This window comes from Acomys minous (genome assembly GCF_964271855.1).
Source record: "Acomys minous genome assembly, chromosome: 18".
Taxonomy (NCBI): Eukaryota; Metazoa; Chordata; class Mammalia; order Rodentia; family Muridae; genus Acomys; species Acomys minous.
The window spans coordinates 49,428,605-49,568,033 of record NC_140501.1 but is presented as its reverse complement, the minus strand read 5'-3'; the positions used below and the strand labels follow the sequence as shown (position 1 = coordinate 49,568,033).

Genomic DNA, 139,429 nt, shown 5'->3' with positions numbered 1-139,429 from the left:
AACCATCTATAGTGTGATCTGACGCCCTCGTCTGGCCTGAAGGTGTACAAGCAGGCAGAGCACTGTATATGTCATAATAAATAAATAGCAAAGGTAAGGGAGGCAATATCCCCCGCCACCGGGCCATTGTGCCACCGTGCCACCGTGCCACTGTGCCACCGTGCCATCGTGCCACCGTGCCACCATGCCACCGTGCGCAAGACATCCCAGGGGAACAATGATGGCAGGATATAGTCCCTGCCCTGGAGAAGCAGGAACCCCTCTACTTCCTGTCTGGTTGCCTGGTCTACTGCTCTCCATCTTCCCATGTAGGGAGTGCTGCGAGATCAGACAACAAATAGTACCCTGGAGAATCAAAAAATGAGTCAAAAGAGGCTACAGACAGACAGATATAAACAGACAGACAGACAGACAGACAGACAGACACACACACACACACACACTTCCAGCACCATGCTTTTGACTTAACCTGAGACAAAGCAGCCAGAAGAAACTTGCCTCCTGTGACTCTCAATCAAGCCTCAACTTTCCCTAAATATCTCCAAGTTCTAAGCTGGCTCAACAGGGGGACAGTGGGTGCTGAGAGGGAACCCCATAAAAGGAAGCCCCATGCACAGAGACCCATGTGCTCCCAGAGTCCTGATGCTTCTCTGCAGTTGGAACCTTTCGTGATGGGGCTGGGCGTGTTGTTGCCTAGTAGTAGGGTGCTAGCCTAGAATGCACACCTTGGACTCTATCCCTAACTATAATTTGGGTGAATTCCTATGCCAAGTAGTGACGTGTATACCCAGCACCCTATGGCATATACATATATGCGGATGCATTCACATAAGTGTGTGTATGCACATATACATACGCACACAGGACCAACATCTAAGAAACAAGAACAGCTGCTGCCCTTACAACCTGCATACACAGGGTCTGCCCTACAGAGCAATTTCCCACGCCTCCCCTGACCCTGGATACCCACAGATTCCCCTCCCCCAAAAGATACTGATTCCAGGAAAAGGTTGCTTCCCCACAGCCATGTCTTTGACATTTGTGAGAGCTCCGAAATGTCCTCCTAGGTGCATGACACAAACACACCTAAAGGGACCCCAGTCCTCTGAGAAGCCCATTCTTGGCTTCCTACCCTTGTTCCCGAGGGTCGAAAAATCCAACCGCATCTACGGTGTTTGTAAATTATATATTTTTTTAACTGAGCATTTAGAAAAGTTCATTTTGAAAATTTCAGTCTGTCTTCATGTTAAAAAAAAAAAAAAAAGGAAAAGGCTGGCTGTGTTTTCTGGGTCTCGAAGAAATCCAAGAACACCTGGGGTCTGCCAGAGCAGGTGGAGCCAGCAAGTTGGGGCCAGCAGGAAGAGGCTAAAGGTATTGAGGACTCTCAATGGTCCCTGGCCTCTTGTAGGTCCTCCTTCAAAAGGGCAAGTGTGGTATCTGTGTCCCTCCAAAACCAGGTCCCTAGCCACCCCCGTCACGGCCCCTCTAGGGCAGAGCTGGCATTTCTCAGCATCTCATTATATTCTACTACTGAGTCTGGACCATCCTTCAACATTCCAACTCTCTGGCCTGGATATGATCTTCTCCCAAGATATTTTAGAAAAGCTGGGATGGGATGGGATGGGATGGGATGAGAGCCATTTCCATTGTAGCCTCTAGTTCTCCAGATACTATTTGGTTCGGGTTAGTACTGATCACTAAGCCCAACACTCCACACACGCTAAACACCCCATTCTTTTGAGCCACACGCTCATTCAGTGTCTGTGTGTTTAACAATGGTTGACTGAAAATGCTTACCTACCAGCGGAGCGACGGGGTTGTCAAGACATCATGAAAAGGCACAAGGCAGCAACACGAGCTGAAAGGCCTGAGCCCTTGATCATTCAGCCTTGGGAGTCTCAGGGCCCCTCACTCCCTGAGCACTCTGGAGCTCTCCCACTCATTACTCAAATGGCCTGGGACAGTTTGTCTAGTCTCTCTGGGCTCCAATTTTCTCAGCTCTTAGAGTTTGGCTTGGGGCTAGAGAGACAGCTCAGTGGTTAAGAGCATTGTCCGCTCTTCCAGAGGTCCTGTGTTCAATTCCCAGCAACACAATCATCTGGGAAACGTCTCGTTTTCTGGCACATGGGTGTGCACACAGATAGAGCACTCATATACAGAAAATATTTTTTTTTAAAGTAGAGTTTGACTTCCTTACTGGCGTTGTTCCCATAGTAGGAATGTCAGCCCCTCCAGGACACTTAGCCACCCTCCCCCAACCTAAGCAAGTCACAGCTACCCTGTACACTCACTGCATATGCATCCCCCACCACCATGTTCTGGAGCATCCTGGCAGCTAGAGCAACATCTGTCTGTAGGACCAACTGAGGCCACCCCAAGCATCTAAATGCCCTTCGCACCCAGTGAAACACAGGTGCAGAGAGACCTGCACAAGAGAGGCAGGCAGGCAGGCAGCATGATTCTGTAAGCCCAACCCAAGGGTTTGCATCCAGACTTTGCCCAGCAGCCCTACTGAGAAAGAAAGATACTCCCAGGGCCTGAGCAAGGCTTCAAAAGTCAGACTTTCCACATGGGCCCAGCTCTGATTCCACAACAGCAGCTCCCTGACCCAAAGATCTCAGCCCCCACCCTCACTGCTTCCCTGCCCTCAACTGGAGGAGCCAAGCCTGTTTATTGCTATGGGTGGGACCCAAGCCCATGAGGATTGAAAAGAAACAGCCAGCCTAGGTTGCTATTGTTTGGTTTAAACAAACTACTGGCTGCACTGCCTTGGAGAGGAATGAGGGGGAAGGCCCAGAGAAGAGAGAGCAGGCTGCAGGGCTGGGCTTCCCTGCCTCCTCCCCATCTTGTTAAGGGCAGTCAAGAGAGCTATTTTAGGAGAGTGCTTCTAGGCATCCTGACCCCATCCACCCACCCACCCCCGCCTAGAAGGGACAGACGCTGAGGAGAAAGGCCTCCAGGCTCCAAACCTTTACCCCACTCCCACCTCAACCTCAGCCCCCTCAGCTTCTGGTCACATCTGGGTCTGATGCCAGCCCCAGACAACACCAGGGCCCGAAGTGGAAACTGCAGTGAGAGAAGTGCCAGGCAGGCTGCACCGATGCAAGGCTGCCCAGGTGTACCTCAGGCTGAAGGGATTGAGAAAGGAGGGAAGGAGGGAGGGAAGGAGGGAGGGAAGGAAGAGAAGAAAAAGGATGGAGAAAATCAGATGCAGCTGACTTATGATGGAGGCTTCTGTCTAACCTCTTGCCTCTTCTCCCAACTAAAGATGGCTTAGACCCTTATGGTTGAACCTAGGGAAGGGACAAGGGCAAGGACACCCTGAACAGTGGACGAACATAGCCTAAAGCAGAAGAGATCCTGTCCTTCCCCTCTCCCTCTCTCCCCCCCACCCCCTCACCCCCCCCCCCCCGCCATCAGTGCCCCTTCTTGGTCCTAGAATGGGCAGTCAGCTAACCAGGGTATAGCCCTCACCTCCCCACCCCACCCCACCCCTCCATCCTGCCTCCACTCTCAGGGAGTAAGAGGCATAGACTGCCCTGGGAAGGCCTGGATGGAAAGGGGGCCAGGGCACAGTTAGGTGTTGGCAGAACCAATTAAGAACCACACTAATGATCATCATTAAGGCTATAAAACCCCACACCTAGGGGCCCGCAGGGCTCCCTGGCATGGCCTGGGGCCCCAAGCTGTGGCACAGACCCAGGGGCCTGGCTCCAGTCTCTTTCATCTAAGCATCCACCAGTCCTGCAAAAACAATAATTAGCACTCGCCTCCAGGAGCAACTCATTATCCCACAGACACTGAGTGGAAGGAAGGAGGGCAGAGGGAAGCGGAGAAAGAAACTGAGGCCAAAGAGACTGCCCAGAGCTGTGACTGAGTCTAGTCAGGCAGTCCTCTCTCCTCGGTGACCTCCCTTTGCTTCTTTGACTCCTAAGCTAAAAGGTCCAGAGCGGGCAGAGGTCTCCCCTCTACGAAGACAGGTTACCTAGCCAGTAGCTAAGGACAGCCAGGCCTAGTGCCCAGTGAACAGTTAAACACCCTGCACCCAGTCTCAGGTGCTGTGATCCTCACAGCAGCCCTTTGGGAAGGTTCCTATCTGGATCCCTCAGAGGTCAGGTGTCTGTTCTCTGCCTCCAGGACTCCTCCCATCCCTTGACACCCTGTATCTCCTCTCCCTCAGGCTCCCTGACGTACCATTTTCCAACCCCAAAGTCCTCTCCCAGAAGCAGCCACACCCCTCATCCATCCTGCTCCCAAAGAAAAGTCAGCTGCTAAAGACCTAGGTGGGCCCCCCGTTGCTGAAGCTGCAGCAAGAGTTAGCCTTTACCACCACTGCCCAGGAAGTAATCCACAGTCTTCCCCCCTCTCTCCTTTTAGGGTGCTACCATGAAAGATGGGAACATTCGGGGCAATGTGATAACAGGTGAGTGGATCCCTCCAGCACCCCTTTCTCCACAGCCAGGGCGTTATTGACAGTCATAAGAGTAACACAAAGTCATGATGTGCAAATTCACAACATGCAAACATCAGCAGTAGCGGTCACTTGTAGGCTGGGATGTCACCACAACCATCAAGGAAGGGGGGGGATTGTTTTGTTTTGTTTTGTTTTGTTTTGTTTTTGTTTTCTTGTTTGTTTTGTTTTCCAATCAGAGTCATGTATTCTCATGTTCAAGAATGACCTTGAACTTCTGATCCTCCTGCCTCCGCTCCTGAGTTCTAGGACTCCAGGCCTGTAGGGGATGGGATCCAGGGCTTCAAGCATTGTAGGCAAGTACTCCACCCACTGAGCCATACTTGCAGCCCCGAGGTCTACTTCTAAAGAAGCCAAAGCTAAAGTTGGGGTGAGGGGGTGGAGGAAGGGCTTCCCTTATCATGTCACCAGAAAGGTAAGAGTCCGGCCGAGGGTATAGCTGGCTAGAGGGCACTCGTGGCCAAATTTTCCAGACCCCCCCCCCAGACCCCTTCCCTCCTAGGTCTCCACCCCCAAGGTGTGCCCTGGATGCTAAGGGTGGTGGTGTCTGGTGGCCACAGACAAAAGACTGAATACAAATGGCCCCACGCAGTCTAAGAAGCAGCAGCACGGGCTGGCATCATGTAGGCCCCTCCCAGCTCCACTTCCTACTGGAACTTCAGTTTCCTCACCATAAAAAATGGACCTTCCTGGGCAGAGGCAGGTGGATCTCCGAGTTCCGAGGCCAGCCTGGTCTACAAAGCGAGTTCCGAGACTGCCAGGACTACACAGAGAAACCCTGTCTCAAAAAACAACAACAACAACAACAACAACAACAACAAAACCCAAACAGAGAGAAAAGAAAGATGGAGCTTACCAAGGCCTGAGTGCAAGGAAATTGTTATATACACAGCCAATGTGTGGGGTACCCAACCCCAACTCCCAAATCTTCACTTCCGGAGGTTTTGAATAGGAAATTATATCGAAGAAAGCCCTAATAAGAGGGGTTAAACCCTCGTCTTCCCTGAGATTAAATCCTTAATTCTAATTTCAGTCTTGACCATGGCCGAATGGTGACGCCTGTCCTTGCCCATGAGAAGTGTACCCAACCTCACGGGTAACCCCTGCACCCACCAGCCTGACCAGAAGCCACCTGAGACAACTGCCTTCCACACACCCATGTCCATGAAGCGACAGTCTTTTCGCACTCCACGCTCAGGCACCTTTTTAGCCCCAGACGTGTTTGAGAGGGGATCCCCTGATTTACCTAAATTCAGAAGCTCCAAAGCAGCCTCAGAACAGTGGCGTGCCATCACTCTTGTAGACCCTGAGCCACACAAATGCACAGGGCTCTTGGCACACTCTGCTCCTGTTCCCTCAGCAAACACACACGCACGCGCGCGCGCGCACACACACACACACACACACACACACACACACACACACACACACACACACACAATCTGATCTTCAGTGGGGAAAATGAGCAGTCAGGAAATCCCCTGGCTCTCGGTATTGCTGGTGACCCAGTAGCCAGAAGTATACTGTGAGAAACACTTCCAGCAGTGCCAAACAGCCAGTCCTGCTTTTGTTTCACAGTTAAGAGAGGAAAGGAGGAGCAGGATCATGAAGTACCGCTGTTCCCATCCCACTAGCGCGTCCTTGCCATCATGCCTGCCCTTCCCCCAGGCCACCACTAACCCCAACCCAGGGAAGACTCCTGGCTTGGGGTTGGGGGCGGGGGATGGAGGTGTATGGGAGTGTGTCCTCCTGGGGAAAGGAAATAGGAAGAGGGGAGTTGGGAGGGGCACAGCAGTCTTGAATGGAGTTCCAGCTTAGAACACCTAGGCCAGGCCAACCAAGTCCCCCGGGGGTGGGGGGTGGGGGTGGGGGTGGGGTTGCTGGTTGCTGAGTAGGCATGAGGCAAAGGGATATACATCTTCAAACTACAGTCTTACCCCACCTCCCACCTCCCACCCCAAAGCAGCCAGCCTCCAAGAGGGAAAGTGAAAGGGAGGGAGCCTTGTCCCCCAGGGCCCTGAGCTTCCCAGCTTCTCCAGTGCCTGTAATCAAACCTTTTGAACCCTGCCCCACTAACCCAGGTAACCAATTCCAGACCCTCTCAAACCAGCCAAGAAACTGACTTCTTCAGGGATTGAAATGCCAGGTTAAAAAAAAAAAAATAACATAATTAAAACCCACCACCAAGCACTCCTAGGGGAAGAAGGGTTTTTCTTCTGAGGCAGGAAGTCCATCAGGATAGACTAACACAAAGACAGGCCACCACCAACACCCATCTGCTGGCCCAGAAAGGCCTGGGAGCCTCAGCCCTTCATGCCAACCTGGAGCCCCACTCCCAACAACAACACCCTCACCTATCCGAAACATACACCATAAATAAAGACACCAAGTGTGAGATCCCACCAAGCCTAAGTCCTAGTGGGGGGAGGGAGGGACCCAATGGGTGTGACTTCATTTGGGTGGCCCAGGAAGGTCACCAGAGATGGAAAACCACAGGTGATTTTTATTTTATTTTATTTTATTTATTTATTTATTTTTTAAGAGTAGCCAGGAGATGTTATAAGCAGAAACTTCACCCCGGGTAGCATGGTGGTGAAACCACCGGTGTCTCCTGTCCTTTTCCTTACAGAATACAACCCTCCTACCCCACCCCCGACCACTGGTCTACACCGCTACCAGTTCTTCGTCTACCGTCAGGGAAACAGCGCCATTTCTATCCCAGCCAATGAGAACCAAGACCGAGGTGAGGCCTTGCGGATCTTCACAGTGAAGCCATGGTAGATTCTGGGGGGCAGAACTGAAGTTGTGTGTCTTCATAGGGAAGTCAGAATGTGAGCTTCTACCATGAGTCTTGGAGGCTGGGGTCAAAGGGCAGCGTTTCTTGGGGGTGGTTGGGGCTAATGTCCTAAAGGAGGTTGGCTTCAGATGTGGTCTCCCAGAAGTAAACACATCAGCTTAGGGGCACCCCCAAAACTTTGCATGGCATGTACAGGCAACTGCCCTACAACACCTCAGCGGGTAATTGTGCCCTATAATTGAGGCCAATCTGGGCAAGAGTACCCTGGAATGCCACCCTGCTGGTCTGTCTTCATTGGTGGTTAATTGCTTGATCTGCCTTGCCATCTCAGTGTTGGGGCAAAGATGTCCCCAGCCACGCCCCCCCCCTCCCCCAGCTCCTCTGAGCACTCCTCCTCAGACCCTGGAGAGGACACACTTCCACAGCCTTCTCAGGGCTAACCTGGCCTGCTTGGCCTCAGTCATTGTGCCAGAGGGGCTAGGAAGCAAGATGAGATGGCTTCCGAAACAGACTGAGGGTAACTCAACTGTGTGCCTTAGAAGTCTCTGGGGGGGGAAATGGGAATACAGTGATCCTGTGCCCTCCATCACCTCCCGGGTTCAGGAAAGGGAAGATCCTGCAGAACTCACAGGTCTCAGTGTAAGGGAACATAAGAACACACATGCCCCGGGCTGTGCAAAAGGTGAAGGGGAAGGCAGTTGTGGGCAGCCATTTCCTCTCCCCCAGTAACCCCAACTAGCTTCCACCCACTGGGAAGCCAGCACAGGTATTGTCACATCCCCTGTGCGCCTGAGGCTCCTGAGGTAAGGAGCTAAAGGCCAGAAAGGGACTGGCATGCTGGTGGAGCCCTTTAGATGTGTGCTGAGCAAGGTAGGTGGGGGCGAGGAAGCATGGATCACAAAAGACTCGGCCCCTGGAGCCAAGATGGTGCCACCGCTCCACCCATGAACCCTCTCAGGTACCTTCAGTGCCTGGCCAACACACAAATCTATTTAAGCAGCTCTACCAAGGCCATGTTTTTAATTTAATTTATTTTATTTTACTTTTTAGGTTTTTTTTTTCCCCCCCCCGAGACAGGGTTTCTCTTGTGTAGCCTTGGCTGTCCCAGAGCTTTGTAGATCAGGCTAGCCTCAAACTCACAGTGATCCTCCTGCCTCTGCCTCCCAAGAGTGCTGGGATTAAAGGGTGTGTGCCACCACCGCCCAGCCAAGGCCATGCTTTTAAATCTGGACATCATGTGTGAAGAAAGATGGGGGAGGGGGAGGATGCATCTTGACCAGACCAAAGCAAGTTTTCTGTCTCCCCAGCTTCCTGGGTACCAATCTGACCAAAATCACAGGAGGCTACTGAGGCTGGGTAGCTGCAAGGTGCCCTCTACATAGCTCCCACCCATCCCATGAGACTCCTGTAGAATAGGCACTCTACCTTAGACCGTAGGACAGGCTCATGCTGAGAAGCTGGTTTTGTTGTGACAGGATAGAAGTGAGAGAGAGCATTAGAGGATGCCAGGAAGAAGAATGACGGGGACAGGAGAGGAAGGGGACAGTGTGTGTCCAAGACATTGCTTGTTCTGCTATGACAGGACTCCTGGTATGTGGCCATAGCCTAACAGCCATGACGCAAACACAGTGGCTCAAGTACTCAGCACAGAAGGCCTCTCCTCCTAGGGCAGATGGTAAGGCAAGAAACCCACAAATCTATGGGGCCTGAAACTTTAGATCTTTACCGGAACCACCATTCCTTACACACTCACACTCACACATGCACCTTGCACGCATCTGAGCAGAATAAGGCCTCCATAGTTTTCTTTGCTGCCAAAGATTCTGGTCCTACCATGGGGGAGTACCTTCCAAGTGCTTAGCCTTATGCCAAGAGGAGACAGTCCCCAGAGCCCACAGGATTTTCCCTGCCCTCAAGGAGCTGACAGTCCAGTTTGGGGACTGATTAAATAACAGCTCGGAACAGCTTATAATTAAGCCCTTAATTGTTCTGACTCTGGGGACACAATAGTACCATGTGGATGGGGGATCTGGGGTCTCTGTCTCTCCAGGACAGTACCCCCACTTCATCCAGGTGGACCACAAAGGTGTCTTGCTGTGGGGTGAGGAAGTCTTGGTTCCACTTTGTAGCTGGTGCTAATGCTTTCGGGGCCTCAGCTTCCTATCCAAAAAGATGAGGTGCTCTTTGGCAGCCAGTCTATAGGCATCTTGTCCTGGGGCTTCATGGAGGAGTGGAGTATAGATTGTGTCCTACAGAAGAAGGTCTGAACTCTGGTATGAAGGAAGGTGAGCTCTTGTCTGTGGAAACCAGAGATGCAAAAGTTCTTTTTTTCTTTCTTTCTTTCTTTCCTTCTTTCTTTCTTTTTCAAGTAAGAAAGTAGGGAGCAAGCCAGGTGGCAATGATGGTGCACACTTTTAATCCCAGGACTCAGGAGGCAGAAACAGGAAGATCTCTGTGAGTTCGAGGCTAGCTTGGTCTACAGAGCAAGGGTAACAGAGAAACCCTGTCTTGAAAAAAAAAAGAAAGAAAGAAAAAAGAAAATATTGAATAAACAGAGGAAAGCTTGTGGGCACTCTCAAAGGTCCACCGTAAGTGTGGCATTCGTGGGTAAGCCACAAGCAGCCAGTGGAGATTGTGGGAGAGGTAGCACATTAAAAAACAAAAAACAAAAAACAGCTCTTTGGTGACAAGCAATCTGAATAACCAGAGAAAGGGGGCAGGAGCCCCCCCCCCCAGTCAGGATGTCTGCTGATAGCAGGCAGCGAGAGGCCAGCAGAGATGGACCCAGCACAATTGCAAAAGCTGAAACTGCTGTGGTCCTTGCATAACTCCTTTGAGAGCCTGGTACACTCTGCACTTATCCTACAGGACTTAGGAACTCATAGAGCCCTAGGCAAAACCAACACTCAGGTCAGGGCATAGGGCTCTGCCAACGAACACAAGCCCCAGGACTTGCCTTGTTCTAGTTTGCTGTCCCTAGGACTAGAGCCATGGTATGCTATGCTAGAACCAGTTGCCGTATCCCCTAGGGTGAACAGACAAGGGCAGCTTCTAGAGGCTGAAGGGGAAAGGTAAAGCTATCCAAGTAAGGCAAGGAGACATCTAAAAAGACAGCTGGCTGAGCCAATTAGCTAGACAATTATAAGAAATGTTTGCAAGGCAGTTTTGAAACTAAAGTAACCTAAAGGTCCCCAGTGTGACACGAGGTACAGTTCACATGAAAAACAAAAATATGTCGAACCAATTGTGTCCTATTCCAATTCAGGGCCCTTGTCCTTTTCGGGACTCATGTGTATGTGGCAATGAATTGCCGTTGAGCCTGCTGTGACTGGTAATGAGTGGCAGGTGGCATCATTTAAAGCCAAGAGGGTGAAACCCTCCTCAGGATCCTGCTCTGTCCCATGACTCAGGACAAATACATGTATTCAGAGAATAAAGACATCTTGACATTCAAGTTCTTAATCACTGTGTGACCTTGGACAAGCCACCTCAGACCCCTGCACCTTGACTTCTGTCTCATCAAAATGGAATGAAATATCCTACAGTAGAATGGCCTGGAACTGATATGCTCCTAAGTTTACTTTCTGTGCTCTTCCTTTCTGAGTTCTGCTGTGTGGATGAGAGCGATGACAAGATTGACTAAAAGGGCCGCCCCCAGATATTTCTAAGGGGAGGTTTCCACAGAGAGGACCTAGAGAGGGGTTCAAGCCATTCTGATCTAGTTAGGAAGTCCTGTGGTGCCATGATGCCACACTCCCATGCCATGGCCCCTTCCTCTCTTGTCATGAATGTCCAATGCCCTCTGCACCCCCTGGGACAATGTCACATGCTAAGTCCTGCACAATATCCTGCTGACAGGACGAAGGAGAACTGCAAGTCTCTGTTCCCTTGGATGTGTGTGTGTGTGTGGGTGGGTGGGTGTGTGTGTGGGGGGGGGGTGTGGGTGTGTGTGGGTGTGTGGGTGTGTGTGTGACCCTGCTGTAGCCTGAGAACTGGAACACAGAGATTACTTAGGAGAAGGTATCCGAACATATCAGATATCATTAGGACCCCTGAAACCACTGCCTCTGACAATGGTGGGTCATATTTCAGTGGCATCATCCTAAAGGCCGTGCTTTGTCCAGACTAGGAGCTAGAGGTGATTCTGGTGTAGGATGTACTGGATTTCCACTCTCTGCTTCCTAATTGACTGGTCCTATCCTAGCTACACACACACACACACACACACACACACACACACACACACACACACTTGTACACACACATGCACACTCATGTATATGCACACACACATGCTCAAAGCCCGAGACATAGCCTCAGCTAATCTATGGACTCTCCGTGGTTTCGCTATACCTTCTTCCTAGCAGCAGCCTTGGTCTTGACATTTCCATATCCATATTCTAGAAGAACCAATTGACCCCATAGTCCCCCTCCCCCATCCCCCTGCCCCCACATCCCACCTTCCACCCCCGCGCGCGTGTGCATACACACACACACACACACACACACACACACACACAGAGATCTCTAGGAGCCTCAAATGTTGCCAACTGATTCATCATTCCCTATCTTGATAATCTAGAAGGGCCAACTGCTTCCCTCCCCCACTCTGAATTGTTCCCCAGTGTGCCCGCAGCAATGGGGGGAGGGGTTGGGGGAGTGGGGAGGAGGCTGTCCCTTCTCAGCTCAGCCTTGCCCTACATGCTCCCGTTTGTGTCCCCATCACTGTGTCAAGGTCTCCTAATACTCCGCTGTGCTCAGACATCTGCCGGGGTTTCTTCAGTGTTAGTAGGCACTGCTCCTGGCAAGGGGCTCCTGACACTGGTACCAACACACTCAGCCTCCTCTCTCCTCCAGACCACCAGATGTCAGGGCTCTGGGCCGGGGCCAGGGCCAGGCAGGAAGCGGCTATCTCTTGCCTTGAGCTTGAAGGTGATCATCTTATGCGACACCCCCTTCTTGTCTCTGACTAAGCCTCAAACTCCTAGAGAGCTCTAGTCTACACTGTGCTGTATCTAAGCCACTGGCTCTCAGTTATCACAAGCCAGTCTCATGTTCCTCCTGTGTGCGGGGACATGGAAGCGATTAGGAGGAAGGGCCTGGCAGTCATTTGGTAGGAGCATTGGCTGGCTGGGATCTGTGGAATATCCATGGGTTCTCCATGATCTATGTCCTATGAGATGACAAGATGGCATTGCCACCACTTGCTCCAGAAACCACTCAAAGACCACAAGCCCAGGATGGGGCCCACTGTGGCAGTCACCACCTCCGGGACTTTGAGTGGGGAAGGTTTTTTTCTATTGCAAAAAAAAGGATGAAAACGGCAAGCAGGAGTGGTTAGGGTGTGACACTAGACAGGCAGCTGTAAAGTGTACCCCAGTGCACACAGACAGACATCTGAATTCCAGGGTCAAAGAGGAGGAACAGGCATGGGCCTGCCACGCAATGGCTTCTAAGTCTTGCTTATGGATCTGAACACCTGCAGGGCTCTCACGGTGAGACAGGACCATCGTGGGCATGAAGGCAACAGAGCCCTAAACCAAAGTCAGTGGTGACATTCAAGAGCAAGGCTGGAAGGGCCCCCTTTAGGCCTGGAGGCAAAAGCTAAAGCTCAGAGAAAGTCAGGGAGTTACAAATTGAATCAGAGAGGCTCAAGAAGAAAAGAGGTCGTATCTGAAGAACAGCTCCACCCTCAAACTACCACCCTCCAGCACATACACACAGACAGACACAAACACACACATAACAGGGCCCACTGCAAAACAGCCCAACCCAACCCCCCCCATGACCTCCCACAGTGGTTCACCTGGCCTGGCCCCAGAATCCCTCAGGGCCTAGGCCCTGATCACATCTCCCTGTGGGCTTGTGTGGCAGACAGCTCTCTTTTGCCTCCATAGGCTCCCACCCACCTGGCAGGACTTGGTATCTCTGGGTTCCTGGCAGGCGCCCAGCCAGGAAGGTCCTAGACAGCACACAGTCGGGCACCCTGTCCAGGAACTATCTGAAATTTCTGTGGGCTGCAGGTTATGTCTCTTGGAGAAATATGTCCCCCGGCAGGCTGAACAGCAACCATTCAAAGCAAAAGAGGACAGGTCGATCACAGAGAACCCACATATAACCCCCAAGTTCTAGCCAGCCATTGCTACTGCCAAATACAGGACCTGGTCGGGGCCAACCTGGCCACTGAATTCCTTCCTCTCTCCCTTTCTCCTCAGCCACAAGATAGAAGGAGGCCCCAGTACCCTCTGGCTGAACAGTTAGAAATCCCCTCACATTCCCCACCTCTCCTGGGTTCTCTTCTACAGAGAACAGAGACAGCCCCTCACCACCATGAGCCTACCCAGCCTTTCTCCTGCCCACATGGGACCAAAGTCCCAGGTCCCAGTGGTCCCTCTGTCCCAAAGCCTCTCAAGCCAGCAGGATCAGCCACTCAGCAAATACTCTCCAGAAGTAATTGGATGTGATGGAACGAGGGCTTTTCAGCTCCCCAGCGAAAGTCTCTGGATGTCATTTAATGGCACAAAAAAATAAAAGGCTCAGGCCTCCCGCCTACCACTGCCAGGACATCATTAATCTCCAGGGAAAGGCATCAGCACTCCCATCACCACATCCAGCCCTGGCGAGCCAAACAAATTACAGGCCTGAGATGGGCTCTCCGTGGGGCGGTTATTAGGTCCAACTTGAATTTGTGTTGTTTTCTTCAGAGCCACCATCCCCTGTTCTCCTAAATGGGAGAGTAGAGCAAGGTCAAGGCCAGGGAAGAGGCTGGACAGATACAAGTCACTTGTCTTGAGACTCCGTAGCTAAGACCCAGGGTGCCTAAGTCACTGTTTGGACTGCCTCAGGCAGGAGGCCAAAGTCAATAGCTAAGAACCTGGTCTTTTTTTTTTTTTTTTTCTCCATCTTATCTGAACCTCCACCTTATCTCCACCTGTCTCTCTTAGCCTCCCGACCCCACATCCCTAAGATGAAAGGGTCAGATGAAAACTGTCTTTCACCAGAGTAAGGCCAGGCAGCCCTGACCTATGCTGGCTGGAAATCTGGAAGTGGGCTCGCTAAAGGGTCTGTGAGCATCAGTCGGGAGTCAGCTACAAAGCTGTGCTACTGAACAAGGCCTCCCCCAACCAAGACTGGTTCTAGGTTTCTTCCAGTGTTAATCAGGTGACATAAGAAACTCACTGAGGTCGGGGACGAAACGAGATAAAGCCGCTACCGCCCCCTATCCCTAAGAGAGGCCCAGGGAGGCCCTGCTAAAGATCCACTCAACTCAGAGTGAACACATTCTGGGAGAGGAGCTGTCTATCTCCTTCCCCTGAGGCCTGCAAACGATGAACACCACTTCCAAACTGCAAAAGCCAGAACCAAGGACTCAGGGCCTAAAATGGAAAAAGAGGCCATGAACATTACCACCGAGGGCCATTGCAAACCTGCTAGCCATGACATCCCCTGGGAGTGAAACTCAGAGAAGTGGTCCCTCTCTCGGATCCTGAAGAGGGATCCTCTATCTTCCATACCCCTGTGCTTTTAAGATAGCGCTCCTTCAGCTCCCCTTGCCTTCCTCAACCAAGTTAACATCGGTCAACCTCTTCTCCATCAGCTGTTAGCAGAAAACGTGACCTCTTGGCAAGGCTGCCGCAGCTGCTTCTATAGCATAAAAGGGGTGCCCCAAACTGCATGTGATGTGTGCGGCCCTGATGCAGGGTCACCAGCGTATACCCCAGGGTATACCTAGCCTCCTCTAGATGCCTCTGACAGCGCACTCACTGACCTGCCCGGTCCCTAGAAGAATCCTTGCAGGGTAGTGGCCTCATCCTCTTCCTACAGCTCAGACACAGAGCAGTGCCATGCAGGAAGGGGCTTTCCTTCTAGCAGTGACCACAGAAGCCACAGCTCTCCATTTCTCCCCCACATCCCCCACCCCCACCCCCCAGGGCCTGAGTCACCACCCCTCTTCCTTCTAGAGCTTACTCTGGGTCAGTTCCTCCCGCCCTCTGTGGCAGGAAACAAGTGGGGGTGCATAAAGAGTCCCTGCTGAGCCAAAGGAAGAGGCAGCAGGAGACAAGCCACCCCAGGCCCTGGCTTTGTGGGGCTGATGCCCAAGTGGCTGAAAAGCCCTGGTGTTGTTGGAACTGTAGCTAGAAGAAGCCTAAGTATCTCAGGACACTCGGAGCTCACACAAAGGCAGCTGCTGAGCTGGGGGTGGCCAGCTCCACGTGAGGGAAGCCAGGCCTCTCTCTCTCTCTCTCTCTCTCTCTCTCTCTCTCTCTCTCTCTCTCTCTCTCTCTCTCTCTCTCGGGACATAGGGGATTTCTTTCCTCCAGCTTGCTGTGATCTCGTGATGAGTTTCAATTCCCTCATTGCCACCCAGGTTCCTTCCTGTCATACTTACTCAGTGAGGAAAGGAGAAAGCCACCTTGTCCCTTTATGCCTGCCACACACCACTTCACCCAAGATCGCGTCCCGGACACACACACACACACACACACACACACACACACACACACACAGGTGGGGGTGAAGGCATGCATGTGCATGCATACAGAGGACACACCTTGCACGTGCTTTCCACGGGTCAGATTAACAACATTTCTTTCCAGCCAGCCTGGACCCCTGGGGTACAGGGGTTCTAGCCTGGCACAGTGTACACAAAAGAAGAGCGACACCATGGAACTGCCGAGTGTAGTCATCACCTACCTATGGGCCAAGCTGTCAGCACCTCAGCTGCCTTCCCAGGACAGCCGCAGAAGCTCTAACACTACAGCCCTTGAAGTAGAGTCAAACATGCAGATGCTGAGTCAGACAGGCTTGAAGGAGCCTTGAAAGGCCTTGGGTCCCCCATCCTGTACCCCATCTGGTACCCCCTACCATCAGTCTGTGAGCCAGAATAATCCCAGTCCTCCACATTAGAAGTGACATGAAGGAATGTGTACAGTGCTCCTGTGATAACAGCTGGCTCCTAGCAAACCCTACAGGGGTGTGCTCTCAACTCTTATTGTTTCCATATCGTCATTACAGATTTGGGGGCCTGGTTTTTTTTTTTTTTGTTGTTGTTGTTGTTGTTGTTGTTGTTGTTGTTCTTGTTCTTGTTGTTTTTTGATTTTTTTTTTTTTTTTAATGTCCAGTGCTTGAGAAGATCACTGAAACACGAGCCTGACCTGGTAGGGAGGGGTGATAAGTTGAAAAAGAAACATCAGTAGACTTCATCTCATTTTCATTATAAAAGAGGCTATGGATATAACTGGGGGCCACTGGGGGAATACGGCCCTAAGGTGAGGCTCTGAAGAGACTTTCCGGCTGCCAGCTTCATGTTGGGATTCTTCCATCTAGATCCCATTGATGACTGGTCTCCACAAACCATGGCAGATTGGCCACTGCCTCTCCTTACTATGGGCCACTGCCTACTCCTTACTCCTCAGATGGTCTCCCACTCAAGGAAGATTGCTAGAGTTAGTCACCCCGAAAAGCACTGCGGGACACATGCCAATTACAGTTATCCAAATAAACAGGAAAAGAAAAAAATTAGTATAAGTATACTCCATGAAGTAGGTAGGGAAGATATACATCAAATGATTTGTTATCTGAGACCCAAACCTACCAAAGCTTCCTGTATTCCCCTGGCAACCCTCTACCCACGGGAACATGGGAATACACATGCAAACACTTCCTTCAGCTTTCCCGGTGCCTAGGCCTATATTCACCTACTTCCCTGTCACAATGCCCCTTCACTCTCCTCACAAAAGATACATGTTGGGTTGTCTCCCCCTGAGAAGAGACCTCCTCTGGCCTAGGCACTGACTAGGATTCTCCAGCCCCAGACAGGGAAATGTCTCCCATATTTGATCCCCATCAAGGATCTAAGTACAACCCTTCTCCCTTCACCTCAAGGAGGGACCATGTCTCATGGGGGGTACTTAGGACCCTGGGGGCACAAAAATTGTAAGAACAGCAATAGGTTCCTGTCCATCTCAGCCCCAACAGCTAGGGAAAGCAGGGGTGAGAAGTATCCAAACCCCTGTCACGTCAGAAAACTAAAGAGAAGTGGGGGATGGAAAGAGTCAACACCTACCTGATGACACTTCATACGTGAGGTGAGAAAGCAGCAATGTCTACTGAATAAGAGGCCCTGGGGAAAGAACCCCAAGGGGGCTTTAACTCACTGGGCCATGTCATCATCATCCTCAAGCAACCAGGTCTCTAACTCTGTCATGGTAGGGGACTCTGCAAGCATCCAGACCCTCCTAAAGCTATCTCCCTGGAGCTGGCTTGCCCCTGTCAGGTCATCTCAGGTCAATGCCTATCGCTTACTGTCTCTCTGTGATCTGTCTGTCTTTCTAGGTGCTTGGAGCCTAGACAGATTTGTGCAGCAACACAACCTGCAAAATCATGAAGCAAGTACCCAGTACATGACAGAGTTTGACGGGCCGATGCCACCAAATTTTGGTAGAAGTGACATCGAGGCCACAGGTGAATCCGGTCAAAGATAACTATTCACTGAGCTGTTTCCACATCCTGTATAATCCACTACAGATGGGCTGGAGACAAAACCTCCTCTTGGCATCTCCCAAATTAAAAGAAAAAAAAAGAAAAGAAAGTCACCCAGGGCTTAGCGATTTGCTTTCTAACCTGCACTCCTTCACAAGTCAAAGAGGGAAGGGCTGAGGAGCTGGCTCAGCCAATAAAGAGCCTGCCTTGCAAGCATTAGGAACTAGGCTAGGATATCCAGGACCCATGTAAAGAGCCCACTGATGAAAGCATGAGAGTCAGAGGCAAGCAGATCTCCAGAGCTCACAGCCCAATAGCCAAGGCTACTTGGCCAATATCTGGGCCAAAAAGAGATTCTGTTTTAGCCAGGTAGTGGTAAGTGCATGCCTTTAATCCCAGCAGAGGCAGCCAGATGTTTAAGTTCAGGCCAGCCTGGTCAAAAAATGAAAGAGGAGAGAGAGAGAGAGAGAGAGAGAGAGAGAGAGAGAGAGAGAGGAATAACAATTTTTGAGGGTTTCCTCTGATCTCACATTCATGCACAAATACATGTGTGTATACAAACACAATCACATGAACATGCATACACAGGAGGAAGAGAAAGGAGAAAGAGGAAGAGGAAGGAAAGAAGGAGAGAAGGAAAGAAAAAACAACAAAAGAGGACTAGACCTAGACCAGCATCTAGCCCTAAAGTTGAGGATTTCTTATAAACATGAGCACATCAGGCTGGGAGCCAGATGGACAGGAGGAGACCAGGTCTCAGGGCTTGAGCTGCCCAATCATTTATCCACCCAAAAGCCCCCCACTCCCACCCCCCACCCCCACGCCCACCCCCAGTGATGGCAGTGAGGAAGGAAGAAACAGTCATGGAAATTGGGTTTTTGACCGTGGACCTTTCCAGCTCTAACATCCAACAAGCGTCATTCAGTGACTTTGGCTGACACCTATTCCACACCAGACCCAGCACGGGGAGAGAGAGAGGTGCCACTCTGGTGGAGTTCAACAGTCTGGGGTGGGGGGTGTCAACCATCAGATAGTCACAGTCAAGTAGCAACAAACTACAGTGTTATGAGGCTGTAAGTGCGGCCTGGTTTCTGGCAGGAATGGAAGAGGCAAGGCCTCTTGGAAGAAGTGATGTTGGAAGTTGTGGCTGGAAAGTGGGGTAGAGACTAGAGATAGATGCAGAGAGAGTCTTAGAGCTTCACCAAGCCACTGGCAGGAACATATAGCGATGGCTTGCAGAAAATAAACGTCCAATAGAGTAGCTGGAACAAAACATTCAAGAAAGATATTTGGGGAGGAGGAATAGGAGGAGGAGAGGGGAGGTAATAGGGAGGGACTAGGAGGAGAGGAGGGAGGGGAAGTTCCAATTGGGATGTAAAGTAAATAAATTAATGAAAAAAAAAAACCAAGATATTGGCTGGATATATAGGCAAAGGTTGGGCCAGTACTCACAACTATGCTATAACTTTTAATTGAATCTATATAAAAAAAATAAATTATGGAATGGTAAATAGATTGGAGCAATACTGGTATCATAATCACATTGTGCTTTTTAAGAATATATAGGGGGTTGCTTCTTGGTGTTTTCATCATCTAAATCCCTTGCATCTCCTTGTATGATCCTTGGCTTTGCTGCCCAAAGACCCCCTGAAAGCGCACCCCCTGCTGCTCCTCAGATGCTTTCCCTCCACCGAGTCCCCTCTACTCCCCTCAAGAACCTCGAGATCAGGTCCCCTCCAAGATTTAATAAGACGTGGAGACTGTGGCTGAGACACAGCAGCACAGGTGACTCGCGTACAACATGCTTTGAGATCCCCAGACAGATGGGACCGGATGAAGCTAAGCATGCAATTCTTACCTTCTTAGAGGCATATCCCATGATGGCTACAGGGTAGAGGGGCCCCAGCTGACCTCTCATCCTATGGAACACACTCTTAACTCGTGGGTTAATTTTCCTGATTGGATCTAAGGGATGCAGAGAGGCTGGGTACTAAGGCTGTGACTCGGGAAGGGGAGTGTTGGATGTCTCCCCCACATACACACACACACACACACACACACACACACACACACACACACACACACGCCCCTTTCCATTGCTAGGTTCAGATCCCTGCCCAAAAGAATAGGAAGAAATGTTTTTGTTCTAGTGGCACAAATGATGCCAGTCCAGGGCAAAAGGAACCTCGTGCTCCCTCTACCTCACCAGGCAAGCCTGTGAGCAGAGCTAAAATAAGAAACAAAAGGAAGTTTCCATTTGCAGTGTCGTGGAAGACAGCCACAAAAGGGACTTTTTGGGTTCCATATTCCCTGGAGCCTTCTATCCATAACCCTTACCATGCCAGATGCAGAGTGTAATTGGCAGCTCCAATTGGTGCCCAGGACTAGGATAAATAGAAGGTCAGCTTGGTAGGACAACCCCAAATTGAGACATCCTCCCTCTTCTGCTTTTAATTCTTTGTGGCTAGCATGTTTATTTTGGGGTAAGGAAAAAAAATCGGATGTTTATCCTTCGAGGAAATTATCAGCTTGCTTTCTTTCCTCTTTTTTTTTTTTCACCCCTCCCTTCTTTTGCCCTAGAGTTTGAGGCTGAGTTCAGCCCCATGATGGACCTCTGTTCTTCAAGTCCTAAAAAGTGAAAAAGAAAGCAGCTGGCCCAGGCCCTAGACTAAAGCCAGCCCTGTCAGAACCATGGCAGAAAGCCTGGTGGCAGGGGGTGGAGGGGGTGTGGGGGGCAGGGGGGTCCTGGAGTCCGTGAAAGTGACCACTGTGGCACCCACTCAGCTGTTTTGTTTTGTTTCTTCAAGACAGGGTTTCTCTGTGTAGCCTTGACTGTCCTAGACTCTCTGTAGACTGGGCTGGCCTCAGGCTCACAGCGATCCACTAGCCTCTGCCTTCCAGAGTGCTGAGATTACAGGCGTGCGCCACCACACCGGGCTGGCCTCAGCTTTTTACCTGCAGAATTCTGTGGGCCTCAGGCCCCTTTTCATTAGCTTCCTCCAGGAGAAAACAAGGGCACGTAAACGGCCAAGATATATAAGGGAAGGTACCGTGACCCTTTACACACTAAGGAGAACTGACTTTTTTTTTTTTAGAATCATCATTGTCAGATGTCACTTACTGAGCAGTCTTCACGTGCCATGCACTACACTAAACGTTTTACATGCGACCCTGATTCACAACCTACTCAGGTCTTCATGCCTGTCCCCTCATCGCATTGCCACAACAGCCTGATGACGCAGGCAGTAGCATACTCATTTTATAGATGAGGAAACAGAGTCCCTACTCCCTGATTCATGAAAAGCAACAGCAGAATCTGGCCATCGAAGCCTCTCGCCACAGTATTCAGAGGAATGGCATTCTAATCTTACTCTCTGGGCAATACAAAATAAAGGCTAGGTCTTTTAGTCACTCAAGAGCTGGACTGAGCCAAAGGAAAAAGACTTACGAGTGCCATAATCGTTCAAAATGTAATCCTTCAAAGTGTCAGCCGTCCTGGACCTTTGTGGCAAAGGCTAGGGCCTCGGAGTACTCAAGACAAACAGGTTAGCCCAGCGAAAAACTGTTACCACCGCCCCCTCCCTGTGAAGGCCACTATCCCACTACTTTCTCTTCAATTAATTGACTCTCCCTTCTGTCTCCCCATACCCACCTGTGTGCTAGCTACTCCTAGAATGGAGTAGCTCCAAGAACATTCAAGAATGGTGGTAATAATGGTGCTGGTAGTGAAGGTGATGATGGTGGTGGTGGTGCTGATGATGATACTCGTGGTGGTGTGGCAGTGGTGATGGTGTGTCTGGGTATTAGGCCTAAGTAGCCATGGAATATAAAGAAAGCTCAGTTTCCCCTCCAAAGACAAGTTCACATTAGACTTCTGCCGCTTGACAACCTAGTAACCTTGAGCGTCTTAACTGTTTCAGGCCTCTGTTTCAAATGCAATAAAGAGTCTGAAGGAAAGGGGTGGGAGTTTTACGATGTCCTTCTAGGATGGGTTACAGCAGTTGGCTGAGCTGGCAGAGCAGACACTGGAGCACAGTGCTGGCATGCAGGCTGTTCAACAAATACCCGGTTCCCCCTTCTTCCAGCTCAGGAGGAGGAGCCACCTCCTCCAAATGAGCGTCCTCTCTTCCAGACCCATCAGAACCTCAGCAGCCCAGGGAGAGGCCCAACTAGCTAGGGTGCCTTGAGCCCCAGCCCAGAGTCCCCCTCCCAAACTGAGCAAAACAGTGGGATTCTTGGATCAGGAAAGACACTCAGTTCCTTAGCAACTAGCAAGCATTTCCCTATAAAGACAAAGACCCTTCACTCAGAATGCTCCCCCCAGCCTCTCCAGGTGTCTGATCTACTTTTCAGGAATGGCGTGCAGAGCCACCCACCTCTAGGACCTTGCCCCACTGTCTTAGCCAGCCTAATAGTGAGTGAGATGATTCCAGAAATACATTTCCTCCTTCTGGTAGTTAACTTTTGTCTCTGCCCCCAGTAACTGCTAAGAGACACAGGAGATGTGTATGTGTACATGCATGCACACACGCATGCACATACATGCACACACACTGCATGCACAAATGCACACATATGCACACATGCACACACAAACACTGCAGGTACACATGCACATACATATATGCACACACATGCACACAGTGTACGCACATGCGTGCACATGCACCCACCCCCCCACACACATACACACACACACACACACACATGCACACACAAACACACAGAGACATCCCCTTGGCCCTTATATCCCCTTCTGAGAGCAGCAAAAAATCAGAAATAAAAAAAAAAAATAGAAAAAGGCACAGTCTTTGTTCTTAAAAGGGGAAGGTGGTTGTTAAAAGTGGGGGGGGGGGGAGCTGCTGAAGGGCAGCCCATGTCTGCCATTCACTGCTCAGTTTGCCTGGGCAAGTCGGGCACCACTTTGGCTTCAGTTTCTTCAGCTATCAAGTACTTTGTTCTCTGAGGTCCCCTCCCCTCCGTGTTCTATACTTCTGTTTGGTTATTTTGAAAAGCAGTGGAGAAAGCACCACAGCAGGGTAGAATGAGCATTTCCGTGATTAAGAATGACAAGTGCATTCAGCTACAGAAACCGGAAAATCCTAGTAAGGGTGCTTGGGTTAAAGATGAGTTTGCAGATGTAAGGAGTGATGGCCCTGGGATTTCCCACCAGCAACATCTACTGGATCATGCCAGACAAAACTCAAGCAGAGGGATCCTCACATTCACCTCAGGGACCCAAGGCAGCACACAGAATCCTAAACTGGAGTCCTAAGTCAGGAGCAATGGGCTAAAAGGAAAGAGATAAAGCTTGTCAGAAAGGGACCCAGCTGCCCTGGGTTCCCACTTTCACATCCAGTCTCATGGTGAAAGCAGGTCAGCCTACCAGCCTACGTGCTCTCCGCTTCCCAAGACCCAAAGAAACAGGGACCGTCTTACGTGTGTATTCAAACCCATGACTTAAGGGTGGCAAAGTCACTGCCCCAGCCCAGTTGTGTGATTGTGAAGCCTACGGAGCTGAGCCTCAGAAGAGGGTAGTCAGAAGACAGGCTCACAAGAGGAGAGGGCCATGCAGCCTGGGAGGGAATGCTAGACTCTGGAGGGGTGGGAAGGGAGACTTGGGAAGAGAGGGTGGAGATCAAGGCATCTATGAGCACCACCAGTAGCTCATCCCTGACTGGTACTACAAGCAGGTTTACCTGAGCACAGCTACAATGTGTCAACCTGCCCTCAAGCCCCGATCCACACATAAATAACATCCACAGCAGCCCTTCTCAGCCCTCCTAACGCGCTTCCGTCCTTCAGCACACTTTCTTTTTTTTTTATTAATTTATTCATATTACATCTCAATTGTTATCCCTTGTATCCTCCCATTCCTCCCTCCCTCCCGCTTTCACCCTATTCCCCTCCCCTATGTCTGTGACTGAGGAGGACCTCCTCCCCCTCTATATGATCATAGGGTATCAAGTCACTTCTTGATAGACAGTTATCTTTCCTCTGAGTGCCACCGGGCCTCCCCATCAAGGGGACGTGGTCAAATACGGAACAGCACAGTTTCTTATGTTATGGTGATCCACCCCCAACCATAATATTATTTTCACAACTGTAATTTTGCTAGCTATGAGTCCCAGTGTAAAATATCTGATAAGAAGGATGTCTGATATGCGACCCCTAAGGAAGCAACGGACAGGTTGAGAGGCGATGATCTGCAACCTACGCTTTGCCCATGTGGCCACTGGCCACAGTCGTCAGGAACTCACGTGTCTTCCGGCTTCTTGCCAGCCATGCCCTCCCCATCCATACATATACAAGCATGAGCATTCACACTCACACACATACCTCTACCATATGCTACCTGCACATGCATACTGTCAACAGAGCAGCCCACACAAAAATCACATGATGTGTGCATCCAATAGACACTAAGGGGGGATCGACTCTACCAACTTCTTTCTAGGCATCCTAGACAAGGTGCATTTGTGATTGACTATATTGCTGAAGCTCAGCATACTCTCACTCACAGCCTGATCACACACCAGCCCACCACTAATGCAGAAAAACACCTCTGTTTGCATGCGACCGAGTAGCAGACTTGACCCAACCACAAATCTCACTTTGCAGTCGCCTGCCACTCCAAGTGGAATTTTGATGACTGCAGTGGAGGTTTCTCGTGTGTGACTGGGGAAGGAAGGGAAGGTGGGAGGTGCTAGCAGAAGGGAACCAGTCCTTCGCTTAAAGTTCATGAGGAAGGCATCCAGACACATGCCCGTCCTTCTAGCAGCCCTACCTCTGGCCCCTTGCCTCTGTACTGCCCAGCCAGGGAAAGGAGAAGCCAAAATTGGCCAGACTGTGCTGCTAAATTGGACCTTGGCAGCAAAGGGGAAACGCGTCAGTTCCCTGGGGAAGTGGCCTAGCCCAGGGCGGCCACAGGCCCCTGGGCTTCTACTCCGATGGAACAAAAGTTGCTCAAATAGATCTGATGCTTTGTTTTTGAGCCTAAAATACCCTGTGGTGGCAGCCGGAAGTGTGACCACGGGAGGGAAGTAGGGCAATGGGGAAGAATTTGTTTGAGTTTCCATCATGACTACTTTTTCTTTCATTTGGGGTCTAGAAGAAGCTTCACCTTCTCCCCCATGTCAAAAAAAAAAAAAAGTACAGTTGTGTAAGAGGAGCATATGATCCCAAGATTCAGGCCTGGGACACCCCAAAACCACCATCACCATTACTCTGCTGCCTCATTATAATCCCTCCCACAAACACACACCCTAAGGAGGACTATGAACACGACCCCGTCTTCACAGCACACTCACAGTTTTTTCTCAGGCCATCTGGGACAGGGACCATGTGTCAATTCTTTCAGGATCTGACTGTCCCTAATGCTCTTCTGTGGTGTGTGTGTGTGTGTGTGTGTGTGTGTGTGTGTGTTGTGTGTGTGTGTACACGGATGTGCATGTGCTGTGGCATGAGCATGGAGCCAGAGGATACCTTTGAGTGTCAGTTCGCTCAGATCAAACTCAAGTTGTTGGGTTTAGCAGCATCCCCACCTGATGAGGCGTCTCACCAGCCCCTCAGGAGACTTAAACAAAACAAAACAAAACAAGAGTCCGTACTTTGATAGGCAAGCCAGCAGACCAAGCCATACCTCCAAAAGGCAAGGATGGGAGAGTAGCTGTCGAGATCGGCCTCACCACTCTTCATCCCCCTCTTCCTAATTTATTTTTACCCATACTCCTCGCCACCAAATCACCTGCATTTATTTTCGTTCTCCTCCCTCCCTCTCTCCCTCCCCCCTCCCCTCTCTCCTGAAGCCTTATGGGAACCTGCATCTCCTCCACTGCAAAGACCTGATCTACTTCCATTGATACCTTATCCCAGTGTGTGATTGTCGCTACACAATAAATAACCTCCAAATACTGGGGGGTAAGATGGGAACTGTGGGACAAGAGGTCGTCCCTACGCAGTTCCATTACCCCCTGAAGACTTATTGATCCAAAAAAGGCAAAGGCCCAATGGGCGCCAGATGCTTGTGCCAGGTGGGTGGATGGGGGTGGTGTTGGGGCCAGGAAGAGATTGGGATGCAACGGGAATCTACGCAAAATCAGAAGTTACTTTTCTGCCCTTGCAGAGCACATGTTGAAGGGGCCCATTTCTCAGAGGATTGCACAAACGTGGAGATGGGGGGTGGGGCAGGGGCGGTAAGAAAGCGCATGGGCAAGGCATCCCTACAACATTCCCCGCTGCCCCCCCTCCGCCATCCCACCCACCACCCACTCCCCACTCCCAACCCCCCACCAAGAATGAGCGTGACTGGGTGTAAAGCTGTGAAGATCCATCCATCTCCTGTCCTGCAGAGGGTGATATCCCATAGAACAGAACCTGGCTGTGTACCCTGCCGTGAGCACTTGCGGGGGAGGCGGGGGGGAGGGGGGTGGGAGGGTTGCTGGTCTCTGAGACCACACAAAGCCCCTGGTACCAGAACATCTGGTTTTGAACAGGTCACACAAGACATGGAGTGGCATCGCTGGCCCGCAGCTGGGGACCTATGAACTCTGACTGCAGTTCAGAGGCAGCTCCCGGCCTCGGTCCCTGGGTGAGATTTACCAGCTTTTAACAACAGCAGGATAATCACGCTAATGAAAAACTCCCTCCGGGCTTGGGGCAGCCAGACTGAGATGAAGAAACCGGGAGGTATTTCGGAGTCGCCCCGATGAGTCATTCTGAATGTGCCGGGAGTCCGCCAGCCTCTGGGCACGAAGGACTTCTGTGTCCTCTCCCTCTGTGCTCCACAGAGATGGCAGCATGGGCTAGGGGTTACAAGGTCCACCCCTGGAGCATCCTAGGCCCTGCTCTGGAAAACTAGGCACAGACTGAGCCACCAGCAAAGCCAGCAACTCTGCTACCACCTGTGGTGAGGCCTGTATAGGTCTTAAGGTTCTCCCATCCTCCACAAGATCTTGGCTTCTCCCCAGCTCTCGCCAGGATGCCAGGTTTTGGAGAGGGCAATTCTCTGATGTGTTCCAAAGCTCGGCGAAGATCCCAGCTGTGCTTGGCCCCCAGCCCTCTTTCTGCCAGTGCCTCAGTTTCCCTGAGTAGCAGTAGCTCAAGGTTCCCCATACCCCACCCTGCCCCCGGGTGGTGGGAGCATTAATTACAGTTCGTTCCTGGCTTTGAAGATGAAAATGCCAAGGATCATTACCTCTCAATTAACGGGGTTATTACCTCTGGAGATTGTGTCGAATGACTCCTACCCCGCCCCTGCCCCCAACCTGGGATCCTGTAAGTGGTTCCCTGTTGTACTGTTTCTATTCCCCCTCCCCCTTCTCATACTCCTCCTTTTCTGGGTTCACACTGGTAATTACCCCCCTCCCCTTCCCTTTCAAAATTAGGACTGGTAGAGTACTTAGCATATTCCATCTTGAACAGGAATTTATGGAGTCCCTGATGAGGTGGTTGGTGTGGGTAGACAAATGGATGGAACCAAAGGGAGTACTCAGTGGGTTGAGGCAGGGGGATTAGGAGTTCAAGCCCAACTTGGGATATACAGTGAGGCCCTGCGGCAAGCCCTCTCTTCCCAAAGATGTATTTCAGCCAGCTCTGCAAAAGGTAGGAGGCCCTCTGCCTGAACTGCTCACTGCAAGAACCCCATCGAGAGCCAGAGTTCTGAGCTTCTCAGGAGAGTCATTAGCTGTTCCCCCAATCCGGCTTGACTGCATGCACACAGCAGCAAGCCCCCACCCCAACCACCACCACCAAAGGCTGTGCTGCTCAGTCCTCTCTGCGGTAGATGAGACTAAAGGCCTAACAACAGTGTGGGGCTGAGACAAGGGCCCAAAGCCTGCAACCCTCTCTAAAACCTGGAGCTTATCTTATAAAGACGAAGGGAAAGATTCGGCACCTGCCTTATGAATAAAGCCTGTTTCTGCAAAAGCAGGTGGACAGCGAACCACGGCCATAAGAACTCACCTACGGTCTCACACACACACACACACACACACACACACACACACACACACGCACACACACACACACACACACACACACACACTTCTTTTCTAGCCTTTCATTTCTTCTCCCCTTCTTCGCCACTGCCCCTACCTCCCCCCCCCCAACGCACACACACACTGACACTCACACCTTTTCTGCTTCGTTTCGAATCATGAAGTTCCTCTTTCCAAAAAGTACCATCCCCTGAGAGTCCTTTCTGCAGAGACGCCATCCCTCCTCACTGAGAAGGGGTTACCCCACAGTGAGTCCCAGGGGAGTGACAGGCCCTTAGAGCACATGATTGCATTTACCCTGTATGAACCCCTGAGCTAAGACAGTAAAGTTCCCATTACAAGCCCTCATATCCTGACCCAGTCCCCCCAAAACACACACACACACACACACACACACACACACACACACACACACATACACACACACACACCACCCTTGCCAAGGAACTCAGGCCCTCCTTCTAGAACCTCTAGCTCCAACTACAACTTCAACACATTCCTCCCTCCCAAACCTGCCGGCCAGAGAGCTGAGAAAGGAGACCTGGTTCATTTATTCCCTTTCCCTCTCTCCTTATTAACACCCACTACTAAAAGTTCACTCAGAAACCCATGAACTGACAAAACGGGGAGCGAAAATTAACAGAAGTGTTGCCTAACTCTCTTGAAGCCCATGAAGAAGACTGATCATAATAGCCAAAATCAGTCATGGGTAGTTTTTGTGTTTTGTTTTGGTGTTTTTGTTTTTGTTTTTCAAGACAAGGTCTCTCTATGTAGCCTTAGCTGTCCTGGATTCGCTGGCCTCGAGCTCACAACGATCCACCTGCCTCTGCCTCCCAAGTGCTGGGATTAAAGGCGTGCACCACCACCGCCCGGCAACATGGGTAGTTTTTCATCAAGGAATCAAAACTCCCAACTCCTAGACCAGGACTAATGTTTGACATTTACCCACAATGTGCACTTTTCTCAATCTTGACTTTTTTTTTTTTTTTGAGACAGGGTCTCTCTGTGTAGCCTTGGCTGTCCTGGACTCTCTTTGTAGGCCAGGCTGGCCTCGAACTCACAGCAATCCGCCTGCCTCTGCCTCCCGAGTGCTGGGATTAAAGGCGTGCGCCACCACACCTGGCTCAATCCTGACTTTTAATAGTTCCCGTCCCAGCTCAGTCCCAAGTGCTCATCCTCTGAATTACCAAATGGAAATTAATTAGCTCTATGGACTCACTCAGGTCTTGGTAGAGATGGCTAAGATAAACCACCTTGGGAATTTACTGGCTACTCCTACACTCCCAGCAAGTGGTACTCTGTAACATTTTCTCTTTGGTTATTAGACACCTTGAAATTACCAAGCGTGTGAGCCCAAATATGCTGTTTCTACATGATTAGAATAAGATTATTTGAATTTAGACAATAGATTTTTATAAAAGGAAAATGCTGGCTGGGGAAATGGCTCTGTTGATAAACAACCTGCCAGGCAAACAAGAGGATCTGTTTGTCTAGGATCTGTGTAAAAAGCCAAGCATGTCCTAGTACATGCCTGTAACTCCAGCTGTGGAGAACTGGGTGCAGAGACAGGCCAGCCTAGCCAAAGCAATGAACTTCTGAGAAACTAGAGATGGCTCCACAGTGCCTGCTGCTGCAGCAGAGGACCCAGCTTTGTTTCCCAGAATCCTTATGGTTTAGAATCACTTGTAGCTCCAATTCCAGGGGATATGACACTCTCTTCTGATCTATAAGGATATTTGCAGGTGCATGGTGCATAAAAACTCACATAGGTGTGCTTGCACACACAGAGAGAGAGAGAGAGAGAGAGAGAGAGAGAGAGAGAGAGAGAGAGAGGAGATTTTTAAAATTAAAAATAAACATAGGGAGCAATTAGGGATACTTTGAATCAACCCTCATACACACACACACACACACACACACACACATACACAGGTAAACAAGCACATGTGCACACACCAAGTAAATACATGCACATACATACAAAATTTTAAAATGCATAAAAGTAAAGTATGTGATTGCCCTTGGAGAAGATCTCATGGCCATTGAGTAGCATAGTCAGTCTTCTGCCTGCTAATAAATAGGCCCTGGCAGAACTCCTGAGAAGTGTAAATGCTACAGCCCTTTACTGGCCTCTGAGCTCTTCCTTCACCTCCATGCTTGGTGCAAAGGATGCTGGGATACATCAGTCAAGCCTCCTTTCTATTCCTCATTGCTTTCTCCCCAGGTTTTCAGGTTCTGTGAGAGACCTTGTCTTCAAAAATCAAGATGGGGGAGATGAAGAGTCACCTCAGAGGTTAAGAGTGCTTACTGATCTTTCAGAGGAGCTGATTCTGTTCCCAGCACCCATGTGGTGGCTCATAATTGTCTGTAGCCCCATCCTTCCCCTTACTCACACCAGCCACCTCATCTCTTCCCTCTGTTACAGTCATAAAAGGGACAACAGCCAGAGTCAAATGCATTCTTTTTTGAAATTACATGGGATGAATTCAAATAGATCAGCCATGGGTGATCTAAGACTCTCCCAGACAAGGAGATCATCTGCTAATAGTAAGAAATGAGGAAGACAGTTCTAAATTCTTCTTCAATGGACAGTTGTTTTTTTAAAAAAAAAATGAGGATGGAGAAATGGTTCAGTGGACAAGAAAACTTATTTCTCTCATAGAGCACTCAGGGATTTCCCCCCCCCCCCAAGATCTCACATGGTGGCTAACAAGCATCTGTAACTCTAGCTCCAACAAATCTGATGGCCTCTTCTGACCTCCATGGACACCAGACACATGCATACATACATGCAAAACACTTATATACATAAAAAGTAGATATGAAAAAGGTAAAGAAAACAGTGTGTGTGTGTGTGTGTGTGTGTGTGTGTGTGTGTGTGTGTAAGGCCTGGGCAAAGCAGGCATTAGATATCAGCGGCCCAATCTTCTGGGGCTGTAGCATCAACCAGAAGCATCAGCATCGGAGTCCTATGAAGCCCACTGACCCTACTGGGTACCAACACTTTCCTTCTTCAAGCTTCCAGAAAATTCTACCGAGCCACTCCTCTAAAGATGGCTGCCATTACCAAAGAAATAGCAATGACTTCTAGAGATTTCACTGATGAGCAGCAGGACTCCAATGACCCTCCTGGGTGTCACCGCAAAGTGGACCCTCAAGATAACTGGCATCTCAGGAACCATGTCACCAGGGTCGGTCCTCTACACAGATCTTTGATGTGATTTGAGCAACCCCAAACTCCCACTGCTCATCATTGGGGCTGACGTCCTACAGCCAGATTTCCATTCTGGCAGCATTAGTGACTGCCTCCAAGTTCCAAGTGACAGCCTGAGTGTCGTGCTTCATATCTTCAGGTTACAGCAGTAACCCTTAAGTTTGTTTGTTTGTTAGTTAGTTTGTTTGTTTGTTTATTTCTCCAAACTGCTGGGTAGTAGAGACAGTTGTGAGGGCACACATCAATAATCCCGGCCCTTGGGAGGTAGAGTCGAGAGTTCAAGGTCATGCTCAGCTGAGTTTAAAGGTAAGGTCCCTGTCCTCAAAAAAAAAAAAAAAGAAGAGTAGGGAGGTGGCTCAGATGGAAGACCACACACTGCTCAGGCATGAAGGCCTGAGTTCAGGTCGCCAGCTTCCACGTAAAAGTGCAGCATGTTGGGGGGCACACACAGCAGAAATGATAGCACTGAGAGACAGGAGGATCCCTGGGGCTTGCTTTCCAGCCAGTCTTGCCCAATCAGTGAGATCCAGGTTTAATAAGAGTCTATTTCAAAAAGAATAAAGTGGCCAGGCGAGGTAGTGCACACCTTTAATCCCGGCACTTAGGAGGCAGAGGCAGGCAGATCTCTGTGAGTTTGAGGCCAGCCTGGTCTACAAAGTGAGTCCAGGACTTGCTATTACACAGAGAAAAACCTGTCTTGAAAAACCAAAAACAAACAAATAAGAATAAGGTGGAGAGCAATTGAGGAACACACACCCATACACACACACACATACACACACACACACACACACACACACACACACACACACACATGTGCACATGAACACAGACACATATAAATAACATACACACCAAAAAAGAAACCCGGGCCTGGATCAGGCTACACAAGTACTGTCACCACTGAGCTACATCCCACGTCCAAAACATTTTAATTTAAAATGCAATTTTTTGTGTGTGTGTGAATGGGACAATGGCTCAGCAGTTCAGAGCAGTCCAGAGGACCAAAGTAGATTCCCACCTCCCACAAGGAGGCTCACAACTGTCTGCAACTCTAGCCTCAGGGGTCCTGATGGCCTCCTATGGCCTCTGCATACATGCACACGTGCAAAATACCCATAACCATAAAAACAAATAAATGTAAATACAAATGCCTTCTAAGATCCGTAAAGCATTAAGTGGCTAACATCCCTCATTGAATTAGTTTTAATGAGGCAAAGGAGGAACTCCTTAGAAGACAGAAGACTAGTTATTTATAATAAAAAGAAACGCTAAAGTTCAGGGCCGCTTGGAACAAAAGACCAAGACAGAACTGCGCCTGTGTCTGTAGTGGATTCCCAGGACCACATATTCTTTATCCTCACCAAAACAAAGACTCCCATTCCCCCTCCGTGGGAGACAGCAGCCTTGGCTCTTTTGCAGAGGGATGGCCTGCCTGCCTTTCACCAGCTCCAGGGGAGGACGCCCTGAACCAGTGCCTACCCGCTCTCCAACAACTTCAGGGCTTAGAGTTCAGGTAATTAGGCTCTTGGCAATCTCTCTGGAGCCCGCCAATAAACCTGAAACAAACACCCTCAGCCCCTTCTCCAGGAGGGAGAAAGGAAACACACAGGGAGGGGGGGAGCATGGAGGAGGAAAAACTCCCCCCCCCCTGCCGAATTCCACCCCTGACAGCCAGGGAACTGTAGTAATCTGCAAAACAAATTCCTGGTTGAGTCTACTGCCACAGAACCATAGCTTTCCCCTACCATTGTCATCCAGGGTGACAGAGGGCATCTGTTGGCACTACAACCTGAATGGCAAGTAGTCGTTAAGGGCCTATGCTTGAAGGCTCCTTTCATGGTAAATAAAAGGCCCCAGAATCTTTAGAATCTTCTACCCTATCCTGGGAGCCACAGCCACTCCTGGGCGGTACAGAATGATCCAGGACCCGTTGACCCTGCCTCCTGTCACCACCAGCTGCTGTGATCTTAATTCATGTCTTGGCTCCTGCAGAAAGGGGACCGTCCCTCAAGCATCCCTAGACTGGCACAGTTATCAGGCACCCGAAGAGTAATTTACGTTTCTCTCTAAATAAGCGGTATTTTATTATTATTATTTTTACACAGCAAGCTGGAAGGGATGGTTTCCCATTGGGCACTTTTACCAGCTACACCGTCTGAAGGCATCCCTGGGGCCCACAAGGAATGTGTCAGTCATGCAGAAAGAGGGGAGAGAATATAGTCTAATAATAGTAATTGATGTTTATTGAGTGCTCGCTAAAGGTCTAGTATAAAACTCCATGAAATTCTCCAATTTAATTCTTCCGATGAGGTTTGTACTGTTACCTCAATCAATAATAGATAAGCTCAGTGGTTTGCTTTGTCCCAATGAAGCGCTGATAAATACATTAAGTGAATCGAAAGCTTTTAATTGAATCAGAACTAGTGGGAAGGAGGCTCACAGCCTTTCCCCGTATTGTCTAGGAGGCAACAAGGTCCTATCGCAAGCCAAGAGGCCCAGCTTAAAAGCAACAAGCTAAACTATCTTTAAAAAGTGTTCCAGACCATCTAAGGAGCAATAGCTGATTGACACTGGGACCGGAGAGGCTTGAGAATCCCAAATGTTTCCACCACAGGCCTCTATGGAAAAGGAACGGGGCCCCCGAGCTCCTCCCAAGGAGAGAGCCCAACAGGTGGAAAGTGGATGGTACCTAGGGGTCCTTGCTAGTTGAACGGGGCTGCGGAAGGCCTTCTACTTATTTCCCACCACCCTCTCAGGCTGATCTCTGCCTCGCGCGGGGAGACATGGGCACTGCAGTCAATCTTAGACTTGCAGCTAGGTCCAAGGCCCAGAACCTCGGGGCATGTCCAGGCAGAGAGCAGGAACCCACCGAGACACCCCGCCCCTCCCACCAAAGCCCGCCAGCCTCCCCTGGCACGCGCAGCAGGAAGCGCTGCAGAGGCGCGCCCAAAGCTTGCGGGTACCCTGGACACCTCTCCCTGCCCCAATTGCCTCGCTCTCCAGCCAGAAGCCAAAGCTCTAGGCTAATCTTTCACGACACCCCCCCCCCTCCAAGACCGCCTCTCTAGGTGACGCTACAGTCTGTGCGGTTCCTTTAAAGGCTGCGGGTTCCGTCCTTCCCTTTTCCACCGGTTGCCAAAATATGCAAATCCGGGGACCGGAATCTGCAGCCAAATAGAGCAGGAGAAGGGGCGCGTCCGGCGCGTCACCGGATCCGCTCCTTGTATGGCTCTTCCCGGCTTGGCCCGCTGCCCCACGACCCTCCCAGCCGCCGCAGAGGCCCCTCCCGCACCCAGCCAGGCTCACACAGCCGCCCACGCCCCTGACCGGCCGCTCCCCCCTCCAGGGATGGAGCCGGGGGCGGGAAGCGCTGCATGCCCTGATTCCGGCCGAAGCCCGGGACCGCTGCAGCGCGCAGTCTCCCCTCGCTGTGAGGGCGGAGGAGAACCCGGGGGCGCAGTGCCTCTAGAGCACAGGAATGGGTAGCCTAGAGGGGGAGGAGGCGGGGGTGGCAGGGAGGGGGCTCATGGGCAGCGGGAATCCCTCCTTTTCTAAGAGCTAGAGAAGATCCGGGGGAGTCTGGGCCCTCCCCACCCAATGTTCTCCAAAACTGAGGGGAGGGGAGAGGGAGTGAGGTTGTCATCCACCCCCATTACAATGCGCAGCTCAGGAGTTCCTCCCACACGTCCCTGGCCCCGCATGGACCTCCCACGGCGTGAGGCCCGGGGATCCTCTCTTCCTCCTTGTCAACACTCCCACTCCCCCTGAGAGATGCAAGTTCCCCCAACCCGACTCTCCAGCGGGGGACGCGGGATTCACCGTGCCCACGCGGCCAATGAGGAGGGAATCCTCCCCCGCCGGTGTAATTCGGGGTCGCGCCTCTATGCTCCCTCCCTCTCCTCCCCCTCGCTCTCAGCCAGGCTGCGCGCTTAGAGAGCAGGCCTCGGGGAACACATCACCCACCCCCGGGATCCGCTGTCGAGGTGACAGCACCCCGGGTCGGCACAGGGGGCCGCCCTTGACTACAAGGCACCCTCAGGCAGCAATAAGGACAGCCCTGAGGGAGACAGGAGGGTAGAGACTAAGGGAGACTGGCGTGGTGGCTTCGAAACTGTGGGTTTAGCATCTGCCTGCTGTAACTCAGCTGCGAGCCCTTCTCTGGCTGCAGTAGTGATTGTGCCCCGGCCTGCTGGGTCCTCCTGCCATCCTGTGGCCAAAGGGGTTCGCTTTAGAACTGTTAAGGAATTTATCTGGAAATTATTTGGTGCACGTGTTTTCTAACCCCCTAAACTTTACTCTTTCCTCTTCTCCACCAAAAACTCACGTCCTCGCCCCCAAAAGTGTGGGGCTTCAGCCTGCTGCGCAACTGACTAGTCCGCTGCATACTTCCCGGCTACTGCGCTCAGCTGGGAGTCAGCGCCGGGTCAAGAGCCCAAGGGAGGGGCTGTGGCTGTGGGCGGTGAATCAGAATGTTGTCGGCACAAAAGTTCTAGGTGTACTAGACTAAGAAGAACTGAGACATTGAAACCCCTTCCCCAAAGGGAAGCACTCCCTTTCTCCCATCTGAGTCTAATCCAGGGTAGGGTGCTGAAAGAAGGGTAGGGGTGGTGTCGGGGAACCTGGGTTGAAGCGGTCGCCTGGCCCTTTCCCAACAATTCCCGGACGGCTAAAAGGACCTGTAGCCTAGTGTATTGAACTCCTTTTTCCTGCTTGCAGTGCTGGAAGCCAATTGCAAACAACTCCACCCCTCCGTCAGCTAAACGCTGTCTCTAATGCAGACATCAAATAAAAACCTACGTGTTTAGTTACTGGGTTTTCGACTGAGCACTGCGCGCCGCGCGCTTTGCTTTCGGCTTCGTCCCTCTTTCCTTTCTCCCCTCGCTTTCCTTCTTTCTAATCTTCTAATTGACTTTTTTTTTTTTTTAAAGAGCGGCAAGCGGTGCGGGCGCTGCACGTTGGCTGCGGCCCGCTTCCTGCTTTCTAATGTTCCATTGTGAGGAGCTTCCATTGTGACGTCGCGCCCCTTCGGCTGGGCTTTGTCTGTCCATATATGGGCAGCTACGTCACGGAGCTTTCCCGGGGCTCAGATAAATAGACTGGTGGAGTTCCCTGGCTGGGAGCTTTTGGGCAGCAGTGAGCTAGCTAGGAAGCGGCGGGGCTGGTGGTGGTGGTAGCAGCGGCAGCAGCAGCAGCAGAGGAGGTGGTGGCGGCGGCGGCAGCGGCGGCGGCGGCGGCTGTGGCAGATCGGGGGGCGGGGGGTCGGCGGGCGCGCGTCTGTTTGTGAGATCAATACTGAAGCCGCGTCTGACCCCCTGGAGCCTAGATCCCCCCCCCCAAGCCCAGCCCCCATCCTACTCCCCGCACACGCCCCACCCCACCCCCACGACCCAGCGTCGCACCGCACCAGCTAAGGCACCCGAGAGGATTACCCTCTTTGCCCCTCTCCCTCCCACCCCCCCAAAAAGAATAGATTCCCTCCCCTGGCCCACCCCTTCCCCTTTTCCCTCCCCCTTCCCCCGAACTTTCCCTCTCGCATGCTTTTCCCCTGCACCACGGATCGCCTCTCTGATGCCGCTAGCCTGGAAGCTGCGTTAGGAACAGGAGGCGGCGGTGGCGGCGGCGGCGGTGGCGGCGGTAGCTCGGGAGTGCTATGACCGGCAAACTCGCCGAGAAGCTGCCGGTGACCATGAGCAGTTTGCTAAACCAATTGCCTGACAATCTGTACCCCGAGGAGATCCCCAGCGCGCTCAACCTCTTCTCCGGCAGCAGCGACTCAGTAGCCCATTACAATCAGATGGCTACAGGTAAGGGCGGCAGTGAGGCGGCGAGGCAGCAAGGAAGGAAAGGGGGAGGAAGAGGAGGAGGGAGCGAGCTAGCGATGGATGCATAGATCGCTGGATGCAGAAAAGGATGGATGGAGAGACGGATGGAAAGATGGGGGCGCGCTGGGAATTTTCTGGGGGGCGAGTTGCTTTTCCCACCCACTCCTCCCGCCCTCCGAGATCGGGAAGGCTTGGTTGGAGACGCCACGGTTGAGGCTTCGGTTCTCCCGGGTGGGGGCAGCCGCCAACCGGAGGGAGGTAGGTGCAAGCAGCTCTGGGGTTCTCCCTCCCCACTCAGGGGGCCCCCGATCGCTAGGCTGTGCGCAAGGCGTGGTGCTGTAGCCCCCTTTCTCGGGAGGAGCCCAGCGTCTTTTTCACCCGCGCTCTCCCCCCCTTACTCCCTCAGCCTCCCACCCGGGATGGAGCCATGTGCGGCGTGGAGTCCCCACGGTGGGAGAGGTACTGCGACGCTGCCTTTCCGGGGCGTTCAGCAAAGCCATTGGGGGTGTGGGGACGGCGGGGAGAGGGAGGGGGCTCACCCACGGGGCGGGGGAAAAGGGGTTGCCACCGGGGGTGATCCTGGGACCCGGGAGCTTGGGAACCGCGGCCGCTCCCTGCGTGGAGACACTGGCCGGTTTTCCGCCGCTCTCCACTCTCCGTAGCTGGGTCTAGGCTTTTCCCTCCAGCACGAGCAGAAAGCTCCTTCAGGCCGGGAGGAGACTGGGGCCGGCAGAGGTTCCCTTTACGGGCGACACCCTTCTGCGCTCCGAGGACAAAAGCGTCGAAGCTCTTTGGGTCGGCTACCCCGGCTCAGCGCGCGTAGGGGGACATCGCTTGGGGCGTGAAGGCGCGGCGTCTTGGAGTAGACAGGGCCGGGGAAAGAGGCCGAGTTGTGTGTGCTGGAGAGCAAGAGCCGGGCGCACTCCGGGTCTGAAACTACCTGTAGCTGCAGCTACCTGTCCGCCCCACCTCGGGAAGAACAACAATGCTCTCGCGCGCGCCTGCGTGTATGTGTGTGGTACGTGAGTGTGTGCGCGGCGTGTGTGCTGTGTGTGCCGGAGCCACTCCACACCCCGATCCGTAGTATTTTGCTGTATCCAGGTTGCGCCGGGGAGCGCGGCACCGCCCGCTTTGCGCCGGGCTCAGCGTTCCTCTTACCCTACGCGCTGCGCACTCCAGCCAGCCGCACCCTCTACTCCTGGGCAAGAACCTGGGCGCCGTGGCCGGGAGCCGATTCGGCTTCACTCACTCCTCCCCTCTCTCCCCCGCTCTCCGCAGAGAATGTGATGGACATCGGTCTGACCAACGAGAAGCCCAATCCGGAACTCTCTTATTCGGGCTCTTTCCAGCCAGCCCCCGGCAACAAGACCGTGACCTACTTGGGAAAGTTCGCTTTCGACTCTCCTTCTAACTGGTGCCAGGACAACATCATTAGCCTCATGAGTGCCGGCATCTTGGGGGTGCCCCCGGCCTCAGGGGCACTCAGTACGCAGACGTCCACGGCTAGCATGGTGCAGCCTCCGCAGGGCGACGTGGAGGCCATGTATCCGGCGCTGCCCCCCTACTCCAACTGCGGCGACCTCTACTCGGAGCCCGTCTCTTTCCACGACCCCCAGGGTAATCCCGGGCTCGCCTATTCCCCCCAGGATTACCAATCGGCCAAGCCGGCCTTGGACAGCAATCTTTTCCCCATGATTCCTGACTACAATCTGTACCACCACCCCAACGACATGGGCTCCATTCCGGAACACAAGCCCTTCCAGGGCATGGACCCCATCCGGGTCAACCCACCCCCTATTACCCCTCTGGAGACCATCAAGGCCTTCAAAGACAAGCAGATCCACCCGGGCTTCGGCAGCCTTCCTCAACCGCCGCTCACTCTCAAACCCATCCGGCCCCGCAAGTACCCCAATCGGCCTAGCAAGACCCCGCTCCATGAGCGGCCCCATGCGTGCCCCGCGGAAGGCTGTGACCGCCGCTTCAGCCGCTCGGACGAGCTGACCCGGCACCTGCGCATCCACACGGGCCACAAGCCCTTCCAGTGTAGGATCTGCATGCGGAGCTTCAGCCGCAGCGACCACCTCACCACTCATATCCGCACGCACACCGGGGAGAAACCCTTTGCATGCGAGTTCTGTGGGCGCAAGTTTGCGCGCAGCGACGAGCGCAAGCGCCACGCCAAGATCCACCTCAAGCAAAAGGAGAAGAAGTCGGAGAAAGGGGCTGCGCCCTCTGCATCCTCGACGCCCGCCGTGTCCCTGACCCCCGTGGTCACCACCTGCGCCTGAGGCTCCGGGCACCCAGATCCCCTCTTTTCCCTTCCAGTGCCTCCTGGCTGGTCGCCTGAAAGCAGCGAGAAAAGCCAGTCACCGAGGCGCAAGGGCCGCGCCCTGGTCTCGCCCTGGAAGTGCAGCCCCCTTGCCTCCCCTTCGACGCCCAATTTCCACTCTTTCACGTCAGCCGGCGGTTGGGGGCTAGGGCTGGAGGCACTTGCTCCTTGCTGCCTACCCCGCACTTTAGCCAAGGCGTGGGGGCGGAAAGGTGGCGTCTAGCCCGCTTTGTTCGGTTAGGATCGCCTTGATCCAGGGACCGCTGGGCCGCGCCAAGGACCTGCGGGGGACTGAAGGTGGGGCCCATCCAACCCTCGCCTGACCCAAGCACCTCACTGTTTCCCCCCCTCCAGCGTCTCCCCGCATTCCCCCTCGAACACCCGAGGGGGGGAGGGGGTAAGGAGCGCACCAAAGCGCAGAGCTTGCTGCCCGTCGCACGCACGCGCGCTTGCGTGCAGTGATGCGCGTGAGTGTGCGTGTGCTCGTGTGTGTGTGTGTGTGTGTGTGTGTGTGTGTGTGTGTGTGTGTATGCGCGCGCGTGCACGCATGTGTGAGACTCTTGAGCTGAACTGGGCTGTGTCTACCCCCAAACTCTTCTTCACATAGGGTCCCCAAGCCATTGGGAGATGTCCCAGGCTGAGGACCTGCATGTGGCCAGAGGAGATGGTCTTCCATCTGCTCTTCGATGTTTCTTACAGAAATGCCTCAGACGCAGCTGCTGTGGCGCTGCTGCCGCCTCGGGTTTGGCCCCTCAGAGCCCACTCCCTTTCCGAGCGCTTCCCTCTTAGGCCTCAGGGCAGTTTGATCTTTGGGGGAGAAAGCCACCACCTCCTGAGCCTGCCTTTTTAAAAAAAAAAAAATCATTTGCTCAGCCCCACTTTTCAAAATCTGTGTTCTTGAGCTTGCCCCCTTTCCTTTTCCTCTCATCTTCTCTTTTCCCCTCTCAGGTACTCACTGGCTCTCTCAAGCTCTTTACCCAGAAAGGCAGGCCTCAATCAACCGCTCAATTGTTTGTCTCTGCCACATACCCATTTCTCATTTCCCCCATTCCTGGGAAGGCTGGCTCTATTCATTTGCCCTTTGTGATTGCCAACACAACAGACAGAAGTGAAGTGTACGTATATGATGCCGCTATGTGTTATGTAGATGTATGTGTGTGTTTATACACATATGTTTACAGAACACACTCTGTATTCCTAGCGAAGTCAAATCTGAGGCATTTGGTTATCCAGCGCAGTGCACTGGAATAAGGAGAATTCATAGGCATATACAGCTTTAAATGGTTTATTTTTTATGAAAATGTTAACTAATGAGATTATATCTACCTATGTATGTGTGTGAATATATGTGCACACATGTGTATATATGCATACACATTCTGTTCAAATTTTCCTCAAAAATAGATGGGGATTTTTTTTTTTTTGCATTAATCCGTGTTGCTGAATGGGGCACATTTCTCTCATGCCCCCCATCACACCTTCACCCCACCCTACCTCACCTCTTCTCAGGACCTCCTCTACCCCAGCTGCCCCCCCCCCAGCCCTTGCTCACACAGGGCGGCCCTTTTGAAGTGAAGACAGAGAAGGGTGCTCTCTGACACAGCTTCCAGCACAGTCTTGACTGAATGTACTGTTCCTTCTTAGCGTCGGTTCTCCTGTGGCCCGCGAGCTGCCCAGAGAGAAGCGACAACAAGGTCTGGAGTTTACAGAATGTCTGTTTTTAAAGTCACTTTATGCGTTTCCCACTTTTTATTTTATTATTATTCAAAAGCACCGTCTTTTGATGGTGGATAAATAATACTAAAAGGACTCTAGTGAAAGGAGAGGAAAAACTCGAAGAGCAGGGGGGTTGTGACTTTCCAGGTACTCGGGCTTTTTGTAGACGGAGAAGTTTGCCAGGAGGGCCCATATTTTTTCAGCTGAAGGGTAAAATCTTTCTTTGCAGAGACAGTATTTTGCTGAATACTTTTTATAATGTGATGATTATTTAAAAACAAAAAACAAAAAAATTGGTCAGTTCAAAGCTGGAAGGAGGAATCGAATATCCTTTAATATTTTTTCCTTCCCCCTTCTGGGATATGCATGTCACTGCATGATAACTCTGACTTTTCCTTTGTTTTAATAAAACTGTTCTCAGACACTTAAGCTAAACTAAGAGAAAAATAACTTTGTTGCCAAAAGGTTGTGCTATCCCAATTTTTTTTATGTCTGCATGTTAAAAAAAAAAAAAAACAAAGAAAATGCACTCTAACTTATGTGAACTGAAAGAAAAAAATCAGGTTTTAAACAGAAAAACCTATGGGGAATGATATTTTTTGAAAGACTTTTGTATACAGTTGAGTACTTAGAAAAAGACAAACCAGATGTAATATATTTTGTGGATGTTTTTATTTCTTGGATTTATAGTACCTTATACTAAGGTTTAAAAAAAAATGCTTGATATCGTGAAAAGGTGAGATTCTTCACCAACATTTCATTTACTCCTTGTCACATTGTTATGCCAATATAATATAGGTAATGAAAACAGCATTTTTAAGAACAAATATTGAAACGGTGTAATGTTGTACCATTTGCCCTGTGAGCAAATGCCAATACAGTAAATATATTGTGTTTGCTGACAATCAGCCGGGCTTTAAATCTCATTTTATTTCTTGTTTTCATGGTATAAAGTTTTGGTTTGGCCTGGGTCTTTTTTGTCTTGTTTTGTTTGGTGCTTTGGTGGTCTGTTTGATAGCTTGTGGTAACCTGGATTTATCCTTCTTGCTCCAAAAACCCCCCAGAGTAGAGCTAATGTGGCTCAGATTTCTGTGTGGCTTCTTGGTGTTTTGAATCCAGTTTAGAGGCCTGATTCCACTCCACGCTTGTGAGATTCTCAGACTAACTGACAAACATAGATGAACAAGATGAATAAAGTAAACTCCTCAGAGTCAGGGCAGTGACTTACATCTAAAACCTTCTCTAGTCTCCATGGATAAATCTCTGGCTGGTAAACTGGTTCTCTGTTAGTCTTAGGACCAGACCCTGAAGAGCCTCTGGAATAGTACTAAGAGGTTCTCTTGCTTACGCTTTTGAAGTCCAAGAGACAGGTGGAGACTTGACAGGGGTTCTTTGGGGTTGGCAAGATAACCAGAGAGACTGGCAGTTTTTCTGTGGTCAGATAATGGGGAGGGGGGAGTCCGGTTTAAAAGTCCTACAGCTTTAATCCCACTTGAAACGGGCTTTCCAGAGTGCTCACAGCTTGCCAACGTCTGAGAAAGGTGGTCCTCCTCAGAAAGTGGTTCTTGTGAATGGCTCTTAAGATGTGATGCTTTTAAGGGAAGAAAGGGACTTCTGAGATTCAGACGTGCCCTAGGACAGGAAAAGTGTGTGTGTGGTGTCACCTCATGCATCTCATGGTTTCTATCTGCCATGAAAACTCTGCTTCCCGTGCCCTACAAGCTATCTCCCTCACCCTCCACTGACTTCACTGGCTAGCCTAACATCCTAGCCACTAAGGGAATATTTTGCCGTTGTCCATATCTCCTTTGTGCCATAGTCCTCAGAATCCTTTCTTGTCCTAGAGACATCTTTAGAACTAACTCCATCCTGTCTCCCTCCCTGTCTTGCCTACCCTATAGAAAATTCTGTGTATCGGACAGTATGATCTACTCTGGGTCATGGAAACACAGCAGCAGGTTGTAATAGGGACTCTCAGTCCTACACACACACACACACACACACACACACTGAGCCAGCCCAGAGTCAGAGAAACTGTTCTTACTACTTACTAATGCAGGTCTGACTCAGTAAGAAATAGGGATGTTATTTCGGGTTGGCTTTAGTTACTAGTCGTAGGCCAAGGCCAGAGCTGGGTGGAGAGGGTAGTGGGCTGTGGCCCTAGAAAAGAATGTTTTTGAAGTCAGAGATGAATAAAGAGAATGCAGTATGTAATCTTAAATTCTTGCACCCACACAATTCAAGATGGCTGCCATCTTGAATTCCTTTCTCTCGCCTTATGAAACCAGAAATTCCAAACTCCAGCATTATTCACAACCACACAAAGCTAGCCTCCTTAACAGAAGTCCAAGATGGTGAAAGGCCTCAATGATTGGACCTATAGCACAACTCTTTGCTGAACTAGATGTTTCCTTCCAGATTTCTGTGTGGTTTTTTTTTTTCAAGTGAGTTTTTATCAGAGCTATTATCACTGGATGTCTTCATAGTTAGCATCCTGCCCCACCTGTACCTTCTCCAACAAAACCAGGCCTTCAGAGTTTGTATGTTCATCAACAGCGTACTATGCTGCATGATTAATAAACTCATTTCCCATTGGTAGATATTACTCAACCCAGCCTGGTTCAACCACTGGGTTACTTGGCAATATGGCAGCCCGCCTGGCTGGCACCAACCCAGTGTGGTGTAATCACTGATTCAAACTTTGTAGCTAGCTAGATAAGGCTGCCCCAGATAGCATCAAACTAGCTACCCAACCTGCCTGGGTTTTGTAAGTAAGAGATTTGAGCCTGAAACTTAAAGACAAAATGGACATAATTAGGCATTAAAGTATAGACAAATAGTGCCTTGGCTTGTTCCAAACAACACTTGAAGTATCTGGAGGAGAATGAAAGGATTTATATATATATATATATATATATATATATATATATATATATATATATATATATATATATATATATATAAAATATATGCACATGCACCACCTCTGATGTGACACACTGAAACTGGTGGATGCAAAATTTTTCTTAGTGATTAGGCATAACTGAAATACTTTTTTAAAATTTGTGAAAAATGTACTTTTTGTACAGTTGTGGTACACGTATGTGTGTTTAAAGTATGTAAAATGGAATCAGGGAATATAGGCATTAGCTTCTGCATAGTTGTTAGTGTTTTTGGGGGGTTTGTTTTTTGTTTTTTGTTTTTTGTTTTTTGATAGGCCAGGATTCGCCTGCACACATGAGAGGGAAGTGGGAACTGGGAGCTGCCTCTGCTGACCCTGACAAGCTCCCAAGTGTTCCTGATTGATAAGCCTAGAGTAGAAATCATACTGCCCAAAACCCTAGTGACTAGCAGAGAAACATGAGTTATAAAAGGTACCACAGTTTTAAAACTAGGACATCACCTTAGATATGTGCCCCCCAAAGGGCTATCTCAGAAAGCTCAGTCTTTGAACAGAGAAGAAAGAGGGCTCCAGAAAGAAAAGGAATAGATCAGAGACCCTCAACCAGACTCTCCCTAGGACAGCCCAGAGGACACTTGGTCTTCCCCATCCATCAAACGCAGAGGCCAGGGGCCATCTGGGCCCAGTAGCTTCTCTCTCAGTATCTCTGCTCTTACAACTCTCCTTTGCTTTAACCAAAGGTCCCCCTCACTCTCCTGTTCTCAAGACTGGTCATCTTCACAGTTCAGTGCCAGAACAGGGGTGGGACAGAGCGAAGGCAGTGTGATAAGGCTTCTGCCCATTAGCCTCTCCCTGACTGCCACTGCCCTAGACACGGCCCTGACTTCTCCCTGGTCTGCACCTGAGGCAGTCCCTGCCACCCACCTGCTACCTCTGACTCCAGGGTAGACACATCATTTCTTTCCAAATGACAAGCAGAAATGCCACTGAAAGCTTTTTTCCAGCGATCTCAGTAAGGAGCTGACACAAACGGAACGTGACCACAAAGCTGCAAGCAAGGAGAATGGTCACCAAAAAGTTTGACTGCTAGGCGAGGTAGGAATCCGACCCACTTTCTTTAACAGGTCTTAAGCCGCTTCCTGGCCAGCCCTTCAGGAGGTCCTCAGAACATTCTCTCTAGGTCAAGGCACTGTTTAGTGCCAAACATCCTTAAATGGAAAAGGCCCTTTCTGTAGGTTTCTATCCCTAGGACCTCTCCCTTCACTCTGTGACTGGAGCCCCTGTGGTTCTACCACCCTCCCGCTTCTCTCACTGCTCTGCTGATGTTCTCAGGGCCTTGATAATTTCATATGAAGCATCATGGTCACCAGTTCTTCATGCTGGCTTTTCTCACCCTGCTTGCCCAGGCCTGCTAGCCACCCAAGTCTTGAACTTTTCATTATTGACATCCTGGCCCAGGCAGAGATACACTGCTCAACCGTGGATGCCACTGTCTTTTGCGTCACCCGCTGAGTTCTTCACCGGAGTCTCAGAAAGTCATCCACCTCTCACCTCCCTACAGGAAAAGAGAACCTATTGCTCTTGAGGGTGGGGTTGCCCCACATTCTCCTCTAAGAACACTGCCCTTATCCCTAGGTCTTTATCGGTTGAATGACACACTCCGTTGGGTCCTACTCATCAGCCCAGATCCATCAATCCCTTGTCTCTCCCAAAGTGTCAGACTAGTTACCAGAACAGAACTGAGATCCCCCGAGCCCTTTGGCATCTTCTCAATAACAGGCCAAAAGAGCTCTGGGACACTCAACAGTCAACATTTTTGTCCCTAGGTTGTATAGATTCTCAGTCTTCCATTGCTCCTTGCTTCCTCTGCCCACTGCTTAGGAAAACCAGTCCATTCGGGAAGAGAACAAAAACCTCAGTTGGCCCACAAGATCTGGGGGTTCCAGGGAAAGTCTCCTCTGGGGCACTCTTGTTCAGACCTCAACTCAAAGTACAGGAGGCCATGTGACAACCCAGCAGCTATTTTGCTCTCCCCTCTTGACTCTTAAGCTGCTTGAGAATTGTGGCCTCCATCTAAGATCCAAATCTCAACTCAGCCACTTCGCCATAGTGTGACTATCAGTGGATATTGTTACTGTTTACTTTGCAGTGCTGGGAATAGAGTCCAGGTCTCACATTCTACACAAGTATTCTACCACTGAGCTGTGTGCACAGACCACCAGTTTCTTGTGTTGCTGAAGCTTAGTTTCTGCCCGTCTTTTCATAGCTGCTGGGGAGTTCAGGCGAGGTCAGCTGTATATTGCTGGCTCACTGAGATAATGCTATCAGTGTTAGTCTTGTCTCTTAGTCCTGTCCCATGGCTCTACCTTCTAAACATCACATGAGTGAAAGGGCTCTATTTCCAACCTGGAATTCAGGCATTACTTCAAACTCATCCATAAGACAGCATAGTCTGTGCCAGCTTCTGCCATCCACTAGAGATGTGGGTTGCCAGCATCTCTGTACACTCCAGCCAATCCCTTTATCCACCCAAAGAGAGCACGGGTTCCCTCTTGGCCAAAGCTGAGGCTCATGGTTATCCTTTGCTGGCCCGGTTTCTGACCCTTTCCTCTGTTCTTTTGTCCTCTCTCTCTCTCTCTCTCTCTCTCTCTCTCTCTCTCTCTCTCTCTCTCTCTCTCACAAAGATGGGTGGATGTAACACCTTCCTGATCCAGTATCATCTGCAAAGTCAATTAATGTGTCATTGGGCTGTTGCCTGCTTCCTGATTCTTATCAAGGATTTAAATAAAACGCAGCTGGCCCAGTTTTGCTCTGGCCATCCCTCACCCTTGATACCAGCATGATTCTTAGTCATCTACCCTTGAACTCAGCTCTTAGGTTCCAGCTGCAGATCTGGTGGCACTGCCACTCACCCAGCCCCATTTTGAGAGTAGAGTAAGTTTCCAAGACTTGACGGCTTGGTGTCCTCTGAGAGAACTCCAGGCATCAAGGCCCTTCTCTCACCCTACCTCTTTGGGTAGATGCTCTTACATCTGCGGTCATTAAATCCGACATGCTTTTTTTTTTTTTTTAAGGTGAGGAAACAGAAGTCACAGAAGTTTGAGATTTGTCCTGATGCAGTTAGTAAGGGCAGAAACCATTTCAGATCCTTTTCTGGTTAGTGTAAGATTCCAGGGAAGCATCATCAGTTGCCTTTCTAACCTAGTAAATATTTGCAACACATTCTTCTAGGCTTTAACAATGAAGCAAAAGGCCCCGGATTCTCATCAAAAGCTCATCTTCTCCAAGGCAGAGACAAGTAAAACACAAACAAGCAAAGATGTGTTGTGGCTGTCTGAGATATGAGATATGGAGGGAAAACAGAGAAGATCTTATAAAAAGAATGGAGAGTACGGGGAGGGAGGGATTTGCTGCTTGATGGGTGGTCTAGAACTGCCTCCCAAGGAGGGGACCTGTAAGCACAGGCCCAAGAAGTGATGGAGTGAGCAGGCAGACCCAGCAGGATACACAGGTGCAAAGGTCCTTAGGAGATATTCTCTTAGGATGTTTAAAGGAATTCTGGGAGTCAGAGTAGCTAGCAAAAGAAAAGTCAGCCACACTATCAGAAGTGAAGTCAGAGGAATAGTGTAGGGCAAAATCACAGCTGCTGCTGCTGCTTTTCTTCTTCTTCTTCTTCTTCTTCTTCTTCTTCTTCTTCTTCTTCTTCTTCCTCCTCCTCCTCCTCCTCCTCCTCCTTCTTCTTCTTCTCTTTTCTCCTCCTCCTGCTTCTTCTTTCTTCTTTTTTTCTTCTCCTTCTTTTCTTCTTCTTCTTTTTTCCAAGACAGAGAAACTCTGGACTCCAGTTTTTGGATTTTCTAACTCTGGCCTTCTTAGTTTCCTTTTTATGTCTTCGAGGTCCCTGGTGATCTGCACACTGGCTTAGCTAAGGGGAACCAGAGGTACCTCCCTTGAGAACCACAGTCCGAGAGCATCCCCTCCTCCTGTCAACATTTGCCCGGGTACCAAGTTCCAAGTGGGATGGATAACTCCTCTTCCTCCTCCCCAGCCTAAAAGAAGAAATGTACCTCAGTCATAAATGGGTCCTGCAAACTCCCTCCCTCCTTTGTCTGTGGCTGGAGGAGCCATGCTTCCTGCCGTGGCCCAAAGCTGGCAGATGGCCAGGCTCTGCCAAGATGCTCATATTCCTGAATATATCCGCAGCCCTGAACATGCTAAATGAACTTGATCTACCATGTACTCCTTGCCATGTCCCTAGATTCTTGCAAATCTCAGACTTGTGTGGATTCATTTCTGTAGCTTTTATAATAACTTCTTCCTTGACTATTTGGGGTCTTCTACTTCATGTTTTTCCCCAAGTCACCATCTTTCCCTTGGCAGTGCAGCGCTATCAGAACTGCTTCACATTTCACTCATTCATTTATTCACTTATAAAAACACATTAAACCCACCGGGCGCGGTGGCACACACCTGTAATCCCAGCTCTTGGGAGGCAGAGGCAGGTAGATTGCTGTGAGTTTGAAGCCAAGCTGGTCTACAAAGTGAGACCAGGACATCCAAGGCTACACAGAGAAACCCTGTTTGTTTGTTTTTAAACTTATTAAAACATGCCCGGTGTGGGAACACATGCTTTTAATCCAAGCACTCGGGAGGCAGAAGAAGGTGGATCTCTGTGAGTTCAAGGCCAGCCTGGCCTACAGAGCAAATTCCAAGACAGCCAGGCTATTACACAGAGAAACCCTGTTTAAAAAAACAAGCAAACAAAACCTTATTAAACTATATAGAGTTCCTAGTACTTGGAGACAAAGGAGCCACACTCAAAGACAAATGAGACAATGTCTCTGCCTTCCAAGATCTTCTGGGGACAGAAGGCAAACAGAGATACGCAAGTGATTTCAACATAGTAAGATAGGTGGTTCCAGTAGGGAGATACCTGAAATCTGAGTCTAATGGGAAGTAGGAAGGCAAATGGTTGGGAAGTGGGAAAGCAGAGAGGGATGTCTTAGGGGAATCTCAGAAAGTCCTCTTTAGGCCTCCCATAGTACAAAACCAGGTCACACTGAGCATCTCCTACATGCCTGAGGTGCCTGAGGATGCTACCTGAGCCATCCCACTGCACTCCAGGTGATGGAACTACAAGGATCCTCTCTTGGTAGCCTGTGGGTCACTCGTTCTTGTTGTACTTTTTCTGAAGGAGAAAGAGAAAACCCCAGTGGCTCCGGGCCCCAGGACAACACCACACAGCTTGGCATCTCTAGAGTGTGGACAGCTGGCTTCATGGAGGTTTTCCAACCCAGATGACATGACCCCATGTTACTCTCTGCTTGCTTCTTCTAACAATAGGGAAGACTTTTCTGGAGCTAGAAGAAGGCTGTGGGAGGAGACACTACCTTCAGTTTTGCTTGGGACAACCAGGACATCTCTCTGGGATGTGGAAGCCTCCATGTGGAACCCAGGGAGAGGAGCTCCTCAACCATTCAGGGGATGGACAAACTTCCCCCTTCCCCTTTCCCATCCCAGTCACTCTTTTGCTCTTCCTTTGTTGCTGGTACTGATGAGATAGACGGGGCCTCCTTTTCAAAAGACAAAGCTGTCCCATTAGTACCTATTCTCTTCACTTGGCTTAGCCCAGATCCCCACCCATAACACTAGTTGTTGAAAGAGAGGATCTGCTGTAATGTAAGGTTACGAAAAGAACCATCCTAGTTCGGAAGACTGGTGGGAGGGGCAAATAGGGACACTTCTCTTGCTGCAGGGGAATATTCTAGAAGCCAAGTCTAACTTTAAACAGGTCAGGTAAACAAGCCACATAGGCTCCAGATGGCTCAGAGGTGACAAACCTGGGAACGATCTTGTTTCTCTGTGGAAATGCTGCTTCTGGGTGTTAGGGCACCGAAATTTCCATCCAGTGAGAAGGTATCTCATGTACCTCTGTACCTCTGGGCTCTACTCCCTCCGGAGTTAAGAAACCTGGCTTCTCCTCCTGGCTCAGACACTGGGACAAAGACTTATGACCTTTACAGAGTCACGGTCCTCTTCTGGCTCTTGAAGTCCCCATCAGAACAGCTACCATAGCAACTGACCCATTTGAGTACCACCTGCAGAAGTCCCAGGACGGTCACACCATACACAAGACCCAGCTCTCTATCTCATAGCTAGAGCTAAGCTCAGGCTCAGAAACATCAGGCGAGGCCCAAACTCAAGCATCTCTTCCTGCTGCTCCAAAGCACCACTCTGTCCTCTGTGGGTGGCTCAGGGGCTCACCTAACTTCCTGGGGCTCTGAGTCCTGGCACCCAGCTACCCGACTTTGGATCCTCTCAGCCTAAGGCAGTGTTCTAAGTCTGGCACTTGCTTCCTGGAATATGTTTCTAGCCCTTTTTCATTTATATTTTCCTGAAAATATATAGAAAGTGGCATGTAGTCCGCTATTCATCTCTAGTCTGAAGTCACGCTCAAGCACAGGCCAGGAACACTCAATAATGGCCTCTTCGGATCTGCCTCCTATCCTCCCTGCACCAGAGGACCATCTACCCCGATGAGGGAACAGTAGGAACCTGGAAAGCTCAGAATCTCTATTGCGGGGCCATTGTTTACTCCCTACTGCTGATTTAGTTGTCAACCCCCAAACCAGGCATCAGAGACTCTGCCTCTCACAAAGGTCTGGGAACCTCAGTGCTTCTCATCCCCAAAGTCCAAGCGTGCTCCTCCCAAAGGCTGCTGCCCGGAGCCAGTGGTCCCTCCCTGCTGGCACACCCTCAGGCCCTTATCTCTAGCATCAGCCATTTATTCCGTCTTTACACTGCTGTGGCGTCTGCTGGGTTACCCAACCTCCCTAGGTCAAGCCAGTGTCGGACAGGTTGAGTCATTACCTCCTTCTCCTCCCAGCCTTCCCAGGGCCCAGGGTTGGGCTGGTTCAGCCGGCTTCAACCTTCTATGTCTCTGGCTTCCAAGCATGGGAGCCTCCCAGGACAAGCGTCTCTTCCTGATAGTCAGCCTCATTTGTTTTTTTCCTGGAACAGCCACGTTCACCATTTCAGACCACTCAACGACACACCTGAATTTGTTCACCCTCTATCTCCTCACTCACCTCTTCCTTTGACAAGTCATGGAAACTTGGAGCTAGCCAGAAACCTCAGCCTCAGATGACACATCTATAAAATGGGGATGATCATACTTCTGCCTCAGGGCAGGGCACTGGGTCAGCTGAGTTGCCAGGGCCTTCCGGCCTCTCTCATATGCTTGCTAATCTGTTTGTGTACCCTTCTCCCTTGCTGTATGAATACTTTATCCATGAACACTTAGGAGCTCTGATTTAATGCATCTTTTTGTTTGTTTGGTTGGTTGGTTTTTGGTTTGGTTTGGGGCTTGGGGGGAGGTTGGTTTTTCAAAACAGGGTTTCTCTGTGTAGCCCCAGCTGTCCTGGAACTCATTCTATAAGCCAGGCTAGCCTCAAACTCAAGGATCCGCCTGCTTCTCCCAAGTGCTGGGATTAAAAGCGTGCACCACCACACCCAGCTTCAATGTGTCTTTATTATCCATGCAGCAAATCTCTCCTTTCCATTCACGTCCTATTCTCAGGGTCTCTATAGGAATTTGGGCAAGGGTGACACCACCCCCACCCCCAACAGGCCTTCAAACAAAGCTCCCACAAATCTTGGGCCCTGCTTCCCTCTCTATCCAGCCCTGTTGTGGCTAGGGAAACACAGATTAGACAGAAAAGCCCAAATCCCCTATAGGGACAAGACACTGGGCTCTGCTGTCCCTTCACGCAGTACCCTGGAGTTGTCAATGCCCTCCGCAATCCCCGCTGCCGCCGCTGCTGTGTGCATCTCAGGCTTATGCAGCCTCAATCTTTGCTCACACCCCGCACACACATGCACTCAGCAACACCGACTCTTCCTCCCCCTCTCTTCTCTCTCTGCACTGTGCCGCTAAGACACACCCTCCCAACCCACCAATCCCACCCCTGCCACTGTGCTCTTACAAGCCTCAGCTCTGAAACCTGCATTGGCTTCCTCCACCCCCCAAAAGGGTGGGCCCCCCAAGGCCCACAACACAAACATGCCTCTTTCCCTGACAGCCCTTATAGGGTCTTTGCTGGCTTCCCTCCCCTCCCCCTGCCACACACACACACACACACACACACACACACACACACACCTTGCACCTGTCTACTGCAGCCCCCTCACCTCCCTTTCCTTGAATGGAGGGAGAGGAGCAGCCTAAGGCCTCACAACCCAGCCACCTCTCTCCGGCATCTGGTGAGAGGGACAGAAGAAGGAAGAACTGTGGGTTCTTTTCCATGAGACTCCTAGATTTTGTACCAAAATGCAGGGTGTGCTCTTGTTTGCATTTTTTTTTTCTTTCCTTTCTGAAAATAACCATGAAACTACCATTTCCTCCTACTGCCTTTTTCCTATCTTATTTGGATTAGCAGGGCTGTTAGGAGAGGTGGTTGGGAGCCACTGACAGCCTCCTGCTTTGGCTCTGGTCTCCAAAACCTACAGGTGGCACCTGAGGAGGTGCATCTGTTGGGGAGAGTCCCAGGAGCGGACAGGCAAGAGTACAGATGCCAGTCAGCATGGTTCTCTGCTACCCTCTCAATAATGTTTAGGGAACCAGAATCAGTCCTGCCTGGCCTCCAACTTGTCAAGTATAAGGACAGCCCCTGGCCTGGTTGCCTGCAGCTAGTGAGGTCCTGGGGTCCAACACTTGAGGCCCTCCCCTTGGAATATAGGCTGAGAAACTGCCACGGATGCAGACTTGTCAAACTAGAGGGGTTAGTGAGTGGGAATCTGTGCTCACACAGGGAGAAATGCATGCTGGGTATAACATGAAGGGGCTTCTCTTTTTCATGTTTGGTTGTCCCCAGTGTCCCTTGTCCACTGCCGTTCTTAGACACCCATGCTGGTCACCAAGAAACAGGTCTCAAAAGAAGCCAACTTCAGGATCAGTCCCCAAAGGAGCCTCTCTAGGCTCACTCATCCTCAAGGCCATTCTCCTGAGGCTCGATGGACTCTCCCATCTCCCCTGTCCTCAGTGAAGAGGTGCCAACCTGGCAGGACCTCAGGCTTCTCTGACGTCTTAGGGAAACTGAGGTATAAGGGCAGGAGCAAGCACATTTTGCAGAAGGTAGAACAAATAAAAAATGGAGGGTGGCATGCCAGGCCTCCCTGCTTTAAGCACAGTCCTGCCAGATGCTCTATCCAGTGTGCTCCGACTGCAGCTACCACCCCATGCCGTGTTGCCCCTGATGCCTGTAGCTTAAGCGGCTTTGCCCTTGCCTGAAAGGAACACTGAAAAATCTTCCCTGGAGCTGGGTGGTTGCGGTCCCATACAAGACCAATGGTGGCTGAGGCTGAAAGCAGACTGGTTGAGGACTGGAGTGTCATGGCCTGGGAGGACCATGGTGGAGGACTGGGAGTTCTCAGCACCCTCCTCACCCTAGCTTGGACTCTCTTTCCCCATGCTAGCTATCTTCCATGAGGGCCCAATTAGTGCAGTGGGCCATCAAGCCAGGCACAGAGGGTAAGAGCTGGCCTGACTCATTGATACCACTGGCTGTTGATCTACAGGAGTGAGACCTTTTCCAAGTGTCCCTCATCCAAGGCACCACTTTTCCACCTTGACCAGACTGGGTGGCATGTGCCCTGTCCAGTTGCTCAGGGATCAGCCTATGTCACTGAAGGTTTATCCCTTTCTCTGATAGTTCTAGACTATCCAAAAGACAGATGCCTAGAGACGAAATGCTCTCCCACCTTCACAGCCCATCCTGATACATCTACACCCCATGCCCCTCAGTCCTGCCCCTTCGTCTCCCAGGGAGGGGGACTCGTCTCTTCCCCCATTCCCAGCACCTGGCTCAGCCGCTGGGCTATTTGAGGCCCTCCTGGCCCTGTGGTGTAATCAGTGCCGGGGGATAATTGCCACCTGCCCTGCCAGTGTCTGGGGGCTGTCTCGTCCACAGCAACAGCAGGCAGACATGGGACAGCCAGGCCTGGAGCAAGGTCAAGTTAGGGCAGTCCTGCCCACATTCTGGTCAGCTTGTCACTTAGGGGACCTGCAAGGATTCCCTAGGAAACCAATGTAGGCTCAGCTGGGACATCCAATGGGTTTATCTGGTGGTGGTGGGGAGTGGGGAGGGGAGGAAGGGAAGTCCAAAACCACAAGCTATCTCCTGATGTCATGAACCCCATTGGCAAGCTGACCAATAGAAAGTACGGTCACCAAGCAAGAGGAATGCCACCTTAACTGTCAGCCACCTTCTTCAGGATGCCGGCAAGGCTTAGTGAGATGGCATTTGAGAATGAATCTTCCATAAATTCCACTTTTAAAAAATAGCTAGGTTTAAATGCATGTTCTTCTCATGGTCAAGTCTATATAACCTTAAGTAATTAGTTCAACCTTAGTTTCTCCATCTACTAAAAAAAAAAGGAGCTAAAGAAACTGTCTTGCTGAACTGCTATTTGGGGTACATTATCTAATACATACAGAATGGTTTCTTTGCTTGGTGCTACCAAGACTCCTCCAATGGTAATTATGGTTATCAGGAACTGCAGGGGACAGAGCAGGGGTGGGGAGCCTCCCTACACCAGCCTAAAGAGACCCAGAAAAGCAAAGCCCTGAGATACTCCTGGACACTACCTGGCAACTGTGGGCCTGGTGTTGAGGGACAATTTACAGCTCTCTTCCCTCTAGGATAGCAATTTTCAACCTGTGAGTTGCAATCCTTTTGTGGGTCAAACAACCCTTTCACAGGGGTTGCATATCAGATATTTATATTATAATTCATAATAATAGCAAAACTACAGTTATATAGTAACTTTATGGTGGGGGGGTCACTAGAACATGAAGAACTGTATTAAAGGGTTGCAGCGTTAGGAAGGTTGAGGACCACTGCTCTAGGAAAACTTGGTTTTACCTCCTTCAACCCCATTCACTGTAAAGCAATGACTTGTAAGCTTTGGAGGTCGGAGAGCACGTAACACTTGGGGATGTTAAATGTCCAAAAATGAATCTGTATTAGCAATGAGGTATAGCTGAAAGCCTGCTCCTGGGAGAAGTTGAACTAAGGTCCTGTTTCTGCCTTTTCCAGTATGATTAGCATTTAAGATGATGTGTATCCCCCCGGTACTTAATATTCATCACACAAATATCCACAGCCCTACTGTGTGAATGGCCACTCAGAACAACTTCTTTTCATAATGGGAGGAGTGGGCTACAAACCTAGGCCAAGAGGCCAGAGCACCAGAGTCGGCCAATCCCTGAGGAAAGGCCCTCACCGCAAGGCCCAAAGCTGCCCTCTGGACCAAAGAGCCAAAGCAGGAGAATGGCCTAGGCTTCTAGCATCACAGAAACAAGGTGGGGACAGAAAAAAACATTCAGGTAAGACCAGCCCAACACAGCAGATACTGCTGTGGGATCAGAAAAGTGAGGGTACTGATGCAGAGAGAATGTGAGTGCTGGGTCTTCCTGACAGCAAATCCCAACTCCAGATGAAGGCCTCAGGGCCCCATCCAAGGACAGTTGTTTGTCCATCTTACTATGTGTCCCCCCCCCCCCCCCGTAACAGCATTCCCACTACGGTCCTCACCTCAGGAGCCATGTCTTTAGTGGTTTACCTTAATTTCCCATTCCCAGTGTACTCTGGGCCTGCCTGAGGAAATAGGCCACCCAAAGGGCCAGCTGGCCATGGCTTAATACCCTCCTGATAGTTTGCCTACAGTGAGAACCTACTGCTGTGGGCTAGGCCCTACCTCAGGGGTCTCCCCTGCCCTCATCTAGCACGTCACCCTCCAGTGCCTGGGGGAATACACAGTCCAGAGTGGATTGTTTTGCATCCTGATATACTCTCTCCCTCTCTCTCCCTCACTCACTCATCTCTTCCCTAGGCCTGTGAGCTAATTGGAGAGAAGGAGGGGGAGGAGGGGGATGCTGCCTGCCTTCCCCGTTATCTGCAGCAATCCTGGGTGACTAATGCTCCCAGTTGGTGAAAAGGCAGTGTAATCAAAACACTTTTTTTTTTTTAGTCCTTAAAGTTAGTCATTCTTCCAGAGTGGAGGAAGGGAGGGGGGAGCCCACAGCAAGCACCATGAAATGCAAGCTGAGAGGCTCCCACTGCTGGGTGGAACCAAAGCATTGCCTCTGGTGGCTTCCTGCAGATCTAAGGTCGGGGACCTTCTCCTTAGGGCCCTGCCTAAGCTTCCTCTGCATACTCGTTTGCCCTTGCTTTCCTTGATATCTGGGTTATGGGCTTCCTGAAGGTCTTTCAGGCTGAGTCAGGAGGTGCCCTTTGCTCTCGCCCTGCCAGGTGCTGCCATCTGCTGGTGCCAGCTTCCCAAAGGGCAGGAAGCATATTAAAGTGCTCTTTGTTCCAGCCTGGTCATGGCTGGCCCTTCAGTACTTGATGCTCCTTCTGACTCCAGATGCTGGCCTGAAACCTCACTGCGCCTTGACAGAGCTAAAGACAGCCAAGGGTGGCAAGAACTTTGGGAGTCATTGAGGAGATGTGGTCTACTCAAGTGGCAATAAAGCAGAATCAGAGCTAAGCTGCCTAGGTTGCAATCTCTCCTTCATCACGCCATGACTGTGCTTCATGCCTGTAAAGTGACAGCAGTGATAGTACCACCTACCTCATAGCATTGCTGTAAGGACTAAACATTGGTTGCCTAGGATAGCACATGGCATGGCAATCATAGTTCATTATTAACTCTTTGTTAAAATAACAAAATAAGATGGCACACATACCATCTTATCCCCTTTGCTTATTCATGGCAGACATTACTAATCAATCACAGAATGTCTTCACCGGTGCAAGAGTGAGTCCCCAAATCCTTCAATATAGTATTCAAGACAGGTAATCATAGACAGTCTAATCTGACATATGGAATGACACTCATTTGCCATCCCTGATTTAGTCCGGACTCTTCACATTGTGGTCAGGACAGATGAAGCCCATTGGAAGAAATAAGTAACTCTCAACCCCTGCGGAGGCAGGGCCAAGGCCTGGCAGGTGTTCCTAGTCCTGATTGCTGCTTGCCTAGCCTGGATTCAGATATAACACTTCACCCTGACCTTTAAGTAGTCAGTGTGGGCTTTCCATCCTCCACACATTCTTACTCTGACGTCTTCATCTTCTGCTACCCTGGCTTGCCATCCCATGCCCTTGGCTCTTGGCTTCTCAGGGAACCCTGATATAGTGGTACCCTCCTAAGCAAGTGCAAAGCAGGGAGAAGCAGGACAAAGAATCCATGGAGAATGCTGCAGGCCCGGGCCTTCATCTGCTTTGGGAGCCTCCATACAAGGCTGGCATAGTGGAAGAGATGGGCCAGCCCTAAACTTCATACGGGAAGAGCTGGGACAAAACAGGATGTAACATGTCCTGAGACAAGGCCTCACAGGGAGCATGTGTATATAAGCTTCTGAGCTAAAGACTCTGGGGAGAGGTCAAGGCAATACTAGAACAGTTCTTCCACAGTTTTGTTCATGAACTAGACCTCTGCCACCTGACGCCTGGGGAAGAGACAGTATTTACCAGGCACGCCATCAGGAGCATCACCTCTACCTGAAATGCCTCCACTCTCAGCTTCCACTTATAAGCTGACTCTGCTCCTTTCTATCCCTGAAGATCCAGGATCAACCTGTATTGTGGTGGCCTTTTGGTTATAGAAAGGCACGGCAGAGGTTCTAATCCTGCAGGCCGCAATAGTGAGATGTATGCATGCATTACTGTGCACAGCTACCCGGGGGAGGAATGCCACGCACAGGCAAGTTCACAGAGGGAGGCTTCAAGGTGTCCAGAACAGGCCTGACTGTCCACCCTCAGCCTAAGGCCCTGCTTGTGGCAAGGGATGAAGGCCACGTTAAGCTCAGAGACTTCGGGACATTTCCCAGACAGACCCTGGGAAAGCCAGCATTCTCCCCCAGTAACCCGGAGGGTCTCGATGATTACATTAGAAGTCTGAGGTGGATGGTAAACAAACAGCCTCAGTTAGGCCTCAGGCTAACTCATTTTCTCCCCCAACAACTCATATTTCCCTTCGCTCTCAGGCATCAGTGATTGCTCAGACTTGCTCATTTCTCTGAGCCTGCCTCTCTGTTCAGGCCCTCTCTCCTCTATGCTATTTATCTTCCAAGGGCCTCGAGATCAGCTGTTCTCAACCTCTGGGTCACAGCTCCCTTCAGACCTCAAATGACCCTTTCACAAGGATCACATCTCGGATCTCCTGCATATCAGATATTTATATTACAATTCATAACAGTGGCACAATTACAGTTATGAAGTAGCAATGAAAGCAATTTCATAGTGTGGGGGGGGGGAGGGTGTCACCACAACATGAGGAACTGTGTAAATGGGCCGCAGCATTAGGAGGGTTGAGAACAGCGCGCTAGAATCTATGTAACAGGACACTTGGAAGCAGCCTGAGGGGGACTTCAACAGTGTAGTCCATCTTCCCTTCTGAAAGGTGAGGAAGCAAGGCGGGGGAAGGGAGGAATGTGACTTCTGTGAAATTGCTCATACTGTCAAAGAGGGCACGAGCGCCCTGCTTTGTTCTTTAGTCCGGATCTCACCCATACTCATCCTTCAGAACGCATCTGCTACTCCAACCAACAGCTCCCAGACAGACTTCCCTTGGTGTACAACAGTGACCTAGGCTAAAACTTTTGGAAATACGTATCACTATGGGCAATGTGTGAGGGAGGAGGCTGGGTATGAGGAAGGAGGAAATGGGGCAAGAGCCCTCCACAGGTGCTGGAATACCAAGAGACCCATAAATACAACCCTCCCACTTCCATCCATCTCACCCCGTACAAAGAAAGCTGCAAGGACCAAGGCCCCGCCCACCCATGCTCTCTGCCTGAGCTGTTCTTCGAGGATTCTGGGTCTTCTCTTCAAGACTGCTCCTGCTCTCAGCTTTACTCAGGAAACACAGCACGGTGATGGGGCTGATCTGTGAGATGTCTTGAGGGCCTCGCCTTTCATTGGAAAGCCTTTTAAACTAAACTATGAGCCATCCCTTGTTCCTCCTACTCAGAACCCCTGTGCCCTAGGAATTTGGGACTTGTTGTATATAAATCCTGTTCTAAGTCTCAGGAGCTTAGCTGCCCCCCCAGACTGTGCCTGCAACCCTTAAGGCCCACTTGAAGAAAGGGGCTTCTGAGAGAGAAGGTCAGGAGGCAGGATGGGCATGGTTCTCACTGCTTGCTTTTCCTCTCACAGGAACCTGGGCAGAGAAGCACAGCTCAGTGCAGAACTCTAGGCAGTTTGTGGTACACTGGGGCTCTGAATTGCGAGGCCAAAGACAAATCTCGTTTGCTTAGATCTTGTCTTTCTAAAACACCACGTACAGCCCCAGGACCTCCTAACAGGCTGTCCAGCAGCTTGTTCTGCCTCGTTCTGTATCATTATTACTATTACTATTATTGCTGTTTTTACTTCTCCCAGCAAGACAGTAGCTCTGGAAGGGCTTAGGGACAAGATCAATACTCCTTATCAAGGCTGTATCCGTGTCCCCCCACCCCCGCCCCACCTTCACCTCACCCCCTCACTCCCACCCCCACCCCCACCCCCGTCCCAGGTTACTAGAGTACCTGACAGATTTTTGTCATGTGAAGGACTAGAACTTGGAATCTTTCCTAGCAATGTTGCGTACTTCTCCACACACACCCTCCTCTTTTGTTGTTGCTGTTGTTCGGTGAGTTTTTGGTGTGTTGTGTTGTTTTGAGACAAGAACTGATGATGAGTCCCAAATGGGCCTTGCATTTGCTATGCAGTCAGTACTAGCCTCGAACTCATGGCCCCCTCCCTGTCTCAACCTCCAGAGTGCTGAGAATTACCAGGGCTCTCTGCTCCTTCCCTCATTGAATAGTTTCATAGAATATTCCACCCTGAAAAAGTTCCAACTCGTCTTCCATTTGATCCCAGAACCATCTTGAAAGGGGAAAACAAACAAACAAACAACCCCCCTCCCTCGCCGCCGCTTGTTTACTGTAGCAGGTGATGCATATGAAACCTGAAGTGCTTTATAGAGTACAGCGCAAACGTAAGCTACCCTTCTACTGCGTCTCCTCTAGCTCCTTCCCCACGACAGTCGTTGCTTGTATCTCTGGGTTAGAAAGCCCATATCCGACAGAGAAACTGCGGAAACTAGCCTCACCGCCCGCCCCGGACGCCTCCAGTAACCTGTAAATAAAACTCCGCCTCAAACACCTAGAGAACAAAGTGTTAACGCATGGACCCGCCTCCTTCCCGCCTCTTCCGGGCAGAGGGGAGCGGGTCCTGCATCACTTCCTGGAGACTGACCGAATCCGGAAGTGATCCTCGAGAACCGACTTTTTGCAGAGGACCCCCGGCAGTCGGCGTGGGTTTGGGACAATGAGCTGGTGAGTGAGGCCGACAGGCGTCGGCTGGAGCCAGAGCGGCCCGACAGCCCCGCTCCTTCCCGAGAGGTTCCGTGAGCCTCCTCCGTGCCCTCCCGGAGGCTCCATCTCTCGGCGGGACTCCCGGGAAGACGGGGTGGAGGATCCCTTAGCCTGGGAACCCGCGTCTGATCCTGTTGCCTGAGCTCTGTCTCATCGCGTTTCCTTCCAGCTCCTTGGTGTGAAGTCTCTCTTCTCCTCTCTCAAGTACCCATTGCGGTGGAGTCAATGTCTTCCTTCGCCCCGGTGGGCAACTCTACACCGCGCCTGTCCGCTCCGGAGTTGTATCCATCACTGAGGCAGTCTAGGCATAGGTCTCTGGTCAAAAAACCAGCTGTTCTCAGGCAGCTGGAATAGCACCACCTAAAAATCTTCAAACGACAAAATTCTTTTTCAAAGTTTAAAAGTTGATTCTCACATGGAAAGGACCAGAATTGCACATCACACCCCCTTTTAATGTGTGATTGGACTCTCTGAATCTTTCCAAGGCAATGACCCACTGGCCCTCCCTCTGAAATAGACAGCTTAAACTTTGTGGGGACTGGCAAACCAAGGAGCCATAGAGCTGGTGTCTTACTACAGCTGCAGGTGGTGAGGCGCACAGGGTGGGTACTTCCTAATGTTTGTGATTGGCTTATTGTGGAAGATCCTCTTGTTCCCAAAAGCCAGTCCGTATTTATTTACTGCTCTGATTATGTGTGTGTGTGTGTGTGTGTGTGTGTATACACATATATATGTATATGAAAAAAGCCATAGATTTCCTACCTTCCTAGGACTTCTTTAAAGGCTGCCCATATCAAGAACTCTACAATTAGGCCCAAGAACCTGTGTGTCCACAACCCCCGATCTCCCAAACTCCAGCTGTTTACAGTGCATTTGTATGAATAAATTGGTCTCCAGAGGAGTAAGAGATGAATCAGCCCTCTTTAGACCCCGAGGTCTATTAATGTAGAAGCCATACTTGCTCAGAGGCCAGCCTGTTATGCAAAATAACTGCATGGTAATCAGCTGTGAATGAATGAAATTAGCTAGACACCCTCTGAGAAGGCTTTCACGCTTGACCACCAGCGGAGACCAAGCTTTGGCCCCAAGCAGCTAGTGTCAGTCAACGTCAAGGATAGCTCTCTAATGTACAATGTGCAAACCATTTCTGCCCGTTCCTCCACCTGCTTCTCAGACTGAGATTAATTTGTGGACAAATGTCAGGACAGCCCGAGAAGCAGGGACCAGATGCCCCCTATAGTGCTCTAATAAGCCCCGACAGGAGCTACTCATTTCCCCTCAACCTCTTGCTCCAAGAGGCCGACGACAGAAGGCTGGAACACCCCCTCCCCAATTCCTTAGCTAGTGACAGATCAAGTGGCACTTCTTCAATTCTTTTTCTTAAAGGGATTGTTTCTTTTAAGCATCAGTCTGTGTCCTCCCAGCCTGTTGATGGTAGAAGTCATCTTGATTTGTGCACCTTGAATCTTCGAATCTCTTAATAGAAAGCAGAAAGTACATGTGCTTTCTGCTTAGACTGGCATTTATATATTTTTTTTAAATGGAATTTTTTTTCCCTTTCACTAATTGGGCAGAGACCACTAGAGGTATCCATTTTATGGGGGAGCTCAGGCAAGTTGTTTTCATTTGTCTCTCAGAAAGTTTCCCTATTTTTTTTCCTGAAAAAAAAAAAAAACAAAACAACCTAGCAGCTTATTTCCCAAAGCCCATCCAGGTTGGAGAGAATTGTAACTGGCAGCAGCTAACAGGAGTTGAGGTTTTCATGAACTAATTTGCCAGCACAAGCACATCTTTCGTACCTCCTTGGATCGAGGGTCACGACCAAAAGGGTGGCTTTGTCCCTGGAGGATGAGATTCTTTTCTCTTCCTGCTTCGAGGGCTTCTACGTCATCTCTTGCGTGGACCCTGACCCTCTCTCCCAGAGAGGGGACCAACACCAGCGCCTGAGCATACAATCGCACTCAGTTCCCAGCTCAATGGCTGGCAAAGGAAGGAGGGTTGGGTCCTTCTGATTCACTCCCAGCGCGGTTTTCCTGCTCCTAGAATGAATCCATCCATTCATCTGAGACTGGAATTTTCACTAGGAGAAGAGACCAGAGTGACGTAGAGCCATCATGGGAGGCTGATGCCCAAGGTCAAGTTCACCAAGTACATGGACTGTGCCAAGCATAGTTAAATAAGGCCTGAGGCTACGGTGGCCCATGGTGCCCAAAGGGCAGCCATTGTTCTGGACTAGGCTGTACTTTCAAAATGTCACAGTGAGAAATGTCCAATATTGATGCCCTTTGCACACTGTGGACTTTGCATGAAGAGTAAGAAGCCTTTGTTTTCTGCTTTCACTGTGCAGGCAGCCCGAAGAACCCCTGTTTATTTAGTGAGTACCTGCACTACCACCCACTCACCCACCATTAGCCTTCTAGCAAGGCAACCCAGTGATCTGTCCTATTAAGAAGAAAACATTGTATATTTGCCTCTCAGAGCACTAATTCACTTCTTGGCCCCAAACCAAATGCTCCCCGACCACCACCAACTTCTCCCTGCCCCCTCCCCCCTCCCCACACCTATTTCTGCCTAAGTGTGTGATCAGTATGCTATATAGAGAAAATTGAGCACAACTGAGAGTGATTTCCAGGTGTGGGGGCACACACCGTTAATCCTAGCACTTGGGAAGCAGAGACAGGTAGATCTCCATGAGTTCAAAGCCAAACTGGTCTACATAGTAAGTTCCAGGCTAATCAGGGATACATAGTGAGGTCCTGAATCAAAACCAGACAAGAATAATGACTTTAATCTAGCTGTCTCCAGGAACTGTACCTTTCCCTGGATCCACATACCTCAATAGCCTGAGGCTTAGATGATGAGAGGGGAGGGGTGCTGGAGGCCATTTGAGGAGGAAGGGGAATTAGAGGTAATAGAAGTAAAGTCGGGCTAAGGTGACAAGTACTTGGTTCACGTCCAGGTTCTGTTGCCCACAGAGTGGCTTTTCCAGGTCTTGTTGGTCAGCCTTTCCGGGTCTTGTTTTCTCCCCCTGTAACATGGAGTAGATACTCTGCCACCAGAGTCTGCTGCTAAGCATAAAGACTGGACGCCCCTTTGTGACGCCCTTCCTCCTAGACAGATATCTGTCCGACTCAGGCCGCAGTGCATTTGGAAGGGAAATAACTGATGGGCCTCAGGCAGGGTGTCTGGTAGGTTGGGTGTCAGTAAATGCCTTTTCCTCTTAAGACCTCTTTACATCCTGATGGTTTTATGGCACTATCGAGTGTGACACACACACACGGATGATACCCAACCAACATCTGTTGATCAAATGCCGTTAGACATTGACAGTTTACAAGGGTGCTAAGTGTGGAAGGGCATTTGGAAGGCTGTAAGAGCCAGCACTTGCCTTTGTAAGTGCCTGAGAAGTACTGAGGTTACATGTCAGGATGATGTCAGGAACAGCTCCAGGCAGATTTTAATTGAACTTTGACCTAGCAAGTGGCTGCTGTTTCCATGGGGAAATGGAGAAAGAGGTCCAGGTGAAATGAGGAGAATGGGAAAGGTGACTGGAGGAGGTACACGGAGGGCATGTGGTAGGAACAGTCAGCAGGGAGGCCAGTACAACAAGTAAAGGTTGGACAGAGGCTTCACTGGTGGGAGTTGGCACTCTCGTTTGGAGTCACTTTTTGTACTGTTGTCAATGGCCTGCTGAGGAATTGAAACTGAGCCTGGCCTTTGGGAAACTGAAGGCTTTTAAGCAGGGAGGTAATAGAGCAAGAGCAGTGGTTTAAATTACTGTACCTGTGGCCTGCAAAGCTCAAAAAAGAGAAGGAATGAAATCATGAAAGCCGCCTTGGATGACATCTTCCCAACAGTTTTATTGCAGTTTACACTTAGAAATGCCTGCATGTACATGCATGCATGTCGCACTGGCCTGGCGGGCGGTCGCTAACAAGGCTAGGCTGACTAGCCAGCAAGCCCCAGAGATCCACCTGTCTCCATTTCCCCAGTGCTGGGATTCCGAGCACTGTCCACCTTACCCAATGTTTTACATGTGTGCTGAAATTTAAGGTCCAGTCCTAACCAACTGAGCCATCTCTTGCATCATAGAAATACCTTTGATATTTCTAAAGATTGCACATGGACACACATAGTATATGTGATACACACACACACACACACACACATATATTCATATTATAACATCTAGTATTTCTCTTTCATGTTTTAAAGAATGAGTCATCTCTATTGATTTATGGCTACTTTTTAATATAGCCTGAAGTCTGGCAAGGCTGAGCTTCTCTGTTTAGGCTTCCTTCTCTGGAAGGTGACAGTGATGGACAGGTATTCTTTACAGCCACCCTTCTGTATTTCTTCTCTCTTTTCTTTTTCCTCCCCTTCCTCTCTCCCTCGCCTTGTTTTTTAAGACAGGGTCCCAGCACACACGTGTGTGTGTGTATATATATATATATAATGTGTCACAGTTTAAATTGATCTCTGTACCCTGGGTTAGAACCTAGCACCTCAAAAGGCCATTTGATAGGTATTTTGCATGGCTTGCAGTTTGAAAGCTGACGGTGCAGGAGCATGATCACAAATGTCCAGACTACTGGTGTTTATTTGGCTGGTTTCATTAGGTTATAACACCTTGACTAAAAATAGAATTTGTTAGAGAGGGGGTGCTAGGGATGTAAGTCAGTGAGTGGCAGAGCACTGCCTTAGCATGTCAAAGGCTCTAGGTTCAGCCCCCAGTACCAAAGGAGAGACAGAGACAGCACAGTGGAAGGAGGGGGAGACGGGAGGGAAGGGGGGAGAGAGAGGAGAGACACAGAGGGCCAGCTGTAAAGATTACTTCCCCATCGCTGTCACATTCCAGAAAAGGACACCTAAACAGAGATGCTCAGCCTTGCCAAATTTCAGGCAAACATTACATCAACAGTGCCCTCTCACAGTCACCAGAGGGGCAGAAAGTGTCTGAGGAGTAGTGGGAACTCACTTGGGAGTTGGAGGTTGGAGGGGCAAATTGGACTCTGTAGCACCTGGGGCAGTGATGGCCACAGCAGCCAGGACCCCAGATGAACCACGTGTGTCACCGTAGATGTCCAGCAACTATGCTATATGTATGAAGTGATACGTCAAATGAGCAAGATAGCCAGACATAGTGGCATGCACCTGTAATCCCAACACTTGTAATACCGAGGCAGGGGCATCATGAGTTTGATACCAGACTAGGTTACAGATTGAGAACCTGCCTCAAAAAATAAATTAAGTGAAGTATAGGTCTGTATATTAACATGGGATGAGTTGCAGAAGTATGCTGCTGAGTGGAAAAGCTGGCGGCTGAGTGACACTGCACTGCTTATGTCAAGGAAAACGATACTAGGTTTTGCTTATGGATATATGTAGTGGAAATACAGAAAGTGAATACAAAATCCTGGGTTCAGAGTGGTGATTCTAGGGTAACAAGAAGGACAGGAATGGGGTGACTCCTTGAGGAGCTTCAGCAGCGGCTGTACAGTTGAGCACCCGCTTTCCCCGCCTTCACGTCTTGCCAATTACAATGAGAAGAGATGGTGACCTGTCTGTCAAGCACTAGAAGTTTCTTACATTATCATCACCAAACACCTTGGTTTTCTATCTTGTCTTGGCTTTTTAAGCACATGTCAGCCTCTGAGCTGCTAGCACAAATCCTCGTACAGTGTAGGGAGAAATCCCCACAGGGTTGCGAGCCGCGGGATATCTTGACCCTGTTTGTGGTACAGTCTGCTACAGGACAGCTGCTTGCCTCAAGAGCAACACACACGTTTTCTGACCCCTCCTCCAGTATTTTTATTTCTGTCACTTTGTGCAGCCCTCCCTCTAGGCCTTAGTTTGGTCTTCACCACAGTACCACTGCCACCGCTGTCCCAGCAAATTGCCCCATACCACTTACAGCGTGGCAGGAGCTGTTTCAAGCATTGACCTCACTTCTCGCCTCAGCAGCCCTATAGGATAGGCAGATGCAGCCGGGCGTGATGTCGCACGCCTTTAATCCCAGCACTCGGGAGGCAGAGGCAGGTGGATTGCTGTGAGTTGGAGGCCAACCTGGTCTACAAAGTGAGTCTAGGACAGCCAAGGCTACACAGAGAAACCCTGTCTCAAAAAAACAAAAAAAAAAAAAAAAAGGCAGATGCTTGCCCTATTTTATAGGGAAGGAAACAGAGGAAGTTGCGGTAACTGGTGTGACTGTCACAGCTGATGGTGCCCACAGCCAGGATTTGAACCCCAGCCTCCTCCAGTGCCACCCTGTGAAGTACAGCAGTAGAGCACCTGATGTGAGTCGACAAATCAGAAGCATCTCACACAGAATCTGGCCACAGTAGGCTCTTAGTAAATGCTCACTTTAATTAGGTGGAGCCCGTATTTACACGACCTAACACCAAGTCATTCATTCTGACCCCTATTCAGAGGACAGCCCGGGGAACAGCGGGAAGGAGGGATCACAGCTGAGCCGGTGGATTGTCCTGGTCCCACTTACAATCAGCCAAGTCACAGAGTCATGCTTTTTATTTTTAGTCATGCACACACCCTCTTCAAACGAATGGCGGGTCTGGGGTCATGTTCTAGGCTCTGTGGTTTGGGATGCAGCGAGTTCGTGTCAAGCATAGCCAGGGCGGGAGGCAGTGGTTGTAGGCATTGAGGTGGATGATGTCAGCCCAGGTTGTGACCCTGTGGGGGAGTCAGTCGTGCCCTTCTTCACGCTGACCTTTCTCTGGCCTTCAGCAGAGCAGCTAGAAAAGATAGATCCATTGAGCACCTGTTCCAGCAGTGTCACGTGACTCCCTAAACCCTGCCTGGCCCTGACCCAGGCCCTGGCCCTCTACTTTTCTGCTTGTTAAGGTGCTGGTGGCCTTGTGGGCCTTAGACCGGAGCAGGCAGGACTCCAAAGACAGTCACTGAAGGACGGGGGCAGGGCCAGTGCTAGCCCACTGGGGAAGCTGCTGCCTCACGCCCACCTTCCTCTCTTGCCCAGACAGTGACTCAGGACCAGACCACTCCCTGGGGAGCCAGGGTTTCAGCCACTATCAACCACCGCCCACTCTTGCTCAGCCCTCTTTTCTTTTCACCCACCCCCCACCCCCCAGCTCTGTGAGTCTCTTGCCCAGCTGGAGATATCAAAAGGTACAGACTGGGGAGCCTGAATCATTCTGGGGCTTCTCTCTACCTACAGGCCTAGATTCCCAGTTACTAGAAACACATTTTGGAAAGGCAGGTGAAGCCAAAAGAGTGAGCAAGAGGTTTGAGCTCCGGCTGTTGCATAGACTGAGCGAAGAGGGGGATGCTCCCAAGAAGGCAGGGCTTGAGTGATGTGCTGGGGTGACCCGGGGGATCCCTACCCAGCCACCATCTGGATCAGCCTGTTGTCTCTGCCCCTGCAGTAGAGGCGGGTGAGGAAACAAAAGATTGAGAAACCTAGCAAATGGAGGGTGAAAAAGAGCCGTTTTGTAAATAGATGTTACACAAGAGCAGGAACTTTTTTGGAAGGTTTTACTGAGACAGAATTAGCCAACTGGCATCGCGCTGCTAATAGAGATATTTACTGTTTGAAAGAAGTATATTTGTAGCTTCGGAGAACATCCTGTTGACTTTTCTTTATTGTGAAAAAAAAAAGGATCCTTTCCCTCTGTACACACAGAACTTGTTTTTTTGTTTGTTTGTTTTCTTTTCTTTCTTTTTGAGGTGAGGCATGTTGGAGGTTGAGGAATGTTTTCTCCATTCTGTTCCTGAGACCAAAATATCCCTTCCCCTGGCCTCTGGAGCTGTGTTTATAGAGTGGCCAGCAGCACTGAGGAGCGACTCACGTTCTAGAGTGGGAGCCATAAGCCTCTTGCTTTCTTCCAGGATATAGGGGCTCTCAAGGTAGCAAGCCCTACTTTCTCTCTGAGCTGCTGCTGACTTCTCTGGTCCCCAGGGGAGACCAGGAAAAAAGCTGGGACAGGAGGAACAAGAAGCCCCACTGACCTCCTTGCCCTGGAGGACTACAAGCCTCCTGTGACCCAGCAGCACCCCAGCTGTCACTCATGCACGCTGCCACTCCTCAGTGCAGCTGAAGAAGCAGAGCCTGGTGAAGTGTAGCTGGGCTACAGGTTTCTTTTCCCTTGTGTTCCTCCTTGCCACCTTCCACTGCCCCCTGGGAGTATGCCCCATGTCAGTGCCGAGGAGTGTCCCATCTGTCCCTGGTTTCTAGTCATTTCCTGGGCATGATGGGTTATATCAGAAATTATCCCAGGAGGCTCCTCTCCCTTCATAGCATCCTCAAAAGCTCCTTAGAATCCCTTGCCTTGGGGACTGGAGGGATGGCTCAGTGGTTAAGGGCGGATGCTGCTCTCACAGAGGAACTGAGTTCAGCTCCCAGCACTTAAGTGATGCCTAACCACCATCCGTAATTCCGCCTCCAGATCCCTGACACCCTCTTCTGGCTCCTGCAGGCACATGGTACCCATGCACACCTGTAGGCATTAACACTCACACACATAAAATTAAAACTATATGTTTTCTTGTCTCAAGCTCTGGTAACTTCTCCACGCTTTGCTAATGGGGCCAGAGGCCAACTCTGATCTGCCGCTGGCTCTTGGCATTCCTTGTCAATTTGGTTTTGATCATACATCAGACTGGGAGCCCTTTTTTATTCTTTATAAACTCTTGTCTAAGAGTGCATGTGGTGGGGGAGGGGTTGTTTGTATGTTTTTCAAGAATCCTAAATCATAGTACGGTAGTTTACAGGACCCAAGTGTTGGACAGTACATTCCTTTTTGCTTGTTCAATTACTCTTTCATCACTGTGGGATGAAATAAAAGGTCCATGAGGTCACGGGGTGGTTTTTCCTTATTTGTCCTAATGTCTCCAGAACCCAGCATAGCACTTGGCACAAAAACTGGCCCTTAGTAATGATGCACTAAACATTCACCAAAAAGGCAGAGAGCATCACATGGTGCCTAAAACAGCACCTGCCAGGGTTGCAGAGAAGGAACACGTTCAGGCCCTGTCTTTGATAAGCTATGTATCATGATCGGAAAGCACAACGTAGACTCATAGAAGTTAATTAGCCTGTACCCTTTGCCAAGCAGAAGACCTCAGTGATGACAGGATGGTTCAGTGTTAGGAAGCGCATTTGCTCGCTTTATCACAGTGTTGTGTCACAGCAGAGTAAGCTGCTTACCCAGATGTGTGCTACCAAGACACTGGCTTGCCAGAAACACAATTTTTGTCTTTTAGTAATCTAGGAACAGAAAGCTACTTCCCTGTTTTCAGGCTTTCTGGCCGAAGTCAGTGACTCCCTTCATATTTCTCAGTGAAAGATCAAATGTAAAGGCATCTTATTCTTACCAAAACAAAAAACAACAACAACAAAAAAAACAACTTTCTAGTTAACCAGTAACTAGACGAGAAGTATAGGTTCAAGTATTGTTAAACAGAAGGAACAGTTTATCATTTTTTATATCTACTTGGAAAACCTAACTGATCTCCCTTCTACAGTTGAATTTCATAGGATATATAGGTTAAGTATGTAGGTATGGTGGGTGATTGCAAGGTCAGTGTATCCAGCAACATAAAATGAAAAAGATTATCATTTCATAGGATTAAAAAAAGTTAACCACCATAGAACATACCTAAGACATATAGAGCTAAAATGTTTACATTTAAATATTACTTTGGGCACATAATAGCCAACAAAATAAATGTAGAGGTCCTATTTAAGAAAGAAAGGGAGGAGCTGGGTATGGTGGCACACGCCTTTAATCCCAGCACTCGGGAGGCAGAGTCAGGCGGATCTCTGTGAGTTTGAGGCCAGCCTGGTTTTCAAAGTGAGTCCAGGACAGCTAGGGCTATACAGAAAAATCCTGTCTCAAAAAGAAAAAGAAGAGGAGGAGGAGGAGGAAGGAAAGAAGAAAGAAAAGAAAAAATAAAGGAAAAGAAGAAAAGAAAGAGAGGGAGGGGGAAGTAAAAGAAATGAAGAAGAATCAAGTCTTAAGACTAAGAGACACAATAAAAAGACTTGAGTGAGCAGATTGCAATATTGCCACCCTAAGGGTAACCTACGTGTCTATGGATGTAGGTTCTTCACACACTTAACGGCCTATGAGTATGATACATCTCTAATGATATTAAATATATATTTATAGGCTTTTAGTGTGGAGGGAGGACACAGCCGATGATTCATCTTGAATAATAAAACAAAAATAGCCCTAAATATTACCTGGAAAAGGAATTAATTTTGCTAGATGTTAAAAAGAGTTTTGTAACCATAAATATAGTTAAGCCCATATTATTTATCTGTGATTAAAAAAAAAAAGACTTAAGTCATGCATGGTGGTGCATGCCTGTAATCCCAGCACTTAAGGGACTGAGGCAGGAGGATTACTATGAATTTAATGTCAGCCTGTGCTATAGAATGAATTCTAGGCTAATGTAGGCTACAGAGTTAAGAACCCTTCTTAAAAACAAAAAACATAAACACACACCAAAAGAAGATCGTATAGTACATATTCATGTGTGTCTGTCAGGGCCAGAAACAGCCCCAGCTCTTGCTCCCCTCCCCCAGGCGCTATGTACTTTGTGTCCTGAGGTAAGATCTCACCAGTCCAGAACTCCAAGCTAGTCAGTCAGCAAGCCCTGGGGAGTCTACCTGTTTCCAGCTCCGGGATCATAAATTATAAGCATGTGCAGGCACACCTAGCTTATAAAAAAAAAGATAAAATTTAATTCCTGTTAAAGCAACTGTTTAGCCACACACTTAAAATAAATTATAAATGTATATAAGATATAAGAGTAAAACATAGAGCCAGGTGTAGTGGCGCAGGCCTTTAATCCCAGCACTCGGGAGGCAGAGGCAAGCAGATCACTGAGTTCAATCAAGGCCAGCCTGGTCTCCAAAGTGAGTCCAGGGCAGCCAAGGCTACACAGAGAAACCCTGTCTCAAAGAAGAAAAAAAAAGTTTAAAAAAAAAAAACACTAAAATTCATATGGAAAGAAAGGGGACACCGAGTAATCAATAATCTTCAGAGCAAAGTTGAAAGGCTCGCCTTTCTCAGTCTTAAAGCATACTCCAAAGCTGCAGTAAGATAGGGTGACGGGCCATATAGACTAGCGGAATAAAATCGAGGGTCTGAGTTATGCCTTTGCATTTGCGGCCAGTTGGTATTTTCACATGGATGTCAAGACAGTGCAAAAACCAGTCCTCCCAACAAACTGCTGAGCTAGTGAGACAGCATTTGGAGAGAAGTAAGCTGCACCATACCATCTACAAAAATTAGCTCAAAATCAATCAAAGGCCACTAGTGTGAGAGCCCAGGTATAAATCCCTTATAAGAAAGCTTAGGAATACATCCTACAGCACTGAATTTGGCAAAAGATGCTTAGACAGGACACCAAACAAGCATGAATAGCAAAAGAAAAAAATAGATAAATGGAGCTTTATCAGAATTTTAAACTTTACTTCTTTAAAGCATTTATTCAGTTACATTTTTTAAATGAATCCACAAATGGGAGAAAATGTTTATCAGCTATGTATCTGGTTAAGAACTTACACCTAGAGTGTAAGCCAGCCTCTCACAACTTAACAGGAAGAAAGAAAGCCCAGTGTGTGTTTCTCCAGTGGTAAAGCATGTAACCAGTGAACACATGAGAAGATGTTCAGCATCATGAGAAAGATGCAAATCAAAGCCACAACAAAATACTACCTCACACCCACCTGTATGGGAGGGAAAAAAGCCAGACCCTAAACTGGCCTTGGGCAATACCAAGAACCATTGACCTTCAATTACAGAACCTCAAAAGCTCAGCAGCTGGCAGCTCTAAAAGCCGCTGGAGTAGGGTGAAGCTGGGCCCAAGGCCAGGCTTGGATGAAAGATGCTTCTAAGTAAGTGTAGAGCCCAGCCAGCTCCCTGTTCTGTCCTAGCAGAAGGACAAAGGGCCCCTCCTCCAGACAGCTCTGTATAGGGGACATACTGGTAGACTTATTAGAAACTAATAAAACCTCACTTTAGGAACCCTGATTTACATGTCCAACCCATATAGAAAGAACCCTAGCCTCGTAGTCACGTGGTCCTGTTTTCCTAAACTGAAAGCATTTCTACCATGAAGTCTGTGCCTTTATTAGGGTGGTCTGGTAGACTGACTTGAGATTATCCTATTTTACCTGCCATTTGTAAAGGCATTTTTAGACATTTTTAATAAAACAAATGAAAAAACTAGTTCCAAGTTTGAAGTATACAAAACGTACCTTTCAAAACACCTTTAAATTTTTAAATTAAAGAAGAAACTGAAGATTTTATCACACTGGTAGAATACTTGTCTGGTAAGCCTCGGTTCAATTCTCAGCACCCTAAAAAAATGAGGGGAGGGGCTGGTGAGATGGCTCAGTGGTTAAGAGCACTGACTGCTCTTCCAGAGGTCCTGAGTTCAATTCCCAGCAACCACATGGTGGCTCACAACCATCTATAATGTGATCTCATGCCCTCTTCTGGTCTGCAGATGTATATGTAGGCAGAGCACTGTATACATAATAATAAAGAAACATTTTTAAAAAATGAGAGGAAATTGAATTTAATGGTGAATCAAACAGAAATGATAAAGGTAAGGTGAGCAAGTACATTAATGGAAATCAAAATAATATAAGAAAGTATTTTCAGTTTGTATCCAAAACTAGTCATCAGTAAGTAAACAAAATCCTGTTTAAATATTAATGATAATTGTTTGAGAATCCACTTAGTAAGCAGCAATTCACATGAACACATCGATAAGACATGGGGATTTTTTACCAACTTATGAAAGACAAAACAAAGATAACAGAACTCATGATGTGTCTCCTACAAGGACATCAGTGACAGAATGGGTACTGTCACTAGCTCAGAGGGCACTGAGATTAGTCATTGTATGAGAGATCTTGAACTGTGCCCTGAAACCTTGTAGCGTATTTGTAAAAAGAAATATGAGATTTCCCTAAAATTTACAGCAGTCTTAAAATTCACATTTATGCGTTAGCAGTTAGCAGGGAAACATGGTTTATTCCTAAATTGTAAGTAGTAGAAAGCAATTTTCAATCAATTCTACTAGAAAAACTCTCTTTTTCCTTTGAGAAAATGATACTGGCTCTGTCACGTGAGAAGATGAAGACCATGCAGCTGAAAGACTAGGATAAAAATGCCCAAGTGTATCGAGAAGATGATTACAAGGGTATTCTGGATTTTGTTTGTTTGTTTGTTGTTTATTTGTCTACTTTTAAATTTTATTTTTGAAGCCTTTTTCTACACTTAAATTTTTTACTTTCACACCCATTTTTATATATTTTTCTTTTAAAGGGCATGTAAAATTCTATATTCATTGGCCTACAAATCCCTATCTCTGAGAGGTTCAACACAGTCAAGCGTAAGAGGACCACAGTGAAGTTACGAGGATAAAATGTGTGTCCACAGCCAAGTGCCAAGACGTGCCCCTCCCCACCAGCACACAGAGGCCCACACACCCTGTTCCACCCACCAGCTTCCCAGGACGCTGAGCAGGGGTGGCCTTCATTCCCAGTGCAGGAGGACAGTGGACTCTTCCCCTCCCAGGAGAAAAGACTACATGTCAAGATCCCTGCAAAAATGTTAGTCAGATGGTTCAACCAACTGACGGTAACTGACCAACGCCCTGTGAGCCTCAGAGCTTTCTTTTGTCCCCAAGTTATAGATGTGAGGTATCCAAGGAAGACGAGTCAGGCTGATACATAAAGACTAGAAAGAAAGAGACTGGAAAGGGAAAAGGAGCTTTAAGCTGTTGTTAAAATCCGCAGAGAAATGAGCCAGCCCACAAAGTCAAGCTCTGAAATCAAAAGATGCCCTAGTGAAGTCAATAATACAAAAGAAACCCTGGGCTCCAGCCTCAGCTCTGCTGGGGGTGGGGCACTTTTTAAGTTATTGTTGGCAATTGGGTTTCTCTTGTAAAATTCACTGAATTAAAGTCATGTCACTGGGATTAAAGTCATGAAATTTAAGAAAAACCTGATAGTAGGAATGCAAAGAACTCTACAAGTATTAGAAGATAAAATTAAGAAAATGTTGAAAAGCAGAGAAATCAGAGACCGGGAAGCATCAGCAAAGCTGCAGCAAGTGCCAGCACATGGAGGGAAGGCAGTGCCACCCAAGCCTTAAAGATTGCCAACTGCCCAAGGAGAGAAACCCTGATTCGAGCAATATGCAGCCGAGTGTGGCCAGCGCATGCCTTTATTCCCGCACTCAGGAGGCAGAGGCAAGTGAATCTCCCAGTTCTAGGACAGCCACGGCTACTCAGCGAAACCCTGGCTCAAAAACAAACAAACAAACAAACTATGCACTGATGGCATGGCTCAGTGAGCAAAGGCTCCGACCACCATGCCTGACAACCTGGGTTCAGTCCCTGAGACCCACACAGTAGAAAGAACTGACTTGGGCAAATTGTCCTTTGACCTCTGCATATGTGCACATACACAATACGTATATAACATTTTTAAGAAATAAAAATCCATTATTTTCAAAATGTCCTTGTTTTTAATAGCTAAGTAGTATTCCATTTTGTAAATGTCCCACAGTTTCTTTTTCTATTCTTCGACTGAGGGACATCAAAATTGTTTCCAGATTTTGGCTGTTATAAGTAAAGCTGCTATGAATATAGTTGAGTAAATGTCCTTATTGTATGGTGGAGTCTCTTTCAGGTATATGCCCAGCAGTGGTATGGCTGGGTCTTGAGGTAGCACTATTCCCAGTTTCCTGAGAAAGCACCAGATTGAGTTCCAAAGTGATTGTACTAGTTTGCTCTCCCACCAGCAATAGAGGAGTGTTCCCCCTTTCTCTGCATCCTTGCCAGCATGTGCTGTCACTCAATTATTTGATCTTAGCCATTCTGATGGGTATAAGATGGAATCTCAGAGTCACTTTGGTTCTTATAAGTGGATATTAGCCCAACATAGATGTCCTCTGAGATGTCCACTCAGTGGGGGTTTGGAACATGCTGGGACTCAATGCTGGACTCCTGGTGAGAGTGGTATGGAAGAACAGGGTGGTGGTGGGGGGCATAGAAGGACCCAGAGGGTTGAGGAGCCCTACAAGGAGACCATCAAGGCCAGGGGTGGGGGGGAATGGTTCTGCACAAACTGTTGCACCAACCAAGGACAATGCATACAGTAAGCCTAGACCCCCCCTGTTCAGATCTAGCCAATGGACAGCTCATTCTCCACGGTTGTGGGGAGAGTGGGGACTGCTCTAACATGAACTCTGGTGCCCCCTATCTGATCATTTTCCCTTGGTGGGGAGGCCTGGGGCACACAGAGGAAGGAGAAGTAGGCTATCCAAATATGACGTAATAGGCTGTGGTCATATAGTGAGGCAGGAGGTCCCCTTCTGTTAGAGGACTAGGGGAGGGGAATAGGGTGGAAGAGAAAGGGAGGTAGGAATGAGAAGATACAAGTGAGGGGATAACAATTGGGATGAACTCTGAATAAATTATAATAAAAACTTAAAATCAACTATTTTTATTGACATATTAGATGAAAACAAATACTAATAAATGCTAGTGAGAATGTAGGGGGAGGGGGACCTGTATTCACTGCTGATGGGAGTGGAAACTTGTACCACCGCTGTGGAAATCAGTATGGAGATTCCGCAAAAGAGGGGAGGCAGAGGCAGATGGGTCTCTTAGTTTAAGGCCAGCCTGGTCTACAGAGTGAGTTCCAGGACAGCCAGAGCTACACAGTGAAAAAACAAAAACAAAAAAGACACTGAAAATAGAACTACCTTATGAGCCAGCTATCGCCCTCTTGGGTTGGTGTACCAGAGCAATAACTGCATGTCCATGTCAATAGGTATAACACACACACACACACACACACACACACACACACACACACACACACAAGGACATGCAGCCAACCTATGATTTTGTCAATAAATAAATGGATAATGAAAATGTGGAACATATATACAAGGGAAATTTTGCAGCCATAAAGGAAAGTGAAATCATGACATTGGGGAGGGAGGGGGATGGTTGCAACTGGAAGTCATTATGTTAAGCAAAATAAGCCTGACTCCAAAAGACAAATCCCACGTGTGTTTTTCCTCTTGCAGAAGCTAAATTTAAAAGGGTGTGTGTGTATCACAAAATTAGAAAAGGGATCGTGAAAGCAAGAGATCTTAAGGGAAGTGGAAATAGAGTGAATATAGTGCTGGAATCCACGGAATAGTAAAGGCGAAGCAAAGGGCTAACTGGGAAGGTAAAGGAACCAGCTAAGGTCTGAGCGAAGGAGACCAAAGAATGTCACAGACCTGTGAAGATGCTGTAATGAAACCCATTACTTTGTCTGCTAATTTAGTAATTCGTAAACACTAGATTTAAAAATTATGTCAAAACATTCATGTTACATATTTCTTTTATTTTAAAAGGTTATATCAATATATACACACAGAGAGAGAGATATGTGTGTGCAGATGCATGTCCATTGGTAACTTAGCATCTTACTGCTTGTTTTTGTCTCTGCAGTGTATGTGCGTTTGGGTGTTGTATTCTTCATCATCTGTATTTTTCCATGTCTTCTAAGTTTCTAACACTAATTGGGTGCTATTTATATAGTTAAGAAAAAACTGAAGGGTTGGGTGGTTTTTTTTTCGGTTTGGGGGGAGGAGGTTGTTGTTGGTTAGTGTCTCTCTCTCTCTCTCTCTCTCTCTCTCTCTCTCTCTCTCAACTTATTTGAAGAATTACAACAAGTGCAAAGAAGAAAACAGTAGCCACATTCTCACCCAGGACTGACAATGCTAGCACTATTTGCCTCAGCTGTTTTTCTTTTGGCCTATGTAAAAAAAAAAAAAATACAACTCACAGGACAGAAACATTAACCTCGGTCAGAGATAAAGGCTAACAGAGGGTCTTTTCCCTTCTCTCTCACCCTTTTCTTGAAATTTTTTTTTCAATGAAACCATTCTAAGTAAGCAAAGCTTTAGACGTAGGAGCGCCTCCTGGTAAGCTGGGAAGGCCTCGTTGGGTGGTGTGGCTGTATGCCCCTTTCCCTGTGTGGTCCAAGTGGTCCTGCCAACGTAAAACAAAGCAGCCATGTGGCTGAAGTAGGAAGGGGACTCGATGAGCCCAGAGTGTCTGGTACTTACAGGAAGTTCTCCGTAGCTCAGACGTGTACTCACACACTGATGGGACTATGTCAGAAGGTCACAGGAGCCTTTTGTAAAGCTCTCAGTGGCCCGGCTGAAGCAGTTTTGAGGATTACGACCCTGAGTCTAAACTATCCGTGCATGCATACTGATATGATGCTGGAGAGGAGCGGGGGAGGGGGGGCCACGGAGGGGTGTGGGGGGTGGGGCGGGGACCCTTGAAGCACTTCCTCAGCCTGTAGCAGCAAGAGTGTATCATGTCTGCAGTGTATCCATGAGGAGACATGACAAGAACGGCTCTCTGGTTTTCATAAAGGTTTATATTTATGTTATGTGTCTGTGTGAATGTATGCCACGCGTGTGTGGGTATCTGCCAAGGCCAGAGGAAGGCATCAGACGCCCTGCAGCTGGAGTTGTAAGGTGGCTTTGAGCCGCCTCATGTGGGTGGTAAGAACTGAACTCGGGTCCTCTGAAAGAGCAAACAGTATTCTTAACCCGCTGAGCCGTCTCTCCAGCTCCTAAATCCCAAGGGATGTTGGGGGGGGGCCCAGGGAGTTCTGGTTATAAAATGTCTGACCAGTGCCCCTGATGACACTGTCAGTGTCAGCAGAGCCAAGGGAAGTCTGACAGTGTCACACCGAGAGGCACTTAAGGACCAAATGTGGTAGCCTGTGTGGGTTCCTGGTTCTGAAAAGGACACTGCGGAGAAACTAAGGCAATCTGAATAAAGCACAGATTTTAATATGTCATTCCAGGTTCATTAATCATGATTAATGTACCATACCAATGTAAGATGTTCATAAGGGGAATGGGACAGGGAGGCATAGTAATTAAGATACTGTACAGTTGTTCTGAAAATCTAGAATACAGTGTTTATTTTACTTAAAAGGTGTTGTACCCGGTAGACATGGCTTTGGAACGAGCACATTGAAAAGTAGTGCAGATAGTCTGATAAAATCCTGCCTGCTCGTTACTAACTGCGGTGGAGACCTGGCTATCTGCCTGTGCCTGGTTTCCCTTTGTGCTGAAATGCCCGGTCCCACACAGGCTGGCCTTCATTTTCAGGCTCTTAGCCGTGAGTTCCTCCTGATCCCACAGATGTCAAGACTCTAGGCATCAACACCTAGAACAGTTCATGAGAAGAACACTGAACTGTGAGTGGCAGAGAGAGGTCAGGGGCCCTGGTGACATCACAACACGGTGACCCTGGGCCTGCCATTGATTATTTAATATCTGTCCCCTTCCAGCAGAACTAACATAGAGGATGTAAGCAGGGAACAGGCTTCTCTGACACCATGCTACTCTGAAAGGCCTGTGATTCTGTGGTGGGGTTTAGAGAGGCCGTGGCTCTTAGGGGACAGCCGCCAGCTCTAGCTCCCTTGGCTGTGGCCTGTCGTTCCAGACTGAGAACACTCTGAGGGCTCTTTAGGATCCTCAGCCCACTGCCCACATTCTGTAGCATCCTTCTAAGTGAGCAGGAGGGCCACCTAGCCCCGCTGCTTTTACAGCTGAAGAAACTGGCTTTCGGTGAGACAGATTGTGTTCAGTAGCCAAGCCAGTGGGGCAGATGCAGCTCTGCTTCCTGGTTAGAACTTGGGCCACTGCACCTTCCTCCCGACAGACCCCGAGTGAGGTATGGCTCCCAGGACCTTATCTGCCTCCAGAACTGTCCTCAGGGCCATCAACTCCAGTCCCCAAACTCAGGGAAGGTGATAGGGGCTGGAACAGAAAACCCAGGTCCCCCTGGCCTCCTTTCCCCTTTAGGCCTGAGAGAGAAACAACAGTTTCCTTTTTCTCCCCTTTCTCCCGCGGCATACTCTTCCCATCCGATGATGACACAGCTCAAGACACTTTGTTTCCAGCCAGCCCCCAAAAGGTTAACTCTCCCAAATTATGGGGCTGGGTTAACAATAAACAGGATGTCCTCCAGAAATTAAATTTAAACCGCTGTGACTCAGGCCGGCCCATCCCCTCAACCAGATCGCTGTCTGGGGGTTATTATCGGTGGTTAATTATACCTTTGGGGTTAGCAGCAGTGTTGGTCATCTTGAGCCAGGTGGAGGCGGCCACAAGAGAATGGCTAAAGGGAAGGCTGGGAGTGGAGCCTAAGGGCTGTTGAGAACAGTATTGGAACGTTGGCCCAGGAGCCAAGAGGGGAGTATTGAGAGGCTGGCTTTAGGCTTCTTCCCAGAGCTGGTCCCTAGATTCACTTCTGACCTGGACAGGTGGCGGAGACGAATTACCATTTCTGGCACCACTGGGATGAACCATGTTGGTCTTTTCCCCTGGCCACCAGCATGAGCTAACAGGGTCCATGTTGTCAGGACCTGGCAGACATCTCTTAATGGCCTCAGTCAATCCACTCACTCCTGAGAACAGGAAAGGGTCCCAGGGCAGCAGCTAGTGCCATAGAGCAGCCTGCTGGAGTCGATGGAAGCTGGGCTATGGCTCAACATCTCCCTTGTGTTTGGCCCAGATTCATCCCAGATGAGCATGGAAACCTGGTAAACAGAGCTTTGTAGCAAGTTCAAGGCAGGCTTGAGCAAATTCTTTACCAAGTCAGCTACATTTGATCTGGTCAGTTTTTAACTAGTTGTAAGTGTTCCATAATGTGTCATTTCCCTGTAGCATCCCCAGAAACCTTACAAGATACACTGTAGCTCCTGTGAGGAACTGGTCCCTCCCACAGAGGATGCTTGTGGGCGTTTTCAAGCATCATAGCTGTTAAAGGGAGCCATGTTTCTCACTTAGTAGTTCCTCAAAACAAGGTTTGCAGACCCTCAAGGTGTGTCCCTTCCCCCACTTTTCCAGTGTGTTTAAGTGACAGACCACTAATAGAAATGATGTTCTCGGCAGTCAGGGGTGACCAAGAGACTGCATGGCACATGATCTGTCCCAGAACCAAAATGGGTGCTGATGGCTCACATGCCTCCAGAGTATGAGGACTGGGGGACCAAGTGCTGACCCCCTCTGTGCAAGCACTCCTGCAGCCCCAGCTTCCGGGTGTCTCACAACGTCCCTTTCTCTCTTCCTCTTACAGGATCCCATTTAAGATCGGGCAGCCCAAGAAACAGATTGTTTCTAAAACAGTGAGTAACCCAGTTCTTATACCGAGATTCAGTTGTACCCCATACAGCCTCTGCATGGAACCTCTCAGCTTTCTGGATTTTTCTCTCAGTACGCGGAGATTGAACTAGGGCTTCAATGACATGTGCTCTGTCTGTGAGCTATCTTCCCAGGCCAGAGCCTGAGTGTTGACAATGCACATTTGAGAGCCGGAAGATCAACACTCTAGGCCTTATTCCCCGTCATTGGTTCTTGAGCATGAGGCCCACAGGGGCAGCCTATTCTGGGTCCTGTTGGTTGCTCCCCAACTTTGGACAGGTGCAGATACTCTCCATCTGAGCAGTCTTATTCCTGGGAGAGTTTTGGAGCGTGTGCATTCACACACACCATGATAGTGTCCCAGGCTTTCTTTCTGGCCACCTCTACCATATAAAAGACCAGGCAGATTCTCCAGGTGGCCCAATTTTTATTTTTATTTTATTTATTTACTTATTTTGGTTTTAGTTTTTCAAGAAAGGATTTTTCTGTGTTGTCCTGGCCTCACTTTGTAGACCAGGCTGTCCTCAAACTCACAGAGACCCACCTCTGCCTCTGCCTCTGCCTCCCAAGTGCTGGGATTAAAGGTGTGTGCCACCGTGCCTGGCTAGCCCACTTCTTTTTGTTTGGACAGTCCAGTGTATCTCTGCCATGGTCCGGTCATCTGTACACTGGTAACACTTACCCACCTTTGAGCGCGTGATACTGATCCCTGCTTTCTGTCTGAAATGGGATAGGAAGAGCGGCAGATCCTAGAGCATTAGAGCTAGGAGACCATGGGCCTCATCCAGCCTCCCTCTCTGGTGAGACACGCTTAGATCTGAAATCCTCTCCTGGAGAGCTGGAGTCAGCGCTGGGGTCTGTGGCTCTGGTCCCTCCTCTGTCCATGCTTTGTACTGCTCCCGCTGTGCACCCCTGCCTGCGCAGACTAGCCTCTTCAGCCCCTCACACGAGCCTGAATGACTGCAATGTAAGGACCGAACTTCATCCTGACAGCCTAAGCCGCGGCAGTAGAGGCCCCTCTGCCCATCCTCTGGGTTCCCACCGCCCTCCTTGCCTCCCTCCTCCTCTCCTCAGCTCAGCCGCGAGAGCGAGAGGAAAGATCCTGCTTTGGTTTGGCAGGAAGTTCAGCACATCTGACCAATGCCTCCGTCTTCAGGAAGTCCAAAGTTAGGTCACAGGAAAGGAGCTGGGCTCGACTTAAAAGAGTTGCCCTCGGCCTCATGCAAAGGCAGGTTGTAAGAGACTCAGTGTCGCCTTCATGGCTGACCATCTGTGGAGCCTCTCAGCTAAGACCCAGAAAGTCTGCATGTACAAATGCTGGGCTCCAAGGAGTGGGAGGGTGTGGCTTTGAGCCTCCAGAGAGTAATCTCATCAGATCCAAAAGAGAAGCGGTTTTGAAAGAGTCTTTTTCCCTCTTTGTTCACCACCACAAACAAGAAGACACAAACCCCTCCTTCCATCATGACTTTCATCTTTCATCGATGGGCTTTGATCCCCACAGAGCCGGATGGGCCACAATGCACGTCCCAGCCCCTCTCCAGGATCTGTTGGTGGGAAGGTCTTGGTTCCTGGGGGTATTTTTTTTAAGGGGAGGAATTATTTATTTTGGCTTATGGCTCCAGGAGTTTCAGTCCATCATGGGAGGGGACCCCAGATCCTTTACTTTGAGGAACAGCAAAGATTCCCAGAGAAGAAGATTCCTTCTCCTTGCCCCCCTGCCACCTCATAGCTTCCCTTGTCCCCTTCCTATGCCTGTCTATGTCCTTGCTGGGGACTTGACATCCTTTAGTCTGTGGTGCTCCCTCCCCCAAATCAAGCAGGCATCTAATAGTTGCTGAGGAGCCAGGTAAGAGACTGACTTCCCGACTCCTGCCTGGATCTGCCTCCGTTACTTAGCACATGCCCTGGCCTCCTCAAACCTTAGCTTTCTGATGGTGTAAGGTGAGGGTAACCCACTGCCTGTGCCACACGCATCAGAAAGGTCTCCCACAAGCCATATAAGACACTTAGTCCCCGAGTCTGGTCTGTGAGAAGCCCTCACTGACAGCTGGTTTGGCTTCTTCCAAAGCCATCAAGGACTCAGCCTGCCCCAGCAGCTCTATCCCCATGTACGTGAAGCTGTGGGCTAGGCCTTTGATCTTTCACCATCAGTCAGAGCAGAGGGGTAGCTCAGAATGGTGTCTGTGTCCCCTCAGCTCCTTAGGGTGCTTAGGCAGAGGTGGCACTATCCTCTTTTTCTGGATGGGATCTTGCTCACCTCTCCACCCCCAGCGCAGGCCTGGGCTATGCAGATGTCTCCAAATCTCTGGCAGCTGTCCCTGGACGCTGGCGATGCACTCTGGGGTGAGAACAGATGTGGCTGCCAGGTTATTGGAAGTCACGGCACCCCTGTCATGGGAAGAAATGCTCATGTTATCTTCAGGGAGTTTCAGGAGGCTTTTGGCTCAGGGTACCCAGCTTCCAGTCACAAAGAAAACATTGTCTTTGCTCTCACTGCTTGCCCGTGTTCAGGTTACCAACGTGGATTCCATGATTGCTGAAGCCGTGGCAGAATGATGTGTTCTCTGCAGAGGCTGACCATTGGCACTTAGAGCAATGCTACAGCTTCCACCTCCTGGTCCAACTTCTGTTGGTCCCCTCTGGAGCCTCAGAGCATCTTAGGATGGAGAGAGGACACAGACATAGAAACACACACACACACACACACACACACACACACACACACATACACACATCATATCTCATCACATATAGACACACACATATACACACCACACATAGACACAGACACATGACTCACGCACACCCCACACATATAAACACACCACACACACTACTCATACATCACATACATGCTTCATACACATACCTCATACACATGCATCACATGCACACCACACCACACACATATACACATGCACACCAGACACATATACACATGCATACACACACACACACACACACACCCTCTACCCTGGAGCTCTTGGAGACATTGTTGTCCATACCCTCCAAGCAAGGGTTCCCTAGGTCTTGTGCACATAGGAAAACAGATGAGAAGGTTCCAGGCTAGATAGGTGCCTTACAAGACCAGAGCAAAGACAACTCAGCACAGCAAGCCTCCCCAGCAGAAGTAGATTTCAGACTTTGGTCTCTCTAATCTTCCTTAACCCTGGGGCACACTGAAGAGGAGGCTCTGTCCACCCGGGACATCCTTGCGTGGCAGCTCTCAGAATGCTTTCTCTGCCTCACTTTGACCTGACACGCCTTCCCCCTGGCATGAGAGCCCCAGCCCTGCCTGCAGCCTCCTTTTCCCCTTTACCAGGAATTTGAGTTTGGAAGGAGCTCAGTGCATTCACTCACTCAGCAAATGCCGAGCTGATGCTGGGCATTGCCCTTGCACCCTGGGCCCAGGAGAATGTAGGGAGCATCATCTGGGCCTTGATTCTCCATGTGCTGCCTTTGGCAGCCTGGCCCAGCCCGATCCCCTGACGGTCCGTGCACATGTGTTTGCACTTGCATTGTTGATTGGCCTCCAGTTGCCTTTTGGCAAAGGCATCAAGCGTTCAAAAATGTTCAGATCTTTTCCACTTGGCTCTTTCCCTCAGAAGACATGCACCTTGGAATGTGACTTCAGTGTGTCCCTTTATTCTGTCAGCCATAATCTGAGGGCCTGGAATTCTGGTCCTACCCCCAATAGTGGTGCTGTCTTCTGGGGAGAAAGCTGTGAGACCCCATGAGCTGCACCGTGGCTCCTGGAAGCTGGGAGGTGGTGTTTCCAAGTTCCTGTGAGGCAGTTTTGAGTGGCATCTAGCAGAAGGCGCACGTGCCCACCCCAGCATGAGACTGAACTTCTCCTCCCTCGGAGCAAGCCCACCTGGACAGGAGCTCGAAGGCCCCTCTGTACAAGTCCAAGCAGTCCCCAGCCAGGCCGGCCAGGTGCTCTCTGGCAACCCACACACAGCAGTACACCCGGGCATTGCAAAAGAGAAGGCTCAGAGCCAAAAGCAGCAGCACAGGGGCTCAGCCCCCACCACCCCACAAGAGCAAGCGCCTAGGTGTGTCTCTGGGAGAGTTCGATTCTGGCCAAGAAATACTTTGTTTTCCTTCTGTCCTTTTGGAAATAAATGCTAATATGAAGAAAAATATGACACACAGAAGCCACATCCTCTGGGTTATAAAGGCCACAGCAGTGTGGTACTGCCTAGCCACGTCAGGGCTTTTATGGCTGCCATTTCCCAGGTCCTTTTGGCTGCTGCTCTCTGCATATTCAGGCAGCTGTGGCCCTCTGGTACCCAGCAAGCAGGAAAAGAGCATGGAGGTGCACTCTGTAATCACTGCTGTGGGCTAGACACCTGGCCATGGGTTACCTTCCCCTGAGCAAGTGAGTCCCTGAGGCCAGAGCGTGACCAAGTGAAACCACCCCGCTCCAAGAGCCTAAAAGCGATTCGTGTCAGAGTTCATCTCTCAGCTGCCTCTGCTCATGCCTCTTGACCGCCTTCCTGTACCACATGCTGGAGAGATAATGGCTAGCCCAGCGCTGTGATCTTACAACATGGCATTGCCATCTGCAGAGTTCACTTTCAAGAACCACACAATGAAGCCATTGCTCCCCCCCTAAAAAAAAAAAGTGCAGGCCAACACGGTGACTCTTGCTATGAGGCCTGATCACCAAGACCCACAGTGGATGGAGAAGCAGTTCCCGAATTTTGTCCTCTGCCCTCCATGGACACACCATGCCTGCCCTCACATATACATCACACACACAGTAATGACAGTAATAATAAATTAATGTTGTAATTACAGAACCAGCTGTAATTTCATAAGCATACAATTTTGGACTGAGCTACATTCTCAGCTGTCCTTGTAGGCAGGTCACACGTTGGACAGCCCTGGAAGTGCACACCTTGAAGGCTGAGGTGCAGGGCCCCTTCCTTCTAAAGCAAGCTGCCACCTGACGTCCCACACAAGAGCTTTTTCAGTGTACCCTCAGACACCCCAGCAGATGAGTAGGGCCTGTGAGGAAACTGTGGCTGAGAAGGGAGGTCACTTCCTCAGACCTCACAGCTAGCACATGGCAGAACCCTCCTACTTCAGACTCGCCTCTTCCTTGGTGCCCCCACTGACTCCTAGGTGGCATCCAGTCATGTCACATCACCCTGACTGCCACCAGAGTTGGAATGAGGAAAAGGCATTAAGCAGTGCCTCACTCTGGAATGACAGAGCTGAGGCACAGTCTGCTGAGGTTTGCCAACTTACCTGGTTGGCCCCTCTGGAAAGAGAGGCCTTCTCCCTAAGTCAAACACTTCATTAGTTTGGGAACACAGGGACACTGTTGTTAATGATCTGATGGGGCGTGTAGGGACTGGACAGGCTGTTGCTGCAGGCTGGAGGGAGGGTATGGAGCAAGTTTCAGTAAGCTGGGAGGTTTTTTCCATTGTGCTGTCATTGCCCCATTGACTGAGCTATCTCTCTCCTTACAGGTGGAGAGAGACTTTGAAAGGGAATATGGAAAACTGCAACAGTGAGTGTCAAACTGCAGAAGGGTGAGGTATGGGGGTGGGGGTGGGGGGAGGGGTTCTCACTCCCTGGCCTGCCTCCTCCTGGCCAGCTCAGGATCAATCAAGAAGCCTTCCTTGTGCCCTTTGCCCGTATACAGCTAGGAAGCAAAGGCAGCTCTAACAAGTGACTAGATCCAGGAAGGTCATCATCATCCATCCACAAGCTCTGGGTGGTCAGCCTCCTGCAGAGCATGAGGTGGCACTGTAGTCTGTGGCAGGTGTTGCCCAGAGAGGCAGGTGTCCCTCCCTGCTGAGCTCCCCTGAGGCAGAGAAGAGGTGAGGCCTCCTGCTGTGATAACAAGTGTCCACATGGCCCTTGCGTTTCAGGCTGGAGGAGCAAACCAAGCGCCTGCAGAAGGACATGAAGAAAAGCACCGATGCTGACCTGGGTAAGTGACCCCGCCCTGTGCTTGTCAAGGCATGGATGCCCTGTCTCCTCAGACTCGAAAGGACTAACTCAGAAGTCACTGTGCTCAGAAACACACCAAGCACTGTCCCTAAGGAGAGGCCTGGGTCATTCTCTCTGATCAGATCACCACTCCCCACAGGGTCCTGCCACTCTCTTGACTAGATGGGCATGGAAACAGATGTTCCCAGGTTCCTGTTAGGAAGGCACTGCAGCCAGCAGAAGCCTTTTTGGGTCCAAAGAAAAAAGACAGCACGGCCATCCTGGCACCAGTCAGCAGCATTTCTTTCCTGTGGCAGCAGCAGCTGACGGGGGCCATGCAGCTGAGCAGGAGAGTCAGCTGAAGTGGAGCCAGGAAAACTTCAGATTGTTCTGTCATTGCAGAGGGCACAGAAGGGCCTATGGCGAGGAACCGGCAGGTGCCAGCAAACGGCCAGGACTAGGGAGGGCTCTTGGCTGAAGAGACTTGTTTAGGAAGAACGAGGCCCAGGGACCAGTGACTGAGGCAGCTCACGCCAGGGAGCACCAAGAAGGAGGCGTCACTGAGTGACAGAGAACAGAGGCGAACATTCCCTTCACTGTCCCCACCAAGCACTGGCTGAACAGTCTCTAACCCAACCTTGCCCCTAACCTCAGTGTGCCTTGTCTGGGAAGTAACCCCATTGCTGGTCCTCAGCCCTGTGGCTTGCTCTGATGGGGAAGTTGTGTGTTGGTGTAACCCCAAGAGCAGCGTGGTTGCCAGCACACGTCTATTAAGAGCAACAGTATTGCCAACGACATCCACAGCAGAGGGAGCCACAGCAAGGCTCCTGCCAAGTGGACCTCGCCTGCTCCTCCAGAGATTCCAGAGAGAGGGGTGTGTCTGCATGCCACTTTATAATAGGGACTTGGGAGAGACGGGTTTGACCTGGGCAGCCCGCCATCTCTCACTTGACAAACGCTGGTTGAAAACCAACCTGTTCCAGTGCGAGGGATTCTAGAGTGAGTCAAGACAGGGCCTTCTTCCATGCTAGGAGAGAGGGCTGCAAGAAATCGGTAAGCGTGTGTTACAGCGCCATGCAAAGGCCAGTGCAGTGAAGGAACATTCAGGGGTGGAGAGAGCAGAGTGCTGCTTTAAGTGGGATGGACCAGGAGGTGCCCCTGTACCTGAAGGGGTAAGGACATTTTCTGTGTAGACGTGCCTAGGAGAAGAGTTCAGCCGAGGCCCTGAGGTGGAATTTGGCCCAAAGGTGGAAGTAGGACGTTTTATGGTCACAGAGTGCTTGAACAGCCTCAGACGAATTCCACCTGCTGCACATCCTCTGAACTTAAGACTGGCGGGTGAAGTGTCCGTCTTAAAAAGGAGAGAATCAGGGCTGGAGAGATGGCTCAGTGGTTAAGAGCACTGTCTGCTCTTCCAAAGGACCGGGTTCAGTTCCCAGCACAGAATTTTGTTTTGTTTTTGTTTTTAAACCTTTTTAAAAAAATTATGTGGGTGTTCATGTGGGTATGTGTGCACATGAGTGCAGGTACTGTGGAGGCCAGAAGAAAGCATCAGATCCCCTAGAGCTGGAGTTACAGGCAATTGTAGGCTACTTTATGTGGGTGCTGGGAGCTGCGCTTGGGTCCTCTGGAAGAACAGGAAGTGCTCTCAACCACTGAGCCATCTCCCCAGCCCACCTGCCCACGTCTTCCTTGTTTTCCGGCTGCTTTAAGCTAGAAAGCAGCCAAGGGAGTCTTCACTGCAGCTCAGTGTTCTACCAGCTGCCCTAGAAGTAGAATCCAAATTCAGGTAGCGCCATGGATCCAGATGTCATCTAAAAGATCATAGGGTGATGCACAGCACGGGGTGGGTTGGAGCCCACTGTGGTCCCACTTGCCATGCAGTGAAAAGGCAAACCCTCGATAGGCCCACAGACTTGGAGTCGTCCCATTTTTGCCAGGTACTAGGACTTGGCTGGTTACTTAAACCTTCTTTATTCCTTCAACGGACACTTTGAGCAGTTTCTGATCAGAAAGATAAATGCCTTCCCAGGGAGCAGTTGTTGCCAACACTCCGGCAGAACCGCTCTCCCATGCTCAGGAGGCTCAGAAGGTCTGTGCCCCAGAGCATCCCTGCCACCCCCCCCCCCCCCCCCCCGGGATGTAGGCTGGTCTGAACCTGACTCCCTCCTCTCTTCTGGCTCCTCCTGTCTCCAGAGTGGGCGTGTCCTAAGCCAAGGGTCAGGTTTGGGAGCTGGTCTTCCGGTGTATTTTGGGTAGGACTTAAATGGAAAGCCTGTGCATCACTCCCCACTGTCTTGAAGCAAGGGAGTCACTGGGACCTGCTCCCCAGACAGCTGTGGTATCACAGCGGAAATGGAGTGCAGAATTTTGTTTTCGTAGTGGGACGTCAGAACCCAGGAAACATAAGGAGTCCATGAGGCAGACAGCCCTGCTGCAGAAAGGCCATTGCCTAAGAGTAGAATTGGGACCAAAGGGTGACTCCTGACGCCTAGGAGCATTGGTTCCAAAGTGAGGAACAGCACCTTTCTGGAAGGCGGCTCCTCCTAACACACAGCCTGCACTCGGGGTCTGGCTCATGGGTGACCACTCATGGGATAACATGGGATACCAGACCTGTCCTTAGCATTTTGAAGTCCAGAACAAGGCCTGGAAATCCAGAAGCTCTACTAGGACCTCAGAAACATAAGAGGAGGTCCAAGATCCTTATTTTCCCCAAGTTTCAAAGACTGCCAGTCCCAGGGGCTAGGTCCTGTGGGCCATGGACCCATCACCACCCAGTCCCTGCAGGGCAGAAAGGCTGTGACCTAGGACCAGAATGGGTGTGTTGCATTGGACTTTAGCCCAGCGAAGTCCCCCAAGCAAATGCAACACCTGAGGCCTGAGAATGTGAGTGTTAGGAGAGGAAAGGGTAGGTGGGAAGAAAACCCTCCACTATCCAGTGACTGGTGAGATTTTTTTCATCAAATATTGGGGAAAGAATAATAGGAGACATTTTCAGACATGTTTGCAATTCTATGCAGACTTTTATTATCTTTTGACAATGCTGTTTGTGGTCATTTGATAAGTATTTCTTTCTCCATTTCTTCAACATTTCTGGCAAGTTTACCTTTCCTCATCTCCTCCCCCCCCCCCCCAACACACACACAGTTAGCTGTCTTTGCTTGGTGACTGTAACCCCCTACCAGCTTCCATGGCACTCTGGGTAGCCCAGTAGGCACAGCCTCTTAAGGAAGGACCTGGGCATGATGGTGACCTCTGGTGGGGCCTGGGCTCCTCCCACATTGGAGTGGCAAGGCCCTCCTCGGGGAGCCGGTGTTGACATGGGCTGTATGTTCCACTCGTGGGATGGCAAGCAAGGTCTCACCTGTAATCAGCTGGGAGATGGGTCTCCCTCCATCCGTTCGAAGACACTTTTCCAATTTAGTGTCCTTGAGGCCACAGCTCTTGTAACACTTGCTAATATGGTGGTTTGTGGGTCAGCATTTTTCCCCCTTGTCAGTGTTTTATAGAGTAACCATGTGCCTTAAAATCAATAGCATCTTAAACGCTATGACACTCAAGTAATAATAAAGAAAATGAGCCCCAGCCAAGTGTGGTAGTGCATGCCTTTAATCCCACTACTGAGAAGGCTGAGACAGATCGCTGCAGATTGGAGGCCCATCTGGGCTGCACAGTGAGGCCAGCATGGACTACAGTGCACAGTGCAGTTTAAAACAACAACAGCACTGTCTTCTATTGCTTCTCAGCCTTTTGGCCACGATCATGTGCAAAATTTGTCTTGTGCACTGATAATTCGGCCAGCTGTGTTCAGAACTTGGAGTACCCAGTGCTGAGCCAGGCTCTCCTCTAGCCCTTCCGCAGCCTGCTCCTCAGTTTCATGTGCAAATAATGGGGAGCTAAAAACGAGCCCCAGATCAAGAACCTCAAAGCTACCAACAGATCCCCACCCTCCTTGGTGCCACTTGTGACATCCAGACAGCCCACAGCACCTCAAGTATTCACCCTCTGTCCAGCGGTGGTAAGTGGGCCGGCCCTAGTGTACACGAGAGTAGAGAGAGTCCAAGTGGGCAGGAAGCCCACCTACAGTACAGGTTCTTGTACTCTGGAGTCATTGAGTTAGCATCTTTGGAGCAGAAATAGGTCATACAACTTCCCTTCTTCTTGGTCCTAGAACAACCTAGAAGTTTTGCTATCTGGTGATCCAATACTACATGGCTAGGAGTTGTGGGGAACACCAAGGACCATGTCATGTGGCTTTTTGGAGCCTCGTTGTTCTGGTAGCTGTGACATAGGCAGAGGTACTCAGGTGAAGAAATACTGAGGACACCTGGAACCCTGTCCCTCTGGCAACTCAGAGTGTTTAACTTCTTAACAGCCATGTCCAAATCTGCTGTGAAGATATCCCTGGATCTGCTCTCCAACCCCCTGTGTGAGCAGGACCACGACTTTCTGAACATGGTGACTGCCCTAGATACAGCCATGAAGCGGATGGATGCCTTCAACCAGGAGAAGGTGACCAGGTCTTGTTGCCAGTGGCCCGGGCTCACCCCCTCCCCCTTAAGCCAAGCTAAGTGCAGTGTCCATAGATTGTAAGTGGTACTGGGGCTTTAGCCTTCTAAAGCCCGAAGGCCCCAAGCCCAGCCCTTCCCAAACCAGACCAGTTGGCTGCCCATGTCTCCTGTGAGGCCCGTCACTGAGGACCGCAGTGGAGCCAGGAGGTGCTTACACAGCTCTGCTCGGCAGGGTTGCTCTACCTGCCCATCCCCCCACACTGAGCAAAGCCACTACAGAGCTGTGCCAGTGGCACTAACAGGGAAAGCCTGACCTTAGAGCAGACCCAGCCCTACCTATGGCCCTCAGGTTCCATGGTTGGCCTTTCCACCTCCTCTGGTAGCAGAATGTGAACACTGTCCCACCCCATTCCCTCTTGCCCAGCTCTATGGATTCTGGCCTTTGAGGAACCTGAGACCTCCTCTTTTAGGCAGAGTCTGAAACCCCCCAGCCCCCAGTTTGGATGCCATTAAATTTTTCTCTTAACAGGTGAACCAGATCCAAAAGACAGTGATTGAACCCCTGAAAAAGTAAGTAAGGTCACCCAGGGGATGGGCCCCAGGGCACTTGGGGACAGCAGATCAGCTAACCCCTAGGAAACCAGGGAGCATGTAGGGAACAGGAGGGACACCAGCCATACCGCCTGTCCCATGGTTGAGGCTCCTGGTTGCTTGGGGGACACAACACGGCCTAGTCACAGTCTGTAGGGACAAGGGCTGCTCATTTCCGTGGTGCCAGACACTGCCCTGGTGGTCGTTTTGGCCCCTTCCCCTTTGCCTCTGGTTGGGCCCCCAAGAGACCCAGTACTGGCTGATTTCAACTAGCAGAGATCCTGGCCAGCACTCAACAGACATGAGCAAGGCCTTTCATCTCACAGCCGGCCTGGGATGCAGCTGCCTGTAGCACTCTGCCTTAGAAACGTGGGGGTGGCCGCACATGGGGAAGGGTGCAGCAGCCACCCCGCCACAGCCCGCATCCTGCTTAGGAAAGTCCCCTCACTCATGACCCGTGAGAGCAAAGAATTCTGTGAGGCTCATTTTCGGTCCTGCAGACCCTGGTCAAGGAGCAGACAGGCATGTCCTATGGGGTCCCCAGGGGAGGAGGTTGGCCCAAGCCTTGCCTTGAAGCTCCATAGAGCTTCCTCTCTCCCGGCCTCTCCCAGCCTGCTCTGACCTAGAAAGGCTCCCGCGCTGCGCCAGCAGCTGCACTTTATTACCTCTTCCGTGGTGGTCCCTGGCAGTTGCCTTGCCAGGCCTGGGCAATGAGCCTCGGCTTCATTATCATTAGGCCAAGATCAAGCTGGCGCGAGATGAAGAGAGCAGTTTTTGAGCCTACAGTCTTTGGGTGTTGGGGAGTGCTGAGCTACTCCTTCCCTGTTCAGGCCCAGAGGTGGGATTAGGAAAAGCCCCCTAACCTTGCCAGTGCTCCTTCCCAACACTGGACCCTCAGAGCACCTGCAGCTGCCACAGGCCAGGCCTGGCCCGTGCCCATCATCATCCCAGCCTCTCATGAGCTTGGACTCTCGCACCCCAAACCACAGGACCCTACATGGGGACCTGAGTGCAGAAGTAGCTGTTCGTTTGGTCTGGTCTCAGAGCTGGACAGAAAGATCTCAAAGGGAAGGGCCTCTATACACGGAGTACTCTGGGGTACCAGAGACGCAGGGGGCCCAGAGCAGCCACAGGCACCCACAGTTGGCAGAGTGTGGCAGGACTGCCAGCTCAGAGAACTAGGGGGTTGACTACCTTCTCGATTTCACAACCAACGAGGCGGCATTGAAATCGGATCCCTGGCTTCTGCAGCCAAGTGGGGAGAAACCCCCGGCTGCTTCCCACTGAGCTAGCATCCCACCACCTGCCAGGAAGGTGGGGGCGTGGCAGAGGGGGCGGCCACCATCTCCGCCATGGATCCGCTGACCTCTGTGTGAGCCTCAGGCCTGGCTGCCTGGCTGGTTTCTGCAGCCCACAGCCAGCATACAGTACCCCCCCCCATGACCACATAAACCACCACTGCCTGTTCCCTCCTCCCCACTTGCTTCCCTGTGCCAGAAGAGAAGCTCCCAGGGACCCCAGCACCGGAAACAGGAAACTGCAGCTTTCCTGTCCTCTAATGAAGATTATGGCCACCCTGTCGCCCCCAGTATCCCCCTCCTGCAAAGGGGGCTCAGTCTCTAATCCCCCAGTCCCTGGGTTGTTCACATGTCGGATGGGGATGCTTTCAATTTCCCTTTCCTGGTGGGTGGAAGATCCCGGCTGTGTGGGCACGGATGAGGAGTGGCAGGCATTCCCCACCAGGCCGGCTGCTCCCAGCCCACCTCCCAGCCGGCCTCTTTCCCTCCCAACTTTCTCTTCACCCCACGCTTTTACCTCCCTGGGGAGGGGAGCTTGGTGTTCAACCCTATGCCAGTCAAGAAACGGGTACCTCCTAGGCTGAGCTCCCTAAAACCCTGCCGTCTTTGAAAATCCGTGTGAATCAGACCTCAACCCGGTCCGCCCAGACTGGGAACGCTGCAGAGTGGGCCCAGGTGTGTGTGCCGCCGCCGATTGAGCAGTAGCAGTGTCTCAGCTGTTCTCACTGGCCTAAGTCTGTTTTCTCTGTAGATAGAAAGCCAGACCGAGTCCTTGGCGTGGCAGAGTTGGTGCCTAGAAGTAAGGCTAGGTGAACTAAGTGTGCATGAGGGTATATGATTTGAGCATGGCCAGGGAACAGAGGACGTCCCATCTCTAACCACTGATTTATCAAGGGGCAGCTGAGACTAGCAGACTTTCTCACCATGTGTCTCTGGAGCAGAGAGTAGAAAATGCAAGCTCTGTGCCTTGAGGAGGCCGGGCCTATGTGTCATCCTTGCCAGGAGGTCAGCAGGAACCTGGGAAAGGTCCAGACACAGGGGAACGGCTGGTGCCTGTCTTCACGGTCTGCACCTCAACCCCTAGGTAGTCCCCATCCGGAGTGGATCCTGCTATCAGGTAGTGGGCAAGGTCTGTCCCTGGCTGAGAAGTAGAAGATCAGAAAGTGAGGTTTGGCAGGACCGCGAGCAGAGATTCCTTCCTCCTGCACCTCAGTATGCACAGTAATAGCCCCCTCAGATGAAAAGAACACTACACTCGTCCCTCATCTAAAGGGCCCCCGGTCCCAGGTGCAGACCTACCCAGAGTTCCCTTTGTTCATGATTCCTCTGCAGTTGCCTGAGCTACTAACAAAGGTCAAATCACAATCAAATCTTAGTTTGAAGTAGGAGACAAGACCTGAGGAAGACCTGCGAGTCCCCAAAGAGTCAGGAGTCACTCACAGGGGCAGCAGAACCAGTTGCACCAGCAGAGGGTGGTGGTCTTGGTTCCTGCGGGCTATTAAGCAGTGCTGTGGCAGCACCACACCCCCCAAGGCCTGTGGTCTTCCGAACCCCTGCTCTGTGGCAGCCGTGCCCCTCCAGCACTGCACTTCAACTTCCACTTGCATCTGTGTTCTCATGAGCTGGCCAGGTTGTGATAGTATTCATCTTACCATTCCTGGTAAGTGTGACTTGCCCTTGAAGATGACAACCGTGGCAGGGGGCTGGGGCTAAGGCTCTGTATCCGGGGCTGCGTGCCAGCCAACATTGCCCCACGGCCATTAAGGCAAGATACCCTTAACACATTGCTTTGTTCTTGTGATAGACGCCCCCCACACACCCCCCATAGATGAGTTCCGATGAGCAAAGGGGAGAGTGTGTGGCCTGGACAGGAAAGCACTCCACCCCTGCCTCCTGCCTGTCTCTCATTCTTACCCTGTCTCTGACCCTGGCCCTGGGGCCACCCAAACAGCAGGCTGCTTCTGACCAGAGGACCAGGCTGCTGGGACCCTTTGTCCTCTTGAAATAGAGGGAGCGGCCGGGTGGTTCTCAGGCCCAAGGCACCTGCTCCCTCAAGTCACACACTGCTCAGCTGCCCAGGAAGGGCGAGGGGCTCCCGAGCAGCTGAATCACACAGCTGCCTTGCCGTGGGCAATGTGACTAGCTTCTCCCAGTGTGACCTGGTGATGCCTGGTCCCCACATCGATTTTGCACATTTCACACCTGATACCTGGCCAAGTTTGTATTCTCTCTTCTCTAGCAGGAGTACTCATTACTCCCATCTGTGTGTCCTTGACTTGTTGAGGCTTCTAAGTCCTGTGAGAAGCAGGGGTTGGGAGTAGTGTCTCCTGTGGGGTCTGGACCTACTGAAGACAGCCTAAGCATTCAGCTGTTCCCTCAGCTCTGGCTGGCCTTGTCCACTGCCTGGGGTCCCAGTGAACCTATCTTCATCCTCCTGACTTCTGTTTGCTTTGTCACCCTCTCTGGGCTCTGCCTAGATAAGCTGACTCTTGTGGCCCCAGGTCGCCAGCTGGTGTCCCTCCACCTCAGTGACCAGAGGTGTTAAATCCCTTGGCGGTTTGTCCATTTCATACCAGGCTGTCAGAGATCCTGGCTGGCACCGTGGCCACCTCGCAGTGTGGTAGGAAAGCCTTCCACAGCACTAAGGCCAGCCACAGCCCCTCAAGGCTTTATATTCAAGGGAGTTACCCCATTTTCTCACTTCCAAGAGACCGCCTTGCAGAAGTACCTTACTTTCATCCCTCATCTGTGTCAAGAATGTTTTACTCTTGCCTGGTCCCCCAAAAAGTGCCTCTCCCCTGGGCCTGTCCAAGATACAGTGACCCTTCATGAGGGAAAGGTAGCCTTGGTGATGATAGGTAGACTCAGATGCCAAAACATTTCAAATACAGTGTTCTCTGCAGGGCCATGCTGTACCCCTCTTTAGTCATGTTGGGTAGAGGGGCTAGGACCATCTTTCTAAAATGTGCTTTTTCCCTTTGTTTTTTTTTTTGTTTTGTTTTTTGTTTTTTGTTTTTTTTTTTAGTGGGAGAACCATAGCATTAGTGTTTCCCCGCAGTGTGAAGGAACGCTTACCAGAATCTCATCCTTTGTTGTCACCTGTCAGTGGCTCTGTGATGTAGAAAAGGTGCTGGCAACCTTGGACACTCACGGGTCTTTCTAGACCACCATCACTACTTGCTTGCGGTCCTAGCTTCCCCTGTTTGTTTGGTTTCATTTTGTTTTTTAGAATCACAGAGCCCCACTGTCCTCTGTGATAAGGCTCAGGGTATTTGGGGCGGGGGGTTGGGGGGAAGACAGCAGGACAAGGAACACTCATTCACAGCCCACCATTTGAGTCTGGAGAGAGCCCTCAGTCCTGTCACCCTACCAGCGCAAGTCTCAAAGCTTCAGGGCTTTGTGGGACTGGCACATAGTAGATGTGTCCTACATGGTTTTGAGTAAGTGGTGACTGTCACCACCACCCCACCCCCACCCCCACCCCCGACGTGACAAGCCTCTTTCCAACCAGGCTGTGCCCAACAGGTTTGGCAGCGTATTCCCAAGCCTCAACATGGCAGTGAAACGGCGGGAGCAGGCCTTGCAAGACTACAGGAGGCTGCAGGCCAAGGTGGAGAAGTACGAGGAGAAGGAGAAGACTGGCCCGGTGCTGGCCAAGCTCCACCAGGTGCGGAGGAAGGGGGGAGGGGCTGGGGAGCAACAGAAGCAACAACCGTTGCCACCAGGCCCTCCTCTCAGGACCAGCAGAACCAGGACACTAGCTGTTTCCACCCACGCCCTGCTCCCTTCGGTGACAGCCTTGACTCCAGGGTCTTCTTCCCCAGGCCCGAGAAGAGCTGCGGCCCGTACGGGAAGACTTTGAGGCCAAGAACAAACAACTCTTGGATGAGATGCCGCGGTTCTACGGCAGCCGACTTGACTATTTCCAGCCCAGCTTTGAGTCCCTGATCCGGGCACAGGTGAGGCAAGGTTCTCCCCTTGGGAAATCCCGTTAGATGTAGTCACGCGCTACACAGACAGCAGTGCCTCCCTGCTGCAGGCACTATGAGAGTTCATGTGGTGCCCGTCAGCCCTGGTGCCCAGCCCTATCCTAGGCAGGGTCCCTGGTGCCCAGCCCTATCCTAGGCAGGGTTCCTTTTTTGTTTAACTCTTTCTCCTTTGAGTTCTTCCTCCCACCCTTAAGGAGTAAGAGCCCAGGCTGTGTCATTAGCCACCACTTTAGCTGATCAAGTCTTCTGCAGAGATGATTGGGAGGGCAGTGGAGTGACTGCCCAAAGGCCCAACAGAGTTCCATTAGCCTGAGACCACAGGAGCCCTAACTTTGAGCTTCCTAGGGAGAGTTCTGAACAGGCTCTGAGATGCTGGCCGCTAGATATAATGTGCCTCCTAGTGGAAAGACTAATGGGGTGCAGGCTAGTATATGAGTTGCAGTCAGAGAGGGTAGGACACAGGCCAGAGCCCAGTGTCTCCTGCCACTGAGATGGTGGGTCCAATTAGGATGATGTGCAGCTCCTGCCCTCCCTTCCCCATTCCTCGTCAGGCAGTTTTTAGCTAGGATTGTTCTCCCAACTGGCAAGATGGGAGAGGCAGTGGTACTAGAGCCAGGAGCAGGGCTTCTCCACGTGGACCAACACTTAACTGGTTGCCAAGCTAAGGCTTCTTGTCCCCAAGCTCTGCCTGCTCTGCCTCTTGTCATACCTGCGCCTCTGGCGCCCTCTAGTGGACACCATCATTCCTTGTTGCTTTCATAGTCGCAAGTCCTGGGTAAAAGCCTGCTTCCCACTTCCAGCCTTCATTTTGAGGTGACACCCAAAGCCATGGAGTAGAATGCTTGACATCACGAAGCCCAGGCCAGGTGTGGGCTGGGGCCTGGCCTTGCTAGTGACATGTTTTCAGTGCAGTGCTCTCTAGGGAGCGAGACAGTCCACAGAAGCTGAAGGGTGTGCTACCGTTGTCTCTGTAGGTGAGGGGTGCCTTCCAGCTGCTGCCCCCTTTGTTTGGATGAGGAGGGGTTCAGAGAGGGGAGATCTGGGCCTGCCCTCTTTTTCCATGACCCCTGCTTCTGCTTCCAGTGGCCTGCACCCACCGTCCCTACCCCCCAGATCCTTAGAGGAAGCTGCAGAGTACCCGGGCAATGGGGTACCCTGTAACCAAGCAGCAGGGTAGCCAGGGTTGTTTACCACCTCCCCTGTGCCAGCCTCCTCCTCACCCGGCTGCCACTGCTATTAGTCACTAGAGAAGTGAGCATTCCTGGTGACTCACCAGGCAGCATGGCCCAGGCAAGGAATTGGGGGCCCCCAGTACTTGGCCCAACAGAACCCAGCTCGGGTTCAGGAGACTTTTAGGATGCTACTTCCCACTTGCCCTTGCTGCACGGCCACCCTCCCAGTCACCATCTTCCTGGTTCTCAGATGGAAGGAGAATCTTGAGACAGTCTCAAAGTTCAGGTGCTTGAAAAATGTGGCACACTTCGATGAGTGTGTGCTATCATGTCAGGAAGCGGAAACTGAGGCAGAAATGGCCTCTGACCTCTGTGGAAAAGTCATCTAGCATCTGGAGAAACTCTTGGACCTGCCTCCCGTCTCTCATGCTGTTGTCACTCTCACCAACTCCCTGGTGCTTTTCATCCGGGCAGCTTAACCAGGTTACGATAATGAGCAAAGGTAGGAAGGGGTGGAGTCTGGGAAGCTGTCACCTCCTTCTCTCGGACTTCTAGAACCAGCTCACAAGACTGGGAGCCAGTGTCTGCCATGTTCTTTTTCCATGACCAGAAGCCCCTGGCTCCCCTCCTAGCTTAGAAAAGGCAGCAGACCCCGGCCTGCCCTTGGCCACATACTACTCTCTGGCACCCTCAAATGCATCGTCACCCTGCTCACACTAGCTGTTCAAGGGAGACAGGTTTAAAGGATAGGGCGTCCTTCACCACAGCCCTGTCCCCCATGTAACTATGGACTCCCTGCTGCCCGGAGGTCTTGATAGACCTTTCTCTTCAGTAGACATTCCCAAAAGCCTCAGCTGTGGTTCACCCCTCCCTCTGCTGCGGGGTGATAGGGTGAGACCTGGGAGGTGGGGGGCAGGGGGAGTAGGTGGGAATCCTCCCAACCCAGTCAGCCAGAAGCAACCCATCGGCCGGGAACCGCGTGGTTGCGCTGCCGAGTGGGTGCTCTGTGGAACCGGAGCCCAGCTCCTGCAGTGGCTCTTGTCTCCCACCCAGGTGGTGTACTACTCAGAGATGCATAAGATCTTTGGAGACCTGACCCAGCAGCTTGACCAGCCAGGCCACTCTGATGAGCAGCGAGAGCGGGAAAACGAGGCCAAACTAAGTGAGCTCCGAGCCCTCTCCATCGTAGCTGATGACTGAGCCCCTGTCCCTCAGGAGTCAAACACCTTGGGACACAGATGACATCTCTGTAGGCTTTGCTCTTAGCGGGCATGGATTCATGGACCTCCCAGTGGCCAGCCAGCTGGAAACAGGTGACCACTGTTCTATCTTGCCAGTCCTTTGACTTAAATGTCTCCCTCTGCTTGAGCCCGACACTAGGAGTGTCCCAGGCTGCTGTGTCCCTGTGTCCTGTGCTGATAAGCAAGGTACAGAAGCCCCAGGGGCCTTTTCACTTCCAGAGCCGTCCAGGGTGTGCCCTAGTGTCTGGCTGCAGGAGCCTTTAGAAGGGCCTGGGCTCCCTGTGGAGCTTAAGGCCTTAACTGTCTACCTCCAGAGGCCCCACTCTAGGAAAGCCACCCTCCCCTCATGACTCTTCAGACTGTTGGGTGAGGCACAGTGCCCTGGGGAGGAGAGTTCTTGTCCCTTAGCTGCGGTGGCCCCACATGCCAACCCCAGCTGGCCCCCTACAGATCCAGGGTAGGGACAAGCCCCAGGATTTTAGCTTTCCCTGGAGCTGTGGCTTTGTCTAGGTGTCCACTGTACAGAATGTCACACGTTGATCCACTGGCCTTGAAGCGAGGCTTGTGTCTCACCTGTGTTATTGGAATTTTATTTTCAAGTAAAGTTTCCAGTAAAACATTAGTGTGTTTTAAATGACACCATGGAGGAGTCACCACAGCTTTGCCAGAGCCCTACCACTTTGGCAGAGGGCCTTCACTCAAATCACAACCTGTGGCAGCTCAGTGCCTGCCTGCCTGCCTTCTAGAGCCTTCTGGACAGCACTGAGGATTGGCAAGCGGGGAGGATACAGGCAGCTTGTAAGAAGAGCTATAAGGACAAACTTGGTTTGTTTTTGACTTTGGTTTATTTAAAAAACAAAAAGCCAAAAAAAAAAAAATACCAACAAACAACTTTATATACAAAGTCAAACTGAAACCACGGATTATGGAAAGAGGCAAGAATTATGGGAAACGGAAAAGGGCGAGGCCAGAGCCAATACCACATTCTGAACACAAGAGCTGGAGAAAGAAGTGCTGGTTCTTCTGGCAAGTTGGAGCGGCTGGAACACAGTGTTCTGTTGGCAACCTTGACCCAACGCCGAGTGCTTCCTAGCATGGCTCCATCACTAACGGACTCCAGAGCCTACGGGGCTCGTGCCGTCCATAGGAAGGGCATTCTTGGCCGCATGAACTCTACGCCCATTCCTTCCATTTATTGGCATCAAACCTTGTTCCTGGGCTGGAAAAGCCTCTTCCTCCCATCTTACTCTAAAATGGACGAGGACAGGAGACAGCACAAGACTACAAGGGCCCTGGGAGAAATTCCAAGGTTGAGGGCAAAATGACATTCTAGGGGTGCAAAAGATGTTGTATTTAGTTGTAGCTGGAACTGGGGTTCCTCACACATCCATCCACATAGCACAAACCCCATTCTGATAGCTTGATGTCCCCTGCAGAGGCTGAGCACAGAACTCAGCCACCCCTGCTGTGGCTCCCAGGCCCTGCTCCAGCTGCTTCCCGGTACCAAAAGAGCTCTAACGTCATGGCTCCATTGCAGACCTCACTAGTCGGCCACTCAGTTGCTAGGCGTTGGCTCTTCTTTCTCTACCCAGCTGTCAGCCTGTATGAGCACATGTAAAAATGGTGAGGCTGGGGCTTCTCCCACGCCCTGCCACTCGAGTACAGGGCACTGGGAGCAGCTGAGTCTCCTAAGATCCCAGCGGATGGAGGACCAGCATGGCAAGGAAGGGCGGGCTAGCTCCTCTGCAGTTCTCGTGGCTTCACCAAAAGTAACTATGGCCACCCTTTAGCCATCCTACCTTTTCAACCATCCGCTGCATCTCAAGGTGCAGCGGCGTCAGGCGCCTGCGGAAGTCCTGCAGCTGGCGCTGAAGCTGGTTCTTGTGCCGTTCTGCTGTCCGGGCTGTCTCCTCCGCCTCTGCCAGCCGTGCCCGCAACTCCTGCATCTCTGCTGCCAGTGTCTTATTTGTCACTTCAGTGGCTGAGAAACGGTTATGGCTCTCCTCTGTAAGGTAGGCGTGACAGAAAGGCTCTGCTCAGTCACTAGGCATGGGGCGACAGCCTGAGGCCTACGGAGTGGTCCCTTACTGCCTGAGGCCTACGGAGTGGAGTGGTGCCCTTACTGCCTGAGGTCTATGGAGTGGTGCCCCTTATGCCTGTGCCAGCACACTCACCCAGCTTCAGCTCCAGGGTGTGGATCTTGTTCTCCAGGTACAGGCGGCCACTGTCGTGCTGCTCTGCCCGCTGCAGCAGGCTCCCCACATTGATGAGGCTACCATTGTGGGGCACCAGGCCTTTGTGCTCTGTAGGAGCAGCACCTGGCTTTGTGCTCTTCCCTGAAGGAGGCAGTAGATCCAGGTTTCCTAGAGGAGACATGCATGATGTCAGCAGAGGGTGGCCCAGCACGGCCCCAGTCCCTGCAGGCCACAGAGCACAAAACCTACCAAAGAGCACCTCTTCTGGAAGCCCGTCATGCAGCGCCTCAGCCCGGCTGTACTGAAGACTCCGGTACTGGCAGATGTTCTGTGTCACCACTCTGCTAACCAGCTGCTTGGCCTACAGAAAACACAGCAGGACAGCAATTGGCCACACGCCTGCCTCAGAGAGACCCAAAGCCTGCAGGAGCCCTAAGAAGGCCATCCAGAAGGACAGGGGGACAGAAGAGAAACTACCTGCTCCGCACTGAGCCGGATCCCCAGTGTGAGGAGGACGCGCTCCAAGTCTCGCCGGTGCAGGTAGCCACACCAGTTGGCATCAAGAAACACAAAAGCCAGAAGGCAGTCCAGAGGGAGCACAGCTGAGGGGTCCAGAGGGAGCACAGCTGAGGGGTCCAGCTCCTTAGGCTACGAAGAACGCAGAGGAACAGACTTTAAAAACAGTTCGCAAGGCTAGAGGGCACAGGACACATACAACCGGGAGCTGCTGACAGCGACAGGTAGACTTCATCTGGAAGCTCAGATGTGGGGCTACAGGCTTCTGTGGGCACATTCCCAGAAGAACCTGGCATGTTTCCCTGGTCAGATCTCTCTGATCTACCCTGACAGGGGAAGGAGTACTGGCCATAAGTCAAGAAGCTGCGCTGGTCTGTTGTTGTCTGGGGCAGAGGTCACTGGTAGGCCCCTCTCCCAGGAAGGGCCGAGCTTCCCACCAATAAGGCACAGAAGGAGACCAGGTCTCACCATGTCCTGAAGAGAAGAATATTCCATCTCTGACTGGTTTGAGGCGACAGAGCGAACCTCCGTTTCCTCCAGCTTTGCTCCTGCTACAGAAATCGCAAGCTCAGCATATAGCAAGGATGATGGTCTACACCCCTAAGAGCAGTGTTCTCAAACTGGGTTGTGAATCCATTAGGGTTCAAACAACCCTTTCATAGGGTTACATGTCAGTTACCCTGCATATTAGATATTTCATAACAGTAGCAAGATTACAGTTATGAAGTAGCAACAAAAATAATTTTATGTTGGGGTCACCGTAACGTGAGGAGCTGTATTAAAAGGTCACAGCCTTAGGAAGATCGAGAACTACTGCCTAAGAGGAAACTAACACAACCAGCCCCAGAGAGCGCCACTGCCCACACACCAAACTCCTCCTCTCCATCGTCCCTCAGAAGCAGCAGGTCTGGATCCAAGGCCATCTCACAGAGGTCCTCAGCTGCCTCACCCCGGGCTTTGTCCTCCTCTTCTCCCCCTGAAGAGGGCCCTTTGGACAGAAGCCCATCTTCCTTCTAGAAAAGCAGACCAAGGTGGTAAGGAGGAGAGGGAGTCTTGTAACGCTAAGACTAGCAGTTGCTAACACTCAAGTGTCGGCTGGGTGCTCATGTGCTGGGCTCACGGTCTAACCGCACCAGGATTCAGGTCAGCAGGGGCATATCTAGACCCCTGAGGTATTTCTCAGTTGTCAGTCTTAGTTCTAGAAGCAATCGTGTACATGACAATATGTGGACAAGAAGCCAAGTTACATTTTAGAAATGGCTAAAAACCAGTTTATCCACCTACCTAACCATCAGGCAATCCCAACTCCTAAGCTTCCTGACTGGCATTTCTGTGCTGCCATGGCCTCCCAGCCACAATTCCCTCACTCTGGATACATTTCCTGGCTGTGTGGCTGCATGCAAGGGTTCATCTTTCTGGGCCTCAGCCCATCCTCAGCTTCCAAAGAATGGGTTAGCTAAAGGAGCAATGCAACGGGACGTGCAGAGTACCTACAACTGTGTCTGACACGCCTGCGGGACTTGAATCATCCTAGGTATGCTAATGTGTGGGCCTCCGCCCAGCCCAGGGCTGAGAACAGTACTCACCAGTGGGTTGTCTGACTCGGCAGCTGTGCCCTCAGGCTGTACCTCATCCTTGGACACCTTCACTGCCTCCTCTTTGACAGCCTCCTCTTTGACCACATCTTCCTTGGCTGCCTCTTCCTTCTCAGGCTCAGGGGGAGACACAACTTTTTCTGGAAGGCTCAGCAGTGTCTTATAAATCCTATAGCCGAAATCCCTTTGCAGCATCTCTACAAACAGCTCGGCCAGCACCACTACCTGTGGGAAGAGGGGCAGGGACCGAGGCATCAGGGAAGAGGCCAAAGGTGCCGTACTGTCCCTTCATTACACTTGTGACCACTCTCCTGCACTTGCCTCAAAAGAGATCCTTTCTTTTGGCCTCCGGTCCTCCACAATTCCATGGAGAGACAGGTTGACACAGCCAGGGCGTGCCATCACAGCAGGTTCTAGAGGCGGCGGAGGGGCCTCTGGGAGATCAGTGTCCACATCTTGTTGTGTGGTGGCCTCCGTAGTCTCTGGGTTCTGTTTAGAAGTATCTGCTTGCTCTGACGCATCAGGGGCCTGTTCAGTAGGCTCTGCTTCCTATGACAATAGCTCAGATGTGACTATCTGGGCCCTGAGGTCAGGGCACCTACTTTTGAGCTAGGCTCATGTAGCTGAGGCTAACACCAAATGCTCTATGAAGGTGAGAGCAAGTCTGGCCTCGGGATCCTCCTGCTTCCACCTCCCCTGTGCTGGAGTTAGTGCTCTGTCTGTGCCACCACGCCCAGCTTCCCTGTGTTTTCCAACAGCCTCGCCTTACCCCTAATGGCTCCTGGGGTTGGGGAACTGCCTCTGTGGCTTTCTGCTGGCACAGTGCCTCCCACTCCTCCAAAGTGGGCATGATGGTCCACACATCTGGCAGGTACACCACTACTGTGTGTAACCGCCGGGGCGACCCTGGCTGCAAGTACTGAAACTCGGCAAAGCGCCACCTGTTCACAGCAAAGGGAAAAGAAAGTCCTCAACTGTGGCATATTCACAGGTATCCCACTCACAGACAAGTACCTCTGTTTCCAGTCAGCATTCCATACGCACATGCTGCATGCCAAGCCGTAAGTACAAACATAAAGCCACACGCCAAGCCTCAGTGGTTAGGCAACAGGGAGATGCAGTAAGCAGACAGCACATAGGAGCACTAAGGCATTGAGGAGCACTGGGTGTGGCTCAGGGGTCAGCTGCCATCAGTGCTCACAGCCCTGAGCTCTCAGTCGTCTATGAGCAGTTAGGGGTGGGCAGCCATGAGCTGTGGCAGGAGAGAACCCAGAGGGCAGAAGCCAGGCTCCTGACACCCACAGCGAGCTGGCCACATGGGGAAGGCCACTCACCATTTGGTGCAGGTGCTCAAGTCAATGCCAGTCTGGGCTTGTGCACAGCGGATGGCTGTGCGCACCAGCACCTGTGGGTCTGCCTGGGGGTCGAGGCCATCCAGGGAAGGAGACCACTCACCCCCAACCAACACTGCCTCTTCTTCTTTCCGGCCCAGCAAAAACTGCAGAGAGATTGGGAATAACGAAACATGGCCTGCGTCTCCCACAGTGAGGCAAGGCTGCAGCCCATCAAGAACTAAGGCAGCAAGGGGTAGTTAGGGCCATTTACTCAGACCAGCCACCTGACCCCTATTCAGAGGGGGCATCTCTATACTGGGCCTTTAGCTCCGAAACACTGAGGGTCTGTGTTAATGCACAGGAGCCTAGCTGTTGAAAACGTGACAGACTGACCAGCCAGCACATCTCGCCTCCTGTAAGCCAGCCCTTACCTTTAGCTGCTTCAAAGGATGCTCTGGTGTCTCCCTTGGCTCAGCCATGTCATCCACAAACAACATGCAGCAACGATAGAACTCCTCCAGGCCCGGGGAGGAGAGCAGCAGCACCTGTGCAGAAGACAAAGCACTCAGCCACATTCTGCCTTCGCAAGGTGACGGTCACAAAAGCCCAGTCAACTGACCTTGGAACTGTAAGTGGGGTCACTGTCCACAGGGCTGGGCTCAGCACCAGTGTCTGGAGCCACCTCCTTCTCTGAAGAGACCTGGATCCGACTTGGGTGGTGGAGGGAAAAGGGCTGGCTCAGAGGGAAGGCTGACAGCCAACTCAAGTGAACGGAAAGAAAATCGGAGGGGACCAGGAGGCTGCGGTAACGTCGCTGAAGTTCTAGGAAGTCACAGGTAGGACTGCAGGAAGACAGCAAGGGGATCCACTGAGCAAACACTCGAGCATTAAAGAGGGGGCTAGAGAGACAGCTCAGAGGTTAGGAGCACTTGCTGCTCTTAGAGGAGCTGGGTTTGGGTCCCAGAAGCTACATGGCAGCGCACAATTGTCTAACTTCAGTTCTAGAGGATCTGGCACCCTCTTCTGACCTCAATAAGCGCCAAGCACACATGTAGTGCACTTACACACATGTCTGTCAAACATACACATAAACCATTAAAAAAAATTTTTAAACAAAACTGCAGAGCCAGCAGAATGGCTTATAGAGGGTAAAGGTGTTTGCTGTGCAAGCCAATTCCAAACCCGTGCAAAGGTGGAAAGAGAACCAACCTCAACCTCACTCACAGGACTGTGTGTCACCCCCCACCCCTTCATTTATTGACACAATGAATGAATGAATGAATGAATGGAACTGCAGAAGCATCTTTTTCAGTTTGAGAAATAAAGACTCTACTAAGGGATCTCCCAAGGGGTAAGGATGGGCCCTTTATGATCACTTGATTATAAAGTCCCATAGCAAAGAAAGTAAAACTGGAGGAAGAAAGGGGGGGAAATGACAATATATGATACAGAAATGGTCATGGTCTCTTTTAAGATTTACTTTAATTATGTGTATGGGTACATGTACATGTGTGCAGGCTCTCTGAAGCCAGAGGCATCAGATTCCTCTGGAGCTGGGGGTACAGGCACTTGTCAGCTATTATCATGTGGGTGCTAGGAACTAACCTCATGTCCTCTGGAAGAGCAGCATGGACCCTTAACCACTGAGCCATCTCTCCAGCCCCGGAAGTGGTCATGGTCTTGATAAGCAACTTACTAGTCAGTAACAAAAAGCCTAGGAAAAACTGTAAAACCCTACATTACCAAATCCCTCCCAGAAAAAATAAGCACATGAGACATGAAAGCCTGGAAAAAGGGTCTTGTCACCTGTAGATGAATTTTAATTCAGAACACAGAGGTTCTAGCAAGAAACCACATTCATAGACAGGGGCAAACAGATCTGAGTTCAAGGCCAGCCTTGTATAGAAAAAGTATCGGGTAAAGAAAAGCTTAGGTCCAGGCATGGCGGTCCATGCCTTTAATCCCAAACAAAGGTAAAGTTAATTTGTAGAAGGAAGCACCCATGTTTGAAAGTGATGTCTAATTGAGTGGCAGAAAAGGTGATGAATCAGATATTTGACAGAATAAGATACGCCCTACTCTCACGAGAAGAGAGAGGAAAGGGAAGCTACTTAAGAGGCTACAGAGAGAGAGAGACAGTTTTTACCAGGACAGTAATAGAGAATGGTTGCAGAGAGAGAACTCAGGTGAAGACAGAACAAGCCAGAAAATGAGAAGAGCCAAAGCCAGAAGATTAGAGCACATTGCTGAGTTAGTTTGAGGCTAAACAGCAATTCTGCGCCAAGAGAGAAGCCAGACTGAGTAAGTCAGCTGGGAGAAGAGTTTGGAGCAAAAACAGCTGAGTTAAACCAACCAGCCCAGAGCTCAGAAAGAGCAAGTAAGGGTGAGCTTATTTAGTAAGTCTCAGAGGCTAAAAACATTCTAGGCCTAGATTAGATTGTATGGAGGCTAGACGCTTCCAAGGCTAGGCCTAGGTTAGCAGAAGGAAATAGTAAACCTCCAGACAATAATTGAGCCAGGATGAATAATAGGTACTTTTACAGTCACCTGAGTTGCCCTGTCTCCACATGGTAGCGCACATGAATGAACACACATGTGAAAAGTAATAAAGCATTCTTTCAAAGTGTCAAACTCACTTCTAGTTAGAAATGCAAATCAGAACAGCACTTTTCACCAGCGAAATTACAATGAAAAAGTATATGAAGGCCAGGCGTGGTGGTGCACGCCTTTAATCCCAGCACCTGGGAGGCAGAGGCAGGTGGATCTCTGTGAGTTCAAGGGCAACCTAATCTACAGCATGAGTTCCAGGACAGCCAAGGCTACACAGAGAAACCCTGTTTCAAAAAAGAAAGAAAAAAGAAAAGAGGTATATGAAAACAGTGTTGGCACAGCCAGGCGTGGTGGCGCACGCCTTTAATCCCAGCACTGGAGAGGCAGAGGCAGGCAGATCGCTGTGAGTTCGAGGCCAGCCTGGTCTACAGAGAGAGTCCAGGATAGCCAAGGCTACACAGAGAAGCCCTGTCTCCAAAAACAACACAGTGTTCACAAAGGTACAGGAAACAAGGCTCTGTGCCAGTGCTGAAGTGGTAGCTGTCCAGCTGCAGGACAACTGAGCCTCTGTGACAGGAGCCTGCCTAAGCCCTGTCTCCAAAACAGAAGGCTAGGCAGCACCTATGGAATGCGTTCTGAAGTTTTCCTCTGGCCTCCACACAGTACCCAAACGTGCATGTGAACCCACACACATGAACAAATGTGCATGTGTCAGGAGACTGGCTAATATGCATCAACACAGAGCCTACTCGAAGATACAGCAAACCACGCACAGAGGTTCCCACGGGTTGGTTGGTTGTAGAAGAGGCTGCCAGACTACACACATTCTAACACGTCCGAATAATCCAAGTCTCATTTACCCCAGAAACCATGGCTTGTACAGGTCTACAGCCCGTCCCAGCCTTCACTTACCTGTCCACAGTGTAGGGAGTGAGATGAACCCGGTAAGGAGGCAGGTCATGCCTCGGTTTCTTAGCACCCCAGGGCTCTCCACCAGCCCGCTGTTTGCGTTTCTTCGAGTCATAGTCCTCACTGGAGGTTGATCCCATCACCAGAAAGAAAAAGCCACATTGTTACACATGCATCCTGTACCAAAGAACTAGAAATTACCTGACTCCTCATCATTAAGAAATAAACACAAGCCGGACATGGTGGCGCACGCCTTTAATCCCAGCACTTGGGAGGCAGAGGTAGGCGGATCGCTGTGAGTTCGAGGCCAGCCTGGTCTACAAAGCGAGTCCAGGAGAGCCAAGGCTACACAGAGAAACCCTGTCTCAAAAATCAAAAAAAAAAAAAGGAAATGAACACAAGTAGTGTGTAGCGCAGTGGTAGAACACTTGCTTGACCTGTAGGAGGCCCTGGGTTCAAGTCCAGCACCACACAGACATTAAAGAAAGGAGCCATGCTACCAAATAGATGACAGATTATTACACATTAAAATAGGAAAGTAAACTCATACAAACACAGGGTACAGCATATATACAAAAGGCAATTATAAGAAAGAACGGCTTTAAAATAGAGCTTGGTGACCTAAATTTGATCCCAGAACCCCCATGATAGGAGGAAAGACCAACCTCTCTAAGTTACCTAATCTCCACACATACATGCTTACAATAAACAAATGCAAAAAAAAAAAAAAAACTTCTTTAAATTTAAATGCCAGGGCTAGAGTCATACTCTAGAACCTTTACCTGCTGAGCATCCTGAAGGCTGCATTTTAGAATTGTCATTATGTTTTATGCACATACATGTACAAACAGCATGCCACAATACACATGTGGAAATTGGCTCTCTCCTTCAACTATTTGGGTCCCAGGGATCAAATTTAAGTCATCAGGTTTGGTGGCAAGTAGGTTTCCCTGCTCAGCAACCCCTCCAGCCCATGTGTTAGGATTTTTGAGACTGTCTCCTACTCTACAGCCCAGGCTGATGTCAGATTTACTATGTAGCGCCAGGCTAGCCTTGAACTCACGGCTATCAGTCCTCTAGTACTTAAAGAACTAGAAGTGTTGGGATTAAAGGTGTACACCACCACACCGGCTTAAAATAATTCTTATTTTATTTTGGCTTTCAACACAAGGTTCCTCTGTGTATCTTTGGCTGTCCTGGAAGACAGCCTGGTAGACCAGGCTGACCTCAATTTTACAGAAATCCACCTGCCTCTGCCTCCCAAATGCTGAAACTAGAGGCGAGTGCCACCATGCCCAACTCTTTTTTTTTTTTTTTAAAGAATAAAAATAAGTATTTTTAACTGGATAAAAAGGAGGTGAAAGCAAAGCAAAGCAAAACATCTTTTGCCCCAGTAATTTTATGTTTGAAAAACTATCCCAAGAAGGGGCAGGGGCAGTATGATGCCACAATACCAAGCCATATTACGGCGTTCACGCAGCCTCACTGACACCTGAGTGGCACAATGATGACCCAGTCCCCAAGACGTTGCTTCAAGAGAGTCCTTGTTCTCAGCGCTGTAGCCACCAGTTAGCTGCTCTTACCAGGTAAACACACCCACCCCGGTCAGCTCAGCAGCCTAAATAGCAACCTGATGTAATGTAGTAAGCCAAAAAGAAAAACTGTGAAGGTAAGGGGGTACGCTAGGGAGGCAGGAGGAGGGGAAGATTAAAGTGGGATGATTCATATACATTGTATGCATGTATGAATCTGTCAGAGGAAGTTTAGAATATTCTTTTTTAAAAAGAGGTAGATTCAAGGCAGGGGGTTGAGAAGCTAATGGAGGGATATAATCAACGTGGATTTTAGATATGTGAGAGTGTGAAATAATAAACTTGTAAAGAAGATCATGCTACCATATGGGAAACAGCTGAACACATACATAAAGATACCTTGAATATCACAGACCATGAACTTGAGTGCAGAAATAAACTAGAAAGGTCACAGAGAAGGTGCAACAGGAACAGCTTCCCCGTGCAAAAACCACTTCCTAAACCCTTTAATACCTTCCTGCCAACAATGGGACATTCAAAGAAGGCTACAAACTTACCTTTGAATGTCACTATTCCCTTTTTCTTTTGTTTTAAGACAAGGTCTTAAGTGGCTTGGGCTGGCCTACACAGCCAGCAGGGACAGGCTAGTAGCGGGGAAGCCGGGCCTGCCTGAATACACCTCAGCTGCCCACAAGAGCAGCCCAAGGACAACACTATTCCCTGGTCCCAGCACCGGGAGTTTAACCTAAAGCTGGGCTAATTGACAGACCACCCATGTGGTCAAATCTTTTATAAATCGCCAATTTTCCTCAAATTGACTAATTCCTGACACCCCTCTTCCTACTTGGCACATTCTCACTCTAACAGGCACAACACCTCCTTTCTCTAAAAGCTGTTAACACCTGAACCACCTTGGCCAAAGCAATACACTGCAGGTGGTGCACCAGGGCCTGGCAATCAGATGCAACTGCCAGCCACAGCTTTCAACTGAAAGCAGCAAGCAAGCCCAGTCACTGGTTTCCAAGCAGGTCACATAAACCCTCAAGGTACTGGCTATGGCTCTGTGCTGGAGGCTTTCATAAGCTCACAGAAGGAGGAAGGGGAAGGGCCTTGCAAAGCCAAGCCTAGGAAGATGCACTAGACAAGCGGCATAGGTGCAAGCCACGTACGTGTCCAGGAATGGAGAGGGGGATGAAGGGTTTCAGTAGTGGAGACGATGTAGAGCGCAACCCAGACAGACCTATAGGGCATCCACAGCGCCCTTTCCCAGAGAACAAATGCTAGCTTCTGCACAGGGACATCACCTCCCTCACAGATCCTCAGATTAGGCCATGCTTCCTCCAAGTGCTTGCTGTGGGACTGCTTCTCAGCTTTTCCCAGCATGTGGGGGACAGGGTGGTTCCCTTTCTGTACAGTTATTTCAAAGAAAATCACTGCATGAGGGAACTTTCTACAGTGATCTTACTGGGGCAGGGTGCTGGGATAAAAAAATGTATACTCAAGATACCGACATCTCAATCTTAATCAGTTTCACTTTAAGATTTTTATAAAATAAAATAAAAATTCAAGGCAACAAGGAGACAAAGGTAGAATAGAAATAAAAACGCAGATAATACTACTTGTTAAAATCAGGTAATGGTTTGAAGATTCATTTTACTTTCCATTCCCTTTGCAATATATTGAATTTTCTATTATAAGAAGCTGAACAAAAAACTATCAAGGACAGTGAGGCACAAAAGAAATGTGCACTTGAGACACACTGAGCATGCTCCTGGAAATTCCCAAAATTTGCAGATGATAAAGGACCACAGAATGTCTCAAATGCCTGAATCAACCATGCTTGCTGCACCTTAAGCCAAGAAAACTGTCAACACAGGACAAAGCCTGCACTACTGAGCTTACTGCAGCCTGCACACTGTTACACAAGGTGTACACAAAGAATTAAATTAGGATCTAAAACATGCTACAACAGTCCTTTTTTTAATGTTACTGTTTTCTTGTAACAATTCTTTCTATCTCTATGTTACAGACTGGAAACAGAAGGGAACTTTTTAAGTATCTAGGGCTGAGGAGCAGGCTCACTGGGTCAAGTTGCTTGCTACCCACAAAGATCCCCAGCACTCATCTCAAAGCTCGTGTGCTGACACAGTCTGCGATTCCAGTGCTGGAGGAGGCAGACAGGAGGCTATCTAGGCCTTGCCAACCGGTCAACCTAGCCAAATGGCAAGCTCCAATGAGACTCAATCGCCAACACAAGCAAACAAAACCAGCGGAGTACAACAGAAGACACTGAACATCAGCCTCTTGCCCACACATACTCCTGCACACACAGCCATACAAATTCATAGGACACACATGTGCACACAGTATCTCAAAACCAAAAAAACTAAAACCAAATGAATGCATAGACAAGCTAGGCACGGTGGCGCACACTGTAAACCCAGCACATGTGAAGTAGAAGGAAAAGAATCAGGAGTTCAAGGTCACCAGTATCTCAGCTGGGCAAATGTGGGCAAACACACCTATAATCTTAGCACTAGGCAGACCCGAGGCTCTCCATGAGGTCAGGCTGTGCTACACAGTGAGACCTTGTCTCAAGCAAAACAACAAAAACTTGCCGGGCGGTGGTGGCACACGCCTTTAATCCCAGCACTCGAGAGGCAGAGGCAGGCGGATCTCTGTGAGTTCAAGGCCAGCCTGGTCTACGAAGTGAGTCCAGGACAGCCAAGGCTACACAGAGAGAAACCCTGTCTCAAAAAAAAAACAAAAAACAAAAACAAACAAACAAAAAAAACCTTTCAATGTAACATTTTGAAATATAAGCCGTACTAAATCCCAGCTTTTGCTGAGGTAGTATACAAAGCTGCACATTTGTATGTTTGTTTCAGTGTGTCTGCTTTTCAGATAGAGACCAGGTGCTGTCTATCCACAGAAAGAGATAGTGTCAACAGGTGGCCGAGGTAGAATATGGCTCCTAGAGGGAGATGCAATGCCGTTCAGCCTCTCACCTTCGGCCCTGGTCCAGTCTTCCATGAGGACCCCGAGCAGGAAACCTGTTCAGATGGCTCAGGTGAAGTGTGTGGGACGTCTGGAAGAGGCTCAGAGCTGAAGAAAGGAAACAGCCAATGACTCAAACATCCTTAAACCCTATCCAGCTTCCTCCTCCTCTTCCTGGGTAGAGAGGTACCCCCCCTCCTTCTGTTCTGAGAACACCTATATAAAAGTAACAAGCCCTTTCCTCAAAAGAGTACCCCATAAGGCCACACCCCAACTTGCATGCCACCAGTACTCACGCTTCTGAGGAAAAAGTGGGGGAATGCGGTGAGGTTGAAAGATCAACTGGGGCTGAGCTCCCAGGATCCCTTGCTTCTGGCCCAGAGCTGCCACATGCAGAAGTGGAGGCGCTGGAGACTTCAGTAAGGGCTGAAGGAAAATAGCCAGCAAGTTCAGGGCATCCCCGCACTAATACCATGGAGAGACGGCCATCCCACCCGCTCAACAAAAGAAAGGATTAAGCCCAATAGTCAGGACTTCCTTCTCCTGCTCCCCCGTGCAGTGCACATGCTAAGGAGAGAGAGATACCTGGTTGGAGAGCGTCTGCACCTTGACGGCATTCCAGGGCACTGCCTGGCCTGGGTTATATGCAGCCTTCACCAGCACCTTCTCACCCAGCTGGGGTAGTCGGCCCTTCACCACACTGCCAGCACACAAACCGGAAGGCCCCATCAGGGGGGAGCCTGGACAAGCTACCCTGACTGCCCCCCAAAAGCCCTTCCCATCAAGATTTCTCACACCTTGCAGGAAAATAGCAAAGCAGTGGCTTTAAGGAGGGGGCCCTACAGCAAGGGGGGGGGCAGAATGGAACCCAACCACCATTCCCAGAAGAGACTAGCCCTCCAGCCTACCTTAGCTGAAAGAAGACTTCTTCATCCACCACCCCAAAGTAGTCATGCAAGCTGGTAACAATCCCAGTGAAGACCCGCTGCTTCTCCCCACCCTGCAAGACAAGAGCGTAGGTCAAAAGCAACTGGAACAAAACCACGCCCTGCCGCTAGGGTCCTCGTCTCTAACCGCAAAGGACCCAGCTTGGGCTATTACAGAGACTTTCACATGGACAGAAACAGAGAGACAGACACAGCCTATCTATGAAGAGGAGACGCTGCTAGGATTTCCAGTCCTTTAAACCCAAAAGGCACCAAAAGATCCCTCTGGAGCCAGATATTAAAGATTCCCCAGTCTAGGAGATGTCTGGTTCCCCAAAACTGGCTTACTACCAGGACAAACAAACAAACAAACAAAAAAACCAAGAATGTTGACCCACTATAACACAAAAAAACAAAAAGCAACAGAGATGGAAACATACTAGGATAGCCCGAAAGGGGAACACACTAGAAAGGGCACCCGACATACCTGAAGGTGCCTGGCATTTTGGGAGAGGTCTGTGGCCACAGGAGGAGTAAGCAAACCAGGAGGAGGGCCCAAAAGAGATGTTGAAGCCGCACCTATGAGGGCAGAGAAGCAACCTCCAGGAACTGCACCTGTCCCCCCCTAAGCACCAAAGACTGCCTGAGGATCTTGTAAACCCAGACGTCAAGGTGGCTCCAATCAGCTCCTCAGACATTCAGGGAAACACCCAAGAATCGTATTTTTGGAAACTGTCTCCACAGGGCGTCCTGAGTGCAACCAGGTAAGGAGGTAAGCACCTGAGAAGTTTCTTCCCCCTGGAAGTGGGCTGATCCTCTGGCGCTTAAACTGGGACATTGGGAATGCTGTCCTTTCAAGGTCTTGGTGGGGAACCTTCAATCAAAAAAGAAAGAAGTTAACAGCTTGAATGGAAAACTTTATCTATTGGGGGGGGCGGGGATGGAAAATCTTAGTGAAGTAAAGCTTTAACGGTGAGGAGGTGGGTTCTAAAGGCATGGAGAGGGTGTAGAGGAAGAAATGAAATAGGTAATTACGTTACTCAGTTTATTCTCACAATAATTTAGTGGTGGGTACTAGTGGCGTGCTGGTTTTCAGACAAGGAAACTGGAGCTCTGAGATCAAGAGACTTGCCCAAGGCCACAAAACCAGGGAGTGACAGAGCAGGACTCACACCCAGGTCTCCCAACAACTTAGCACTCCTTTCACTACGCCACTGGCACCCTTAGAGAGGCTGGTGGAGTGAGGAGCGGAAGAGCTCGAGTGACATTCATTCATTCAAAAACATCCGCCAAAACACTCCACGCGGGGCCGGGGTCGGGGGTGGCGGGCGGCGGTGGAGGCGAGAGTAGTGGGGAGGTGATGCGGGCCCTCTCCCCGGAACTCCGCCCGTCATCATCCTCTCGGACCCGCTGGTGGGAAGGGAACTGTCCAGCCGGCCCTGGCCGAGCGGCCTGCACGCCGCTCCGGCCTCCTAGGTCCCGACCCTCGGCTCCGGCTTCCGCAGCCGCCTGCGCAGAGCCCTCTGGGCCGGGCCCCCGAGTGCCCACCGTGGGAGGACTACGGCTCGAGGTTTCTCCTCCTCCCGCCCGCCCCCAGGGCCGAGGCCGTTGCCAGGGAGACGGAGCTTGCAGTCCAGAGGGGGCCTCGGCTCTTTCCGCGACTGGCACATCTTCGCTGTTCCGGCCCCGCAGCCACGCCACCCGGGAGAGACGGAGAAGCCGAAGCGTAGCGGGAGGCCCCCCAACCCACCTGCGGGCCAGGGCCACGACACCAGGGGGACAAAGACACCCGGAACCACCGCAGCCTCTGCTGCCACCACCACCGGAAACGCCTCTCCGGAAGAGCGACCACTGGTCGGAAGCTGCCACTCTCCCGGATATGGTACCTCCCTCTTCTTCATCGACCTCTCCCTTCCCCCACACCAGCCAGCCATCCCGCTCTAACTGTGGAACGGAAGTGCGCCTTCCCAGATCCGATAATGCATTCGCAAGCCGGGCTCGGTGGTGTCCTTACTCAAGTGTCCCATTAGAAAAGTAGGCTTCAGAGCTTTGGTTCCTGGTCTCCAAATGACTGGAACTGGTCCCCTCCCTCAAACACAAGGGACTACCACTTACACACTCTACTGTACTCTACTAGCCCCCAAGACTACAGCAGCAAAAGTGCCACTGGGCAATTTCTAGCCCGCATTCTGTCTGACTAAAGCACCCCATCCCGATCTCTACCCTTCAATTGACAGCACTACCATATCAGAAATCTGTGCCCGAACTCTTAAAAATGAAATATACTACATCTCAATTAAATGACTTACACAAAATCTTGCCAGCAATGCGGCCATTTTCCCACCTATTAACAGTCACTACCCTCTCTTAACCTCTGACCTCCCCTTCATTACTCCGTTCCTATCTGCCTCCAGCAGCACACCTTTTCCTGTTAACAGTCACAGCACATACTGAGCGAATTTAATGTTACTTTATCCTCCTAACAAGCTTATGAGGTAGGCGAGGCAGGCATCATCCCAAGTAGAAAGCTGTGGCTCATAAATTAAAGAGGCTTTGCCATGATCTTAAATCCCAGGATAGAACATAGCAACTTAGGATTGCCCTTAGAAGTTATTTGCTATTCCTCACATTATTCTTGGTCTTGCCCCCATTCCTCATTCAGTCTTCAAAGGCCGTGCTTCAGGGCCATGACTCAAATACAAAGGTAGCCGAGGCAGCGTTGTTCTCTGTCCCAGAGCTGCTGTCGCCAGTATGAAGAAGACACTGCAAATCCCCATCAGTAACTGTCCACTGTGGGATGAGGACCAGTGCTGTCCTTCCGGTTACACCCAAAACACCAACTCCTTGGGTGCGTGATTCCATCAGATGATTGAAACCAGGCAGTGGAAAGTCCAGCAAAGATTGCTTAAACATACATCTGCGACACGCTGACACGTTATCACACCAAACACCCTCTGTGAGCACCTGATAAATGAGTCAGTTCACAGTGCCTAAGCCCAGAGATTTCTGACAAGGAGCGAGAGTGCTGGAACTGCACTTGAGGGCCTCTCAGGGAAGCAGGGCTCCTTGGCCAACGCTGCTTAGGCTTGGCCCTCACCTTGAAGAGGAGCAGTGAGCAACAGCCTTTCCTGGCAGCGCAGAGGAGCAGCAGTAAGCCAAAAGGTGAGGGACCTCATGGCAGATCCCCTCCACCCAAGGTCACCCGGTGACACCAGGAGGTCATACAGAAAGAGTTTTTGTTCGTGGCTTCTTAACCACCAAGGAGGGAATAAAGGTCTTCCGGTGGGAGTGGCACTGGGGCCTTTCAGAAACGTCCCTGAACTCCATCCTAGAGAAAAGCAAAGGAGAAGTTAGGCAGGAAGGAAGAAAGTGACGCTGTGAAACACTGCTTACCATCTGAGAAGCAGCCTCCAAACATGACAGACTTCATCCTCCGTGTGTCGACCTCACCATCCGCTAAATTTCAGTGAGGCCTTGGCGGGTGAAGATAGATACCGCCCATAATTTGCTTGTGGCTTGGGGAAAGACTCTTTCCTAATCTTGCGTAGGTCGTTCCTCTTTCCCTGACAAACGGGGGCATCTTCTCCAATAGTTTGTCTCACAAATTCCGTAGGGACTAAGATGACAACTGTCAGCACAGGACAATATCAACCTCCAGGCCCAACAGTCTCTCCCCACTGCCTTACCCTGAATCAAGCACAAGACTCACCTGGGTCCAGAACTCTCAGGGGGAGCAGGAGGCTCAAGAAGTTGGGGGCTCCTCCAACGGACCCGACTGAGCAGAACTTTAACCTTGTTCCAGTAGGAAAGATCCTGCTGAAGAGAAAATAAGGGAGAATCATACAAAGCATCTCTATGCTACCCGTTTCCCTAATGAAGCCCCCAGGGACTTCAGTGTCAGAGCAAGTCACCTGCTCCAAACAGGTCTCCTGTCTCTTCCCTAAAGTTCTGATTTGGAGTAGGGGGGTGCACCAGCCCTGACACATCCCCATGACCCACACACACACACACACCTCGCACCTTCATTCTACCACCTGTTCCAAATATATCCATCACTACCTTGTGTCCCTGGGAGGGTGGAAGGACGTGGGTTGGTTCCAGCAAGGCCTCCGGCAGCCTGGGAGGGTTGTTGGCGGCAAGTGCCCCCACCTCTGGGAGTGGAGCTGCCTCTGCACCTTCAGAAAGAGAACCGCATCATCTGGGGGCCAGAAACAAACAGAGAGCAACCCAGCAACCCACTAAGTACACTTCAAGCTGTCTGCTGGTAGGACCGTTGGGCAGGCACACAGTCAGGCGGGATGCAGAAGAAGACATCAGTGCCCCTTACCTGAGTCATTTGTCTGGCTTGGTTCCTCTCTATGCCCCTGCATCCTATTGTCTGAGGTATGTAAAGATGAACGAGCTGGAGCAAAGTCTTCCTCCTCAGGATCCTGAAACAGAGATCCGTTAAAAAGCTGAGGCTGTTCAGAAGGCATTCATGCTTTCAGGGGTCCCACCCTTCCCCTCTCTCCCTCACAAACTGGCCTGGCCACCTGTACCTGTTTATCACTCACCCTAGAGGGTCTCTGGGTCTGCAGCTGCAAGTACAGCTGCTGGAGCCTTGCCATCTGCTCCAGCACAAGACACAGGTGTTCCAGGTAACGCAAACCCTGCCCTGGAAGGCAGCTCCAGGCTCCAGGCTCCACATCACCCACCTGTGGGACATGTTAAGGTAGGAAGATTTTCAGTCAGCCAAGACTATCCATTCTGGGCACACCTGGCCGGCTTCCCCGGTGCCCAGTTAGCATGGTACCCATATGTGTCTACCTCCTCCGTGGGGGTGGCTACATACTGCTGGGTGCTGGGTGAAACAAAAAGCAATGACACAACCATCAATTAGGGGCAATGAATGCCCCACCCCGAGAGAGCTCCAGGGAAAATGGGGGGAAGGGTCCCCCACAAGCCCCACTGCTCGGCTTTCTCCATGCCAGTCTTTAGCCAAGATGAATACTCACCACCTTTGCTTCTTCCGCACCAGCCTGTAGCTCCGTGTCTGCCTCAGTGGACCCCTGTTCTCCTGCAAAGATGGGCACTCCACCTACAGGCCTGCTCAGCAGCTGCAGGGATCGGCGCCGCCTTCCTGATAAGCTGGGAAATTCTCGAGACCTCTCCAACACCTGCTCCAGCTTCTGTCTGGCCAGCAGCCTGTCTAGCTGGGCAGAAGGCAGCTCGGGGCTCCCCGTGGGCTCAAGGTTCAGCGAATCTTGAGAAAGTCCTGATAAGGTAGCCAAGGGGCCGTCCCCAAGCACCATCTCCATGCCTGAGTCCTGGGAAGCCAATTTCAGAAGTGGCGCCCGTCCCTCCAGATCACTAGGCTCACTCTGCCCCTCCGTGAAGTCCAGTGAGCACCCATGAGTTTTGTCTGGTATCCGTCTGTAGGTGCAGGTGACTCCTGGTACCACACAGCCTTGTGCCAGGTCCTCAAAGGCCCCATCTGTAAGAAGAGTCAGTATCAAGCTGGGCAGGCTGCCCTCAACGCCCCCCAGCATTCCTGGCAACTGGCAGCATTCCCTTGAGGGGGTGTGCCCTGTACCAGTGGTGAGCAAGGACACAGGACATCCACAGCTGCACTGGGATAAAGTTCTACCCCTGCTTGGAAGATGTCTAGATGGGGGGGGGGGGTCTTCCAACAAACGTCAACCAGCAAGAAGCTACACTTTGGGCATGTAGCAGGCAAAGTCCTTGCAAATCATGACAATCAGCAACGCAATGGCTTAAAGAGGCTCTTACCTAGGGTTCACCTGAAGTATTCAAGTCTAACCAGGGAGCCTTGGACCCCTTAGATATGGAAGGGAGAACGAGCAAGGTGGAGGTCGGGGCTACACAGTGCTATTTGGAGTCCCTCACACTCCAGGAAACAGGATGAGGTATCTCCTGGAGTTTATGGGGACAACAATAAAAATAACAGCCAGGGCTAGGAGGTGACACAGTGAGAGCTTTCAGAGCATGCACAAGGCACTGGGTTCCAGGCTCTCTGCAAAACAGAACTAACAACAACAACAAAATGATAGCTTTTTTTTTTTGTCTTTTTAAGCAAGAAAGGATAATCATGTGACAAATGGAAAGAAATCTTGGGGTTTCATCGATGGTTCGGTGGTGTAAAGTACTGCCTGCTTTTTTCAGAAGACGGGTGTTGGATTCCCAACATCTCCATGGATGTTCACAAGTCCAGTTCCAAGCGATCTGAGGCCCTCTTTTGACTGCCCTGTCCAATCCACACAGGTAAACCACACAAAATAAAAGTCCAAATTTTTAACAACAAAAAACACAATACTTTTCACTATGAAATAAAATAAGGAAACTGACTTTTTTGTTTTTGAAAAGGTGTTTTACTATGTAGCCCAAACTATGCTGGAACTCCCAATATTCCTCCCGTCTCAACCTCCCAAGGGTTAGGGTTATAGGAACGAATCTCCACACCCTTCTGTCTAGCATCCATTGACACCTTTGTGCCAGACCTTAGTGTGGTCTGAGTGGTCTGTTGGAATCGGGCAGAAGCAAGGGCTGCTTTGGCGGGAAGAGGATGCCAGCCTGTCCTCTCTGGGTCAGGAAGTGTACCAGGAAGCCTATGCCCTGCAACTTTCCCCGGGAAATGATTTTGTGGCTACCAAGGGGCTTTCAGGACTGCTAGTTGGGGCCAGGATATCGGAGTCATTCAACCTCGGGTAGGAGGAGAAGGATTCACACGCCGGGGAATTAGCGGGAAAGGAGGCCACGGACCAGTAGGATGCCGGTGGTGGGTGATTAACCTGCAAATCCTGGAGGATCTGCACTGTGTGAGGAATCCCCAGCCTAGTCACTCGTCTCCTTCAAAGCAAAGAAGAGGCGCTGCCGGTGGGCGCCGCTCGAGCGGGACTTGAGAACGGGAGGCGACCCCAGGGTGGGAGGCAACGCGACTCACCCCGGCCGCCAAGTCGCTCCACCGCAAAGACGCGGCGCCGGCTCAGCATGGCGTGTCCCCGGCTCGACGTGGAAACCGCTGCAGCACCAGAGGGATCCTCGGCGTCCCCAAGGCTTTAGTTGAGTCCGTGCTGCTCAGCGCGCCGGTCCCCGCCCAGCTGGGCAAGGTCCCGGGACACTCCCCGCGGATGGGCGGGGCGGGGCGGGGCACGCAGGTGGAGGGCGCTGCTACAGGCAGGGTCAGTCTGAGGACTCCCTTCCCTAGCCATCGAGTCCCCAGTTCTGGCTGCCGAAGTACCCTAATGCTGTGCTCTTGGAGGAGCGTGCCCCACTGGAGGACTCTAGCAGGCTAGCCTCGCGGGGTCACCGCCCCACCACTGCTGGGGCCGCCTGTGTTCCTGCTGCAGCTTGTAACCTACTGGTGCGGGAGTTGCACTACACAACAGCCCGGAAGGAAACGGAACCCTACAGGGCTGGCGGAGGGAAGACGGCAGACTAGGACCTGCATCCGGCCTCCAGGCTGTGTGACTTGAGGGCAGGTTCCTCAGCCTCTCAGAAAGGGGGAAGGGTTCTCCGCCCTGGGAAAACCTACAGAGCGCTCAACCGCAAGGCACTCCGTGTCCAGAGCTGCTTATGAATCCCCCCACCCCCCACCCAACCCAAGCTTCTGTCTTATCCGGGTACTACTGCGAAGTTGCTGGAGTGTGGTGGATGTGCAGGATGTGGGCAAGAGGTGAACCACAGCCTGGAGCCGCCTGGACGTTGAGCAGTAGTTTAAATGGTTCCCTGATCCTAACAGCCACCACCCTTGGCCGGGTCCCATTCCACCCCAACCCCATTCTAAAAGGAGTCCAGACAGCAGCAGACAATCAGCTACCAGGTGACCAGATGGCGCTGGCGCTTTCTCAGAAGCCACTAAGGACTAGAGTCATGGGAACTCCTAGGGCTTCCCTCCTTGCTTCTTCCTAGACCCCATCCTCAAAGGCTCCGCACTGGTTCCTTCATCAGAGAGCCACCAACAGTCCAATTCCCGTATTATAAAAATCAGGAAACTGAGGCCCCTGACTCGGATGCAAGCTGAGAGCCGGAGTTGCAGGTCTCTGCCATCTTCAGAACCTTGATGTTTAGGTCAAGCCCTTTTCCTGCAGCTTGAGTTTTCAGAGCAGCTGGGTGCCCCACCCTACCCCGCCACCCCCATTCCTGTCCCTTCAGATATAATGAGGGAAACAGGATGCTGGGCCTGACAGTACTGCCTCCTCCAAGTCCAAGGATATCCAGGGAAGCAAACTCCCCGGGCAAGTCAAGTGTCTCCCTCCTCCAAGGTGAGACCCTGCATGGAGAAGTAAAGAGGGGGGATCCTTTGCCTGATCTCACCCCGAATTTAGAAAACGTGGGGCCCAGATTCCCAGCTGCAGTCTCCGTGGTGACTAGGGCACAGGAATGCATCTAGAAACAGGAAGCCAAGCCAGCAGGAATGCGGTGTCTCAGCACAAAGAACCCACACACACCCCACTAAGTACACTCCCGGACACACAGTCCCCTCCCAGATAGGGCCCCACCCCCTTGTACAAGGCTGGGCCAGGTCTGAGCAGTCACTGCCCTCGTGGGAACTGGCCTGATGTGGTGGGATAGACTTTCTTCTGTTTCTAATGGTCTGATTGAGGCTCTGCAAACTCAGAATCCAGCCAGTCCTTCCTTACCCAAAGGGCTGTATATCCCTGTGGGACCTGCCAATGCCTACATCTCCTCTCTCTGCCACCTCCACATGGGAAATCATGTCCCTCAGAGGAACACCGCCCTCGGAGGAGCACCGCCGCTCAACTGTTTGTAGCTGCTTCAGGCCGATCATCCATGGCCCTGGTCCTTCTGCCTCCGGTGGGGAAGCCCAACTTCAGGAAGCTGGCTGGCTTCCTGGAAACTCAGCACTGAGTTGGCCTCAAGGGACAAGTGAAGCGAAGACGAGGACAGGTTCTAGTTTGGTTCTTTTCCTGACTCCCTCCCCTTGCTAACTAGACGTCCTCCCCGTCCACAGAAGTCCGACACTTGCCTCTAAACTGTGAGAACGCAGTTTGAACATTCCAAACATCCTAGTACACCCAGAGTGCTCCAGAGCAGCAGTTCTCAACCTGTGGGTCTTGACCCCCTTTTGAGGTCACATATCAGAGACCTTGTACATATTTATGTTATGATTCATGACAGCAGCAAAATTACAGTCATGAAGTAGCAACAAAAACAACGTTATGGTTGGGAGGCACCCACGACATGAGGAAGTGTATTAGGAGGTCCCCGCCTTAGGAAGGTTGAGGAGGACCACTGCCCCAGAGTCTTAGCCACTGTTATCCAACTGTGTAACTAACTGAGCATCACTCTCCCAGCTCTGTTTGAAGGGAGGCTCATTAGATGCTTGGGCCACTTCTAACAAATCTGTCATTTTTGAACTTATTCTCCAAAGTTCCCTTCCCAACCTGTCACTCACGGCTTCAGCCTTTTCTGAGCATCCCTAAAAACCTCAAGGCGAAGTTCCTGTCGCATCTGGCTTGATCTCAGTGTAGGTTTTCTAGCAGCCACTGCTTTAGACTGAGTGGTCTGTTGGCCGCCACCCAGCTCTCAACCCATGCATCCGTCCTCCCTCAGATGGCTACAGCTTTGAGTACACAGCAGCCCTTGGTCTGTTCCAAGACAGCCTTAGCTGTATTTTATGACATCAGCCCCATGGCTGCTAATACCACATTATCTCCAGGAAAGTGGCGGGGGGGGGGGGGGAGGGATGTGGTGTGGTGTGTGTGTGGGGAGGTGACCCTTTTGCTTGCCCAATGTGCCAAAGCCCAAATTCCAAGTTCTTTTTCTGTGAGCCATTTCCCTGCAGTGGGATCATTGAACACTAGATGGCACCAAAGAGACTGACCACCTCCTTTCTAACCAGTGGCCCAGCAGGACAGACGCCTCAGCCAGCTAGCCTTGATCTTTTCTATAAAAATAGAGGCTCATTTTCAGGCAGCCAACCAGGCAAAAGGTGAGATGACTATACCAAGGTATAAATTATATTCACGGGTGTCTAAGAAGGCAACATGGTCTTTGCCAAGATTCCTTTCCCAAACAGTGACTTCCATCAAGATCCCACCCCCCAAAGCTGGCTTTGAACCTCTGTGAAAATAAAGATTCATAAGCACCTCCATCCCCAGGCTGACTTGGGGCATGGCTAGAACATACAACAATGCCTAAAAAAATGTTCTGAAGTGTCCTCTGAGATTAAAGCTAAGGGTGGCTGATAGATCGGACCAAAACAGAAGGGTTTGCAGAGGACCACTGTTCCTTACCTCCTCCCTGTGCAAACGCACCCTACATGGGACAGGATGCTGAGCACCCACCATACCTGTTGTATTGTCCTCCAATCAATGAAGCCAGCAGAAAGCATTCAGGTATGAGCAGACCAGTCTGGCCCAGAGACCCAGCTCTTGGTGGGTGGTTCTTTGGGGTGTGTACTCTGTTGGATTGTCTCAGGCCCCAGCCCTTCTTGAGCAAGTCCTAGTCCAAGGTTATCCTTGGTTGATAAATCATTGTTCCAAATGGAGCAAGTTCCTCCACCCACCCACACACCACTGCTGGATTCCCCCTTCCTGCCTGTCCGGTTCATGTGCATACTGTGGAAGTCAGTAAGGCCGGTGGCATCCACACTAAGCGAGGGCCAATCCCCAGTGCAGCTCTGCCCACAGATGAGTGTGTGGAGTGTTTGGCTGTCTAGTCAGGAAGCCTCTCCTTGGTTCTCTGTTTCTGTGTCTCTCCCCTCCCTCCAAACACAAGCAAGCATCTTTTTTTTTAAATGTTTTTTTAAGGAGCACCTTTACTAAAGAGTCAAGAATACCTATACCTCTGACTTAAAGAAGCAAGTCACGGCCGGGTGTGGTGGTGCACGCTTTAATCTCAGCACTCGGGAGGCAGAGGCTGGTGGATCACTGTGAGTTCAAGGCCAACCTGGTCTACAAAGCAAGTACACAGCCAAGGCTACACAGAGAAACCCTGTCTCAAAAAAAGACAAGAAGAAGAAGAAGAAGAAGAAGAAGAAGAAGAAGAAGAAGAAGAAGAAGAAGAAGAAGAAGAAAAGTCACTGAATGTGCAGAGCATGTGCCTGTGGTCCCAGCATGTGGAAGGATGAGGCAGAATTGTACATTTGAGGTGTCTCAAAGGTACAAAAAGAACAAGAAGAAGCAGGCCTCTGCAATGGGGTGCACCCACAGGTGACGATGCTTAAGGGAGGGGAAATAAGAGGGTAACCATAAATAAAGACTCTTCCAGGAACAGTGAAAGGAAGGAAGGACACTACTTTGTTTTTCCAGACAGGGTTTCTCTGTATAACAGCTCTGGCTGTCCTGGAACTCCCTCTGTAGTCCAGGCTGGCCTCGAACTCACAGAGATCCACCTGCCTCTGCCTCTGTCTCTGCCTCCCAATGCTGGGATTAAAGGCATGCGCCACCACTGCCCAGCGGAAGGACACTACTTAATTATATCCACATATAGAGAGTTCATATGCTAGAAACTTAACATTGTGAGTATCATTAACCTCAGGTCCAGCTTTCCCTTTTAGATACTTTTTATCTGTGCCCAAGCCCATATGCAAAGCTGTCAAACATAACGGCCACTACCGACTGCAGTATAGTACCTGGCCTGCAGGAGAAAGGCCTGAGAGAATGGAACTGTCCTCAGTACCTGCAGCCCGAGACTAGTCCCAGCCCTTGGCCTCACCCAGCAAGGACAAAGGGGCTTCCCCAACCTTAGTTCGTAAGTAAGATCCATCACCTGCTATTACCCCCTCCCTGCTTGCTCTCAGTACGGTCACGTCTGCAGACTCTGAGGGTGCAGACAGGCCGAGCGCTGTGAGGTTCAGGCCCGAGAGCTGAGAGTCCCAGGCATCGAGTAGCGCTGGCGAGCATGCTTCTCACAGTACAACTCATTGCCCACCCAGAAGTGACCGCGCATCTTCAGGTTCAGCCCACAGTCTGCGCAGGTGTAGCAGCTAGGATGCCGGTACCTCCCCTCCTGGATGCGGACGGCCTGGTTCCTGCAGAAAGGGAGAGCCATTAGTTTCAGGACATAGGCTGGCTAGTTAGGAGGACCTGGCACGAGGCCACCATTCCCAGGAAACCTGTTCCCCAGCCAGTCAAAACCTCAGACACAAATACCTCAGGCATTTGGCTCCCAAAAGCCTCTCTCAGGAATTTCGTTTTACTGACAGAAGTATCAACATAGACAAGCACAAACACCCTACTAGGGCTGGGCGTGGTGGCGCACGCCTTTAATCCCAGCACTTGGGAGGCAGAAGCAGGCGGATCACTATGAGTTCAAGGCCAGCCTGGTCTACAAAGCAAGTCCAGGACAGCCAAGGCTACACAGAGAAATTCTGTCTCAAAAAAAGCAAAACAAACAAACAAACAAAAAACAAACAAAATCCACCCCACTAGGACTCCTAATGGGCCAGACTGATGGTTCCTGGGTGAAAACACTTGCCACACAAGCCTGGCAACCTAAGTACCATCCCCAGAACCCATGGCAGAAAGAGAAAACCAACTCCCAAAAGCTGTCTTGGTAGTTTGTTTGCCTTTTGTTTTTCAGACAGGGTTTCTCTGTGTAGCCCCGGGTGTCCTAGTATTCGCTCTGTAGACCAGGCTGGCCTTGAACTCAAAAGATTCAGCTGCCTCTGCTTCCAAACCACTGAGATTAAAGGCCTGTGCCACCACCGCCCAGCGTGGTCTTCTGATCTTCGCATGTATGCCGTGGTGACGTCCAACACTCATACATACACTAATAAATATTTTTTAATTAAAAATAAGTGTTAAACCTTGAGCCAGGCATGCTCATACATGCCCATGACTACAGCATTAGTTAGGCAAGAGCATACAGTCTGAGGCAGACCCAGTCTCACAGACTGACGAAATCCCCTATGTCCCCTGGGCAGTGGCCGTCACAGAGTGACCTGGATACAGAACTCATAGCGTCAGCATTACAAGGCAGTGAAATCAGAACTGATACCCTGGGGTTAGTTACGTGCTGTGTGCTTTATAAGCCCTCCAGGGACAGGGACAGGGACAGGGACAGGGACACAGGCTCCTGGGAGAGGCACCAGTTTCCCACCTACTTTTCTCAGAGTACAGGACACTATCCCGCCCAGCCAATGAGAAAGCTACAGCCAGGAAAGGTCAAGGCATTGCCCAAAATAAGTCAGCTGACTCTCAGTGTTGGCATGCATAGAGGGAGGGGTACCAGCGTCTTTGTTTATTTGTTTGTTTGTTTGTTTGTTTATTGGTTCTTCGAGACAGGATTTCTCTGTGTAATAGCCCTGGCTGTCCTGGAACTTTCTTTGTAGACCAGGCTGGCCTCAAACTCATAGAGATCCACCTGCCTCTGCTTCCTGGGTGCTGGGATTAAAGGTGTGCACCACGACTCCTAGCTTCCAGCATTATTATTATTTTTTTTTTTTTAACTAGAGAGAAGGGCTACATTATAATACCACGAGCTGAGAAATGAACCTGGGTCAGGGGAAGGAGACCCAGTTTTTCCAAGATGCATGAGGTGCCTCATCTGGGGACAGATTTCTAGAAGCTTGGGGACTATGTAGGAAAAACCAAATGTGGTAGCCTTTTTCATTCCTTTGCAGAGTGGAGAAAATGGGGGTGGGCAGGGAGCAGTCAAACATTCATTGTGAACAGGAAGCTCTTTGGCCACACTTTCCTCTATGGTCCCTGACTAACTGGCCCAGCTTTGCCTGAAAGCCCCGTGCTCCCCACGGTGCGCCCGTCACCCAGCCTCCGATACTTACGAGATGCTGACATTGCACTTCTCACAGGTGTGGAGCTTGGGTGGGGTGGCTGCGGCCCTGGAGGTGGGCAAAGAAGCCTGCGGACTTAGCGAACTGGGCACAAAGGCAGGCGTGCCACCTGGGAGGGGCAGGAGACAGACGCGTGAGAGCTGCTTGTCCACCACAGAGGTATCCATGCCAGCTTAATGGCATTTTATGACATTCCTCAGTTCCTCCCCCAGGTCACTCCCACACTTGCTGCCAAAGGCACACTTTCGCACGGCCCTCTAACGCACCAGTGGGTACGCAAACAGGTAAAGAAGGAAAAGGTGATGACTGAGGCAGACCCTGGGCAAAGACTGAACCCTGTCCGTCCAAAGCCACCTAGGAACATCTGTGCCTGTGTTTGACAGACCAGTTGGTGTTCTCTTTCTGTGAGCCGGTCACGATGATATACACAGACAATACTGGGTCATAAGAACATCACAGTGTCTTTGTATGGCCCTTTCAAAGGGCTTTTTATATGCATCATTGCATCTGAGCCAGGGAAACACCAAGATCAAGCACAGAGGCTTTGGGCAGCTATTGTCCAAGCTTCACTGAGAGTCTGAGGCACCCATGAAGTGTCCTTATGTTTGTACTCTCTCCCCCCACCCCACCCCACCCCCGCCCCCACCCCACCCCACCCCCACTCCCGCCCCACCCCACCCCACCCCCACCCCACCCCCGCTCCCGCCCCCACTACTATCAATCTCCCTGTGGCTTCTCTCTTAATCTCTAGAAACCTCAGAGTCAGGAGGTGGGATTTGTTTCAAAACGTTACTCGGGCCCCCTCTGTTCCCGCAAACAGCCCTGTGAGCACCACACACCTACAGAGTTGGAACCAGCTACCAGAGACTGGCCATTCTGCAGCTCCAAGCCCTGTCCTGCCAGCTTCACCCTCCCTTCTGTCTGCTACTATAAAGGGCATCGTTCCTGGTTTCCTGGAGGGACAGCATACATCCCACCACTGTACCCATTCCTGTGGAAACTTCCCAGGGCTCTATCCTGAATAATTGGAGCTCCTCAGGGGTTGAGTTCAGGGTATGACTTGACACATCTGCTGTGCTGGATAAACAGCGTATTCCCAATGAGTAAAACTGTGTTGTTCACAAAGATATCTTGCCCGGCTTGGGGCAGAGCACTCTTTGCGCTGGCTCCCAAGGCCCTTGCCTCAGCACGGCTAGCCCTCCCTGACACCCTCTCATGCTTCCAGGCCAAGCCATTTTCTTGTGCACATAACCCAAAGCTCTCTGGTTGCTGGCCTCCACATCCCATAGTGTTCCCAGCCAGGCCACTGTCTTAAGGCCCGTTGGAGTCTTGGATATTGTGTCAAGGCCAAGTCAAATCCGTCTTTTTCCAAGAGGCCCCTCCCTGGAGACCGAGCCTGGAGTCCCTGTTTTTATCGCTCCCTTGTTCTCCTGGTTCTGACTGGTAGCACCCACCACCTTCTGAGGGTACCCAGTAACCCCAACCAGAACGTAAGCTTCTTTAAGGCAGCTGGGGCCTGACTCTGCTCCCCTAATCCCTAGTCCCGCTATGGACCCTTAAACTACTTCCTTAGTCTGTCTGGCCTCATTCCAGGGAGTCCAGGGGCCTTACTCCATCCCAGAGCCTAGAGGCCTCACCTCTCTCCTCAGCCTCCAAGGCTTCCTGCAAGAGCCGAAAGGAGCTGGACTGCCTCGGGGCCGCCCGTCCCTGACGGTTCTCCTGCAGCATCTTGAATACCTCTGAGTCCTCTTCCAGGTCCAAGCTGCTGGGGGGAGAGACAGCTAAGCATGAGGACCCTTGTACCTGGGTGTTGGGACACACCCAGGCGCAGAGGAGATTGAACCGATGAAGGGGCGGAGACTACCATCCCATTCGAAGAAGCCAGCCCTCTCCAGGAGCTCACCCAACTCCGCAAGACTTTGCTGGTACCTGAACCTAGGACTGGAGGACCGAGGTCCCGGAGAATGTTGCAGCACCCTCACTGCGGAGTCGCTTGGGCTACTGTGGCCGGCCTGTGGGAGGAGAGCAGCAGGGAGGAGTCAGTCCCCCACCCCCACCCACAGAGGCCAGCGTGTTCCGACTGCACTACCAGATGCTGTTCCCAAGATCAACGCGAGGGGGCGCCTAGCCTTCAATGACCCACTAGTGTATTCTGTCCCTTAGCCCTTCAGAGCCAATGCAAAAGGGAGGATGAGATCCCAGCGGGGGAGAGAGGTCAAGCGCCCAGTTGCAAAGACGCTTAAATTAGGGATCCCACAAGGAGTAGAATGAGGACATTATGTGGAGGACTCCACACAGACACCCTTTGGGTACGTTCCTCACATTCCGATTGTGCTACCTGTCCACAGAGATGTGGCCTCCTATTCCACAGAAGAAGCAGAAAAGAAACTTAGCAAGCCTGGAAGCCAATCATTTTTGCCACAAGACCCGGGGAAATGTATATGTATAAAGGGTTAAGCCCCCCTCAGGGACCTTCAAACAGCTCTCCTAAGAGGATCAGGCTCTTCCTGACACCATCTGAGGTATGGGACTGCCTGGCTGGCCCTACCACCACCACCTCAAGCGTTATGAGCAGCTTCACTCTACAAATAATCTAGGTTCGAAGCCTGTTTCCAGCCTGCCCCTGGGTGCACTCCTTCCAGTGTGATTCCCCCTCCCTGCCTCCCCCAGCGGGATCTGGAGGGACCTGAGAGGGGAGCATTAGCAGCCAGTCAGATTGGGGGCCCTGGGATTGGGAAGAGATCCTGAAGTGTTCTTCCAACCAAAATCCATCCCTGACCCTGTTGGGTTCTTTTGCTACCATGCTCTAGGCCACAGTAGCTGGTCCAAGCTTCCTGGGGGTCTGAGGCAGGACTCCATCTATACCAAGGCGCCTAGATCGTTATTTCAGGCTAAAGAAAGTCTGTGATGACTTTCTCAGGGCCTCAAGAGCAGGCCAACATATGCCCTGCATTGGACAATAGCCGAAGGAGAAAGGGGAGGGGCTGCTGGGTGGGGGGGGGGGGGGCTGAATCCTTTCTACCTAGGCTCCTTCTCAGGCCAAGTTCTCATTCCCAGCAAGAGGACGGGTATGTTTTTTTCACTTGGTGAACCTGAGAGGCTAGAGATACCCTGCATATCCCAGCTCTCTCGACTCAGCCAACCAAGAGCCCACGGCAAAAACAGAGTCTCTCTGCTCCCTGTGGCCCACAGCTCTTCCTGGGTAGCCAACACTATCACCTGAAGAGGCCTGCCTTTGCCTCACCGCACCCCACCACCACCACCACCACCCCGCCCATCTCTCCCAGATAAGTGAGGACCCTGCTTCCACAGAAGGGGCATTTCCTTTCCGAAGCCACGAAGCCACTGCCTCATCATCTGCCCATCACATGCACGCCAGTAGTAACCCTGCTCCAAATGTGCTACGGGACCCACAGAGACGTTCATAGTGAGCATCAGAGGTGGGCCAGAGAACTGGGAGACATTCTGTAGTTCCACAAAGGTTAGGAACATAATCAAACCGAATGTACTTCTTTCCTGTGGTCTCAGTGCCTCTAAGACGCTAAAGTACAGTGTGACTCAAGAGGGAGATGTGGACCCCATGACACTGGACCCATCAGCACAGCCTGAGGGGTTAGGAGGTCTGGGTTTTGTTTTGTTTTTTTTTTTCCATGAATGCATTCCTAAGAGCCTAAAGGGTACAGCTGCCTGAGAGAGAGGGACCAGAGGTCCCCAGGGTCAATCTAGCCTGACTCTGAGGACAAGAGAGGAAAAAGGCCCTGCTCTGAGTAACACAGCAGCAATGGTGCTAGGCAGGGCCTGCCTACCCCCTGATCCCAGCTCTTTTTTGACCCACACAGGTTTGTCAAAACACAAGTTCTTGGCCTTTAACCCCAGCACTCGGGTGGCCGAGGCAGGCAGATCTCTATGAGTTCGAGGCCAGTCTGGTCTACAGAGTGAGTTCCAGGACAGCCAGTGCTACACAGAAAAACCCCTGTCTTGGAAAAACAAAAACAAAAACACAAGTTTCTGCTCTGAATCCCCATTCCCACTCTACCACAGGTCCGGGCTGGGTTTTGGAGATCTGTATTTATAATAAGTTACCAGCATTTTCGCATAGAAATTCTCAGAGGCTGCTGCTGGCTTGAGAATCACACCCCCCTGGACCACCAACTCCATCCCTGATTGCCCAGCTGGGACCCCACAGGAAGATCTGCCCTTGAGCACCCATGGTCTGCTGAGCCAACAACAGCCTGTAGGAAATTCTATGGCCAGAAGGGAATATACCCTTTTCCAGCTTGTCTCAAAACCTGTTGATTTGTTGGGACCCATCTCCCCCTTCTTAGAATTTCAGATCACTGCTAATTCCTCTCTAAACAAAGCCCTACCTTCCCCTCCCCCTACCCCCCCCAAGCTCCCTCCACTGTCCAGCAAAATTCCTAGCAGAGGCTTTCCAGGCCACCCAACCTACTTGTCCCTCTCCCTTTCCAGAATGCCTCCTGCTTTTGTAATTAATCCCACACTGTTTCATACTTAATTGCTTCAAAATTGTTTGGCATGTTTGTCTTATCTTAACAGCCACATCTTAAATTCCTTAAAGATGGAGCTGTGGCCACATCACCCACCCAGCTGGCCCTGGGGTAGGCACAGGGCCTATCACCACAAATTCCACCCCTTCCTTCTCCAGACCCCTCCTCACTTCCTCTCCTCCCCTTGCCACCCCCAAAGGCCCTGCTCTTTGGAATGCAGAACCAACCCAAAAGTAAGATTCCAGCAGCTGGGCCTTGTCCCCTTCACCCAAATGGCCGGACGCGTCCCCAGCCACTCTGCCCCCAGCAGCTGAGGGCCTGGACTGTCCTCTGTCTAGCTATTTCACTGCCCCGCCCCTGCCCTGGGGGGGGGGGGGGAGGAGAAATTCCACCTGGGGGGTTAAGCTGTCAGCAGTGGCCACAGGGACTTTGGGGCTATGGTGGGGGAGGGGCTCAACAGTGGAAGGAGCAGACGGAATACAGGCCAAGGGCAGCACGGGGCAGAACCACACAGTCCCTGGGAGGCTCTCTGGGCCAAGTAGGAGATCAAGAGCTGGAGGTGGGAGTTGGGGGCTTGTACCAGAGAGGAATGTCTTTGAGAGAAGCAGCCAGCAGCACAGAGAGGGATCCAACCCAACAGCATCAGCAAAACTATTTCAGCCACAGCCCAAAAGAAACATACTGAGAAGGGAGAAAGAAAGCCAGCAGAGTGGAGGGGGGCCAGTGTGATGGGAGTTGGGGATTGGATGGGGGGGGGGCGATGTGGACAGAGAGGAATGCACAGTGGCCTCAGAGCTAGCTGGCTTTTCTGGCTCAGGGGTATAGTATACCTGTCGCTAGGGGGACGGTCCCACAGGGCTATTCAGGCATTGCCAGCTGCTGACACTGTCAGCAGCACCAACGGCAGCCAGTGGCCTGGGAGACAGGGCGCCTCACCTGTTGCCTGGTGGGGTGGCCCAGGTAAGATGGGTGATGGGTAGCAGCAAGGCCCGGTGGTGACTGGGTCAGATTCTGGAAACTGAAATGGGAAGAGTGGGTGGGTGGGTGGGTGGGTGCAGAGCCCACACAGCCTGGCCCGGGAAGGAAGGGCGGGGGGGGGGGGGCAGGGTCCCCTACATATAACTATTGAGACTCTGAGGGGCCAGGTCCAGACTTGGGGGCTCACTTGGCCAGGTTCCCTGGCTACTGTGCTCACCTGCAGCCAATCTCATCCTCTCCAGAAAGGGCAAGTGGGCTGGCTGGGGGTGGAGTGGAGAAAGGGCTGCCCGCCCTGGGACTAAGGGAGGCTGGGCTGAAGTAAGCAGGCCTCCAGGAGGACTGGCTGTCGTGGCGCGTCCTTAGACAGCCCTGCGGAGAAAGAGGCCAAGAGAGAGTTGGCATGGCCCTGCTGGCTGCACCCCTCAAGGGTACTTGGGGGGTGCCGTAGCTCATGGCTGGAAGGCCCAGCTTACCTCGAATCTAGACGCCACTACTTCCAAGGAGCCCCCCCCATTGGTCTGCCCAGAAAAGGCAGTTCGGGACCTGAGAGACAAGAGAGAGGAGACTTGACGGTCACAGGATCCCAGGCTTCCTCCTTCCTGAATACTGTTCCTAGGCCGGGTTCTTCAGACCAGCCAAGCACCCAGGACACTTGGACATTGGACTTTTAACTTTGTTACGTTCAAAGCACATGACTCCCATCAGCCACCACTCTTCTTAGGTTCAGCACTGACACGGAGAGGACAGAGTCTCAGGAAAATGCTTTGATAAATTCAGTTTATCAGAAGTTGCCGCGCCCACCCACCCCACCCCCACCCCCAGGACCCACATCCCTCTTTTCTAACATGTCATCTAGACTGTTACAGGACAGCACCTTCTTGAGACCAACTGTAAGGAAGATGTGCCCTTCCGTACAAATAACCCCCTGTCTTTTGAACTGTGGAGAAACCAGAGCCATAAGAAAGAAAGCGAGTTGTCCCAGGTCCCAAAGCCCACCGTTGGCTGGGCCAGGCACCTACTTTCCCTCACAGATAGGTTTGTCCCTACCAGCTGCCCTGCTGATGGCCACAATGTCTTTGGGAAAGCCACTAGGAATGCCTTTCCCAGACTCCTCCCCAGCAAAACAAGGGTTGAATCCAGCTTTCCCTTCCCTTCCAGATGGGAAAAATGGGGGGACTTAGAGATTGAGGTTATAAGAAGGCTCAACACCCGGCCAGCCAGCCAGAGAGGCTCCTCTGACTGAAGTGGACCCTCTTATAAAACTCCCCCCACTGACGCTGACAGGAACGGAGAGTGGGCGGTCACTGGACATCAGAGGTGAAAGTGAGGAGAGCGCCCAACACCTCCTGCCATCACCATCACTAACTTCCTGGACCTCTGCCCCCTTCTAGAAAGGTTGCCTTGGCAACCTGGATCAGGGGGAGTGGTACAGAGTCAGGTGAGGGCGAGGGGCTGCCTCGGTGCTTCTGAATGTCTCCTAAAGAGTTGGGAGAAGGATTTGAGGAGTTGGGGGTGAGGGAGTCTTGAAAAAAGGATGAAGATCCTCGCCTGGTGTTGAGCTGGCCAGGCCCACATCCTCAGAGGCCAGGTTCCTCCAAGAAGGACCTAACAGCAAGCAACAGTGTCAGCAGATCTTCCCCTGATTGCTGCCTCCTGTGGATTTTGGTCCCATTCCCAGATGCCATGAGGCCCCCTCCACCCTCCTCCTTTAGGTCTGTCTCCTCCAAACACTCAGGGACAGAACGATATGAAGACAGCCAGTATCCTGGGAGCCTGCCTCTACAGTAAGTATTACCTACCAGCAGGGCCCATGGGTAAGGAGGGGGAGCAGAGGCAGGGCCACAAGAAAGTCAGGCAGCGGGGCAGAGGCAGACAGAGAAGCAAATGACATCCAGTTCCTTTGCTGGCCTGCCCAGAGAGTCTTTGGACCAAGGAATCCCCCAGCATTCTTGACTTGTGACTCACTCTGACGCTCCACTCTGAGTAGCCACCTGTCGCTGCCTGCCCCCCCCCCCCCACACACACACATACCACGGCTCATGAGTGCAGGGACCCATGTCCAATGGCGAAGCCCCAAAGAGTGATGAGCAGTGACAGTAAGCTTTGTGAGTCATGAGTCCCTGATTCCTATCCCCACCTGGACTGACAAAAAAGCCATCTCTCAGGGACAAGGGTACTGAAGACTCCGGCTAGGGTACACTTTGCCCAGAAGTTTCCTCTCTTCAACCACTTCATGCCCACACCCTGTGCCATTCACACTCCTGGGAACCAGTCAAACCCGGGCTTCCAGGTAGCTGGTGCCAGCTTGCCCCACCTCTCCTGTGGCTGCATGCCCAGCCTGGCGCCCACCTATACCCACATGGTTACTGGGACACCTTCCTTTTCTTTCCCTAGCACAGGCCCAGAGCTGAGGACTTCCCAAGAGTCAGAAGAGCGTTGGAAGACTGGGATGGGACCGCACTGTGGCTGTACGCAGGGTTGAAGGCAGCTGCGTGGCTGGCAGTGGGCAAGTGGAAAAGAGGGAAAGGTGGCAGGACTAGCCAGTGGAGGTAGAAGGCCTACCGGTCCAGCTGCAGTCGTAGGGGTGAGGCACTCTGTCGGATCTTGCTCTGGGCCTCGGCATGTAGCATGCTCTCTGCACTCTCTCCATTGATGGCCACAATGATGTCGCCAGGCCGGAGATCAGCTGCCTCAGCCTTGCCCCGCTCTGTTACCTATAGGGATGAGGAGCCAGATGCTGGCTGGTGAGTACCCACCCTGGGTAGGGGTACAGTTTGAGAGGGCTGGAGCAGAAGGGACCTCCTGCTGCCCAAGAAGTGCAGAAGCAGGATTGTACCTCTACCACCTTTTCTTCTGCCTTTCCCAGTCTCTCAGCTTGTCAGCTAATCCCTTACAGGCTTGAGTGGCAGCCTACGTGCGCACACGCGTGCACACACACACACTCACACACACACACATACACTGGTGTTTAATCATGGGCCTCCCAAGGAATGTGATGGCAGAATGTCAGGAACTGAGAGCTTGGGAAAACTCTGGATAAAGAACCCTGCCTGTACAAATCATACCTTACAGGTCGCTGCCTAAATACCGCCCTCACGATGACTGCTCTCCTGCCAGGACCTCAGCCTGAGCCTGGGCACAGGTGAAAAAGAAACTACCAACCTACCCAGAACTTGCAGAAGCTCTTGTCCTATAACCACCCCAAATGGCTGCCAACAGGTGCGAGGTTCAAGACTGCAGGGCAAAAGGCAGGCCCTGTCCTAGGTCTTTGTCCTCTTATCTCCTACTGGCTTTCCTGAAGGAGCCCTCACATACTCATGGCAACAGAGCACACTGTCCCCCTGGCCAACATTGCGCAGAGGAAGCCTCAGGCTCCAGAACAAATTAGGGAGAGTACCTGTGGGAAACAAGACACCCCTCATTTTCAGGGGGTAGCTAGCTCCTTATCTCCTAAAAACAGACCTTACCTTGGTCACAGTGATGGGCATGTGGAAATCTCTGCCTCCGCTAATGCGGAAGCCCCAAGGTGCTGGCCCCACCACATCCACAGTCAGCGCCATGCCTGAGGAAGAGAAAACTGGGAGGTGGGACCCACTCCCACTATACACCCCAAGGAAAAGGGAGAAGATGGGTGACAAGTCTCCCCAAGCAGCCCAGCAGGGCCTGAGCCTGGGTGGTAGAGGAAGTGACTAAGTCCCTCCCTCTCGGAGAGTTCCACTTCCTCCCGCCGCCCTGGGAGACCTTGACTCTGAGTTCCCCCTTCTAGGGTCTTCAGTCTAGCAGATCTCCTGAGAGGGGCAGCAGTCCCTCTGGCAGGCACCCAGACCTCCACACAAGTGCTTGAGGGAGGACGGTGGGAAGGAACTAGTAGGCGGTAGGAGTTAGGGCACCTCACACCCCACCCAACCCCCCCCTTCACTACTACCTTAAGGGCTCATTTCCTGTCCCCAAAGCTAAGAGCACAAGATACTTCCTGCACGCTCTGTGTAGAGCAGAATTTCCCACACAGGAGGACGGCAAGCTTTGGGGTGGCCTCACCAGATGGCAAGAAGTTAACAGATCTGGGGCTGCCAGGTGTCAGACCAAGGTGTTCAGAGGGGCTACCTGCCGGGGTGGGGGGTGGGGGGTGGGGCCCTGACAACTGGGTTCAGATGAACAAGAGGAAGCTTGCTGGCTCCTCTAGGGGCCTGCTGTGCCCTCTGAACAGCCTGAGCAAGGAAGCCAAGGCTCATCTGCCAAGGGAGGCACACCCACACCCACACCCACCCTGGTGCTGGCCAGCAGGGCATGTTCATGATGCTGCCCAGTCTGGCCACACGCTTCCTACCCACAGCACCCTCTGCCTCACGAGGGAGTGTCTTTGTGGACCAGGCCCTCCTAGGATTTCCTGAGCCTCTAGGTCTGGAGCCAGGAGCCAACCCAGGCAGGAAGCTACAATGCCAGGCTAGGCACCACCCAAGCCCAGCACCCATCCTGAGGATGTCCCTGGGGAGATATGGAGTCAGTAAGTACTGTCCAATATCTCAAGAACATCAAGGCCTAGCATAAAGGGGGAGGGAGACATCCGAACCAGCAGTTCGACTGTCCTGTCCCCAAGCAGCTGGCTTTCCCTTTCACCCAGGGCCAGCTCCTGTGTCTAATATGATCGCTGAAAGTCTGCAAACGCCTGAGAATTCTCAGATCTTTGAGCCGGCCAGTGGACCCGGTGCTGCGAGTGCTACGGGAATTGCCTAGCGTTAGCTAGGCTTCCCACCGAGACCAAAGTACCCCGGAGGCCCGAGACTGGAGGACGGGTGTCCGGGTCAGAGGCGAATCCAAGCCACCCGGTACCCAGAGCGAAGAGAGGCTTCAGAGAAGGGGAGCTTTGGGCCTAGGGGTGCTGTCAGGGAAGGCGGAGATCCCCTAAGGGCGGTGGCCCGCGGAAGGTGCAGGTGGGCGCGCGCTCACCTGGCTGCCGCTTGCCGGTCGGGCTGAGCGGCTAGGCCGGCCAGGAAAGGGAAGGAGGGAGGGAAGAACGGAGGGAGTTAAGGACGAGGAGCCGCCGCCGTTCCACCGCAGCCGTCTGTCCAACTCTAGGGAGAGCTCGCCCGGGGCTCCGGGACCTGCCTCCGCCCATGTGATCCCGGGGCCGCCCCTGCCGCCGCCCCTGGCCCGGGAAGCCGCCTCCTCTGCGAGGCTGAGCCCGGGTGCCGCCACCTTGCGCCCGCGCCTTGCGGGGGAGCTGAGAGTGGGAGTGCAGACTTTCCTTGAAGCAGCCTCTAGGCTGAAACCGGTCAGAGGTTCCCGTATCCTCTGAACTGTCCCGGAGTACAGGGGGTCAGTTCAAATGACAGACCCTCTCCACCAGGCTCAAAATACGAAGAGTGCGTCCTACCCCTTCGCATTTCCTTCGTAGGAAAGGAGCCCTCGATGCCGCGGTCCCCAGGTCTCTGTCAAACAATCGCTAGCTTGGTGGACCTGTCTGTGGTCCGCCCGACTCTTCTGCCCACTCCTGGCTCCGAATTTGGAGCAGATGCAGTTCCAGACACCCGCAAATCTCAAACCTGGGCCACCCCTCCACCCTCCTATCTCTTCTCCAACAGATGCTTTGTGCTGCCTGTGCGATGACTTACCCTCAGATACCCCTCAACCCTGCCCTAAGCAGGGAGGCATGCCCAGACCCAGAAGAGATGGAGAGAGCTTGCCAAGGTCACCGGGTACCTCCTCTCCCACTAGCCTGCCTGCTATGGGCTATCTCCAACCACTACCAAGGACCCTTTCCGCTCCACCCCTTAGGTCAGGCTCCAGGGCTCAGGCCAACGGAACAGGTGCAGACCCAGGAAGGAGGCACCATCTAACCAGAGGGGTCCCCAGAGCTTTACCTGGCAACCCTTGCCCTGGGGAGTTCAGGGCCCACGCAGCTGCCTCCTGCCTCTTCAGTTGCTCTTTCAATTTGGCACGCGGAGGAACACACCTGTGGACCCAGCTGTAACCTGCCTGCCTCAGGTGTGAGTCATTCCCTCCGAGATCCCCAACAGGATTGCCCTCACCACCCTCACCATCCTCCTCACCTACAAAGTGCTCCGGTGTGGCGCATAGTTGTTGCCATTCGGCCAGGTTGCCTCCAGTCACCTCCCTGCTCCCACCTCCCTGGCCCCACCTCCCACAGCCTCCTCTTGGTTAGGTAAATGGTTCTCCCACAGTCTAATCCCAAGGGCCTCCTGGAGGGGCCACTGGTCGGAAGCCTTTTATCTTTGTTTGTTTGTTTGTTTGTTTGTTTTGATGCTGCGGATTGGACACAGGTCCCTAGACCTGTATGGACTGTCTCTTTAAGCTCTGCCCTCAGTCCCCTGAAAACTTCTTGAGTAGACATGAGGTAGGGCAGGCACTGCCTTGGGTTCCCACTGTCCTATCCTCAAGTGCCACAGCTGCCTTTTAACAGTGTGACGTGACGTTGGGGCAGTGCGCTGACTAGTTTTTATCACCTTGACACAAACTAGAGTTTATCT

At 51.0% G+C, this 139,429-nt stretch overlaps 6 protein-coding genes across 18 annotated transcripts in view; 3 read left to right on the top strand and 3 right to left on the bottom strand.

The window, feature by feature from the left end:
* PEBP4 (phosphatidylethanolamine binding protein 4) overlaps positions 1-18,180 on the top strand; it is a 221,631-nt gene extending 203,451 nt beyond the window's left edge. Inside the window, exons 5-7 of the mRNA XM_084768266.1 lie at positions 4,378-4,423; positions 7,101-7,214; positions 17,604-18,180. Of these exons, the coding sequence (XP_084624392.1) occupies positions 4,378-4,423; positions 7,101-7,214; positions 17,604-17,752 (309 nt within the window). The 3' untranslated portion in view covers positions 17,753-18,180. The remainder of the gene's footprint in view (positions 1-4,377; positions 4,424-7,100; positions 7,215-17,603) is intronic.
* Positions 18,181-35,135: 16,955 nt separating this feature from the next.
* EGR3 (early growth response 3) lies at positions 35,136-41,803 on the top strand. 4 transcript variants are annotated; one of them, XM_084768250.1, is made up of 3 exons: positions 36,630-36,769; positions 37,194-37,246; positions 38,066-41,803. In XM_084768250.1, exons 2-3 carry the CDS (start codon positions 37,207-37,209, stop codon positions 39,073-39,075), a joined length of 1,050 nt encoding a protein of 349 aa, XP_084624376.1. In that variant the 5' UTR covers positions 36,630-36,769; positions 37,194-37,206; the 3' UTR covers positions 39,076-41,803. The 4 variants fall into 4 exon arrangements, with proteins under 4 accessions (XP_084624375.1, XP_084624376.1, XP_084624374.1 ...); XM_084768249.1 differs by lacking the exon at positions 37,194-37,246 and having other exon boundaries at positions 35,136-36,769; XM_084768248.1 differs by lacking the exons at positions 36,630-36,769; positions 37,194-37,246 and adding an exon at positions 36,789-37,045.
* An 18,146-nt stretch (positions 41,804-59,949) lies between these two features.
* BIN3 (bridging integrator 3) lies at positions 59,950-99,761 on the top strand. The gene is made up of 9 exons (XM_084768265.1): positions 59,950-60,115; positions 80,327-80,375; positions 85,872-85,912; positions 86,277-86,338; positions 90,716-90,852; positions 91,381-91,421; positions 96,266-96,407; positions 96,565-96,699; positions 98,955-99,761. The coding sequence occupies exons 1-9, from the start codon at positions 60,108-60,110 to the stop codon at positions 99,099-99,101; spliced, it is 762 nt and encodes a 253-aa protein (XP_084624391.1). The 5' UTR covers positions 59,950-60,107; the 3' UTR covers positions 99,102-99,761.
* A 207-nt stretch (positions 99,762-99,968) lies between these two features.
* Positions 99,969-115,659, bottom strand: CCAR2 (cell cycle and apoptosis regulator 2). Of its 3 annotated transcripts, none has more exons than XM_084768243.1 (21): positions 115,447-115,659; positions 114,477-114,570; positions 114,184-114,275; positions 113,679-113,770; positions 113,356-113,470; positions 113,067-113,196; positions 112,782-112,878; positions 108,245-108,364; positions 105,402-105,624; positions 105,214-105,327; positions 104,783-104,946; positions 104,218-104,389; positions 103,766-103,997; positions 103,440-103,669; positions 102,722-102,866; positions 102,322-102,401; positions 101,815-101,985; positions 101,587-101,698; positions 101,317-101,505; positions 100,942-101,147; positions 99,969-100,742 (listed from the first exon to the last, which is right to left on the bottom strand). In XM_084768243.1, the coding sequence occupies exons 2-21, from the start codon at positions 114,532-114,534 to the stop codon at positions 100,698-100,700; spliced, it is 2,787 nt and encodes a 928-aa protein (XP_084624369.1). In that variant the 5' UTR covers positions 114,535-114,570; positions 115,447-115,659; the 3' UTR covers positions 99,969-100,697. The 3 variants fall into 3 exon arrangements, with proteins under 3 accessions (XP_084624369.1, XP_084624367.1, XP_084624368.1); XM_084768241.1 differs by having other exon boundaries at positions 102,322-102,404; positions 115,447-115,658; XM_084768242.1 differs by lacking the exon at positions 115,447-115,659 and adding an exon at positions 114,732-115,249 and having other exon boundaries at positions 102,322-102,404.
* A 493-nt stretch (positions 115,660-116,152) lies between these two features.
* Positions 116,153-122,791, bottom strand: LOC311589686 (uncharacterized protein C8orf58 homolog). Of its 2 annotated transcripts, none has more exons than XM_084768252.1 (7): positions 120,637-122,791; positions 118,691-119,169; positions 118,250-118,390; positions 118,024-118,126; positions 117,756-117,871; positions 117,406-117,512; positions 116,153-117,024 (listed from the first exon to the last, which is right to left on the bottom strand). In XM_084768252.1, the coding sequence occupies exons 1-7, from the start codon at positions 120,683-120,685 to the stop codon at positions 116,916-116,918; spliced, it is 1,104 nt and encodes a 367-aa protein (XP_084624378.1). In that variant the 5' UTR covers positions 120,686-122,791; the 3' UTR covers positions 116,153-116,915. The 2 variants fall into 2 exon arrangements, with proteins under 2 accessions (XP_084624378.1, XP_084624379.1); XM_084768253.1 differs by having other exon boundaries at positions 117,406-117,509.
* A 1,743-nt stretch (positions 122,792-124,534) lies between these two features.
* Positions 124,535-139,010, bottom strand: PDLIM2 (PDZ and LIM domain 2). Of its 7 annotated transcripts, XM_084768254.1 has the most exons (11): positions 138,803-138,941; positions 138,316-138,370; positions 136,409-136,503; positions 135,504-135,655; positions 133,415-133,484; positions 133,159-133,310; positions 132,900-132,981; positions 129,385-129,467; positions 129,093-129,220; positions 127,447-127,564; positions 124,535-125,691 (listed from the first exon to the last, which is right to left on the bottom strand). In XM_084768254.1, exons 2-11 carry the CDS (start codon positions 138,323-138,325, stop codon positions 125,514-125,516), a joined length of 1,068 nt encoding a protein of 355 aa, XP_084624380.1. In that variant the 5' UTR covers positions 138,326-138,370; positions 138,803-138,941; the 3' UTR covers positions 124,535-125,513. The 7 variants fall into 7 exon arrangements, with proteins under 7 accessions (XP_084624380.1, XP_084624384.1, XP_084624382.1 ...); XM_084768258.1 differs by lacking the exons at positions 138,316-138,370; positions 138,803-138,941 and adding an exon at positions 138,992-139,010; XM_084768256.1 differs by lacking the exon at positions 138,316-138,370 and having other exon boundaries at positions 138,803-138,985.
* Between the last annotated feature and the right edge of the window lie 419 nt (positions 139,011-139,429).

What these genes read in the sequence shown, in the direction of transcription:
- EGR3 (XM_084768248.1), top strand. Translation starts at nt 36,880, where the DNA reads ATGGAGAGACGGATGGAAAGATGGGGGCGCGCTGGGAATTTTCTGGGG. An exon ending in CAGCCGCCAACCGGAGGGAG is followed by an intron (nt 37,046 to 38,065) that starts GTAGGTGCAAGC and finishes CGCTCTCCGCAG; the next exon opens with AGAATGTGATGGACATCGGT.
- PDLIM2 (XM_084768254.1), bottom strand. An exon ending in GAGGATGAGATTGGCTGCAG is followed by an intron (nt 132,982 to 133,158) that starts GTGAGCACAGTA and finishes TTCCCATTTCAG; the next exon opens with TTTCCAGAATCTGACCCAGT. An exon ending in CTTGGAGGCTGAGGAGAGAG is followed by an intron (nt 127,565 to 129,092) that starts GTGAGGCCTCTA and finishes TGCCCCTCCCAG; the next exon opens with GTGGCACGCCTGCCTTTGTG.
- BIN3 (XM_084768265.1), top strand. An exon ending in GAATATGGAAAACTGCAACA is followed by an intron (nt 85,913 to 86,276) that starts GTGAGTGTCAAA and finishes CTTGCGTTTCAG; the next exon opens with GCTGGAGGAGCAAACCAAGC. An exon ending in AGTCCCTGATCCGGGCACAG is followed by an intron (nt 96,700 to 98,954) that starts GTGAGGCAAGGT and finishes TCTCCCACCCAG; the next exon opens with GTGGTGTACTACTCAGAGAT.
- LOC311589686 (XM_084768252.1), bottom strand. Translation starts at nt 120,685, where the DNA reads ATGCTGAGCCGGCGCCGCGTCTTTGCGGTGGAGCGACTTGGCGGCCGG. An exon ending in GGAGCGACTTGGCGGCCGGG is followed by an intron (nt 119,170 to 120,636) that starts GTGAGTCGCGTT and finishes CTCTTCTTACAG; the next exon opens with ATGGGGCCTTTGAGGACCTG. An exon ending in CACCCTCCCAGGGACACAAG is followed by an intron (nt 117,513 to 117,755) that starts GTAGTGATGGAT and finishes TTTTCTCTTCAG; the next exon opens with CAGGATCTTTCCTACTGGAA.
- CCAR2 (XM_084768241.1), bottom strand. Translation starts at nt 114,534, where the DNA reads ATGTCCCAGTTTAAGCGCCAGAGGATCAGCCCACTTCCAGGGGGAAGA. An exon ending in AGGGGGAAGAAACTTCTCAG is followed by an intron (nt 114,276 to 114,476) that starts GTGCTTACCTCC and finishes CTGCCCTCATAG; the next exon opens with GTGCGGCTTCAACATCTCTT. An exon ending in TCCAGAAGAGGTGCTCTTTG is followed by an intron (nt 101,506 to 101,586) that starts GTAGGTTTTGTG and finishes TGTCTCCTCTAG; the next exon opens with GAAACCTGGATCTACTGCCT.